This window comes from Mus musculus, chromosome 16 (assembly GCF_000001635.26).
Source record: "Mus musculus strain C57BL/6J chromosome 16, GRCm38.p6 C57BL/6J".
Lineage (NCBI taxonomy): Eukaryota > Metazoa > Chordata > Mammalia > Rodentia > Muridae > Mus > Mus musculus.
Window position 1 is genome coordinate 17,813,897 of NC_000082.6, and position 139,638 is coordinate 17,953,534.

A 139,638-nucleotide genomic window follows, 5' to 3' on the forward strand; every position below is an offset into this window, starting at 1 on the left:
ACATTTCTCCAGAGCTTTTAATTTGTGTGTGTATCTGTGTGTGCATGCTTGTGGGGAGACACCAGGTGCCTTCCTTTATGGCTTTCTACATTAGTTGTTTATTTTGAGATGGTCTCACTATAGAGCTCTGGCTGGCCCAGAACTCTCTCTCTCTGTAGACCAGTCTGGCATCAAACTCACAGAGATTCTCCTGCCTCTGCCTCCCAAGTGCTGATATGAAAGGCATGAGCTACCACATGTGGATCTACTTTATTTTTCAAGCCAGGTTTCTGTGGATGGAGAGATGGCTTGGTAGAAAGTGCACGGACTGCTCTTCCAGAGGACACGGGTTTATCCAGTCCTAGGGGATCTAATCTACTTTTCTGGCCTCTGTGGGTACCAGGCACCCAGGCAATGCACTAGCATACATGTAGGCAAAGCACCTAAATAACAATTAAAAATTCACTGGGAAATGTCAGGGTCTCACTAGTTCAGCTAGACTGGCTGGCTGGAGAGCTTCAAGAGCCTGCTGGTTCCTGTTCTGCTCAGAGGTGGGCGTACACCTGTCCACTACACCTGGCTTTCACACAGGTTATGGAGGTGCACACTCAGGCCTTCACACTTGCATGGCAAAAAGCAGTTTACCCACTTACACATCTGCACAGCCCTTATTTTCTTTTAAAAGAAAATGCCAGCTGGGAGGAGGTGATGCACACCTTTCATTCCAGCACTTGGTAGGCCAAGGCCAGTCTGATCTGTGGGAAGAGTTCCAGGACAACCGGGGCTACACGGAGAAACTCTATTTCATAAATAAATAAATAAATAAATAAGACAATTTTTAAAAAGAAAGGAAGGAAGGAAGAGAGAGGAGAGAGAGAGAGAGAGAGAGAGAGAGAGAGAGAGAGAGAGAGAGAGAGAAGGAAAAATGCCTGTGTCTAGCTGCAAAAACTCTCATGGCTCTGGCCCCACTAAGCATGTTGGTAGGATGACTTCTTCCCTAGCCATGACCATATCTAGTAGGAGGGAATGGCTTGTGAGAGACTACTTTAAGGTCAAGCCAGGCTTTTTCACCTGGAGGGACAGTCGTCTGGCTCTGAGAATCTAGAGCTGATGACTTGGGAGAGTGGGGAAGTAACCGGCGAGTGTCACCCTGATTGACAGATTTGTTCTCCAGGGGTCAGTTGTATCACACACAGCTTTGCTATGCTCAAAGCATTTATGGGGTCCATGCCACTCGCCTTGGTATTCCCTGCATCCAGCAGGCTGCCAGGCATGGAGCTCAGCAAGCCCCTATTGAACTCCTCACAGTGCAACCTCTGGCGCTCCAAGTGTGAGTTCCAGCAGAAATCCTTCCCGCCCTGGAAAGCCTTCTCTCCCGGGGTGAACCTTCCTGTGTGTGGTAAGACAGTGGTTCTGGGTGAAGGTCTTGCCGCACTTGTGGCATTTGTAGGGCTTCTCGCCAGTTTGGCTGCACCATGAGGTAGGAGTACAAGCTGAAGGCCTTAACGCACTCGAAGCACCGGAACGACTTCTCCCCGCTGTGGGTGCGCTGGTGCACCCCATGTCCCAGGGGCAGCAGAGCCGCACTCGCAGTACTTGAAGGGCATGTCGCCGTGTGCGCCCTCTGGTGGAGGGCGAGGCCCGCGCGCCTGTGGGAGGCCTTGGCGCAGTCCCAGCACTTGAGTGGCTTGTGGCCACGGTGGATCTCCTCGTGCACGGTGAGCGAAGAGTGGCAGGCGAAGGCCTTGCCACAGCCGCACCTGCAGGGCCTCTCACCCGTGTGGCCGTAGAGGTGGCGGGTGAGGTGCGTGCGCTGGTTGAAGGCCTTGGCGCACTCGGCGGCGCATGCGTAGGGTCTCACCCCGATGCGCGCTGGGCGGTGCGTGCTGAACAGCGAGCTGCCCCTGGAGGCCTTCTCGCGGGCACCGCGCTTGTAGGGCCGATCGCCCGCGTGCACCGCGGGTGCGCGTTGGGGCATGAGTAGCAGCGTGGCTGCGCTGGTGCTCCACGAGGTCGGCGCTCCAGAGGCCTTGCTGCACTCGTGGCATCTGAAGGCCATTGCGCAAGTGCAGCGAAAGGGCCGGGAGCTTTGCAGGAATACCTTCCCGCACTGGCTGACTTGCTCTCCGCAGCGTCAGTGCCCACCCACCTCATGCTGTCTGTGCTCTCGTGTAGATTGCCTGGGCTCTTCTGACGGTTGCTGTGCTCTTTGGTGGTTCTGAGGCAGTCCCTTTGTGGACTGGATGTCCTTGCTGCATCTGGCAGATGAGTGTTCAGTGAGAGTGCCTTGATCAAAGGAGAGGGGGCACCCTAGAGGGACAGCCTCCTCAGTCCCACTGTGGCTGCCAAGGCTCTCCTTTATGAGGTCGCTCCCACTAGCAATAGGAGCTGGCTTCCACAGCGCAGCCTCGCTCCCCAGTGCAGTGTCATTCTGCAGCTCCCAGGCCAGGATACTACCTGGGCTGCCTCCCATCTGACCTGCCTGAGAATCAAAGCCTGATATAGCCCTGTATTGTAAATGTCCTCCAATTATCTCAGGCTCCACCTTCCAATCTCTAAGAGATTGAAGCAGAGTTTTCTGTACGGAGCAGAAGCATGGCCCTGGAGCTCAGACTGGGTTGCTGGACTGGAGTTGCAAATAAACCAGAAAATTAAATAGAAAACCAAAAGCACCCGGAAGTCCAGAGGCACAAAAGCAGAGTGCCCAAGTGAACCGCCAAAGGAACTCTTCCAGCTGAAGACCCAGCCAGGCTTCTAATCAATCCCCGAGGGCTGAGATCAGGATCAGGTCTCGGGATCAGGAGCTGATTCAGTCCCAGATACATCCACCCACAGATTGCACTGGCATAAACTCAAGTCTAAAAATGTGAGCCAGCAGTTCTGTGGTGCCTCAGGGGAAAGAGGACTGCCTCCTCTCACTCTTTAGTACTCCGTCCCAACAGCTGGCGCTGCTTGAACACATCAGAAACGTAGCAGCAGACCTCTTGATGGGTTTGCCTCCTAGGATGTCCTCTGTGGAGCTATCCTGTGAGGTAGTGCGTGTGCACAAGGGCTGCCCCAACCTCACTTTCCTTGCTCACCTCTGACCTCGGCAGTGTGCTATATCTGACTACTCAGGAACAACTCCACTGTTGCCTCTGACCGGGGAGATTCTCACCTTACTCTGCAGGAGTTTAGTTTGAGATAGAACAGTGCTTCTCAAAAAGATACAAGAAGTAGGCCTGGCATGGTGGCTCACATCTTTAATCCCACTGCTCAGGATGCAGAGGCTGTTGAATCTCTGTGAGTTCGAGGCCAGCCTGTCTACATAGTGAGCATAGGACAGCCAGGGCTGTGTAGAGAGACCCCTGTTTCAAAAAACAAAAATAAAACAATCATACAAGAAGTTGCATTTTCTCTTGGAGGAGACCAGACAACCAAATTAGATGGGTTGCACCCACTTATCTGCACTTGGACTCCAAAAAGGGCCTTTTCCACTACTGGGGTGGCCTCTGTGCTGCTGAGAGACTTACTTTCTAAGTCTATTTTCTCCACAAGCTCTCAATATAGTATAGGGGTTCTCAGCTACAGAGGAAGGGGACAGTCAGAATTGACTCCTGAAGGGTAGAGAGCAGGCAGCTAGATGCAGGATGAGCAGGAGAGAGCCCATGTTAGGTGTGCAGGCAAGAGTGGAAGTGAGGATGTGAAGGGTAAATTCTAGGAGAGTGGCCCTTTGAGTGCAGGGGAGGAGGGACTGTGGCAGAGGGTCCTGGGGAGACACTCTCACCACACGATGAGTAGTATATATAAAAGGGAACATTAAAGATGACTCTGTGCACAATCCAGGAGGCCAGGTAAGGATAACTTGGCAAAAACAGCCTTCAAACTGGCATTGCAGTTATGAATATGAATATGAGACAGGGAACCTCAGACTCAAGAAGGTGGCAGGAAGGAGGATAGAGAAGGCAGAACCTGGCCATGCCCAAAACCTAGGTGGCCAGAGAAGATTTGCTACATCCATTCCAGTAGTGACTGGCGTGACAGGCCTAGAAACCTGGAAGTAGTCCCGAGGCAAAAAGTTCACAGAAACTTAGTCTCCTGGAGCCATGGCATCCCATAGCACATATGCTCCAATTTTGCCCTTGCGTTAGTCAGAGTATGGATCTGTCTGCTTTCTTTCAGTATTGTTTTATTATAGGTGTCTCCAAGCAATGACTTGCCAAATACCTAAGCAAAATTGAACTTTACTTCCTGGCCTTCACCAATACCCTAGGTAGTCCTTGAGCCAACTCTGGGCTTGGAATTCAGTAAGAATGTTGCCTATTCACTGACATTCAGAATTGCCTTTGGTATTGTAAGAGAGATAGTGAAAGAATTCAGGCATTACTATCTACTACATAGAGTTAGAAATCTCAGGGCAAGTTTAGCAACGTAAGTTTAGAATTTTTATTATAGCTATGTATGGCAGACTACATTACTCATTAGTAGAAAGTCCCCCCACACTATCACTTAGAATAAAAGCCAAGTTGTTCCCATATACAGGAATTTACAATGGTTTAGGAAGTAGATTCGGCTGTTGTTTTAGAGTATTGCATTATTCATGAGAAGGTTAGCTAGAATGGAACTCCCTAATTAGAACCATGACTTGGGTGTGAAAGCCCTTGCCCCAGGAGTGTAAAGACCTCACACCTGGCTTCTAAGAATATAGCTGACCTTAGATAGAGCTGAATTTGTTTCAGTTGTTTTATTGCCCAGTTCCTGTCAGTCTTTGTGTTTGCATTCCTCTGTTTTGTGTTAGAGTCACTAAGCATCCGGTAACCTCATTGTACCTTGCCGATGTGTCACCTAACTTCCCTATTTTCTTCTGTATTAAAAGTCTGGTGCTTACTTTGAGAAATTACATTCAGATACCACACTCCCTTGTGTTCATGTCTGTTTGTCACCCTTTTCTCGAGATTTACAAATGGGTGGGAAGAGGAAGTTTGGAGAGGGGCCAGTGAATGGAACAACATGAGGCAGAGGCACACCTTGGAAGACCACAGTCCTCATCACTACACTGCAAGCAGATGGTACTGCAGTTGGTTAGGTTGAGAAAACAAGGGTCCAAGTCAGAAGGAAAGAGAGAGCGAGGGCAACACTCAGGGGATGGCAGGGCCCTGAGTATGATGAGCATTATACACTCACAGTGAGGAAAGTAAGGTTGCCAAGGGCACAGAAAGCACCAAGCAAATCGTGCAGCTTGTATGATAGTGTGTGGGTGCAGTATCTGCACATAGCTCTCAGGACCTCAGGGCCCGCCTCCAGGACACTTAGGGAAGCCCAGATCTCTTATGCAAGTGCTGTGATTGCCCTACACAAACATCCACTCATAAACTCAACTTATCCTTAGACGATGTCTGAGACCCTAGACCAGTGGTTTCCAACTTGTGGGTCATGACCCCTTTGTGGGTTTGAATGACCCTTTCACATGGGGCCACCTAAGACCATCAGAAACACAGATGTTTACATTATGATTCGTGACAGTAGCACAATTAGAGTTATGGAGTAGCAACAAAAATAACTTTATGGTTGGGGGTCACCACAACATGAGGGACTGTATAAAAGGGTCACAGCATGAGGAAGGTTGAGAACCACTGTCCTAGACAATGGTAGCACTGGGTGTTGTGCTGTGCTGTGCTGCGCTGTGCTGTGCTGCGGAAGGGACAAAGATGAGAACACAAGTGTGCACTAGTGTGCAGGACAGACATAATTTCCCCCGTATGTGCACTCTGAGGATGGTTGAGCATGTAGATGCAGTGTCCACATGTGTAGAGCCCACCTGTGGGAAAACGGAAGAAAAAGTAAAGTAAGAACTGTGTCCTGGAGGGAAGAAAACCTAGGTGGGATTTCAGTACCTCTATTATCTTAATTTTCAGGAAACCCATATATTAGACATACAAAAGTGTTACTTAAAAAATGTAATTTTGGTAAAGAGGGCAGAGAAGGCAAAAGAAGCTGGGGCCAGAAACAGAGTCCAAACTTTGGGAATTTGGTTAACACAGTGCCTGTGGCAGGTTGGAGACTGGGGCATGAAGACAGAACTGGGGTTGAGAATGTAAGACGCCCACCTGGCTCCTGTATCCACACACCAGGCACTCTCTGTGCCCACACACCCAGGCACACACCCAAGCCCCAGACAGATCTTTCCTGTACAGAAAGGAGGTGGACACTCTCTGAAATGCTATGTTCATTTGACAGCTCCTGGGAGATGGAGAACTGTTTTGTTTGTCTTCTTGTTTTTATTAATATTGTAGGTTGGTACCCTGGTAGGCTGACTACACACCAGAGCAAGACCCAAACCCAAGACTAGCTGGGTAATACCAACTGGTAAAGAAGGAAAAAAGTCATTTCAAAGTTGGGTGAGAAGCAAAGGGAGGTTTGGTGAGGGTACAGTTGGGGGTGGTAAAGTATGCTCAAAATAAATTGTAAGAACTTTTGAATAAAACATTTTTATTAAATATTAAGTTAGATGTCTTTGTTGTTGTTTTCGAGACAGGGTTTCTCTGTGTAGCCCTGGCTGTCCTGGAACTCACTTTGTAGACCAGGCTGGCCTCGAACTCAGAAATCTGCCTGCCTCTACCTCCCGAGTGCTGGGATTAAAGGTGTGCGTCACCACCACCCAGCATAGATGTCATTTTATATGGACATTGTAGACTTACATGGTGCAGGAAAGCAACTTTAGTTTGTGCAGCTTTCACTGGTGTTTTCTGAACAGAATTTCACATCAGAATATTTTCCTTCAGGTTTCTGCAAATAGGTATTTACTGGCAGAGCGAAACTATCCCTCTGCTCCAGTTGCAGTGACAGTGGCTCCAAGATGTCTCTCCAAGCATCCCTGGGAGGAGTAGGCAGCTTAGCCTTTTGCACCTGCTGCTGGAGCCCCATGTATCCTCCCATATCACTCTGCTCTCCTGGCGAAGACCACTCATAACGGAACTCAGATTGGATGGGCTTGGTTGTTCCCTGGAAGATGGAACTGACTGACTGGACTGCCATCCGACTGGAGAGGTGGCAGCCTCCCAATGTCTACCCTCAGTCGCTGCAAAAGGGCTTGGTGGCAGCCAGAACTTGGTCTAGAGCTCTAATATTCCCACCGTATCCCACTAAATCGGGGGCATGCTTAGCTACCATGTCTATACAGCCAGCATCAGCATTATTACCATGGGTTGGCCCCCAGTGCTCAGCCTTCTACTGTGATAGCTAGCTTCCTGTATGGCCCTAAGAATTCTCACTTACTCGTTTTACACCCTGGTAATAATATCTCCCTTGATTAGGTAGGTCTCTGAAACAAAATATTGTAAAAATGTCAATGTGTGAATCGCTAAGCTAGGTCATAAAGGCTATATCTTGTGCCTTACTTCTTGGATCCCTCTGGGAGAGCCAACACCATATCTTAAGGACATTAGATCTCAACTGCAAGAAACTGGTCTCTTGTTTATATCCTTTACAGCTTTATTACCCAGAAGTGGAATTGACCTGGAAGGTACATCTCACGAAAGGTCCTGAGGAAGCACATTTAGCTAGACATGGTGGAAGATGACTAAAGTTTGTTGTTTTGACCCATTTATTTGAGGGGAGGCAATCTATTGTACAACAGTAGACAACGGTACATATAGAATTAGTTTAAATAGCTAAATGAAGACAAGTTCCAGTATTTAGAATAGGGTTTCTATGAAAACAAATAGAAAAGAGCTAGACAGAAATCTATCAGTAGGCAGAAGCCAGGAGAGCAATGGGCAGGGACCAGGAGAGCGGGGAGATGGGTATTAAGGGGAGCACAGGTGCCCCTTTAGAGCAGGTGAGATCTTTAGAGCAGGCTTTTAATTTCTTTTCTGCCTACCACCCTTTGCACATGAGTAATTTTACATGGCCCTGGCTTTGTAGGAATAGATGTGCAAATCAAATATAATTGATAATCAATCAATCAATAAAAATAATTGATAATAAATCAAATAAAATCAAATCAAAGCAACTTTATTGATTGTGATAGCACAAAGCTTTAATTCCAGCCTTAGAAGGCAGAGGCAGGAGGACCTCCATGAATTCAAGATCAGCCTGGTCTACACAGTGTGTTCCAGCACATAATGAGAACCTGTCTCGATTAAAACAAAAACAAATTATCTTACAACTTTTGGTACACATGTAATTTTACCCTTTATTATTTATTGTTAAAGCAGAGAGTCTTTAAACCACTCTGAGCTCCTGTGAGGTAGTCTCACACTTTACACTGTCTGTCCAGATGCTCAATGTTTGGGCCACTCCTGAACCTCCACGTGGCTAACATACTTCCCTCTGATATTCTTAAGTTATTACTAAAATCTATACTTTATCGCTATTACTCCAGACCCAATGAGGGAGTGGCCCTTGGGGCCATTTTCCCTGATTCTTACATGGCTGGTTCTCTGTCTTCCACAGCTCTCATGTCTGTATCCTCTTCTTTCCTTCTGCCCTGGCGATTCTCCTTCTTGTTCTCCTGTGTTTCCTCTCCTGGAATCCTTAAAGTCCCACCTCTGTCCAGTCATTGGCTGCTGGCTCTTTAATGACCAGTCAGAAAACCAACTGTAGGTAGGGACACACAGCTTATGCAAGCACAAATCAAGTTCCCAACATATTGCTGTTTTTGTTTGCTTGCATTTTGAGACAGGCTATCTCTGTGTAGCCCTGGCTGTCCTGGAAATCTCTATGTGGACCAGGCTAGCCTCAAATTCACTACGATCTACCTGCCTCTGTCTCTTGAGTGCTAGGATTAAAGGTGTCCACCATCATGTCCAAACTTTATCATTTATTAAAAACAAAACAGGCAAACTGGATACTAATGAGGTGGATATACCTGTGTTGGGGAGATTTCTCAGCAAGCAGATGTGCACACACAGGTCCTTAGGACCTGAGTTCAATCTCCAGATCCCAGAAGGTGGCAGGAGAGAACCACTCCTAGAGTTGTACTCTGACCTGTACTCTGATCTGCACCTCCACAAATTCACACACATACACCTCTATGGCACACACACCTACATGTATGCCTACACTCATACACATATTTACACACACACATACACCTACACACACCTATATACATGCCTTCACTCATACGTATACTTACTCCTATACACATACTCCTAGATGCACACTATTACACACATCTCCATACACATATACACATACTTCAACATACACACATCCATGTATACACCTATACACACACTCATATATACACCTACACACACCTATACACATACTCCTATACACACACACACCTACATTCACATGCACACTTATACACACTCATATGCACACATCTACACCTACACACATACACACCTCACACATAGAAAAATAGATGCTATTTAAATTTTGTTTATAATTATGCTCCTCTTATGTGTATAGGTATTTTGCCTGCAGGTATGTCTGTGCACCATATGTATGGTTAGTCAACAAATGGGACAGAGGATGGCATTAGATTCCCTGGAACTGGAGTTGTGATCAGTTGTAAGACCCATGTGGGTGCTGGGACTTGAACCTGGTGCTTCTGGAAGACCAGCCAGGCTTTTAACTAGAGTCATCTCCCTGCTGAATGGTTGATCCCCTATGGAGTATAGAGCATCTTCAAGGTCAATGCTGAGACTGCTCCTTTTTGGAACAGCATACTGCAAAGTAGCAAAAGTGTGTTTAGGGTCAGGTCAGAAACTATTGGAAATTCTGTTTTAATCTCCAGACAAAATTTATTTAACATTTTTTTAAATGAAGTCCAAGTCAGCAACTCACACATAGTATTTATTTATTTAGTGGGTGTATGTATGTATGTGTATGTGCGCACATGCATGTACATGTATTGGTTGCTATTATGATGAAGAGACGCTATGACCAAGGCAACTTATAAAAGAAACCATGGGGCTCATGATTCCAGAGAGTAGCAGAGTCCATGACCATCAAGGCAGGGAACATGGCAGCAGGCAGGCATAGTGCTTGAGCAGTAATTGAAATCATAAAGTGGGATCTGCATGTGTGTGTGTGAGTGTGTATGTGTGTGTGTTTGTGTGTGTGACTGTGTGTGCACATACATATGTGTGTGGAGAATAGCCAGATCAGGGTTCTTGACAGTGTCCCTGGAGGGAGGACCAGGGATGAAGAAATAGAATCAGAAGCTGGACTCAGGAGGGCTGCGAGGGCTGAAAATGACCTGCACAGCTCTTCCCATGCCCCTCCAATGAGGAGGCAGAAAACAAGCAACAAAGTGAGCAGACAGCAGACCTGTAGCTCCCTTAGCTCCAAGGCGTGCTCTATGACTGAAAACAAGGTATTCATGTCTTAGTGTCTGCAACATGTCACCACATACATATGGGGGAAATGTCCAGCGCCAAGGCCCTGGCCCCACTCCAGAGCTAGCCTTGCCTGGCATGGCCCTGGCATGGTGAAGGCAGAATGCCCACATGTTATTGTCAGGGGCTCCTATCAGTCTCCCAGCCTGCCTAGACCCCAACAGAGAGAAAGAGTGAACACACGCTGCTTTCATTCATCAGAAGAAAAAAATGTTAAGCAAAATACACGACACACTAACAATAAAAGAAATGATTGCTGAAATCAGTTGTAGTAAGATTCACAGCTCCTATTCATGGACCAGCGTCACACACCACTTGCTGCAGGAGGGGAAGGGCACACACACTTCCACAGAACTCCTGGTATTGCCTATTGGAGGATGTTGACTGGAGGAACTTTCTAGGTGCTAAAAATGTCACAATTTGATTGTAGTGAGAATGTTGGTTTCTTTAAAAACACAGAAATATAAGAATGTGTTTTCATTTTAACCCCAGTACGGGATATGGCGCTGCCTCAGACTGTCCACAGCAGCTGACTGGGTTGTCTCATGCTCTAGCAGGGGTGTGATTTTACCAGCTGCAGAAAGTTTTTACAAGTGTGTGATGTTTGGAATTCTGAGGGTGTATAAATGCTAGGGCCCCAAGAGGCGTTGTGGATTGTTGGTTGTTGGTTGTGGATTGTTGGTTGTTGGTTGTTGGTTTTTGGTTGTGGATTGTTGGTTGTTGTTTGTGGGTTGTTGTTTGTTGGTTGTTTGTTGTTTGTTTGCTTGGTTGCTGTTCATGATTTGTTAAGTAGTCGTGTGTAAAGACAAAACAAGAAGAAATTAGGTATACTGACAGCAAAGATCAAACTTGCTCCAAGGTGCTCGATGCCACTAGTCAGCAGGAAGTAGTCTAAGGATAACAACGTCCCCTCCCCTCTCCTCTCTATCCTTTTCTTCTCTCCTAACTAGTGTTAGAGAGTTGGAAGGGTGGAGAAGGATGGAGGAAAGAACCCACAGAGTAGCAAAAAAACAGCTACACTTGGTCAAGGTGTTAGTTTTATGACTAAACACTATTGTAAAATTGTATCTGGATATCTGCATGGGTTATGTTCTATATAAGCTAAATAGTTATTATTATTATTATTATTATTATTATTATTATTATTATTATTATTATTATTTAGTTAACTGGGGGTGGGGGTGGTGCACTCACTTAATCCCAGAGCTCTGGAGGCAGAGGTAGGCTGATCTCTGACTTTGAGTTCCAGGACAGCCAGGACTACACAGAAAAACCCTGTCTCAAAAAACAAAACATTTGGGCTGGCAAGATAGCTTAGTGGGTAGGGGCACTGACTGTCCTTCCAAAGGTCCTGAGTTCAAATCTCAGCAACCACATGGTGGCTCACAACCATCCATAAAACCACCCATAATGAGATCTCATGCCCTCTTCTGGTGCGTATGGGTGTTTGCCTGCATGCATGTTTGTGTGCTGTATGGACCTGGTGCCCAGAGAGGTCATAAGAAGACACAGGATCCCTTGGAACTGAAGCTATTGAAGATCAGGTCCCCTGGAAGAGCAGCCCGTGCTCTTAAGTGCTGAGCCATCTTTCCAGCTCCTGCAAAATAATCAAAATAAATTAACTGAATGAGATGGCTACTACAATTGAGAAGAAAGACAACAAGAAGTAGGAACAAACATTTCACAGAGCAGGAACTGTGCGTGATTAACATGCACAGGATGGTGAAGCACGGAGTGGCAAAGCATGCTGGGAATCCTAGCACTTGGGAGATGGAGGGAGGACATGCAGGAGTTCAAGGCCAGGTTTAAAAAAAATGGCCACATAAATTAGCAACAAACATAAAACAGGGTGTTTCAACTGTCCATTGTAGAGGTATAAATAACTCAGTTGAAATACTATACAGCAGTTAAAATAAATGGTCTACAGCTACACAAACAGACGTGTAACCCTTGTAAGGACTGAAGTGTATCTCAGTGGCAGGTTACTTGCTTGGAGCAAGAAAGACAGCACTGCACAAAATCCAAACAAGAAAGGAGCGTAGGGTCGCACGGTACGTCCCACATATAGCATAAACCAATTTAAACTTTGACAGAGACAGGCAAACCAAGGCACACACTGTTCAGAAATAATACATGGTGCCTCTGGCAGGTCGGGGAAGAGCTGGGGCTCATCCTGGTTGAATAGTTGGTTTAATGAGAGTGCCTTATATAATGAGGTTTTGCTTTAAGCAGACAGTGGGTAGTATTTTGTGTTCAATTGCAGTTTATAGTAAACTCATAACAAAAAAATAATTAACCAACTTCTAGCTTTCTCATTTGGACCTAGAAGCTGGGGAGGAAAGCTCTTGATGGGGGAGGGAGTATTGGCTGAAAAGGTTCCAATGCCTGAAGAAATCTGGTTCAGGTCTTGGTAGAGGTCATATTGACATGTGAGCGCACAGATGGCATCTGCTGCTAGGGCCTCCTTGGTGACTCCTCTTGGCTCAAGGACAGCACCAGCAGCTCATGGCCACACTCTCTCCTGCGAGGTACAGGTGGGCAAAGCTTCTCCCTGGAGAAGACAAGAGCAGGATGCCCTGGCCTCTGACTGGGCAGATGGTGAAAAGATGGAGCCAGCACCAACACCTGATCCTGCTGTGTACAGAGCTCTGCCCAAAGATTTTCTTAGTGCCAAGCCTTGGGCTCACACTTAATTGATAAGGAACATGAATTTATTTATTGCATAGTGTGTGTGTGTGTGTACGTTCCTCTCTGTGTGTATGCATGTTCCTGTGTTTGTGCACATCTTTCTATGTGTGAGTGCATGTGTGTGTATATTTATTAGTATGTATATATTCTTGTGGGAGTGTGTGTATGTCCTGTGTATGTTTGTTTGTGTGTGTGTCTGCTTCTATGTGTGAGTGCAGGTTCAGAGCACAACCTGGGTGAGGTTCCTTGCCTCCCACTTTGAGGTCAAGGCCAGGCAAGCTGGCCAATGAGCTTCTGGGGATTCACTTGTCTCTGCCACTATCTCTGGAGTGACATGTAATGGGGTTACAGGTGGGCTCTACCATGCCTGGCTTTCACGAATTTGAACTTGAGTCCTCGTGTTTTACCAACTACGCTATCTCCCCAGCTGACATAGCACCCAGCAAACACAGTCATTACCAGGTAACGAGCTCATTAGGAGGTCAGACAAGGTCATTACTGAGTAATGAATCTGCCCCCTGCAGAGTCACCTGCCTCAGGTCAGTTCCCAGAAAAACCTATGTGTGGCCAGTGCGGGGAGAGGGGTGTTCAGCCCCTATGGAAGGAAGCCATGGACTGCAATGACATGCAGGCCCCCATTCTCTTCTACTCAGATTGGAAACAGATTCCCCAAGTCCAAGATCTGGAAGTTTGTGATTCTGTGTGAGCACAAACGGGCTTTCCCCCCCTCACCCGTGCTGCCCTCACCCCATCTGGCAGCATAGCCTCAGCATTTAGGGTGTGTCTGCTATGTACCAGTGCTTTTCTAAGAGTCTGAAAGTGTAGGTAGACATTAGTCAAAAGGCAAATAAGACAGGAGGGGATGCAAAGAGAAGTAGGCACAGACTGAAATGGAGGGATAGTTTCCAAAATGAAGGACCAGGGGCAGGAAGGCTGCTATGGCAGGGATGTGTGACCTGTCCTGAAGCTGAGCAGGGGGATAGTTTATGTGACATGGTATTGCAGACACAGGACAGGCACTTGCTGGAATGGGAGCAGGAGAGGGTGCCCCACTGCAGTGGCAGGCCAGGGCCTCAGGCAGCCTGGCCTGCTTTATGGCCTCCCCTTCCTGGCTTCCTTCTCCAGGAACAATGAGAAAGATCCCTCCCACAGTCTGGAAGATGACCAGGACAAACAGCTCAGCAGACAGGGGAAGGGAGACTTTGAAAGACTGTCAGACAACTGAACACATCCTTCCCAGGTGACTAGTTGTCCTGCAACAGCAGCCCTACATGCTGGCCCTGGCTACATTTAAAATGATTCAGCTGCTGGGCGGTGGAGGCACGTGCCTTTAATCTCAGCACTTGGGAGGCTGAGATGGGCAGATCTCTGTGAGTTCAAGGCCAATCTGGTCTACAGAGTGAATTCCAGGGCATCCAGGGATACACAGAAACCCTGACTTGAAAACCAAAGTCAAAAACCAAAGTCAAAGAAACAAAAAGATTCAGCCACATACTGTAGTTCGGTAGGGACTATCTGGGTAGAGCCAGGCACTGTGGTGAGATATATTCTGCTGTGGGAGGAAGAGATAGGATTCATCTCTGAACACAGAATGACAAACAGGAATTTGTAGCTGAGTAGCAGGAAGGGGTGGTGATGAGACATTTCAAAAGGGAAACAGGTACGGGCAAGGGTTCTTGTTGAAGATGCAGCCACCAGAGTGTGGGACACAGTAGAGGTTGAGGGGGGTAGATACTGGTCCTTGCTAAACTGAGTTAGTAGAATTCTTGTTTGGTTTGTGTTTTCAGAGACAGGGTCTCTTTAGCCCAGGCTGTCCCTGGGACTCACTATATAGCAAAGACTGGTCTTGAACCCACAGCAACTCTTCAGTTTCTGCTTCCCAAACACTGGGATTACAGGTGTGAGTCACGAGTTAGGCTTAGAAACTAGAACCCAGAAGGACCTAGGGAATTTTGGGAGCCTGAGTAAAGTTTGGCTGGGCAAAGGATTTTTACCACTGTCTGAGTAAGATGGAGCAGAGTTCGAACAAGGCCTTCTCCACACAGGCTGTTCATTTGGGAGGGGAGGAGCTGAGGCACACATGTGCTGGTGGGTTCATTTCCATCTCTCTCCCAGACAGAGGTTAGGGCCCAAGCCACCTCAGACTGGTCAGAGCCACCTCAGGCTGGACATTGCAGGGCTGGGAGGCTGCTGACGCCAAGACCCAGCAAACACAGTCATTACCAGGTAATGAGCTCATTAGGAGGTCAGACAAGGTCATTACTGAGTAATGAATCTGCCCCCTGCAGAGTCACCTGCCTCAGGTCAGTTCCCAGAAAACCTCTGTGTGGCCAGTGCGGGGAGAGGGGTGTTCAGCCCCTATGGAAGGAAGCCATGGACTGCAATGACATGCAGGCCTCCATTCTCTTCTACTCAGATTGGAAACAGATTCCCCAAGTCCAAGATCTGGAAGTTTGCTATTCTGTGTGAGCACAAATGCGCTCCCCCCCCCCCCCCACCACCACCACTTTCTTGGCAGCACAGAGTCTCACAACTCTGACAGGAGGGGAAACTAAGGCAAGACCATGGGAAGTATGATTACCTAGCAGGGGCTCCGGCGTTCTCGAGAGGGGTTTGCACACTCCCACTTGGCTTGAGCAGTTAAGGAATTAGAATTTTCCCAGACATTTAATGCTGGAGGAGAGGAAAGCCCGGCGCATCAGCCAGAGGGGTACTTGTCCCCCAGAAAGATTTCACAAAGTGCTGAGAACTTGTTAGATGGCCTCGCAGGACAGACTAGAGCAGAAACAGCCACAAGTCAGTAATGGGCAGGACCACACTGACCAGGATGGCTTAGCTGTTTGCACTTTTTGTTCTCCACTAAACCTAAGCCTACCAGAGTCGGCCCGGGAGATCACTGGACCCTGCTCCTTTTCTCAGTGTCACCACAGATCTATCTCCTGTCTCTGCTTGTCAATACCACTTGTCGTTTTGTCTGTTGAGAGTGAGCTTGTTAGGACTGCCAAGGTCCAGCTTGTACCCTAGAAACTCTGGTGACAGGGCCACCGGAACTCTATGTATGAGCTGAGACCCTGGACAGGCTGTATACATACAGCCGTGCCCTGATCCTGCTCCTTCCAACTCTCCTCACTCTGTCACATTCAAGAGGAAATGCCAGGGCCTCAGAGCGGCACAGGTGGTTCTTCAAAAAGCTAGTCAGGCCAGGCGTGGTGGTGCACACCTTTAATCCCAGCACTTGGGAGGCAGAGGCAGGTGGATTTCTGAGTTCGAGGCCAGCCTGCTACACAGAGAAACCCTGTCTCATAAAACCAAAAAAAAAAAAGTTACTCAGGCAGCTTCAAGGGCTCCATGCTGGCATGCACCTTCACCAAGAACTAAGTCAGAGTTCCAGAGAATGAGGCCTGGGTTTGGGGTACTTGTGCTCTGACTCCTCCCCGCTTGGGGTGAGAAATTAGTGCTCTCTCCTCCTCTAGAGCCACCAGAGTTCCTCCAACATGGCTGAGTGCTCTCCTGGCTCCCAAGTGCCCTCTGGCTCTGGGAAATAAATCCTATCTTGGTGACTGCCAGGGCTTAAAAGTATAATAGTGGCAGTAGTGACGACATTAAGTCACAGGAGGAGGTTGCCAAATCTCCATCCCTGCTTGGAGCGCCAGGTGTTCTGCCCCCACTGGCCTTATTCAGGAGTTAATGAGTGGTTTGGTCACTGACTGCCCTTTTAGAAGGTTCCACCTGGATGCACAGGGCCACAGCAGGGGCCAGATGGGGACAGCCTTGCAGCCAGGCTCCCTGTGCCACAGTGCCTGGCCTAGCCCTGGTCTAGTCAGCCCCTCTATGCAGGGAGCTAAGGGGCTGGCTGGCTCTGAGACGCTCCCGAGAGGAAGCAGAGGCTGGCCTGCCCTTGCTCCTTATTCCGTGCCAGCTCTGCCCCTGCTTTAGCCCATCTTTTCCTTTCTGAAAGCAACAGCTCTCCAAGTAACCATCTGGGTGAGGGGTGTGTGCTTTCCCACCACAGCTTCTGCCTCCAGATCTCAGCCTTGCTACCACCCATAAGACCTGGGCACCCCTGCCCCCACCCCATGGTACCGTGCCAGGCAAGATCCAGGGTCCTGTTCATGTGAGACAAGCACAAGAGCCCAGAGCCCTCCCACCTCGTGCCTTCTCCTTGAGCTCAAGAGGCTGGGCATGGTGTGCAAGTATGTGTGTGTGTTTGTTTGTGTGTGTGCGCACGCGCATGTGCATACAGACAGGTGCACACACACTTGCCTTCCAGCTTTCACCTCTGCAGCCTTGCTCTGGGCCCCTGGAGTCCCCTGTGCCTTCCTGCATGACCCCTGCCACAAGCAGTCTTAACAAAGGACAATGTGGACCTCTCTGTAGAGGCTTAGTTTGTAGCTCAGCATAGTCATAAATATCCCGAGTCAAGTATAAACCCACGAGAACATCCACTTCTCTGCACACAGTACTCCTGCCTCTAACATCTGCAAGCTTAGAGTCTCTGTCTGCCTCTGTCACCCTCCTAGCTTGTTAGGCTTCTTGGGCGCAGACTTGGTTCAAGAAGGGGAGAGCCTCTCTACCACACAGCCTGGAAAGCAGGCCTGGGGCAGGGATTCAGGGCTTTGTAGTCAGCAGCAGGGGTTTGGGGAGAGGCATGGTTAATGAGCTCTAGAATTCATCTGGGCCAATACAGGAGGTCCCAGGGGAACAGGTAAGTCACCAAGAACAGGGGACACTTAAGACGCTGAGTGTCACATTCTCATCTCCTGGCTTTACCTACATGAGCCAGAGTGAATGAACTAGAAGGGAAACAGGCGGTCCCCCACCAGGCTGCCACAGACAGTTGACAGCAACCCCACCCTCCGCACATGTGCACACATGCAGTTACAGGGATGCAGAGGCTAGCCTCTGCACCTGGGCACACAGATCCAGCCTCGGCTCCCAGCACTGCTGGATCCCCACAGAGCCCTCCCTCCTTACAATTTTCTTCGGAGGTTCCAGGGCACTGAGCACCCAGAGTGCTAACAACGCCCCAGGGACGATGAGAACAACATGCTCACGCTTGGTGGGGAGATCCTGCCCTCTAGAGGGACACAGGACCCACTGTACCATGCGCACGCACAGCGCAGGATGTATGGGCTGGGAAAGAACCAGGCTCCCCAGAAAGTGAAAGGGTACTAAAGACAGTCAGGGGAGGAAAGATTAGCTAGGGTAGCCATGGGCCCTTACGGGGCTCGGCAGGGTGAGTGCAAGTGCTTAACCCTGGACGGCCATGTTCCATATTATTCCTTCGTCAAACCTTCAGCACATTTAGCAACACTAAGGACCTAGCTTTGTGCCAGACAACACAGAAGAGCCAGCCATGGGTTCAGGCACCTCACTGTGGAAGGGCAGAGTCACTGAAAAATCACTGTAAGCCAGATGCAATGGTAGAGCCTACAACCCTGGCTACTGGTGAGGCTGAAGCAGGAGGGATCATTTGAGTGCAGGAGGTCAAGACCAGTCTGGGCAACATAGCAAGGCCTTGTCTCAGAACTAAACAGAAACGCACTGGAGAATTGGCTTGATGGTTAAAGTCTCATTCGAAAGGCCTCGGTTTGAGTCCCAGCATTTACATGGAGCCTCACCACCCGCTCAGGCACCAAGTGGTACATGACACACATGCACACAAAACACTCATTTGCATAAAATAAAAATTCTAAAAAAAATCACCCCCAAACTAAACAAAAACCAGAGCTAGCTGGGATAGGTGGAGTGCTTCCTCGGAAGGAAGAAATTCCGGGGTTTAATCTCCAGTCTGACTGCATTAACTGGGCATGGTAACAGACACCTGTAATCCCAGCACTCAAGAGGCAGAGCAGGAGGAATTCAGTCAGTCCTGGCTACATAAGGAGTATGAGAGCAGTTTTGGCTACATGAGACCCCATTTAAGAGACGTTGTGAAGTTACTTGAGGTTGAGGCTCCCTTTACTTGTGAGATTGGGTGGACAAGGAAAGTTCAGGGTCCCAGTGGGAAAAGCAGAAACTGTCGGAAGAGGGGAGGCATGGAGCCTATGTATGTAAAGATGAAGAGGGTGGCTAGGGTGCGTGGTCAGAGAGGTTAAACAGGATATGAGCAGGATAGGCATGAGATGGGCTGGGGCTCAGCAGTCTCTAAGTCCCTTAGAAAGGAGGGTAGAGGGGCGAAAGCTTGGAGCTGGAGATGCCAGTGAGAAAGATGAATTCTCACTCGTGGCTGAGTGTGCTATGTGGGAGACACAAGAGACAGAGCGGCTAGAATGGCATAGGCTGCTGTGGCCAGGACAACGTGAAAGGAAGGTAAGGGGGGCTTTGCTTCTGGCTTTACGGTGTCTTGGCTTTAGCAGCCGTTGCGCCATGTGCTATTGCTGCTGCCTAGAGGCCAACCTAAGTCTCATATGGGGGCCCCCAGCCGACAACATGGTCCCTAAGGCCAAATTTCAAATACCCCTGCCTACGGGCACAGCCCTCCCCCATACCCGCGGCCTCCCCGGAGCCCCAGCCACTCAGGAATTGGCCCTGCAGGGGTTCCCCCAGGCCCGGTCGTTCCCACAGACGTCCCAGGGCGCGTTCCCGCGGGCCCCGCGGTCGCTAGGCTGCAGGCTGGGGCCCTGGCCCTCTCAGCGGGGCTGGCAGAGAGCGGTGCAGACGGCAGCGCATGGCGGCAGAGCCCGGGCGCTCGTGGACTCAGGCGCGCGGCGCGTACGGCGTTAGAGAGGCGCTGAGGAGGGGCGTGGGCCGCCGGCTAGACCCGAGCTCGCAGCCCAACGGGCCGGTTCCCGAAGATGCCCGCGCCCCGGGCCGCCTGGCTCGCCTGCGTGGCCAGCTGCGGGTCGAGGCGGCGGCGCGAGCCGAGGCGCCGCGACTGCTGCGGGTGGTGGAGCGCGCGGGCGCGCGAGCCGGGGCGGCGGAGGCCGGCGAGAGGAGCGACGCGCGCAGCGGCGGCTCGGTGTGCTCGGTGTGCGGGGAGCCGCGCGGCGGCGCCACCTATCCCGCGGGCGTCCTGGAGGTGAGCGAGCGGCGGCTGCAGGAGGGGCTGGCGGCCGTGCGCGCCGAGCTGGGCGCGGGGCTCGAGGCGCTGCGTGCGGAGCTGCGGAGCGAGCTGGATGCCCTGCGCGCCCTGCTGCCGCCGCCGCAGCAGCAGCAGCCGCTGCCGCCGCCACCCGCCCGCCGGGAGCCCCGGGGCCCCGCCTTGCTACGGGCGCTCGGCACGGTGAACGCGTTGGTTTCGTCCTCCAGGGCAGCGGAGAACGGACCGGACACCCCCGCGGACAGCCTGGCGAACCGAGCCATGGCCCGCAAGAACCACAAGAAAACTCCAGTGCCTCCAGCGGCTGCGCAAAGCGGCGGAGACTGAGGGACTGGAGGCAAATCGGACGATGTGCGGTGCTTCTACAGATTCCTCAGATGCCGCCAGCCGACATTCCATTATTTAGAGGATGGGCGGCAGAGGCTATGTAGATGGTTTTGCGATGTGGTTGATGGCCGCCCAGGACTGACTCTGGGCTGTAGAGCCAGCCCCCTCTTGGCCTTGGAGCTGGGGAAGAATCTGAACCAGAGTGGCACTGCCTGAGAGGAGCAGCTGGCCGGAGCCAAGGGATCTGCAGCCTGGAGGCAAATGCTTGCCGTTGTCTTAAAGTCCTAGAGAGCACTAGAATAGTGTCAACTATAACGGACTTTAGAAACCTAAGGTAGCTGAGGACAGTGCCACTTCAATGTACCCCTCTACATGACATCACTTTCCTAGCCATCACCGCTCTACTGGTAATGGAGGCCACCCTTCTGCTGTGGTATCATGTTATCAGTATCTTTTGGACTCAGCCTCAGACACTGATAAGGACGACAGTTGTGCCCTTACTTAGCCTCCCAACAGCAGCCCAACACCAGCTTCTCTTTAGAAAATACTCCACAAGGCAGTAAGTCGGCAAGCCTGGTTTCATAGCGCTTGCTGTCTCTTTCAAAACCAGCCAATTCGGTGCCTCCTGTTGGAGCCTGCTTTTTCTTAAAAACTGGCCTCAGAATTTCAACCCGGGTCATCATTTTAATTGGGCACAGTAACTCCCTTTGCTGTTAAGTATAATAAAATGCAGTTTCTGGCATAGGTGGCATTACTAAGATGTACTGACTTTCTCCCTTCCCTCTGACCAGAAGACTTAAATAATGCATTGTTGCCAGTGGGTATCTGAGTGGGTCTCAGTTTTGGAATAAGTTTCTATGGCCATGGTGGACAAGAGGACAGTCACCCAAGAGCCTCTCAGTTCTGTGGCCAGGAACATTGAGGCTGCAATGAGGTTAGGGAGGATTCTCTACCCGCCATCCCCTTGACCACTAGGCATGCAATCCTTCCCAGACACATTAGGCCAAGGTCACTATGCACGATTTATTGGGGAAATACTATTGTAGAATCATTGCTGGACCTAGGGACCCTGCCAGAGTCTCAGGCCAACTCCCAAGCCCACAAGAGCCAGGTGCAAACAGGGCAGGGTAGAGACTGATGATCGGACGGATGCTTCGGGAGAGGCTGATATCCTGCGCCCTCCAAGAGGCTGCTGGGGGCGGAAATTACTCGTGAGTGGTCTGGGGTGCAAACCTGGTGGCCCAGTCTGAAGCACGGCCTGGAACTGGACTACCTGAGGGTGGGTAAAGATGGGTCAAGATGTGACAGGGCAGGCCAAGAAGGCGGGGGTAACAGAGACTGGGCGTGGAGGAATGGCAGTGACTCCCACCTGCGCATGCCCAATGGGTACGGTGTTTTCAAAGACAGTCCAGAGCACCGCTGGCTCACAGCCCGGCGTGGTCAGAGACCCAGAGTATCGGTAGTACCGCAAGAGCCGCAAAGCACTTGGCAGCAGAGAGGCCAGTGCAAAGGTGGACGTCAGATTCACAGCTACCCCTGTATAGTAGAGACACTGGAACTCGCCTCTCCTGCTCTTGCTCCTCACCCTCATCACCCAGCCCAGTAGGGACCCCACAGCTCCTTACCAGGTGAAGATAAATTTTTCAGGCCAGACACAATGGCAGAGAAATTGGTATTGTCCCTGTCTTCCTCCTGTGGAAGAGTTTTAAGACATTTTGATGTTCTCTACCTCCACTCCCTTTCTCTCCCCCTCACTCTCCTCCCCCGTGTGTGTGCGTGTGTGTGTGTGTGTGCGTTCATGTGTGTGTGTGTGTGTGTGTGTGTGTGAAGGTAAAATAGCTGAAAATAGCTGAAAATAGCTGGGACAGCAGTGGGAAGGGCCCAGCTGGAGGCTCTGGGAGATCTGGGGATGAAGAAGATGACCTACCATGAGGCCCAGCAACACTCCATCGCTTTGGCCCCCACCTCCTTGGTGGGGAGTTCCCTGGGCATCTGGACGTGAACTGACTGTCTTCATGGCTAGCTTCATTTATAGAGCGTCCCCTGCCACCTCCCTACATCATGTGTAGAGCCTCCTCTTCATTCACGAGGATTTGGACTCATCTGTGTATCCCATTGTTAAAGCTGCTTAGCCCATTTGTGTGCATGTGTTGGTGGGGGGCAGTGAGCTCTTCTGAGTTCTCTAAGTCTTTCAGAGCTGAAGATCCCTGGTCCCTCCACACAACTCCAAGTCCCTGTTTCTGGAAACATGTACGGGGCCACAGCCCCTTCCTCACCACCAACAGCACAGCCAGTATAGCAAACCCATCTGGTTGGCTCCGTGCATCCTCCATGCTCTGGTACTTTGTGTTCATGTGGACCATGTGCATCTAGGGGATACAGAACAAAGGTAGTGACCAGCTGCTCTCTGCTCCCTACGCCTGTCTTCCTTCTGGTCCACCCTGAACCCACCTCCATAGAGCCATGCTTCTCATCCAGGCTGTGCTCGGAGCCTTGGTGCCCTGGGCTGCCCCAGTGGAAGTGCAGCTGCAGTAGCCGGTACTCTGGTGACGGGAGCCCAGCCCCTCGGATGGCTGGGCAGTTCTGCTGACAGGAATTTACTCGAAGTAGCACTGAAGGCAGGGAGCACATGAGAGTTTTCCTCACCAGCAGACTCCCCAGGGTAGGAATAACACTGTCACTAGCAGTTTCAGTTATGAGGACCTTGACTTCTTTCCAGCATCTTGGCATCTGGACATGAACTGACTGTCCTCAGGGGTCATGGCTAGCTTCATTTATAGAGGGTCCCCTGCCACCTCCCTACATCGTGTGTAGAGCCTCCTCTGCTTTGTCCACGAGGATTTGGACTCGTCTGCGTATCCCATTTTTATAGCTGGTTAGCCCATTTGTGTTGTGTGTTGGGGGGTAGTGAGCTCTTTTGAGAAGCTGGTGTCTCAGCTCGTCTGTGGGTCCTCATCCCTGTGTATGGGTGAGGTTCCTGTAAGCTGTATGGAGTCCTGCTTCTGTGTGGCAGTCTCAACCTTATGATGCTGACCTGTGTGGCCATCGTTCTCCAGGACCCAAGGATCTTGAGGGGCTGAATCATAGCCTTGAAAGATGAAGGGCTTAAGAGTGTAGTCCCGCTGGACCAATCGAAGGTCAATGTTGATAGGGGACTGGGTTGGGCCCCCACAGGCAGGTGCTAGTTCCTTCCAGTGGGCAGGGCCTGAGAAAAGAAGGACTAGTGTCTGCAGCAGGGGTCTCAAAGGCAAGTCTGGGAGTACAACGAGGGATTCCATATACCCAGATGCCCTCCCTCTGCCCTCCACACACCTGGCTGCAGCAGCACCCATCTGACTTATAAGTCTGCAAGCATACTGGCCCACAGAGAGATAAGGTAGGAGGGTCTGGGACACGGCTGCATACTCATGCTGGGGACCATCCCAACACACACATGATCTAGCCACACCCATAGACTCACAGACCCTGACAGCAGACACACAGAATCACAGTGTCCAGTTCTTTGGAGCACAGGAGCTGACAGAGACCAGACAGATCCACATAGCCTGTTACAACTGTTCTCACCACACTTTGGGTCTTGGGAGTCGTAGCACCAGGTACCTGTAGACAGGAGGCAGGGGACCACTGTGGTTCTTTATAAAGTTCCATCTTGACCCCAGTCCAGGAATGGAGACAGGTTAGCCAGTAGAGGCTGTTCCCTTGTCAGTGCGTCTCCTCCCAAACTTGCCCCATCACTGGTAGGTAGGTGGTGTCAGGCAGAGCCTTGGTGCTCACCACTGGAGTCCACCTGTGCCGCCAGTTGTATAAGGAGGAAGCTGAGCAAGAAGTCCAGGGCCCACATGATGCTGCAGTGGCTGACTCCGGAGAACTGCAAAGTGGATGAGGAATGTACAGCCAGGCTACTTAGAAGGCTGCTCTGCATTCATTGGTAGGTGAACTAGAGGTCTGGATAAGCCCTGTGGACATGCTGAGGTGAGGCTAGAGTAGGTGGAGCCCAGGTAGAGCCACTAGGAATGGAGGTGGGCTGGAGCCTAAACTTCAGAGCTGCTGCAGCCAGTGTAACTGTTGGCATTTCTCCCGAAGGGCGTCTGGTTATTACTCTTACAGCAGTGAAAATGAGTAACAGAGACCAGGAGTGACATGCCGAAACCACCGTCAAAGAAATTAGTTCAAGAGGTGAGGGCACATTGGATCCTACTGCCCAAGACTTAGGCTAGGAGGCATGGCTGTTCTTTCTCATGCTACAAGTTTGAGATTCCAACCCGTTCCAAGTCCAGGTCCACATCAGCCTTCCTATTGATGCTCGTCTGAGGACTACCCTCCCAAAGACAAAGGTCTCAGGAGAAGCTGCAGCCCTCCTGTGGTGGGGATACTACAGTGGCTCAAGTCCCTGGCACTCTGGAGGGAAGTGTCTGTGCCTCCTTGGCTTCCTGATGTGCTTCTGCACATGGGCACCATGTCTGAGCAGGTTAGGCTGAACAATGACTACCAGGGAGTGGGCTGGAGGGCTGCCCCTCTCAGTATTCCAGTTCTCAGCATCTCTTTCCCATGGTATAGCTTAGTGGAAGAGTACTTGCTTAGCATGTCTCCTTGGATTCTCCCTCAGCACTGCTGGAGGACCAGGCTCTTCCTTGAAGAGAGGACAGGGAGGAAAGGGCAGTGTTGGCAGAGCCCCAGGCACCCTGCTTCAGATGTGTTGAGGGTAGAATGAAGCTCCTGTCCCCACCAAAGGCCTCAGCAGATCCTTCTTAACCCAACCCCTTGCCAGCCTTTGTGACAGCCTGCTGTAGTTACTGGCCCTTCTGAGTTAGGACAGTGAACTTGATTACAGCTGAAAGTCTGGTTCCTGAGTTTGACCAATAAGGGCTCTTGCATGTATGGGGTGCAAATACATAAACTCATGCACAAACACACAAAAACTATAAAAATTAAAATATTGTGTGGGGCATGGAGGTGCACACCTTTGTTGTGTGTAGTTTTAAAAAACATGCTACCACCTTGCCTGGGATTGCGGGGCGGGGGGGGGGGGGCCCGCTGCGCCACCAGCCACTCCTGGCTCCCTTTTGTTCCACCAGGCTTAGCTCCAGGATCCTCAAAACCAAGCCCTAAGCTGGCTTCCTTTTCTACCCACCTTTGCTCCAGGAGGGGATTGCATTACCAGCCCACTCCTGGGACCCTAGAATCCGAGGACAAAAGACACACACTCAGCCTTGTTACTTTAACTTGCCTGTTAAGCACAAATCTCTCCTGCCTGGGAATGCATGCCCTTTCCAATTTATTATCTCCATCTCTCCTTCCGCCCTAAACTTAGTGGCTTGTTCTATTTAGCCCCTGCCAGACATCTTTGGCAACCCGGCCACAGGCCCTCACTGCCCAGATCTTACATGGTTGCTGTGTCCCTTTTCCTCCAAAGCATGGCAGAAAAACCCTCTCTCCTTCCCTACGTCTCCTTTCCTCTTGAGATCTGGATAACACACACACACACCCCACACGCACGCAAACATTGCTATCAAGAATCCTGGTGTCTCACAGAAATGATAGTAAATGCTTTTTCTGCTTCTCACCCCCAGCAGGCTGAGTGCCATAGTGGGTGGGTGTAACCCCCTCTTTTCAGGAGAGGCCTCAGCCCAAGGCAATAGGCTATGCAAGTCTTTAGCATCTTAGGACTTCTGGAAAGACAAGATCATCCAATTTTTTATAGATTGAAATCTTCTCAGAGGACTCAAGCCTTTCCAGCCCTGTAGGAAAAGGCATTGAACAGCCCAGTCCTGGGTGTAAGTTGCCAATCGCTACCCTCCAAGCTGCAGCTCCTGCTGGAAGGAGCTGCTTACAGCCACCTGGATGGTCAGAGATGAAGTCCAGCGCCCTCCCTGCACTGGACACTAGTAACGGGGATATACCAGCCCTGGCATTGACTGTAGTGTAACTTCAGAGGAGTGTGGCCCCTTGCCATGCACCCTCCAGAGGCTCCAAGCTCAGCCATCTGGTCCTCAACCAAGGGGTGTCAGAAGCCAACTGGATGCCTGTAAGGGCTGAAAACTTAGGAGAGCCCTGTCGAGGGGCTGGCCACAGCAAGAACTGACCATGCTTTTTCCATAACACAAGTTTATTTGGCATTGGATGAAATGGTTCTCACAGCATCTTAAGAAAGGATCAATGCCAACCTGACCAAAAAAATACACCCAAACTAAAACCTTTAATGAAAGGAATATGTAAAAACAGGCATTGAGACAATGTACAGTATCAAATTCCACTTCAAGGCAGGTCAGAGGGCACCTGGCCTCAGAAGAGTGGCAAGGCAGTCCTGGGAAAGGGGCCTCCTAGGAGCCTGTCCCTCTGGGGCCTTGCGGGATGGGTAAAGAACACACAAACCTCATCAAATCTTGGATTTGGGATTATTCACCAGTGAGATCTGGCAGACTCCAGTGCTTGGAACTGGAATAGCAATAGTCTAAACAGCCCCCAACAGAGGCCTTCCATGCACCCCTAAGGCATGGGGGACGGACCCCACAGGCCTGACAAGCCTACCTCTGTAGCACCAGTCCACTTTAGGTCACCCTCTCCACTGGGCCTCCTAATCTCAACCCCAACAGCCATTTGGTCCCCACGTAAGTTCCAGTCTGTGCAGTCTCCTGAGGCACTGCTGTGTGGTCCTTAGGGCTCTTTTGGGTGGCCTGGCACCAACACAATTCCCAATTGTTGCTCTGGAGCATGGCTGCCCAGCGCCCAGCACTTAGGACTTGCTGGAGGCATGACGAACTTCCTGATGTCCTTAGCAATGGGTAGAGGGGGCAAGGGCCCTCTGCAGAGGGATGTCTGCAGCAGATGGTCTGTGGGCTCAGACATGGGGCAGACTATCCGTAAGCAATCATATACTCCTGTCAGCCCTGGGGACCTGGTCTGAAGATGCTCCGTATGGGAAGGGGAAACATAGGTTCCAAGTAGTGTAAGGCTGCACCTAGAGCTGTGTGGGTCTGATCATGCACAACAGAACAGACACCAGTCACCTCCACTCCTGTTCTCACCTGCACAGGAGTCACAGGCCCACTGACCACAGCCTAGAAGAAGCTCAAAGGTGCAAGAGTGGCCCATGGGCAAATGGCTCATGTGGGGTATTGTCCCCTGTCCTGAGCTCCTGTGAACCATTATCACCTGCAAACATTTGGCCACATTAGGACACACACACAGATATAAAGACCCAGACATCCAACATAAAAAAGACACGAATGTGCTAAAAATTGCACAGAACCTTGCTTAATCTCCAAACCTTAGAAATGCTAAAGGCCTGTGTCAGGAGACAAGACCACTGCATGGAGCTGGAGCTGGCAATGGAGTCCTTTGGGAAAAATCCCCAGGTACCCGGTTGCTGTGGAGGGACTGGGAGGCATGTATGTGGCTGGCAGACACTGGGCTCCAGCAGTGTTCACGGGGTGAAGTGGACTCAGATGACAACTCAGGATGTCCACTTGAACCATTCTCTTCCCAAACAACCCTTTATGGCACAGATAGGATGAACGGGCATGGCTAGACCCAGTGGTCATTCACCAGCAAGCAGAGCACAGGGATCCAGAGTGTGGCAGAGAAAAGCCAGCATGCCCCAACCCTCCACAAGGGTCTAGAGTCTACTCCTGGGGAGCCATGCAGAGGTATACCATGGAAGAGTGCTAGGAATGAGCAGGGCCTCCTGCCACAGTGCTGGCCTCAAAGCAAAGCTAGAAATGGTGTGGCAAGTTCAATTTCCTCCCAGGGATCGATCGGCACCTTGAAATTTGCAGCTGGCCCCGGACAGGAAGCCCCCAGAGAGCCAGTACAGCAGCTGTGAATGCTTTCCCCAGAAGCAGTTCAGATGCTCTGCTGCCTCTAAGCAGCCACTAGCGCTAGCTCTACTGTGTCTACACTGGCTGATGACTGGCTCCTAAGGGTGAGAATGCAGTAAGCAAGCCCATCCAAAGATGTACTTGGTATAAGTGAAGCCCACTGCCTCTGCTTCTTGGAAACGTGTGCTTTCAACACCTGTGTCATTCCACCATTTAAAGAAGAGACTAACAGCCCCCAGGTAAAGATGGTACAGGCACTTGCTCCTCTCTGAGTGCCTGATTTCAGTTTCTATGTACACACCCGCAGCTGGTGGGGATGTGGCAGTGGAGTAGGGTCCAGGCTATGACAGGACCCCTTCAAGTCCCCCACTGAGATAGGTGTCTTCTGGACAAGAAACATACACTCCTAGCCCACGGGGGGCCACAAGCTGAGCCACCTAAACCACAGTGTTGAGGGAAGCACGGGGGAGGCGCCCACCCCCTGGCGGTGCTTCTGTAGCTGGGGTGCTTCCACTCTGGGCGGGATCAGGAGGCACCAGCAGGGCACTGCTACTGTCTGTAGAGTCTTCCAGATCTGCTAAGGATGTCTCTGCAGGGGGCAGCGGCTGATCCAAGTGCCTGGGCAATGCACCTTCAATGCCACCATCTCTTGGGGCTGGCAGGCTGGCCTCCACAGGCTCAAAGGCATCGTCATCTGCAAGGGAACAAAAGGATGTCAGATGTAAGTGAAGGCCTGGGCAGAAGTAGGTTCCTGTCCTAAACATGCCCTGATTTCTGAGTGCTAACAGGACCTAGGGGAGCTCCTTGCTTAATGTTCTAGCAGACAAAAGTTCATCTTGCCACCAGTTTATGGTAGGTGAAATGCAGTGACCAACTCGTCAGAATAAAGGGAGAGCAGAGGGGAACCTCCTCTGACTCGGCAGGGACATAACACCCAGGGCTGCAGCACAACTTTGACAACCAGAGCAAAGGGGGTTGGGGGGGCGGGCAGCCTTGACAACTACTGCTGTCAGCAGATAGCCAGACGAAGGCACTCCTCAAGTCTACCTTGCCTTGGACTTTGGGCTGTTTCTAAATGCTGGTGATGAGGCCTTGGCTATGGACAGCCTCCAGGACTCCAACCCTGCCCTGAAGCCGAGGCTGGGCAGAGTGGGGATCTACAGCCATCTAGTACAGTCTCGGCAGAAAGCTTTCTTTCTCAACCTCTCTGGTGTGAAGGTCCAAGAGAGGGCTTCTATGCTAGGCAAACATGCTGTCAGTTGAGCTCCCAGCTGTGACTGTGGCCTCTAAGAGGAGTTTCTGACAATCTGACCCGAAGGCAGGAATCATAGTCTCCTAGTCCTAGACCACAGCAGTGTTAAAAGTCCCACTCTGATACAGAGTGCAGGCCTGTAAGGAGCCAGGCATGTTCCACACAAGGAACAGGACACAACTGCTGCCTAACAAGCCAGGCAAGGAGCAAGGATGGAAGGGACGTACTGGACACTCCTAGGGTCAGGTGGAGAACAGGAGGAATTGTTATAATGGTGTCTTTATGGTTCGGAAGAAGCTCCTGATCTGGGTCAGGACCAGTTCTGTCCTACTGCCTACCTCCCCCCACCCCCAACTGCTTCACAAAATGGGCTGAGAGGTCCTGAGAGCTGTACCACTAATAGGTGCTCATAGGAGGAAGAGAAGGATGCTGTCCTCTGGCTCCCCAGAACTCTCAACACCCCTCTAAGGAGGCCAGGACCAAATGCCTTCTGCGGGGGCAATCTTGGAAGGGGCCCTAAAGATTGGGAAGGCAGCCAGAAAGAAAGGAGGGTTCCCAGCAAAGCCTGTGGTCCTGAGTCTGAATTCCTGACAGCTTGACAACTCCATATTCCCTCTCCCTACAGTAAACAGGCACCTGCAGGGTCGTAGAACACACTGTCTGGGTTGATAGACGCCTCATAGGGTGGTGGTGGATCATCCGGCTGGTCCATGTCTGGGTACTTGTAAGCTGTATAAGGAGGTGGAGGGTCGTGGAAATGGAAAGTCCCACCTTCCCCGTCGTCAGAAAGATGTAGTGGCGTGAGGCCTGTGCCAAACCCATCTGGACCATAGTCAAAGCCAGGGATCCTCCGGCCAAGGTTGAAATGGTGCACTGAGCCGCCAAAACAGAGAAACAGGAGGGAAGCTGTGTGATTTGGAGCAGGCTACTGGTTCCCAAGCCTCAATCCCAGTGTCCCTAGCCAGCTACATCTGACATGTCACATGAGACCCTGATTTGGCCAGAACCTCCCATCTCTGGGTCTCTCCAACCAAAGTGCCCTCACCCCACTTATATGAAAACCTATTCCAGCCCTGTCATTGGACTGTAGAAGGAACCTTGCATTGCTATAGCCCCCAGGTCCAACTCACTTTTGGGTATCCATCTACTACAGAAGTAAGTGACCATAAGGCAGACTAGGAGAACTGCTGCCCATGGCCTAGGACACACTGCAGACCCTTCACGGAGCAAGTGAAATCCCTTGTAGCTGCTGGCAACTTGCTCCCAACCTTCTTATTGCTAAGGAGGAACATTCCAGTGAGGAGGAGAGGAAGTCTTTGCCTAAGACTTTTTCTTAGGTGCCTGCTGTGGCTACTGGTATCTGAGCCTCCTCCTCTCACAAGTGGCCCATACTCCCAGCTTATCACAAGAAGTACGTGGCTATTCAGGGATGTTGCTCTTGTTACAGAGCTGGGAGGATAGAAGGCCTACCTTGAACTTCAGCCCATGAATAACCTCTCAGGTATCCTGTTTCTCTGGCTCCCCAGGGGGTGTTCAGCCACAAGGAAAGTAGGTGTGTGGCTACTGAGGGACACAGCTCAGACAGGGGGACCTGGAGACCTAGGGCTGGGGTGTGTGTGACTATTGTGGCCCTTGGAGGGCACTCACAGTTTGCTCCAATCAGGGACTCGATGCGCTCCCGGCGCCGCTGGCGTAGCCGGTGGACCATGAAAAGCAGCAGCGAGAGGATGAGGAAGGAGGAGATACAGCTGACGACCAGGCGCATCCCACTAGCCATGGAGTCAAACAGGCTGCTGCCATCTATGAGGAGGGGTGAGGAGGAAGGAAACCAGCGGCTCTGAGAAAAGAACTTGCAGGGCTACAGGTGGGGTAGACAAATGCAGGCAAGCTCTGAGTGTTTGGGCTGGTCTGAGCTTCTCCCCTACACCCAGTGCTTTTACAATGCTCTTGACAACTTTTTCGTACAGAGGGTAAAACTTTTCAAAACTTTTCAAAATTGAGACTACTGACACAACACTGAAAACTCGGGAGGGAGCAGCAGTCTCCGGAGGCTATCTGCCCCACCCCGGTTCTTTCTCACCCGCCACTACCGTGTGAAATGCTGCTGTAACTGTCACGAAGCAAGGAAGCAGAGACTTCGGTTCTTGACTGAGGGAGCTGGGCTGTGACATATCTTAGGGCCCAGGGCCCTTCCCAAGGGTATGTGTGTCTAACAGCGACAGAATAACAATACGGGTAAGACTAAGCCTGAACTCTGAAGGACTGCACGGAGGAGAGCTGCAATAGTGTCCTCCAATAACTGTCTGGGCCAAGATTCACAAAGGAGAGTCACCCTGGTCACTGCTGACAAAGTCTTTCACTGTAGCTATGAGTCCTCAAGCTACAGCAGAGAGAAGTCACAGTCTCAGTGCACACCGAGCCTGGGCACACCATGCACTGCAGCAAGTTAGGTCTCACGGGATAGCACATTTGCCTGTACTGCCCACGCCTGGAGCAAGCTTTCTAATAAGGTACACACTTACACAGGTGAGGAGGGCAGGGGCAGCACCAGCAACTTCTGTACTCAATCTTGGGGAAAGAAGATGCTAAACTGGATGCACTGGAGATCAAGAAGCTTGTCCTGCCTGCAAGGCCTTCCTCAGCCCTTCTGTTTTCAGTGGTCCTGACCAGGGAGGGGGCACTACTGGCCTTTAGTAAGTCTAGGCCAGAGAAAAGGCAGAGCCAGGAAGTCCCTTACCAACTTCACATTGGTTCCAAGATAGACATGGTATACACAGGGCCTCTCACCTGGAAACAGGAGAGCCCTGCATACTCGATGACCTACAAAGCTTCAGATCTAGAGTTGTCTACTCTCCACCTTTACAACAGTTTTGGAAGGCAGGTCCTCAAAGACTAGCCTAGGAAAAAATACTCCACAACCAACACATGAATGGTGGCTATAGAGTCTTAATAAATCCTGCTGCCAGTCAGCTGGATCTAGACCAGTACAAATGGCCCAGATAGATCTGCCCTCTTCTCATATGACCAGGAGGATCGTGGAGTGGATACGTGAAAAGCATCTACCCAGTCTATTAGCTGCCTGTTTGCAGGCCTCTAATGACTGTCCAGGATCCCTGCCTGAGGGATGATACCAAGCCTACTTGTGGAAGGCCAGTACCAGGTTCCCAGGTGAGTCCTAAGGAAGCAGACGAATTCCGAATTGGTTCTAACAGTAAGTCCCAGGGCTGGCGCTGTGGAGAGCAGGAAGACATCATCTAAGAGAAGCCACCTACAGTCAGGTACAAAAACCAAATGGGAGACCAGAGGTCCCAGGACACACGAGGGACTTAGCCACTCCACGCCAGGACTTGGTACTGGTTAACTCTTTTCCAGTCCACATACATTTATCTCCCATAGGACTGATAAATAACAGTTGTTTCCAGTCCTTCACAGTACAGTTATATATCTTCTTTGGTGAAGTACAACTTAAATGACTGTTAATACAGTTGCATTTTCTTATTATTGAGGTTTTAGGGTATTTTGTCTGGCCTGGAACATGCTGTGTAGCCCAGGACAGCCCTGGCCTTTCCCTCTTCTGTGCTACAGGCCTGTGCAGTCAAGCGCTATTCTGCAGTGCTGGAGATCAAACCCAAGGACTTGTGTGTGCATGCTAGGCAGACATGGTATGAACGGTTATGTTCCCAGTCTCCAGAGCTCTTCATATATTCTGAATGTAAGAATCGTGATGGAACTTATGTAAGCGGCATGTGTGTCTTTGCAGCTCTTTGTCAGTGTATTTAAAGGAGCAGGTTGAAAGTGTAATGAAATTTAGCTTAGTAATCTTTTAAGGATCATACTTGTATTTAAATGTTTGCCTAGCCCACGGCAAAAGATTTCCCCTTCTATTTTCTTACAGAAATTTCATAACTTACCAATTTCAAATCTGGCTAATGAGAATTCTGAGTTACTCCTGTGCAGTAGCAGGAATGGCATGGAGGCCTGTAGGACAGCTGACTGTCCCAGCACTATCTGCTCCAAGACTGTGCTTGCTCTACTGAGTTTCTCTTCTTCGTTATCAAATACAAACTGATTACACTGGGATTACTTCTGTCCTTTAATTCATCACCTGTAGTCCAGTTCCTATTTACAGCACACTGTTCTGATTAATAAGACCGCAGTCTATGCTGCGAATCAGGCACCACAGACCCTCTCTCTGGACTCTCCTACCTCTTTTGTCATTATACGTAAAGCTTGAAGATCAGCTTAAGAACAAACATACCAGTTGCATTTTTGGTAAGACCTATATTTGCATCTATATAGTTAATTTGGGGAGAATTAACATCCATGAAGATGGTATTTTTTTAAGTCTTTGATCTTGTTCTTACCCCAGTGTTTTATGCTGGCAGCATGTATAATGTGCAGCATTTACAGTTAGACGTTTCCTGTTTTGGGGTGCTATTTTAAATGGTATCTTCTTTAAATTTTCAGTGTTATAGATAGTATACAGAAATACAATGGATTTCTGTGTATGGATATTACATCTAGACCTGCAGAACACAATAGTAGTTGTACTAATTTCCCTACAGATCCTCCAGGACTTTCTCTGTAATTACATCATTTGAAAAGAGTGATGCTTTCACTTTTCCTTTCCTCTTGCAATGACCATGGCCTTGAAGAAATGCTGTCTCCTTGCATTGTTGAAGGGAAAACTAAAGGTGATTGCTGAGACTCACTTCCTACTGTCTCTACTCCAGGTGACAGGTTTGCTCAGTTCCTAGGGAAGGCCTCTATGAAAAGGACCAAGAGCCTGTGGGAACAGGCACAGCAGAGCAGGTCCCAGTTAAGCTGCTCCAGATGCATAGGAAAGTGGCCTGCAGAAGCTTGGGGCCTGTCCCAACACACTAAGGGTTCTGCTCTGCTGAGAAGTCCCCAGGAGTGGGCAGGCTTAATAGGCTAACTATACCACAGATGGGTCATCCTGTCTAGTCTTGTTTCTGCAGAACCTAGCAGTGGCAGGGTAGCACAAGAAGATTTCTAAGGAGTGGAACTATGAACTCCTTATCAGGTAAACAACAGTATCAGATGATATAGCTTTTGCAAGTTCAAGTTTGACTCCCACAGCTAACAAGCTAGAAAACTGCAGCCATGTGGCTGGTGCACAGGAAACTTTGTGACTACCCAATTAGTATACGTATGTTAATGACACTGGACAGATATATCCATACAATGAGAAAACTGACTGTTCTGTGGAAAGGAAGAGGGCCAAGTGTCAACCTCCCTAATCCCACGATCTCTGCATCTGGTGTGTTTCGACAAGAGCACAGCCTCTGCACTTACTGCAGTCAATTGCATATCTGATGGTACATGTGCCAGGTGCCTGCTTCGGCCCAGCCTCAGACACAGACAGCCTCTAAAGGACCGCTCTATTCTCCCATCTGAGCTCCCCTCCTAGAGGGATGATAATGGCACTTCGCTTAGGGGACAGTACTCACTGTTGTGCCTCCCTTCCACAGAGCACCTGGAGAATGAGGACAAAATGTTCGTGCCTGGCCAATCTGCTATTCTGTGGGCCTACCCACATTACTTTCACACAGCGGCATCCAAGAGAAAAAAGAAATTCATGCTTTCAATTCATATTCCCTGAGACCCAAGTTCATGCTGAAATGTCAGTGGTTCTGAGGTACCACAAAGGAGGGTATCATGTGGTGTTCTGAGCAGGACTCAACCCTGCTGGGTTTCCCCCCACAAGTGGATATAGATCCAAGGCTTTGCACTGCTAGGTAAATGTCCAAGCCCCATGAATGTTCTTTTGTTGCTGGTGGAAGGCTGCAAGCTGACAACACAGTGTGCACCTCAAGAGCACCACCTAGTGGTGAAGAGTTTTACCTTATCACTAGCTCATAATCCTTCAAAATAAGCAAGGGTTATTGATTTTATCACTTTCCACAACCCACCATAACATGAAGAGGAAGAACTCAAATGCACACGTAAATTTCAAGTTTAGCTCTTACTCTTAGGAAGTGAAATACAGGTATGAAGCTGCCAAGTTAAACTGTAAACAGTCAGCCATGTTGAGATTCAAGTTTATTTGTAAATATTACCTTAGAGTGAGAATCAGGCAAAATGAAGGGTGTCAGTCATCAGGGCATGTCACAGATACGCACTGAGGCCCCCGAGCCAGCTATGTCAGTACATGTTGCCAGCATTGCTGTGTCAGGAACAACAAGCTCTTGACAAATCTCATCACAGCTTTTGGCCAAGGGGTGGCTATCTCACCTGGGTCCAGACACATGAATTTGCAGCATTCCTTAGGGTCCTTGCGGTACTGCTGACACCCCTGGGGCCGCTCACACAGGGCAGCAACACACATCTCAGGCTCCCCTCGATGGCAGGTACAGCTCAAGCATGGGTCATCTCCCTTGGGAGTGAAGTAGAACCCTTCATCCACCACATTATCTTTGATATCAACACACGTCTGACCTGCAAGGGGCACACAGACACGGACATATGCATTCAGCAGCACTGAGGCCCAAGTCCCTCCACCACCTGCACCTTTGCAGAGAACAAGGCAACTGAGGAGCTGGCCAGCTCTTTTATGCAAGTCCTCCCTGGAGGCATACTATGAATCTGAGGTGGTCACCACAGTCTGGAGAAAGCACAACTAGCCAAGACAGATGGAGCCCACTGCCTCTGAATAGGAACGGCAGGTTTCAAGGTAAAGGTCCCTGCAGAAGCATTTGGTTAAAGGTGCCTTGTTCATTTATGATATTTCTAAGAGCTATGGATATTAACTATTTAGAATTGGAATGTGTTCAGAATGAGCCTCTAGGCACTGCCTGACAAGATGGTCCCCTGAATGAGAAATGTGTAGTAAACCGCACACAAGTGACCTGGGAGACTAGAGCAGGGGAAGAGCTATGAGCAGCCCCGTAAGGGGCTTAAGCTCGTAAGCAGAAGTGACTGATGCATGGGAGGGGATGGACATGAGGTAAGGAAACCAGACAGGAAGCTTGTTCCACTCTCCGAATGGCATGGAGGTAACTGAAGAGACTGTGGAACTCTGACAGCTCTCCTCAGTTAGAGCTGGGGACATCCTTCCCCACATGGCCATCATGTTCAAGGGAAGATAAGCAAGAGAACACTCTCTGCTACCACAGTGAGAGGAGAACAAGGGGCAGAGGCAGAATCCTGAGAACGATGGGTTCCATTGCACATCCCAGAAAGGTTGAGCATCAACATGTCAGATGCAAGCACCAAGAGGAGAAACCAAGCAGAAAAATAGTTTAAAAAATGATGCCTGAAAACCTCTCCAATCCAGTAAAAAACAAAACCCTACATTCAATATGCGACAAACTCCAAATAGGATTAAAGACAAAAAATTCACAAACAGGTACATTATAGTAAAAATACTGAAAATCTAACAGGAACATCCAAACTTCTGACATTATCTACAAATGTGTTAGGTCCCATAGCTACCTTGTGATAAATGTAGCTATAGGCCTAAAAAAAATTTTTTTTAAAAAATAACTTCTTTATATATATTATTAAGGTAACTCTTTTTTTTTTTCCCCCCTGAAACAGGTTTTCTCTGTATAGCCCTGGCTGTCCTGGAACTCACTTTGTAGACCAGGCTGGCTTTGAACTCAGAAATCCGCCTGCCTCTGCCTCCCAATTGCTGGGATTAGAGGCATGCGCCACCACGCCCGGCTTAAGGCAACTCTTACGAAAGAAAACATTTAACTGGGGTCTTGCTTACAGTTTCGGAGCTTAGTCTATTACCATTATGGCAGCACACATGGCACTAGAGCAGGAGCACAGAGCTGCATCCTGATCCATGATAGGGCAAGGCACAGACAGACAGACAGACAGACAGACAGACAGGAGCCTGGCCTCAGTTTTTGAAACCTCAAAGCTCACCTCTAGAGACATACTTCTACCAACAAGGTCAAACCTCCTGATCCTTCTAATTCTTTAAACAGTGCCACTCCTGGTGACTGAGCATTCGGATAGATGAGCCTACGATGGCCATGCTCATTCCAAGCACTAGATTGGGAAAATCAGTCAACAAATGGGAAGACCAAGCGGACTCTGCGAAGTGGAAGGCAGAGTGAAGTGAACCACGCTTTAAGAGGTTCTTGAGCACGCCTGATGCAGCAATGGGAAGCAAGATCACCAAGAGGACATGGTAGGAAGCTGCCATGTGTGATTCTGGCCTGGATTCAGAGACTGGAAAGCATGAGCTCTAAAAGGACAGTGTTGGAACCATGGACAAAACTGGACCAGTGCTCATGATGGTGTGGTATTACAGTCAAATGAAATGTCCTGAGGTTGAAAAATGTACTATGCTTATGTAAGAGTGTCTTTGTTCTCAATTTGGTAAGACACACACAGACATGTCTCATAAAGGGCACAAGGATGCATTTACACTCCTTGCAACTTTCCCCTAAGTCTAAAATTATACCTAATAAGGTATAAGGTGACCTGCCCAGTGCAGGTGGTCCTATAAGGTCTTGTGTATCAACCACTCAAAGACAAGATTATCTTCAACATATACAGATTTAAAGAATGGAATGGAACTGCTTCCCAATTTACATAATAAAATTAATATAAATGCTGACAGAAAAGCGAACTGCAGCCTGGGTGGTGAAAGTGATCAACCTGTTCTTCTCTTGCTGCTGATGCTGCTTCAGCTTTCCACTCCCTATCCTGAGGGTAGCCTAGCTTTGGATGGTCAGAGAGCTCTCATCTCCTGCTGTGAAGCCTTGGCTTCAACCAACACAACAGATGGAGGCAGCAGGCACAGGAAGAGCTGGAAACAACCACATTTCATTGTCTCTTCTGTGTTGCTGCTGAGGACTCAGCAAAAGTAGGTGCTCAAAACTCAAAGGAGGGTGATGAACTAATTTAAGTCTATATACTAAATAAATAAATAAAGTGGCCATGCCTCCATGGTACATCTGAAGATCTCCATCCAACAGAAAGGGTTATGTGATCTTTAAGCACTAAAGGGTAGAACTTGAAGACCATTGCTCTGTCTTTGTTAAATCTCATCTGACTACACTAGAAAAAACGACTAGACTGCTGGAATAATAGCTGAGTCTTTTAATGCTCCAAGCTTATACAGGCTGTTCTTATTTTAGCTACATTCTAAAACTCAAGACATGTAGGAGAATGGGCTTTTATGAGTGCTGTACCACAAAGTGGAGGAGCCACCGCACTGTCCCAGAGGTGCAAGGGTAGCTGGGAGCTGTGTGAGCACATTCTCATCACAGGACAGGATTCCTGTATTCAACAACTGCTGAGAGATGGAGCAGGAGGAACCCTGTAAAAATGCATGCCAACTAGCCGGGCGTGGTGGTGCACGCCTTTAATCCCAGCACTCGGGAGGCAGAGGCAGGTGGATTTCTGAGTTCGAGGCCAGCCTGGTCTACAGAGTGAGTTCCAGGGCAGCCAGGGCTATACAGAGAAACCCTGTCTCAAAAAACCAAAAAAAAAAAAAAAAAAAAAAAAAGAAAAAAAAGAATTCATGCCAACTGCTAAGGCACTCAAAGTTCAGGCCGGATTCAACAGGATACTGGAGTCAACTTTATTTAGAAAAGAAAAAAATCTTAGGGAAGACATTTGTCTTCTAAGCTGATGATGACCTGAATTCAATCTCCAGAAACCACATGGTAGAAAAAGAAAACCAATGCACTTCTGACAGTTGTCCTCAGATCTCCACATATGTGCATATGTGCACACATGTGTGCTCACAAAAAGAATCTTTCCATTGACATTCAAAGAGATTCTTAGGACCTGAAACTTTAACAAAAACCTAACTTTAATTACATGTGCATGTTCATGTGGGGGTGTGCCTATGGAAGTCAGGAAAGGGCACTTGATTCTCTGGAGCTGAGTTACAGGTGGCTATGACTTCCCTAACATGGCCAGCTGTGCGTTGTACATGGTCTTAACCAATGAGCTTTGTCTTCAGCCATGTGAAATCATTTTTTCTTCTGGAGTTTGATTTGACACAACCTATCTTGAAGTTAAAGATGAAATAATTCAGAACTCCCAACTGGTCAGATGTCCTCTCTATAGGAATACTGTCCTGAGCCATTTTCAGGGACTTTGGCATTGCCTGCACTTTGGCATTGCCTGCATTTGAACAGAGCTGTAGATGTAAGGCTAAGGCCAGAGAAATGAGCAGCGACAGGCTGGAGCCCAGTTATCACATGGGGCTTTAGAGCATCAATGCAGGCTTCCACACTGAGACTGGACCCAGCATGCCATCACAACCTCGTGTCATGTCATAAAATTGACTTCATAGTCATTAAGGTTAGGGAAACAGAAGAAACAATCTTCCTAAAGACCTGGTATGTCTGGATGGTTGGTATTGAGATTTGAATCTGGTGTGAACAGTAAAGGAATGTGTAATGAATACATTGGTAAGTTGATGGAGAAGACAAACCATTGTGCTTTACTTCAGACTGAGAATTTTCAGCTTATATAAATTAAATATGAAGTGTGTTTAGTTCTTTTTGTATCCTGATATTTTGCATATTAGTCAATTATATAAGATTTGATGGGTTTTAATAATATGTAAATAGCTCGATAGATACCACTCAGATTGTTTTGTTTTTTCAAGACAGGGTTTCTCTGTGTAGCCCTGGCTGTCCTGTCTCACACTGTAGACCAGGCTGTCCTTGAACCTGAAGATCCGCCTGACTCTGCCTCCCAGTGCTGGGATTAAAGGCGTGTGCTACGACCACCTGGCTATAGTCCATACTTTTTATGATAAAAATGTTTTAAAAAGGAAAAGAAAAAATATAAAAAAACAGCTGAGGGAAAGATGGAGTTGCACACAGCCGTGGCCTGCAAGTGCTCCCATTTCAGCTCTCTCTGGCTGGCCACCCCTATCTCCCCAGCCCAAGGGTTTTTGGGTTTTTGTTTTTTTTCCTTTGTTTATTTGCAAGTACTTTTGGAGCTAAGCTGCAGTCTCTGGCTGCCTCTTGATTACTTGCACTTTTTAAGAAGAAAAGACTCCCTGGGCCGGCACTATATCGCCATTCATTAAAAATAAACAACTTGGCTACAAATTGGTATATTAAAAAACGTAATGCCGTTCCAATAAAGGCAAAATGTTTTGTTGTTGTTTTGAGACAATGTCTCACAGTGTAGCCCTGGCTGGCCTAGAACTCAAGAGACCTGCCTGCCTCAGCCTTCCTAGTGTCGGGACTGATAGTCTGTGCCAACAGGCTCAGCAGAATGTGATTCTTTATATGCTCTACACAAATTACTGTTAACTTTAATATGTTTAGTAATTTCATTTTGATAACTGGATCTCTATTTGATTTTTTCATTTTTATCTGAAGATCTTTTTAAAAATTTCAAATTACATTTATTTGTTTGTGTGTGTGTGGTGGGTGTGTATGTGCCATGGTACAGGTGTGCAGGTCAAAAGACAGCTTGGGGGTTGGTGAGATGGCTCAGCAGTTAAGAGCGCCGACTGCTCTTCCAAAGGTCCTGAGTTCAAATCCCAGCAACCACATGGTGGCTCATAACCATCTGTGACGAAATCTGATGCCCTCTTCTGGTGTGTCTGGAGACAGCTACAGTGTACTTACATATAATAAATAAATAAATAAATTAATTAATTAAAAAAAAAAAAGGACAACTTGGGGAAGGTGGATCTCTAATACCAAGTGGGTCCTGGGTACTGCACTCAGGTTGTCAGATTCAGCAGCAAGCACCTCTACCTGCCGAGCCATGTCATGGTCCTTGGGGATACTGTTTAGTGCCAGTCATTGACTTATTTATTGTGGAAAGCTAATTTTCTTCACAGTTTACAATCTGAATTATGAAGAAAAAGTTGTAATAATAAACTTGAACTTCACTTAGAAAACAACAGAAGTATGAGCCAAGGAGAGTACAGAACAGGAATGGACCAGCGCCGGCTCACTTTTAGGAGTTATAAAAAAATGTGAAATTCAGTTTCAGCAAATGAAAATTCAGCAACGTAAGCTACACAAACCCACAAGGGTGGTTAGACGTCAGCTAGGATGGCAAGAGCCTGAGGGCCCAGTTACTCAGGAGGCTGAAACAGTAGCTTGTGCCCGGATGCTCAAGATCAGCACAGGCAACACAGAGAAACCTTGGATCAAAACAAAGTCTAACAAAAAATGAACCAAGTGGTAAGACTAAGGAAAGAAACCCCACATAATTCCAGAAACTAGAGAGGCCCTCCAGTCACACACAGCCACACACAGCCACACACAGCCACACACAGTCACACAGTGTACGCTTATGGCGTGAATGCTCCTGGACAAGCAGGAGCAGAAAAGCAATTGCTTTACTCCCCAGGACACGTTCAAAACCCTGAAGAAATCATTAAGCTTGGTGCTGACCCACTAACACATGCTCCGTACTCCTAATCAACACAGCAGTGGAGACCTCAGCAAGAGGAGGTAAAGAAATCTAGGAGTAAGATTCTAAATTCACAAAACTATATGTACAGACATGTAAGAGAATCCCACACTACAAGAACTAGTAAAAAAAAAGCCCCAAACCCTAAAATTGGTATAGAAGAGAAGGCCCAAAGAGAGGCCCATTGGACATGCAGACTTTGTGTGCCCCGGTACAGGGGAACGCCAGGGCCAAAGGGGGGGAGTGGGTGGGTAGGGGAGTGGGGGTGGGTGGGTAAGGGGGACTTTTGGTATAGCATTGGAAATGTAAATGAGCTAAATACCTAATAAAAAAAAAAATGAAAAAAAAAAAAAAAAAAAAAAAAGAAGAGAAGGCCCAGAAGAGCAAGAGGCAGAGAGAGAGAGGAATACACACCAGATATGGAGGGCCAGCCTGACCTGACATTTTCTTGGAGTGTGGTGCTGACACAAACTAACAGAGACCAAGGGTCGAAATAGGCCCTGTGACAAAGTGGGGCAGGGAGGGAATATCAACACAGCTGAGGACGCACCTAACTTGAACCATGTATCAGCATCTGTCAAGGCCAATCTTGCTCCTCAGCACTTCCCAGAGGACTGGCTGGAGGAGGGGCAGTCCTAGCTTTGCTTGTTGTGTCTATACTGTAAATTGAGCCCTTGATGTAATACTTGGGTGGCTGTGTTGGCAAAGGGCTGGGGAGACTCCCAATCCTGTATGCTAGGGAAGAGAATTCACTCAAAGCAGGCAGCCAAGAGGAACTAAGTTACTAACCCAGCTCAACAGTTACTAAGGCCCTAGACAATGCAGAGGTGCCACAGGCTTTTCAAGTCCCCAGGTCATTGTTCTCACTCAATGTCTTGAAAACACTGAAGCCATAAAGCAAGAATTTCCCCTAGCAGGGGAAAGGGAACCAGGGGTCAAGAACTCCTCTATGGCTGCCTGGGCCACAGAGCTAGAGGTAAGGTGGGTGCTTCAAAGCACCATGAGGTTGGCGCCTACTGGAGGCTGACTCACTTCTTTTACACAGAAACGAAGACTTCTCAGAGCAGCTCTCGGCGTGCCAGCTGTGGAGGTCATGGTGCCTCAGGGTAGGAAAGTGGAAACACTGGAGCTGGGCGCAGAACACGTTGTCATTCTCAGACATGGCAGAGGCGAAGATGGGATCTGGGGGCAGGAACACTTCTGGGGAGCCTGTAAGGGAGACTAAAGGTGAGGCCAGACATGCCAAGACTTTAGCAGATTGTCACAAACAGTCCTCCAGGAGGTCCTAGTGTCAATAGGACACCAATCACAGGGCTGGAGGACTACCAAAAGTTAGAGGCTGCTGCAGCTCTAGAGAAGGCCCCGGAAACACAGGACCTGACCACAAGGCAGCATGCTGGCCCAGGGGGCCTTCTCTGTAACTCCTCCCCACTTCCATGTGCCTTGTCCCACTAGGTGAAAGGAGGCAGGGAGACTCCAACAGTATCTTCTGAATCAGGGCAGTTCCCTGTTTTAAACTTAACACCCACAATACTTACCTTTGAATGCCACTTCCCAGCGACCTTCTAAGGAATGGTTCCGGCCAGTAATGACATACTGATAACCAACCCAGAGCCTGCAGAAGACATAAGGAAAAGCCTTAGTACCTAGGTAAACAGCCACTGATGACCTCATGTGTACACATGTACGTAATTTAGAGGACTGAGGACGTTTGCCTTTTCCTGGTCCCAGGGGTTCAAGTTTGCAAAGCAAGTACTCTACTCCCGCACCACAACGAGTTCTCCCTTCGGGGGTACACTAGAATTGAGCTTTTAACTCTACTGGCTCAGCCCCATAAGGAGCTGGTTTGCCATACATGACATAACTGAAGTTTATCTTGAAATGGCCCTCTGGCCACTTGCCTCTTAGGTCACCATGATCCTGTTATTCTGACACCATGGTCAGAATGACAGCTATGCCACTGTCAGGAGGCAGCAGGTGCCTGGCAGTGAACACTCACCATTGTTTGGACCCAAAGGACTGTGCTTCCTTCTAGAGAAGGGGAGACACCTGGCTACCCTTTCAAGCTTCCACCCCTCCAGCATGGAGAGAGCACATGGTACAGCTTTCGGAAGGAGCACAGTGAGGACTCTGGAACATTCCTCTTCCCTAAACACGAGCCCCTCAAATACTGAGCCTTTAAGTTGGCTTCCACTTTTCTGTCTCCTCTAGATGAGCAGGGCCTAGAGCTCAGAAGGCAGGCTCTGGGCAGGTGGCCTGAGATATGCCTGCCAATGCCCTGAGCCTATCAGTGTGCTATCCACATGCACTTGGAAGCCTAAGGTTTCTGAAAGGGAAGCAGAGGTGAGAGTCCTCCCTTTCTCAGAAGGCACTCCCACCTGCCTGTGTGCCCTTCTTATGCCCAGAGCCCCACATGGAGCGGCCCCTTACGATGCAGGCTAGCATACTCTAGCCACAGCCACCAAGTGTGGCTGTATTCACAGGGAAATCAACAGGGCCCTGTCCTCCTCCTTTCATAAGTCCCCAACTTCCATCTTGATGCCAAACTCTACCTGTTCCTACTGATGGGGACTGCCTTCCTCAAGTGTGGTCTGCCAGTGAGTGCTCAGCAGTGAATAGACTCTGAACCCCAGGACTCACTTGCGCTGGTCTTTCCAGCCGAAGCTCCGCTCTGGCTGGTCCCATTCCTGGGCTAGGACGAAGCGCAGCTCCTGGTCAGTGGAGAAGGTAGCAAGTGAGCCATTCACACGCTGACAGGTCTGTGCAGCATCCCAGTAGTTCTCTCCACTGAGGTAGACCCGGTAGCAGCTGGCTGTGCCTTCATAGTGGTGCCACCCACTTGGGCATTTCCCTAGGAAGCATGAAGAACGGAAGGGGAGTTGTCCCCCAAATTAGGATCATGATTTCAGAAGTGCAATTACATGTGCTGTGTCAACAACAGTTACACTTCAGAATCACCTTGGAGAACTAGGGCTTGTGTTTTTTTATTTACATCTTATGAATGTGGGTGTTTTACCTACATGGATCTGTATACCATGTGTATGCCATGCCTGCAGAGGCCAGAAGAGGGTGCCAGACCCCTGGTCCTGGAGTTAGAAGTTACAGATGGTTGTGAGGTACCATGTGGATGCTTGTAATCAAACCCAAGGTTCCTGGAACAGCCATCTCACCAACCCAATCCTCATGTTTAGGTTTGAAGTATGTGTGACTGACTTATTAACAAAGACACAGGACCACATCAGAGGCATGTTGACACAATACTGTATGTGAGGATGGCAAGCTGGATAGCACTACGCACTCACTGTTCATGCCTTAGGTAAACACAGTTGAATGCACGGGGACTAGGAGCCTCCTGGAAGAGACAGTACGGCTCAGTATACACAGGACACACTTCTGAGGGTAGGGATGGGGCAGCGTTTAATGCAAGTTTCTCACATCTGCTTAGACCAACAACTACAGCTCCATGCAAGGGTAGAAGCTGTGAGGTGTGTTGGGAACCTGCAGGGTGGCTAACGTGGGCACCAAGTCTCCTTTACCACTTGGGAGCTGGATACCCTTGGCAGGCCAACGCGCAGCCTCATTCGTGTCCTCTTAGCATCTTCCAGAGCTGAGTGAGGCAGCAAACTCAAGGTGGGCTAACAAACACTTTAGTGGGCATTGCCTTAGGGCAGGTCTGCAACTTACTGCTGAAGCGTACAGGCTGAGCCACGTTCACTGTGTGGAAGTGTGTGGGGTCACCTCCTCTGGCTCGCCCCTGCCGCAGATCCACAGTTTCCTTCCCATAAGGACGGGCCTCTCCAGTCACTTCTGAAAGCAAAGGAAGTATGCCATGAGCTCATTAGCAGCAGCCAAGATACAACTTGGTGGTTTGCCGGCACTGAGCTCAGTGTTGGAAGGCCTGGGGGGAGTAACATCAGAAGTCACATCTGTTCTTGTTTCTGGTGAAGCATACCTTCTATTTTCTTGCCATTATGAATAGGTTTTGTCCTTTACAGGCACTCTTTACATAGCCCTGAGTCAGCCATTCCTGCTTCCCGATCCTCAGCGCTGCCTGAATCTCTCAGGGTACCCAGAGAAGCAACGCTTCCTAAGGTCCAGGCTTGCCTTCCCCAGCCTGGGAACCTCCTGTTAGTGTGCAGGGGAAACCTACCGCACGCAGTCTTCTACCACACACCTGTCTGTGCACTGGCCTGTAGATCCCGAAGCTGTTAACCTTCAGGCCAGTGCCTCAGGGTACAAAGCACCTAGCACAGGTCCTGGTGTGCAAAAGATCTCAAAGCATGGTTGAAAGTATAAATAGGAGAATGAAGATGGGAGGAACATTCTAGCTTTACACAGAATGATCTAAACAATTTTCAGGTCATTTCTTTCCACCCACAAAGAAGAGTGACTAAACGAAGTGAGGTGACACCAGAGTCAATATGACTTCCTAGGCCCACCCCATTCTCACTCCATCTATATGAGGACAAGATGAAGCCAAACAGTAGGACAGTAGGTATGCATGGCTGCCCTCAGACAGAAAGATCAAACCAGCCTCTGGCTGGCCTGAGACTGAAGAAGCGGCAAGGGATGACCTACGAGTGCTTCCCCGACTCTATCTCTAACAGGCTGCTTCTCTCTAGATACCCAATTCTGTTAATATCCTGGGCTCTACATTATTTTTCCTTAGTAGAATATAAGCCTCTCATTATGAAACAATATTTAATGTAAAATATTTAAAGTTTAAAAGTTAAAATGTATCAACCATTATTACATCGTCTCTCTTAAGTCTCCTGTTTTTTCTATGCAAATCCTTAAAAGCCCTGGGATGAGGTCAGTGGCAGTCCAGCATGGGCAGTGAGCATGGCACCGTGAGCTCCATCTTCACATAGAAAAAAAAAGAGGGAAAAGGGGGTAGGGATGTCTGCTTACTTTTCTACTGCGGTGATAAGACGCCATGACCAAGGCAACTTGTAAAAGAAAGCATTTAATCTGGGGCTTACAGTTTCAGATGGTTAAGAGTCCACTCATGATCATCATGGCAGGGAGCATGGCAGCAGGCAGGCAAGTAGGCATGGTGCTGGAGTAGTAGATAAGAGCTCAGATCTTGAAATACAAGCCAGAAACAAAGAGGAAAAAGCTAACCAGGAAGGAGTGAGCTTTTCAAACTTCAAAGCATTCCCCCAGCATCATGCCTGCTCCAACAAGGCCACATCTCCTTATTCTATCTTTTGTACTTGGATGGAGTTCACCTTTCCTAGACTTGGGACATTTTCTGTTGTTTGTACTAAAAATATTTTCTATGCTTCTGGCATGGCCTTCCTCTCCGGCCATGCCCACAGTTTGTAGACGTGGCTTTCTCAGTGTTCCTTGCACGTGCCGTTTGTATGTGTTTAAGATCTGACTAGTGTTCTTGAGTGATGCACCACGTCTTTCCCTTGTCTTTCAGTCCTGACGTCCCGCTTGCCCGTGGTCCACTCTACCAGTGCGGCTTTCCAGTGTGCTTGCCATCTGCCTTCCTAAACTTATATTTCCTGTTATCATTTCAGTTGCTTTTTCAGTATTGCTCTTTTTGCTCTATTTTCATTCTGCACTGACTTCCCTGTCTCACTCATCTTTGTCTCCTTGAATTCACTCTTTAGTTTCTTGAAGAGTTTCATCATACTTTCAAGTTATTTGGAAATTCATCTAAGTCACTGTCACTGGGAGATTTGATTCAAGGATTGTGCATTTTAAATGACATGTGTCGTGAGGGCATTTGTGTTTTCTTTGAAAGTTTTATTGTGTGTAGGTTAGAGGACAGCCTTCAGGATTCAGTTCTTTCTTTATCCCTGGGGTCTGGGGATTAAACTCAGGCTGTCAGATTAGTGGCAAGCATTTACTTACTTGCTGAGCCATTTTGTGAACCTTCATTCTACTTGTGTTTGGGGTTGGAACCAAGAATTAGATTACTGGTTAAACTTTTATTGTGTCACCTTTCTTGAGGAAAAAGTAGGTGTAATAGGAGCTGAAGTATTGCTTTTGCTATTCTGGTGTTCAGAGTATGAAGCTCCATTGGCAGAATCTACCTGGGACAACAGTCAGAACACAGGATAAACCCTCTATGAAAACAGTCAACTACAAAGTCATCACCTTCTGAAAAAACCTACATACAAACCCTACACACACACACACACACACACACACACACACACACACACACACGAGCAACAACTCCTCCCCAAATAATCATCTCTTAAATGCTAATTCGAGACACTGTTAATACAGTATATTTATGTCACTGTGGACATGAGGGGAAAGAAAAGTAAAAAGAATGCCCCCACCCCCAACACACACAGCAAGCCTGGTGATCAGGACTGGGATGACGCAAAGCAGAGGAGACAGCAGAAGCAGAAACCGTGGCGGCAAGAAGCTCCTCGGGGGGAGCAGGAGGGAGGTTAGCAAAGGTAGACTGACACGAGGAGAAAATACACTGAGAGAACAGTCCCATCTCAGGAAGCCAAGACACAAGGCCTTGTGAATCCAGCCAGACTGTGTTCTAGCAAAAGCAAAGAGTAAGAGGAGAAATGGGGGAGGGGGAGGGGAAGGGGAAGAGGAGGGAGAGGGAGAGAAAAGAGCCCAGGACTGGTCTCCTAGAGACTGGGTATTACATAAAGAGGGAGCGTACAGGGTAGAGACAGACCCTGGAAACCTACTGGGCTGGTTGTGAATCCCCTCTAGCCTCTTGCCTTCCTTCTCAGGCTTCTTCCTACTCTTCTGCAATCCATTTTCTGCAACTGTTCTTCCCTCCCAGCTTTCTTCTGCATGATAGTGAAGTCTCAAATGGGAGGCCAAATCCCTGTGATTTTCTTCAGGTGCTGCATGCGAATGTTGCCCATATTTCTAAGCAGCTCTTGCCAGTGTCCTGTGTGCTTCTTGGAATCTGTGCAAATTCTCATGTATACTTGGTTCCCACCAAAGGCTTTCAGCTGGCTGAGCACTGTGCAGATCTGATTTTAAAGGTTTCTTTCCCACAGTCTCACAGGATTCTACTTAACAGGTTTTATCCTGTAGTACCATGACACTTAGCTCTTGGGTGGCCAAACCATCACAACAGAACTCTTCTGCTCTGTAGGGTGGCTGAAACCCAGCAAGGAGAGAGTGTTTCTCTAGGCTTCTCCATCTAACTGCCCTGTTTTCGAGTGTTTACAGAGGGCCTATGACTCTTTAAGGACTGTGCCTGAGTGTCACCTGCCATCTTCCTTGGGGAAAATGTTTCTATTGCTTGAGATAGTCTCACTCTGTAATATGGGGCTGTCTCCTCCTGAATACTGAGATTACAGGTGTTGAGCAGCCAACTGGGTCTGGGATTTCTCAGTTTTGTCAGCTTCGCAGGAGGCAGAAACCCACGCTAGGCAAGCACTCTGCCACTGAGCAATAGCCTCAACCCCTGCTTCCTCGTTTGTTTTAAGTCTTTGCCCATATTCTCCTTTAATTCCTTCAACACACATTTAAGATATTATTTTAAAGTCTGTATTTCTTATATAAAAATGACATGAGAATAAAAAGGGGACTTCCTGGGAAGAGAGGAAGGGGTAAGGACTGAAATTTATTATATTCATGCATGAAATTGCCAAAGAATAAAAATAAACATTGCCGCCAGGCAATGCCTTTGATCCAGCATTCAGGAGGCAGAGGAGGCAGAGGAGGCGGAGGCGGAGGCGGAGGCGGAGGCAGAGGAATCTCTGTAAATTTGAAGTCAGCCTAGTCTACAGAGTGAGTTCCAGAACAGTCACAGCTACACAGAGAAGCCCTGTGCTAAAAAAACAATTAACAACTTACTTACATACTTACTTAATTAAAATAAATAAAATGAACATTGCCTTAAAAAAGAAAATTGTCTGTTTTTCTACAGAGATGGGTCACGTTCTTTTGTCTGTGTAAAAGCACCCATTTCTCCCAGTCTTTGAAGACTTGCCCTGTGCTACAGAAGATAACTACTAAGCAGGGCTTGGTGGGAGTTTGAATCAATGTGAGATGACTTTTTTAAAGATCTTCTCAGATCTCTTTGTTCGTCTTGCCAGTGCTGATGTGTAAGCTTTTCCTGATTTCCACATGCACTACTGTATGTATGTATGTATGTATGTATGTATGTATGTATGTATGTATGTGAGTACACTGTTGCTCTCTTCAGACACACCAGAAGAGGGCATCGGATCCCATTACAGATGGTTGTGAGCCACAATGTGGTTGCTGGGAATTGAACTCAGAACCTCTGGAAGAGCAGTCTTAACTGCTGAGCCATCTCTCCAGCCCTTCACACACAGTACTTTTAAATGTATTAATCTCCCTTCTGAAAGACTCCCTCAGGCAACAGGTCTCTACTTCCTAATGTGACCCTTTAACATAGTTCCTCATGTTGTGGTAATCCCAACCATAACATTTGTTGTTGTTGTTGTTGTTTTTTTTTTTTTTTTCCGAAACAGGGTTTCTCTGTGTATCCCTGGCTGTCCTGGAACTCACTTTGTAGACCAGGCTGGCCTCGAACTCAGAAATCCGCCTGCCTCTGCCTCCCGAGTGCTGGGATTAAAGGTGTGCACCACTACTGCTTGGCCCCAGACCCCTGCAGGTGTGCAGGCCCTTTCATTTTCAAAATATCTGCACTCAACTCTGCATCGCACCTTCCCATCTGCCAGTTTACATCATCAGGAGAAACTGGCAGCAATTTCTCAGGGAGCCCTATCCAGCTAGGGACACTTCACACAAGGCTGGAGGTGGACACTAGGAACCATGTGGAGTAAACATAAGTAAAAACAATATTGAGCTAGGCACACTTGTGCACACCTTTAGTTCCAGCACTCAGGAGGCAGAGGCAGGTGGATCTCTGTGAGTCCAGGGTTAGCCTAGTGTACATAGCCCATCTGCCCCCTCCCTACATAGAGACCTTGTTTCAACATGTATACACAAATGTATCCCAGTGAAAAACTTAAGAGTCAGGTCAGATTGGTCTAAACTATGTAGCCAAGGCTAGCCTTAACCTTTGATCCTCTTATGTCTATCTTCCCAGTGTTGGGACTCCAAGCATGTATAACCATACCTAGTTCATACAATGCTGGGATCAAACAAAGTCTACCAACTCAGTTGTGCTTCTAGTCCTTTCTGCTTGTTTGTTTTTGAGACAAGGTCTTGCTATGTAGTCCAGGAAAGCTCTGAACTGACAATCCTGCTTCAGCTTCCCAGGAGCAGAGCCTGGGTACGTAACCATCACAGCAGCTCAGCACAGTCTCGTCCTAATCTTGGGAGATGTACATTTCCAAGTCTTTCTCAGAGGTAGACAGTCTCTTTGTCCAGCCTGTCGTTGCTTTGGAATGTTTCTGTGGCAGAGTGAGGACTTAGAATTTCCTAGACTGCCATTTTGTTAAGTCAGAATATATATGCATATGTATATATGTATAGCTTTTTGTTTTTGAGACAAGAGTTTCTCTGTGTAACCCTGGCTGCCCTGGCCTCAAACTCAGAGATCTACCTGCCTCTGCCTCCCAAACGCTGGGATTAAAGATGTGTGCCACCACTATCCTGCCAGAATGTATTTTTAAAGTTTTCTTTTACTCCTTGAATTAAGATATCAATAACTGGTTATCTCCACTGCAGGGTTACTGCAAGCTATGCTTTTTTCTAAGTCCCTGAATGCTCTATGTATCCTGTTATACAACAGGATATCCTGAATTTAACCACTGTTTCACACACTGCAGTTACCTCAGGTAATCACGTTCTGACTCTCCTGGCTTAGAATGCTGTGTCAAGTCTGTTAATCATCCATAGAGTCCCGAAGTAGTGATTGTTTTTCATGGTTAAGAGGAAGATAGTCTAGGTAAGCCAGACTGTGGGAACTTGAATGAGGCACAGCTTTTTAGCTGAGAGCATTCTATTATGGCTATTCCTATGACACACCTGTTTATCTCTAGATAAGACTCTTCTGATCTTGTCTGAGATATTCCTTCTTAATTCTTCCCTATGTGTGCCCAAGTGGCTCCAAATTCTAATAGAAAGAGAATGCAATCAGCTCTTCAACAAGTAAAAAGGACCAGATGAATCTCAGCTTGAAGCCACTTTACAGGCTCAGCCACCAATGCTTTCAATTCTTGGTGTGCACTGTAGCCGTTAATTGCTGCATACTGTATTGCTCCCTCACATCTTCATCCCAAATAGTCCTTTCAGGTACCTGTCTCCTACCTGTCTGCTATGGACTTGGTATTACCACTGGATTGCACAGGACTAGAAAATACACCTATGACGTTTTGGTGGGAGGAGTCAGCTGTGCAGTGTGGACAAAGAAGGGTGTGGTGCTGAGACTCTCACCAGTCCTAACTCGTTTCCCTGCCAGGGCCTGTCGCCTCTTAATTTTCAGGAACCCTGCAGGGCAAAGTGCATTTCTCATTGCTCTTCTCGGGAGGTCCATGCTGCAGCTGCTCTGTTAGGTTAAGTCAGCTCGCACTCTACTCCTATTGCAGTTCTTTAAAAATTATGGGCACATGTCTATAGTTCCAACACTTGGACCTAAGGCAGGAGGATGTTGTGAGCCTAAAAGTCTCATAAGACTTTTGAAACCGGTCTGAGCAACATAACTTTGTCTCCTCAAATATCTACATCAGCATCCCAAAGAATGAAAGCTATAAGCATAAGTGAAATATAATAACGAACAAAAGTTCACCTGATGAGCTCAACTCACACCACCTGCTCCTCCCCGTGTCTGTTCCTGATTTCCCATCAGGTAAGGACCCATCAGGGAAGGACCAAGAGTAACTCTGGAGGAGCCATCTGCCACTGAGCCATAAGTCTCGTGCAGCGCGCCTGTGCTTTCTTCAGCGCACCTCATCCGCTAAAGCACAGAATGACCCACAACTGTTTGCAGTTTTCTGTCAACTTACTCTTGTCTACTGACGTATATGTTGATACTTATACCTAACACCATTCTCTGTCATTGGCACAAAACATTTTATCATGTGATCATGTGAGTTGTTTTCTAAGATATTAGTAAAAGAAATGCTAAAAGAATTTCTCCAAATTCTCCCAAATAAGAACCCTAGATCGGGGCTGGTGAGATGGCTCAGTGGGTAAGAGCACCCGATTGCTCTTCCGAAGGTCCAGAGTTCAAATCCCAGCAACCACATGGTGGCTCACAACCATCCCTAATGAAATCTGATGCCCTCTTCTGGAGTGTCTGAAGACAGCTACAGTGTACTTACATATAATCAATAAATAAATCTTAAAAAAAAAAAAAAAAAGAACCCTAGATCATGAGAATGGCCTGATATGGAAGACATTACTTGTTTTCTAAAGCAGGTGGTCCATTATCCACCTTACCCAAACAACAGTGAGAGTCCGGAGCCATCACATCTCCAACACCTAGTTTTACAGACAACTTAATTTCTGCCAACCTCAGGTATGTAAGCAACATCTTACCCAGCCTTTAGAGTACGAACTTGTGTAGCTCTGTGTTTAACTGTAACTTGATTGTGTAAATGAGGACGGCAGAAGCCAATCGCTGGGGGAAGATATAGAGACAGGTTTTCCAGGTCCCAGGAGAAAAAGGAGGAGGCGACATAGAGGAAGGGCTTTCCAGCCAGGCTGTGGAGCCAAGATAGACATCATGCAGACTGGGAGCTATGAGATCTGGTGGTGGCCTCCACCACAGAATGAATTCTAATATAGAATAGCTGGAGAGCTGGTAAGATGGCTCAGTGGGTAAGAGCACCCGACTGCTCTTCCGAAGGTCTAGAGTTCAAATCCCAGCAACCACATGGTGGCTCACAACCATCCATAACAAGATCTGACTCCCTCTTCTGGTGTGTCTGAAGACACCTACAGTGTACTTACATATAATAATAAATAAATCTTTAAAAAAAAAAAGAATAGCTGATGAGGACAATAGATTCCATGCCTAGCGGTTGCGACAACTAGCTGATTTTAAATATTGTCTGGTGTTTTCCATTCATGGCTACTCAGGTGGGGGGGGGGGGGGAAGCAAGCACAGCCGTGGAGCAGTCACTGGTGGTTGGGCAGAGATGGTCAGTGCAGAGTGATCGCAGCTCCCGGAAAAGAGTTAGCTAGCCATGGGAGCTGAATGAGGCCGGGGTGGTTAATAGAGGCTAGTGAAGAGCCTCGAGAGGTGGAGAGACCACAGGTGGAGCTCTTCAGAAGAAGCAAGCGTGGATTTTGAAATTACCCGGAACAGTAACTAGTAACTTTTCTGAGAAATAGCTATACCTTAGGAATTGTGGTCTTTTTGGCACAGACTCTTAGTGGGACGTGGCAGTTGCTGATTTGGCTAATAAATCCTAGGGATGTGCCTATTTTTGAACCTCACAAGTGCTGGGATATAACCTTAGCCCACAATCTGGGGATCAAACTTGAGGTCTCAAGCTTGTACGGCAAACTTTATCAACTGAGTCATCTCCCTGGCTTCCATGTTTTCATTTTACAGCTAATATTTTCAATTTTTTATTAGTGTCAGTTTGTTTGTTTCTTCAAGACAGTGGTTCTCTGTGTAGCCCTGGCTGTCCTAGAATTCACTCTAAACTAGAATGGCCTTGAACTCAGAGATCTGCCTACTTCTGCCTCCCAAGTGTAAGAATTAAAGGAATGTGCCACGACTGTCCAGCTTTTTCTAATGTCTTTTAATACAGGGAAGATTAAAAATAAATCTAGCAAAACCAGCTGTTTTTAAGATATTTTAACCTTCTTATCAAAGTTGATATTCACTTAGACTGTCTTTAAATTTTTTTCTTTAAACAGTTATTTTTCTGTGTTTTGAGTTAGGGATCCAATTTCATTTTGTTTACAATTGTCACAACCCTGTGATACAACTCTGTCATATGTCTTGTGTCTATCTGTAGTTGCTCTTTACCCCTTCAGAGTGATCTAAAGAGATGCCTCCTCACACTTAGACTTGAAGTCCCATTTCCACAGAGCCTTCTGGCACTGCTTACTCTAGAGAACAGACACTCCCAAAGTTGGAAGCAAAGCAACAGGAGTCAAGTGGACACCTCTGCCTTCTGTTTCACCTCCATAGCCAACCCTGACTGCTGTGGAGGCAGGTTGTCTCCTTCCCACTGAGCCATCTTGTTTGCTTCAGCTCCCTGAGTACTAGGATTGCAGTCACGAGCCACTATGGACAGTTATTATTATTAAAGTTAAAAAAGCAAAAAACTAGAAAAAGGGTAACAAAGTTTCAGCCGCTATTAAGGAAGTAAGATAAGCTATCGTATTATTCCTGTGTGTTTTCATAACTTAAATTTCCCAGAAATAAGAATCATTCTGCTCCCATGTAGCCTGTGACCTGGCAGCCCTCTACAAGTACAAACACAGAGACAAGGCCAAGGCAGGTGAGCCCTACTGTGGCTCAGTCCTCAATCCTCCAGACACACCATGCCTACATGTTATGCTCAGAGCTGGGAAAGGCTACTCCACTGCATTAGACTTCTAAAAAGTACAGCAATCCACAACAGCGAGGAACCGAACCCTCCTCTGTGCCAGGCCACAGGACCTGAAAGGGAAGTCAGACCTAGTCTCAGCTTTGAGCGAGCGTCTCTGGGAGAGCAAGCACAGCACTGCTACCACGGCTTGCACAGTCAGTGGCAGCATCTCTGAAGCGCTGCATAACTTAATGTACAGGCAGAAGGCATTTTCAGAGCAGCAATAAGCTTATTTCATTTGAAGGAAACCAAGAACCATTTGATCATTCACAAAATTCTCCAAAAGGCCATCCCTGCAGGCCTCATTCTCTCAACAGCCTTATGGAGGGAGGCCTCCAGTGTGGCCTCACTGGTCCTCACCAGTATTTGGTGCCAAGTGCTGGGAAGTCTACTCTCTCTCAGCTGACCCAAGGAACAAGTCAGAGAGGGATGGTTCTAGAGGGCCATCCCTGGTTCTAGAGGGTTCTGACCAAGCTACCATTAGATCTTTGAGGATGGAAGGTCAGGATGTGGACTCTGCCCTACCTGCTATACCGTCCAGCAGACCATCTCTTTATCAGAAATGAGACATCACTCTGGTGCCAAGCCTCAAGTCCTAGACTCAAGCAATTTCCAGCCTGAGCCTTCTAAATAGCTGAGACCACAGGTACGGCACTTGGCTCAACTCTGCATCTTATTTTGGAACCCCCTCAAAGAACTGTGCAAAGCTTATCTGTTAATTCCTATTACATACCTTTCCTTGTGTGAGGGGGGAGGGGTAGGGGGAGGGGCATGGAGAGGTAGGAGGATGGCAGCAAGTGAACCTCTGAGTTCAAGGCCAGCCTGGTCTACAGAGCAAGTTCTGAGACAGCCAGGACTACACAGAGAAACTCTATTTTAGTGAAACAAACAAACAAACAAACCGTGCAGGCTGACCCAGGTTGTGCCACCCTTGGCCTCTAGGAGCTACAGCATACCTTTTCTACCTCAGTCTAGGACCCATCCAATGAGAGAAAGACCACAAGGTTAGGGGGCCCATCCAGGGAGAGAAAAGTCTTCATATTCTTAGAGCTTGTGATCTTGAGGGAGAAATGCAAAATGGGCCCCTTAACAGTGGGAATTACCCAGCTGTTCTAGATGTGCTAAGAGGACAGATCAGGTGATTCAGCCAGAGGAACGGAGGGACATTTTCACTGTGGCAGCTGGCATTTGAGACAAGTCTTGAAGGAAGGCTTGCTGATCCAGGCAGGGACAGTACAAAGAAATTCCAAGAAAACCAGGACACATGCATGGAGGAATTACCAGGATGGACATAGGAAGCACATGAGCTGATACAGACAGCAGTGGCATAAAAGCTTGGCAAGGAAGAGTTATGCCAGATAGTAAAGGGTTCTCAATGCCCTTTACTCCGGGCCAGTTCTAGGTTCCTTTTTTCTTAAAAGAAAAAAAAAAAAAAAGCAAAACAGTTTCTCACTATGTAGACCAGGTTGGTCTCAAACTCCGAGATTTGCCTGTTTCTGCTTCCCAGGTCCTGGGATCAAAGGTCTGCACCACCACACACAGCTTAAGATTGTGATTCTTGTGTTGTAGCATGACTAATCAAATTGGCAGAATTGGTATTCTAAAGGACTTATTAATTAATAGATTTACTTAGAAGACACTGAGTTCCCCACGTGAAAATTAGCCAAAGTACCCCCAAGAAAAGCAGTATGCTAACAGGCTTGTTAGAGATATGAGAATTTAGGATGCTAGGATATAAATGTCTCTTCAGCAGGACCGAGTAGCCCTTAGGTTGTCACTGCCATGACAAAAGAGACAGCATAACTTAGTAACAACCATCCATTCTGTCCCGATTTGCATACTGAAGACTTACCTCTAGGGGCTGGAGAGAGGCTCAGGGATTAAGAGCACTTTCCAGTGTCCATCCATGTTAGGCAGCTCACAATTGCCTATAATTCTAGCTCCAAGAGATCAATTCCCTCTTCCATGATCCCCATGCACACACACACACAAATAAATAAAATAAATCTAGGGAAAAAGAAATAGACCTCTAGCAGCCAATTCTGGGGGCGAGTACAAAGCTAAAGTGTAATAAAGTGGAGAAGACTAATCATTAGATGCCGACTACTGAGTTCCTCAAGTACTGCTGTGCCGCCGACTTGCCCAGCATGATCTCACTTGTCTCCTCAACAAAATGTGCTACTGTGATGGGCTGTCACTCTTAACCGCCTGATGTCATCTATATCTCTGGGTAATGTTGCTTGATTGTTTGCCCCACCTCGTGGTTTTAGAGGAAACTGAGAATGCAAACTGGACCCACATGGATGACAGACATTTCCTCTGCTCACACTCACTCTTATCAGAGTGCTTTTTCTACAAAGAGTCCTGCAACAGGATCACACCCATCATTAAGTTTTATCTATCAGCCTGCCATAAAGTCTCCAGTGCTCTCTTATCAGGAAAAACATAACTCTGTCAGGAGGGCAGGATGAATCTGGGTAATAATTATTTAAAAGAGAACACTTGGATGTACTTAAATAACTCTGGTAATAAATAATATCTTCACTATGTAAATCTATCTGCCCAAACTAAGCCAGATTTGCAGCCTCCAGTCTCTGTTTACAAAGTATTCAAAGTATAGCCTGGGGCCAGGACCCAAAAGAGACTTAAGGATGCCAGTGTTATGTGGAATGCATAAGCTCTTCTGTTGGGAGGTGACTGTTATTCGGGCATTAGACCAGTGGATCAGGTGCTTAAGTAAAGAGCTTCCCTTCACCTCTAAGTGTGTGGAGTAATTTCTCACTGAGAAAACGTATTATTTCTATTACATGACATGCCTTTTTCTGACAGGCTTCAATTGAAATCCTGAAGGATCCTGAGTCAGTGTGTGCATGTGCAATCAGTGTCAACAACGCCACACAGACATGAACACACGTGCATGGGATGCTGCCCCTCCCACCTATCACAAGACGACGCGACCTATGGATGGAATGAATGCTATTACTCATGGTGCTTTAAATTCATCAGGGTGCTGAGGTAGAAACCAGTCTGTGTCTTTAGGATTTTATAACTGGCCATGAGAAAATCCCCAAGTGCCACGTTACCAGAGAACGCTTGGGCAAGGGAAATAAGCACAGTGCTAGTTTACAGTTTACACTTGTCAAGCCTCAGTGGGTACTGATACCCAGAGCCAGTGAGCACACACACATACCCTTCTCAAGGTTCTGAGAGTCCAGGGTTAATAGTACCTCAAATCCCCAGTGCTGTTAACTCATGAGTTCTAGATCATTCCATGGTCAACACTTTTTAAAAGCTAAGAGTGGGTCAACTCACACTACCCTTCCAATGTGTACAGACCACATGGATTGCCTGATCACACTCCTTCCTCGTGGGAGACCATGGCAAAGAGACAGGTGGACCCACTCACTCACCTGGACAGTCGGCTTCATCACTCTTATCCTCACACGTTGGCCAGCCATCACACTGCCAGGGGAGGGGTATGCACTGGATGGTACCACCGTGACATGCAAACTGCCCAGGGTTGCACCGAAGCTCTGTAGAACAAAGGGTAACAGGCTGTTGAGGAAGTGCATAGAAGCAGAAACGTAGAAGGGAGGTGCTCTGCCCACATCATCGTAGCCCTGGGAAAGAAGTCTAGGAGCTGAGTGAGCTGCCCATAGACTGCTTCCTCAGCAGGGTCTGAGCATGCTCCCAAAATAGAGGAAAATGGTTATAAGCTTGCACCAGAATATACAGAACATTTAAGTGGCGTGCTAATATAGGGTGAAGGGCAGAACCATCTCTAGCCAAGGGACTCCGGACACCTTTCTTAAAAGGTGGAACTTGAATAGGGTTTCCTAGAAAGGCAACACTTCATCATGTTCTGTGTGGTGTCACAGCAACAACACTGCAGGGAAATAAGAGCTTACAAGAGGGCTCGTCAAGGTGAGGTGTGAACAGATGAGGCCACGCAAGACCCTGGAAACCCAGCTGAGAGAAGCTGCAGGCTGAGATTCCTCACTTTTATCTATCAGCGTGCTGCAGGCAGCAGGTCACTAAGGCAGTAACATGAGAAGAGTAAGGTAAAGCTGGCTTCTGACTGATAAAAATGCTAAACAAACTCAGCAAAACACAGGCTTCAAAAGAGGAGGCAGCAAGGACACTAGCGCCCAGTGTCAACTCCTCCCTTGTGCTGACTTTCCTTTACTCTCCCCTCATGCCCCTTTCCTTTGGAGACAGGCTCTCACCATGTGGCCCAGACACACAGCAGCACACTGGTGGCCCAGGCCTTGTGCACGGAGGGCAAGCACCCTCCCGAGCTTAAGCCCTAGCCTGCCTCACTTTCCATACAGGTTGTCTGCTGCTGTTGTTTGGATTATTGGGTTCTTCTCAGGCGCTGCCCACTTTGTTTTTGGAGACACGGTTTCTCATTGACCTGAGATGGCTGTTTAGGGTAAGGTTAGCCAGCAAGCCCCAGGGCTGCCTGTTTCTGCCTCCCCAAACACCCAAGACAGTAAATATGTACCATGGGTGCTAGGTATTGAACCCAGGCCCTCATGCTTGCATAGAAAACACTTTACTGACTGAGATATCTCCTAAGGCCACAATGACATTTTATAGAGAATTTTATCCAAGATTAGGAACTGGACTTAAGGTTTCATCTTTTGACAAAGACTATGAGGAGCAGTGGGGTGGTTGGGTGGGTAAGGTGGCCTGCTGGCAAGTCTGATGACTGAGTTTGATCCCTGGAACCCACATAGCAAAAGGAGAGAATTGACTCTTGCAAGTCATTCCCTGACCCCCCACATATGCACCAAACACATAATACACTCCCAACATACAAAAAGTTTAAATGTAATAAAGTTTTCCTTTAAAAAAAAAGGAGGTGGGGGTTGCTGGAGAGATGACTTACTGGTTAAGAGCACTGTCTGTTCTGGAGGCCCTGGGTCTGATTCCCTCATAAAGGCTCGCATATGCCCTCACATGTCTAGGGAATGGATCAAAAGGAGGATGCACTCCCAGCTAGAGTGTAGAACTTACACCACCGTTCTTAATTCTGCCTTTTTTTTTTTTTAATATTTATTTTGTGTGTGGTATATGGCTGTGGACCATTTGCATGCAGTGCCCTGGAAGCCAGAAGAGGTCACTGGATCCCTGGAGCTCGAGTTATGGATGGCTGTGAGCCACTGTATGGATGCTGGAAATTGAACTTTGGTCCTCTGCAAGAATAACAAGTGCTCTTAACCACTCCAACATCTCTTCAGCCCATGACTTTGCTTTTTTAAATTTAAATTTTATTTTACTTCACAAACACAGGTGTTTTGGCTGCATATACGTCTGCATACTACATTCCTGCATGCCTTGTGAAAGCTGGAAGGAGGTGCTGGCGTCCCTGAAACTGTTGTCAGTTGCCATGCTGGTGTTAGGAAGCAAACACAGGGTCTGCTGAAAGAGCAGTTAGCACTCTAAACCACTGAGCCACTTCTACAGCCCTCAAATAAAAGAAATCTTAAAAATAAAATAAAATAAAATAAAATAGACATGGTATGTATGACAGAATAAATAGGCATTTCAAAACACTAATATCCTGGCAAGTGCTCAAGAAGCTTAAACTAAACACGAGAAGTTGAGATGTGGAAACTACGGAGAGAACAAATCTACTAACAAGAGAAGAGAATACGATGTGGAGATGGGATGTCCCTGTAGAGCATTAGAACCAAGAAACAAAGAAAAAGACCACAAGAAGGGAGCAAGAAGCCAACGAGATGGCTTAGTGGGAAGGAGACAACCTGCCTCCACAGGTCTCTGCTGTCCTTGCTTCTAAGCCACAGTGGCAGAGTCACTAGATCTCAGGCTGGAGCCTCGGAAAACCTGAGCCTTTCTTCCATTCTATTTTTCCATTGGACCAAGGCAATATCTATAGGAGAGCACTGATGGGACTTACAGTTTCATGACCACCATGGTGGGGAGGGAACATGGCAGCAGACACGGCACAAGAGCAGTAGCTGACAGTTTACATACTGATCTACAATCATGAAGGAGGCAGGTAGGGCACATGATGTTTGGAGGGTATAAATAGAACATGAGGAGCAGTGATGGAGACAGAGCTGGGCTTGCTTATAGAGCTAGCTATATAACGCTTGTGAGCCTCCCTTGTCTTCACTGACCTTTGCTTCACCAAGAGAGGCACAACTTCTGGCACTCCTCCTGGTCTTTCCTGCTGATTTGTGCTAAGGCCTGGCTGTCTCTGCTAGGTCACGTCACCACTGTTGGTATCCTGATACTACCAAACTGGACTGCTGGTGTATCTGTGAAGTGTTTGTGAGTAGATCAAGCTGCCACTGCCTGCTAACCTGTGAACTGTACTGACGATTTCCAGACAACACAGACAGGAGTTGCTCCAAAGAACCTTTCTAAACAGGTCCACGTCCCCATTATCCATTCTTTCCCACTACCTCTGGTAGGTGGTGGGCTAAAAGGAAAGTTAGAGTATATAAGAGCCATCATTAAAAATAGGTTTTGAAAAAAATTAAAGTTACCGCAAAGTGGATCAAAGACTTCTACCATAAGTGCGAAAACTATAAAATATCTAGAAAGCTGGGCGGTGGTGGTGCACGCCTTTAATCCCAGCACTTGGGAGGCAGAGGCAGGCGGATTTCTGAGTTCAAGGCCAGCCTGGTCTACAAAGTGAGTTCCAGGTCAGCCAGATGTACATAGAGAAACCCTGTCTCAAAAAACAAAAAACAACAAAAGAAAAAAAAAACTAGAAAATAGGGGACTGGTCCTGGATATAAGACCAACAGCAACAGTCAGCAAAAGAATAAACAGATAATGGTGACTTCACAGAGTTTTATGGTCAGGACACGATTAAAGACCAGAAAAATAACCCACTGAATGGATATTAAATTCAGTATCACATATGGCACTAATATTCAGAATATATAAAGAATTCCTATAACAATGTAAAAACTCAACTGCCCAACTCAAATCTAAAAAAATCATGTAGCTATTTCTCCAAAGAAATAGAAACAATTGCCTTTAATCCCAGTACTTGGGATGCAGAGGTAGGTGGATCTTTGTGAGTTCAAAGCCAGCTTGGTCTACACTAGGACAGCCAATATGATTCACTAATAAACACATGAAAAAATGCTCAGCAACATTAGTCATCAGAGGCACACAAGCCAAAACTACAGTGAGACAGGACTATCCACTAGAACAACTAGAACAAAACTATTTCTTAAAGTGTCCTGACAAGGAGTAGAGAATGAGCCTTAGACTATTACTACAGTTTTGAGAGATGATTCAGCATCCATGGAACATAGAATTAACATATCAACTAGCAATTTCGCTCATAGACATATACTCAAGAGAACTGAAAGCAGAGACTCTAACAGGTAGTTGTGCACCAAAGTCTACATCAGCACTTACTCTAGAAGCAACTCATAGTCATCAGCTGAAGGATGGAGAGAAAGTGCGGTCTATTCATTCGGCAGACTATTACTTGGTTATAATAACTTATATGTGTTACAATGGGTTATTTGGAGAGGTTAATACATTGTTCTGTGGGTGCGAATTGAGAGTTTGTAGTTTGTGTCTGTAGGAATTTCTAAGTCTTAGTGATAAGATTCTTTTTCTAGAATCACCATCTCTGTCAGCAAGATTTAGCCTCATTTTAAATTATGTAAATTGAGCTGTCTCAAATATCTGTAGGAAATCTAGAATACTTTCTTTTCTTTCCTTTTTCCTTTCCTTTCTTTTTTCTTTCCTTTCCTTTCCTTTTCTTTCTTTCTCTTTCTTTTTTTTGAGACAGGGTTTCTCTGTATAGCCCTGACTGTCCTGGAACTCACTCTGTAGACCAGGCTGGCCTCGAACTCGGAAATCTGCCTGCCTCTGCCTCCCAAGTGCTGGGATTAAAGGCGTGCGCCATCATCGCCTGGCTAGAATACTTTCTAAATCGTTTGAAATTAATTTCTCTTAATTTGCCCACAAAAGGCAAAAGATGGAGCCTTAGCACAAGTACACATCACATTCACATCACAAAGGACATTAATTTCCAGGAAAGAAACGCTGACCAGGTCACCTCTCTCCATGTCCACCTGAGTGTCCTGAGACAATGAGGACTCATGGCGAAGTGGTCACGCACAACTTGTGCCTCAAGAGTGCTCTCTGCAGGTCTGTCATTTGCTCATCATCCTGCTCTAGACTGAGCTAGCAGCCGTGTCCTAGCAGGCTTCGCAAAGGCTCTCAATCTATACCACAAGCTTCAAGAAAAAAAAGGTATTTTTTCCAGGATCACAGTCCAAAGCAGCAGCAGAGCAGAAAGGATCTGAAGGGATCTGGAGGGACCTCTTTTCCATTTGGCCACACTATTCTAGTTTTTCCTGTGGATATCATCAAGAGGAGGCACAACCACTGTTAACAATAGATAATAACTAACATACAAAATAGATCCCATTCTAAGTTAAGAGTGAAGAAGAACCTGAACGAGGCCTCGGATAGGCCAATATCTAAGCCACCAGCAAGCAACACTGCCTAGGGCAATCCTACAATCAGCATGGCAGTAGGAAAAGGCACAATAGTACAGAGAAGTCTAAGTTAAGACTGAGCCTAGCAGTTTCATAAAATATAGTCTGACTTCTTCAAGAAGGACTGCAGCTGCCAATGAAGGGAAAAATCAGGGTGCTTGTCCAACACACGCCAGGGAGGACAGAGCCAGGAAGGGAGGACAACCACAACCAGACCTTTGTGATGTTTACAAAACTTCCCACCACCTTCAAAAGTACCATTTGTGCTTTCATGAGAGCCCAGGGACATTTACACCCTTGCCCCAAGAATGCCACCATCTTCTTGGGCCTGGTTTGGCACTCTCTGCAACTCTGTAATCCTTTAGTGCCTTTCTGGTCACTGTCACATACCTGGCCCCTACAGCTTTCTGGGATGGTATGCGAGGAGATCAGTATAGAAAGAGGTACCAGTAAACCATCTTAAGACTAGCTTCAGCTCCAGACCATATGGCTATGAACATATCTTGTTAGGCGACACTCCTTGTTCTATATGCATGAAGGTGACCGTTCCTGGCAGTCCTGGGGGCTGAGAACTCACTCAAGTACTGCTTGTTACTCAAGTCCCGAGTGTTCTGTTGCTAGCAATGACCTTGGAAGAGGAGAATGCTCTGAAAATGTCTCCTAAGCAAAGGGGAACCAGAGCTCAGGGCTTTGCAGAGTATGGCCCACTGCTGGGTCTCTCCAACAAAGTCCTGGCTAGGGTGGCCAGTACCCAACTAAACCTGAAGCTGAATAAATTCAGAGGCCACCTGGCCAGGTATCTTAGTGACTTTTCTATTGCTATGAAGAGACACTATGACCAAGGCAGCTTACAGAAGAGCTTAATGGAGGTTCACAATTTGAATTCCTTCTGACCATGAGGGTAGGGAGCACTGCCATCAGGTAGGCAGGAATGAGGGCAGGGAGCACTGCCATCAGGTAGGCAGGAATGAGGGCAGGGAGCACTGCCATCAGGTAGGCAGGAATGAGGGTAGGGAGCACTGCCATCAGGTAGGCAGGAATGAGGGCAGGGAGCACTGCCATCAGGTAGGCAGGAATGGTGCTGGAGCAATAGCTGAGATTGTGCATGTTGAGACAACACAAGAGGCAGTGTCACAGTTTCTGAAACCTCAATGCCAACCCCAGTGACACACCTTTCCAACAAGGCCACACCTCCCAATCCTTCCTAAACAGTTCTACCACCTGAAGCCAAGTATTAAAATATAGGAGCCAATAAGGGCATTCTCATTCAAACCACAAAATTTCCCACAGCTACATAGCTGAGTTTAAGGCTACATGTGACACTGTCTCAAGAAAACTTAACTTTAGCAAGGGCAGGCTGGCTCAGTGGGTAAAGACACACACGTGCATGTGCTCACACACAGGCACACACACGGACATACACACAACATGTAAATGTAATAAAAGCAAGAAAACTAAACTTTGCTCTACTGTGTCTAGTAAACAGCCTTCTACAGTACTTTTTAAGTACTATCCTTATTTAGAGAAAGAGAAATGAGATTCCCACATGCCTCTGAGGACCAACTTTCCAAATGGAATTGCAGACAAATTACCTGACTCACAAAAGCAAATTCAAGCTATGGAAAGATTTCAAAGTCCTACAGGTAAGTTTTTGTTATTGAGACAGAGGTTTTGGCTTTGTAGCCTAGGCTAACTGCCAACAGAATTCTCCTTCCTCCCTGGTAGTAGAGGGTGGAAGTCAGAACCTCATATATATATATTAGAGAAGCACTCTACCACTGAGCTACACTCCAACCCCACCTAAGGGCAATACTAAACTAAACAAGGCAACTCCTGAAGCAAAGCTAGACTGGAGTTCTGAGGCATACAAAAAGATGATCTCAGGCCAAGCAGCAATGGGACAGCTGTACTCCACCCCCTCTAAAATCTAAACAGTATCACGCTCTGATCTCTGCTCAGAGTTCTATGCAGCCAAAAGCATCATTTCATATACTCCTGAGAAACTGCAGCCAAGCACAAGACCAACACACCACAAACTATCTGAAAAGGAATGTTATTTATGGTTATCTAGGCTGTGCACCCAAAGTGCTTAACAGAGTGTGGGATGTTCAGACATGATGTGGAGGCAGAGGGACAAAGACAGAAGCAACCAGACCCAACACAGACGTAGGACAGGTGAGGAGGAAGTGTGTTCAGCGCCTGACAGGCTGAGTGTGGGAATTCCTGCAGGGTAGTGCTGGGCATGGCAGCAACAGGGAACAGTAAGGACAGACGATGATGGTTAGGAGGAAAATGGGCTGAGACTCAAGGTGGAAAGGTACAAGACGAGACAGAGACAAAGGTCCCCACTAGAGCAGCACATAGCAAAGTATTAATGTCAGGCTACCTAGACTCCAAATATTTGCTCTACTTTACAAGGTGAAGCTCTGAAGCTATGTAACCTTGGCCAAGTAATGTATTCTAAGACCCTGCTGTCTATAGAACAGGGTTAAATCCCACCTCACACTGCAACTGTGACATACAAACATGGAACAGCATTTAGCTACAATTTTGTCTGTGTGTGTGTGTGTCTGTTCTAATCATCTTTATAGTTACTTTCTGTTTTTTTATTTTGTTTTAAATCATGTTTTACCACTAGTTATAGGACCTATTTCCTTTTAAAATACCTTTTCTTAAGCATGGTTTCCAAGTAAAAAATATAAATAAGTAAATAAATAACAAGACAAAACTCTTGCTACACAAGTGTGACATCTAAACCTGACCCCTGGAACTGGTGAAAAAAGCTGCAAACAATAGTCTGCATCTGCAATCCCAGCAATCTCAGGAGAGATGGGGACAGAGAGAAGAGAACTGGATCACATAAAAAAACTCTGGAAGAAACAAGGAGAGACTCTCTCCCTCAAAAACAAGGTAGAAGAGGTCTCACTAGACCCAGGCCAGCCTAGTCTACAGACTGAGTTCCATGCCTCCTAGGCTGTACAGGAAGACCCTCTCTCAAACACAAAACAAGGTAGGAAGAGAAAGAAAACTGCTTCCCAAAAACTGATCTCCACACAAACATTGTTTAAATGCCCTCCAACAGTGTGTTAAGTGTGCACTTGCATGTGAACACATGCATATGTACTTGTGCACACGTCAAAAATCAATGTTAGGTGTTTTGCTCAATAGTTCTCACTTTTTTTTTTTTTTTTTTTTTTTGTAAGACAGGGACCCTTGCTGACCTGAAGCTCACCAATTCAGCAAGCTGAGCAGGCAAGTGAGCTCTAAGACCTCTCTTCACTTTTCACAGCTGACCCATGCTGTTCTTCCCAATCTTTCATGTGCTTGCTAGGGATTAAACGCAGGTCCACAAACTTGCTTAGCTAGCATTTTACCAATTGAGCCACTTCCCCAGGCGTAAAAATACTTCTTTTCAGTGACGGTCTCAGTCACTACATAGCCTGAGCTGGTCTGGAACTCATAAGCTTCCCTGACTCTTCTGAGTGCTGTTGAGTAAAACACCCTTTCTAACCCTTTACTTCCACAGAAATGTCTTCAGAGATAGTATAACCACACGGTTCCAAACACACAATGCCTACATAAAAGGTGACAGCAAGGTTAAAATTATGAGCAAGTCTCCCAAGCTTGTGGAAATGCATGCAATGCAGGCGTTCCTTTGAACACAAAGACACTGTGGTAAGATCACAGGCTGAAAGCCACTGATGAACTGCCCTGAGCTGGCCACCCAGGCCTAAAGAACAGTAAAGCATTAGTGCACACCCTTTGGAAACTATGGACACCGAAGGGTCTCGACCCAATGGCAAGGTACCTATCTTTAGGTAGTCTGCACTCCTCAACTACCCAGTGCTGTCACCTAGTTTTGGAACTGTGACACAGGAGGCAATGCATGTCATCAACATGCTGGTCCTAAGTGTCCTTCGTTTCACTTCTGATTAAAATCTAAGTGATACCCTCTACTGATCTCCAGCAATACCTGTGTACAGACACACATAAGCAAAAGAAAACTTTAAAAACAAATAATAACATGCAAACAGCAAAAGAAAAAGGGCTGGGCATGGCAGCTTATGCTTACTTGGGAGGTTAAGGCAAGAGAATCACCATGGATTCAAGTCCTGCTTTATGGTATGCACTGAATTCTAGGACATCTGAGCTGCAAAGGAAGATCTTGTTTCACACAAAACAAATTAAAAAACAACAACAACAACAACAACAACAACAACAAAAAACAGTTGGTAAAAAGCTTACAATGCAAGGACTTGAGTTCAATCCCCAGAAACCACTTTTAAAAAACCAGTTGTGGGGCTGCAGAGATGGCTCAGCAGTTAAGAGCACTGACTGCTCTTCCAGGGGTCCTGAATTCAATTCCCAGCAACCACATGGTGACTTACAACCATCTGTAATGGGACCCAATGGCACCTTCTGTTGTGTCTGAAGACAGCTACAATGTACTCATATAAACAAAATAATACAATAAATCATAAAACAAAACAAGCAAGCAAAAACAGTTGTGGCTAGCTGGGCATTGTGATGCATGCCTTTAATTCCAGCCCTTGGGAGACAGAGACAGGCAGATCTCTGTGAGTTCTCAGCCAGCCTGGTCTACAGATTGAGTTTTTGGATAGCCAGGACTACACAGAGAAACTCTGTCTTGAAACAACAACAAACCCTAAAACAACAAATAAATCCAGTTGTGGTAAGGTGAGCTTGTAACCCCAGTACAGGGGAAGGAGGCAGAAGTGGATACCTGGCTGGCCTAAGGGGGTGAGTCTCAGGCCAGTGAAAAACTCACAAAACCAGTTTGGGGCTGTGGAAATGGCTCAGTCAAGAAACAGCTTTTGGTGCACACAGAAGATCTGAGTTTGGTCCCAGATCTATTTAAAAACTGGTATGGCAGCATGTGCCTAATCCTAGCACAGGGAAAGTGAAGACAGGACTCTCCCAGACTTGCTGGCCAGCCATTCTAACCAAGTCCATGTGCTATGAATACAGTGAGACCTTGCTTCAAAAACCAAGATGGAGAGTAAATTGAAGGATAGTCCACGTTAATCTCTACTTTTCACACCCACACACATGTGCACATGCACCCATATCCACATATATACATAGAAGCACAAACATACACCATCATAGTGGTGCCTAAGCAGTGACAGCTGAGCCTGATCCTTGGCTTTCATACTCATCTGTTCACACCCACATCTGTTCACACCCACTCTCCCACATATGGCTATGATCTTCTAAAGTTCCTTCAGGAACCCACCTAAGTACACTCTCAAGCCAGCTGACTCACCTAGCCCCACAGTCAGCCTTGTCCTGCTCAACAGGAAGCAGCCCCCAGCTGAAGGAGACAGACAAACTGGGTGAAATGACGGCTGACATCAGCAAATAGAAGTCAGCCTATGCAGAAAGCAGCAGAGAGGGAGCAAGGAGTGTGGGGATAGGAGAAGCAGCTCAGGGTAACTGAAGTAACAGCTTCACTGGGTAGAAGAGGACAGAAACGAAGAGAGAGTGTGCAGCTTCACATCAAGCCAGCCCCCAACCAAGGCTACCCATGAGCTGCCCAGCTCATGTAGTCAACTCTGTGCCCAAGTCCAGATGCCAAGACACACACCCTTTCTCTAGGACACCCCACCTGTACCCTAGACTGGATGGCTGGTAAGCTTTAGGAAGGATCCACACAGCAAGAAGTCCTCGCTCTTTGTCTCTCAGTATAGCTAATACCCAAGGAGCAAGAGTCACCAAACATGAGGCCCAACCAGATGGCTCTGCTTCCTCCCTCCTCCAACTCCCATCCCTATAGAATGACTACAAGGACCTCTCCTTTTTGCCACCTCCATTAGGGCAGCTGCAAGGCAGATGGCTAAAGGAACTACTGTCCTTTGGGTTAAACTAAAACACAAATAGCCATTTTAATATGTGTGTGTCTACATACATACATACAAATTTCATTTTATATGTATTCGTGTTTTCCCGGTATGGATGTCTGAGGGTGTCAGAAGCCCTGAAACTGGAATTATAGACAGGTGTGAGCTGCCATGTGGTTGCTGGGAATTGAACCTGGGTCCTCTGCAAGGCCATCTCTCCAGCCCCTCAAAAACTGGTTTCTAAGTGCCCACTCTGCCTGTCTAAGCACAAAGGACACAAAACCACACAATATGTCAATGAGTAAACCCTGTCACTGTGAATAACTCTAGCACTGTGAGAAATAGAGTGGCTGTATGTTTGCTCTTATTTGCAGATATTAGTTTGAAATCTTTACAAGTGGGTGTATAGCCTGGAGTAACCACAGAAAGTAAAAGGGGGTATGGCCCTAGAAAGGGGAACAGTAAGACCAGGTACCATAAAACAAAAATGGGAAAAAGGAGTGTGTGTGTGTGGGGCCTTTATCTAGGGGGTACTTAAAGTGGTAATGTTCCTCCCAAGAGCCATAGACTAACAGACTAACAAAAACCCTAGTACCAGGCAAGGGAAACCTCCCTTCAAATTATTGGTTAGGGGGGTCTAAGTTGACTCCCAAAACAATGCAGGGTATTGCTGTTACCGTTGGTTGCCTCCCAGAACTTGAAAGTTAAGCACCTATTGGTGAAGACACCACACACTTTGCATGTGTAAGATAGAAACCTGAGCTGGCACTGACCTTGAACCCTCCTCCCTTACGGTGAGCTAACACCAAAAGGTGTTACACAAGCTGCCAAGGAGAAAAGCAATCAACAGTCTCACCCAGCTGTGGACGCTGTCGACACAGTAGTGACCTGCACGGCAAGGTAGCCCCAAGGATGCAATAGTGGCACTTGTGTCTTGGAAGTGACCAACCGCAGTCTGATGGGACTGAAGGAGTTCACATCACATGCAGAGAACCACTGAGTGAGGGGTGTCCATCCTCAATGCATGCACAATTCCTACAACTAAAGCTTAGGGAACACGCACAAGAGGTCAGAGACCCTAAAAGGGCGTGGGAGTGGGACAGAAAAACTAAGATTCACTTCAAAATAGTATCTTCTACCACAGGGAGCTGTACCCATGAAATCTTAACAATATATTTGCTCAAACAAGATCTGCATAAAGACTGCCAATTGACATCCAATGTGGACGAGGTAAGTCTCACAAGGCCCCACACCTAGAGGAAGAGCTACAGGAAAATAATGGTTGCTAAGAGAAGCAACATCATTCTTCTTCTCCAGGGGATGAGCCCCTGATAGGCTATTCAATCGCAAACAGTCAGCACACAGACACATAGAGACAGTAACACTACATGACTCAGCACGATGTATTTATGTACACACATGTACATGCAATATATGTAATAATAATCAAGAAAAAGAGGTCAGGAATTTCAAGTGGGGACACAGGAGTTGGAGGGAGAGAGTGGGGTAAAAATGATATACAGTATTCACACATGAAATTCTCAGAAATAACTAAAATAATGTAAAAACATAAAGAACACAAGGTGAAAAGAAAATCCTGCAGTGGTTGCTATGTGTGTGGCAAGATTGAAAACCACTGCACTGAGCTCTGGGACCTCTTAGAGGGAGGCCCCCGCTGACTTGCACGTACACACCATCCGGCTCCCAGACTCAAGGGTTCCCTAGACTCCTTCAAATCTACCTGTGAATAATACCAACAGATGATCTGTGTAAAGCACGTGCTCTATATCAGATACTTTTTGGAGTATTTCCTCACCCATTTCAATCCTTAAGTCTCCATGAACCCATATTATGATGCTTATATTCAAAGTAAGGAAACTGAGGCACAAAAGTAATCTAGAGAGGTGGGAGGGAGGAGGAGGAGGCAGAGAGGGGGGAAGGAGAGAGGAGGACAGGGACAGTGAGAGAAGAGAGGAGAAAAGAGAGGGGGCAACCTTGACCCCGGGCAATGTAGCTTCAGGGTACATGCTTTGAATCCACAACCACCAGCCATTGATCAGAATGAGAAAAAGACCTTTGCAAAACTTGTCAGTTTTGTCAACTTGACCCTTGGTCATGTCTGTAGAACATTTTCTTGATTACCAATTGATGCAGAAGAAACCAGCCTACTGTGGGCAGTGCCATGACTAAAGCAAGTGGGTCTAGGCTCTGTAAGAAAGCTGGGGGAAAGCAAGTTCACTCCTGCCCCCAGGTTCTTGCCTTCAGCCTCCTCATGAATGACTATGGTCTGTGAGGTGAAATAAACCCCTTCTCCCCCAGGTTGTTGTGGCTGTGTTATGTAGCACAGCAACAGAAAGCAAACTGTAACTTCCAATCCTCTTCTGACAGACAACTTGCTCTTCTACCACCTAAGCACAAAGCCATCTATGTCCACTAGCCACACCACCATAGCCACAGGCCCCCAAGCTATTACCTCCAGCCTGGGCTTGTCCTACCAAGGACTGCCATGGCAAAATATGACCTGCCTCCACTAAACTTTCTAAGATAGTTGGTAAGTCAAGCTGTCTTACCAACCAAAACCAAAGCTGTCACAGAATAACCACATTCAGGCATCCCTCAGCACAGTTGCCTGGGACCTCAAACTGAGGTCTGTGCTCTGCAGGCTGGGAGGGAAACCAAAGCTCATGACATCCTCAGCACGCTTAAGGCACAGGCAGTGAACAAAAGGCAGAGCTGCACACCTAAGCAGCCGTTTGCTTAGTCATGGGCTCTTTATTGGGTCCTAAATATTTCAGAATCAAAAACCCACCAAAGGAACTCTCCAATAGTCAGAGGCTTAGCCCACAAGGGGAAAATCAACTACTGGATTGCTGTCATCTCTAAGACGATCTGCCATCACTACCAAGAAGACAAAATGCACAGCTAGATCAGCTCTATAGTATCAGGGGCCAGCAATAGGCAGGGAAAAGGACCAGGATTCTTAGACTGTGGCCCTGCAGGGAAGGCAAGTTTTTCTTAACTATGAATACTATTGCTGAAACTATGGCTTAACTTTCTCTCCCAATGAGAGTTTAAACAGTGTTAGGATAAGCAAAAAAAAAAAAAAAATTAATAATGTTGTACTCCCTATATAGGTGCATAACGATCAAAGCAGCCAGGTTCCCAGAATTAAATCTCATCTAGGTCACAGCTTTATTAAAGTTCTCTATTTTCGTTTCTCTGTCTATAAAACTGGGCTAATAACAGTCTTCCAGGGACCACTTGAAAGCTAACACATACATTAGTACTTAGAACAGTATCTGACATGTAATATCTTCAAACAACTAAGTTTAAGCACTCATTTTTTGAAGGAGATTTGGGGGCTGCAGAGAAGCTCAGTGGTAGAGTGCTTGCCTAGCGTGCACAAGGCCCTGGGTTGGTTTTCCTGGCACCACAAAAACAAAACAACAGAAAAAAGAGTGTAGACAAGTCAAGCCCAGCTCCACACTCTGCCTCTCCTCATCATCACTGAAAGGTTTACCCTGCATCAAAGAAACCCACAATGCCCTGGCTCTCCCTCAAAACACTGGGCAGGAGCAAGAGGAGAACCCTCTGCCTCCCTCCTAAGAGATGGGTTCCAGCTAGTATCCCCCTTACACCCATGTGTGGGTCAGACCCAGGGCCTTGAAAGGAAGCAAGCAAATCTAGAATAGAGCATCCATTTTTCGAAAGTCAGCTACAGAGACTATGCCCAACAGACATGATGAATGTGTAAAGAGACATAATAGCACACAAGAAAAAAAAAGTCAAAATATCACTATTTGCAGATGATATGATAGTATATATAAGTGACCCCAAAAATTCCAGTAGAGAACTCCTAATCCTGATAAACAGCTTCAGTGCAGTAGCTGGATATAAAATTAACTCAAATAAATCGATGGCCTTTCTCTACACAAAGGATCGGACTGAGAAAGAAATTAGGGAAACAACACCCTTCACAATAGTCACAAATAATATAAAATACCTTGGTGTGACTCTAACTAAGGAAGTGAAAGATCTGTATGATAAGAACTTCAAGTCTCTGAAGAAAGAAATTGAAGAAGATCTCAGAAGATGGAAAGATCTCCCATGCTCATGGATTGGCAGGATTAATATAGTAAAAATGGTTATCCTGCCAAAAGCAATATACAGATTCAATGCAATCCCCATCAAAATTTCAACTCAATTCTTCACTGAGATAGAAAGGGCAATTTGCAAATCCATCTGGAAAAATTAAGAACCTAGGATAGCAAAAACTATTCTCAACAATAAAAGAACTTCTGGTGGAATCACCATGCCTGACATTAAGCTGTACTACAGAGCAATTGTGATAAAAAACTGCATGGTACTGGTACAGTGAAAAACAGGTAAATCAATGGAATAGAACTGAAGACCCAGAAATGAATCCACACACCTATGGTCACTTGATCTTTGACAAGAGAGCTAAAACCATCCAGTGGAAAAAAGACAGCATTTTCAACAAATGGTGCTGGCACAACTGGCAGTTATCATGTAGAAGAATGCAAATTGATCCATTCTTATCTCCTTGTACAAAGCTCATGTCTAAGTGGATCAAAGACCTCCAAATACGATCAGAGACACTGAAATTAATAGAGGAGAAAATAGGGGAAAGCCTGGAAGATATGGGCACAGGGGAAAAATTCCTAAACAGAACAGCAATGTCGTGTGCTGTAAGATCGAGAACTGACAAATGGTACCTCATAAAATTGCAAAGCTTCTGTAAGTCAAAAGACACTGTCAATAAGACAAAAAGGCTACCAACAGATTGGGAAAGGATTTTTACCAATCCTAAATCTGATAGGGGACTGATATCCAATATACAAATATACAAAGAGCTCAAGAAGCTGGACTCCAGAAATTCAAATAACCCCATTAAAAAATGGGGTACAGAGCTAAACAAAGAATTCTCAACTGAGGAATACCGAATGGCTGAGAAGCACCTGAAAAAAATGTTCAACATCCTTAATCATCAGGGAAATGCAAATCAAAACACCCTTGAGATTCCACCTCACACCAGTCAGAATGGCTAAGATCAAAAATTCAGTTGACAGCAGATGCTGGCGAGGATGTGGAGAAAGAGGAACACTCCTCAATTGTTGGTGGGATTGCAAGCTTGTACAACCACTCTGGAAATCAGTCTGGCGATTCCTCAGAAAATTGGACATAGTACTATCGGAAGATCCAGCAATATCTCTCCTGGGCATATACCCAGAAAAAGTTCCAACTGGTAATAAGGACACATGCTCCACTATGTTCATAGCAGCCTTATTTATAATAGCCAGAAGCTGGAAAGAACCCAGATGTCCCTCAACAGAGGAATGAATACAGAAAACGTGGTACATTTACACAATGGAGTATTATTCTGCTATTAAAAAAAATGAATTTATGAAATTCTTGGACAAATAGATGTATCTGGAGGATATCCTGTGAGGTAACACAATCACAAAAGAATTCATTAGATATGCACTCACTAATAAGTGGATATTAGTCCAGAAACATAGAACACCCAAGATACAATTTAAAAAACACATGAAAGCTAAGAAGAGGGAAGACCAATGGGTGGATACTTCATTCCTCCTTAGAATAGGGAACAAAATACCCATGAAAGGAGTTACAGAGAGAAAGTTTGGAGCTAAGACGAAAGGATGGACTATCCAGAGACTACCCCACCTGGGGATCCATCCCATAATCAGCCACCAAACCCAGACATTATTGCATATGCCAGACAGATTTTGCTGAAGGGACCCTGGTATAGCTGTCTCGTGTGAGGCTATGCCAGTGCCTGGCAAATACAGAAGTGGATGCTCACAGTCATCTATAAGATGGAACACAGGGCCCCCAATGGAGAAGCTAGAGAAAGCACCCAAAGAGCTGAAGGGGTCTGCAACCCTATAGGTGGAACAAAAATATGAACTAACTAGTACCCCCAGAGCTCATGTCTCTAGCTGCATATGTAGCAGAAGATGGCCTAGTCAGCCATCACTGGGAAGAGAGGCCCCTTGGTACTGCAAACTTTATATGCCCCAGTACAGGGGAATGGCAGGGCCAAGAAGAGGGAGTGGGTGGGTAGGGGAGCAGGGCGGAGGGGGGAGGGTATAAGGAACTTTCAGGATAGCATTTGAAATGTATACAACGAAAATATCTAATAAAAAAAAAATCTAACCCAGCAATCCCTGTCTTTGCTGCCCACATCATCAAGGGACATTAGGGTGCTTAGGGTTCTGCAGGACAACTTAAGACAGAACTGTGGGACTGATGCCAAGCTCCAGCCTAGAAAGCCATGGATTCAAGGTCCCATTACTCCCTCCACTGGAGCCTCTTCCACTGTAGGTCCCATTTAGATCGTATGAGGGCTCCCCTGCTGCGCATGTGCACATGGATGGCCTCTGCCATCTTTCTGGGGATGCCCAATACACAGCAATATACTGAAGAATTCATACTTGCTCTCTTCTTCTATACTGAGCACTTCTAAAGAGAGGGTTGTGTGTTCTGCATTCGAATACCTCTATCGTTGGGCAGGCAGCAAGAACTCACATGTCCTTTCTGAAATGCTCTCAGCCAGCTGGCAGGATATAGGAACAGACTGGCAAGGGGCATTGGACCTCACCTGCAAAACTGGACCCAACAATCAGAATGGGTTCACTGTATGCAGAAGTATACAAACATGTTTACCAATATGTAAAAGGTAAGAACCCACAAACCCTTTAGCCTGACAAGAGAATCATATCCACAAGGGTTCCTAGCGGGCTACTTTACAACCAGTCAGTTCACTATGCAGAGCAGCTGGCTTTTCCCTTCCTGGAGCCCAGGGAAACGCTCTGTTCAGTTGAGTGTTGTCTTGGGCTTGGTCACTGAGGCTCTGGCAGACATTTCCACATGGGACAAAAGCACAAAGCCAAGCATTGAAATATGTTGCAGGATGGGAGCTGAGATAGGACACTGCTGAGGGTGCACCCACCTGTTCTGACACCCAGTCATGATGTCACCCATAGAAGACTTGCCTGGGGCATTCCTTCATGGGAACCTTCCTCTGCTAAAAGCATTAAGAGCTCTACTTACCACCGCCCTAGTACAGAGGAGTCTCTGAAAGTTCACAGACAAGACATCCCTGCTGGGATCCCTAAAGGGACAGTGAGGCTGTACTGGTATTCCTGTGCCTGATGGATAAATTGACCTGGCTTTGTTGCGGAAGTAGGGTGCAGTGAAGGTTTTTTTTTGCAGGGGGGGGGGCACAGTTCAGAAGTATCTGAAATAAGCAGAAAAGGGACCTGAGGTTCCCCACCACACAAAACTCCAAGGGAGTATCAAAAGTAGTTAATCACACCACACAAAGCACTAAGTGCCAGGCACCGCTGAAAGGACTCTCCCCTGCACCTGGTACTCAGTTTACTCCCAGTACCTCCTTTGGGCAGGGCTGGACTTCTGTGATAAAGCGTTTCACTAAGTGGCAATGAGCAACCAGACATCGCTGTCCAGGGCTGAAACGCTGGCACTAGGCCACAATTGGGCGGACACTTGGGGCACCAGGTGCCTCCACAAGCTGCTTCCAAGACTTCCACTCAGCCAAGCAGAAGGGTGCGCCCGAGACGCAGCTCCTGGCCAGTGGGTCCCAGAGCACGCGGCGCTCGGTGGACCTGGGTCTAAAGGCAACATCCTCGAGGCTCCGAACCCTGGTACACTCCAATTTGTGCCAGGGCAGGGGACGCCCAGAGGCCCGCGGCCAGGCCTCGCCTGTGCCGGGCCGAGGAGCAGTAGCCCCCAGCAGCCGCGGGGGAACGGACGTCCGCAGCCCCACCCCCGACCGCGCCCCCACCCTCAGCACCGCGCACCTGGCCGCAGCGGCTCGGTGACAGTGAGAACCAGCAGGAAGAGCAGCAGGAAGGCACCGCTGTCTGCCTTGGGCACCATTTATCCTCCGTTCATCGTCCCCGGGGCAGCCGCGTGACCCCGCGGGGAGGCCGGACCTGGCCGAGAGGAGTGGGTGAAGGCCGGACTCCGACCTGGGGCTGAGGGGCGGCAGGCGAGGGATCCAGCTGGGCCGCGGCAAGAGAACGCCACCGACTCGCGCGCACTCTAGGCCGCAGGAGCGGGATGAGATTCCGGCTCGCGCAAGATGGCGGCCGTCCTGCTCCGGCCCGCGCCACCCCGCCTCCGGCCCGCACTAACCAATGAACGCCGAGCTGGGCGGGGGGTGGGGTGGCGGAGGGAGGTAGGACCCGAGCTCCAGACGCGGGGCGGGGCATGAGCACGAGAGGCCTAGGGAATGAGCGAGTGGGCGGGGCCAAGGGCGGGGCTAGCAGGAAATGAGGCGTGCCATTGGCTGAACCGAGAGGTGGGACGCAGCCTTGGCAGCGAGGTACCAAAAGGGGTCCCTAGTGCTGGTAGGGTCACAAGGACTGACAGTGCTGGCGCCAGGGTCTGGGGTGGGTAGGAGTGGGGAATCCGGGATTAGTGAATTGAGGAGGTATAGCTGGACCTGAACGATCTTTACTCCTGGAGGCCCAGGTCTGTCCCAGTGCCAACATATTCCCTAAAGTGGTCTTCTAAACGCCGAACGGCTGTGAAGAAAGTGAAGAGCTCTAGTGAAAATAAAGGACCAGCAGTCTCTGTGGATCAGGGAATGGCACAAAGAATATCAACAGAGGAGGAAATGGCTTAATGGATGTCAGAATCTAACAGAGAAGCCCAGAGTCTCTGGACCAGATCTGGGGAAGGAGCTGCCTATACAATGGAGAAAAAAAGCCCAGGCAGAGACAGGGCTAAAGCCTGGGAACAAGGCTCCACATGCTAAACTCACACCTGCCTTCATGAACAGCATGAACGTGGAAGGAGAGACAGCAAATGAAAAACCAATCTGTTCAGGGGAAGGAAGTGAAAAGTGGGGAAGGCCAGTCACCTCCAGCATATCTGACTCACTCTTATTGCCCCTCCACCAAAGTCCCAGGATTTCAACCTACGATAGATACATGGAGCCATGAGTGAAAGATGCTAACTTGTTATAGGTAGGTAAAGTCAAGGTCAAGTCGTCAGACATTCCAACTTTACCAGGTCTTGGCCCAAGATGTTGGACATAGGACTTGTCACAACAGATGGGGGGTTCCTTGCTGGCAGAAGCAAGGGTACCTGTCCAGTGCTGCTCTGGGCACTCAGATAGTTTTATGGCACATTCCCAGCACTGAGTACAAGATCCAGGCCTAGCCTTCTGCCCCCATACCCACCCCCACTGCAAATCTGCCCTGGGAGCTCAGCCAGAGCTCTGAGTTGGGCAGGTCCTTTGGAGGGAACTCAGCCAAGTGCAGTCTTCCTGCCAACTGTCCACCTGCAGAGCCGCCGTTAAGAGTCCAGGAAAGGTTTGGAAGAGAAAAGAGCAGGACAGGAAGTGAGAAGTCTGGCTGAGCGGTACAATGAAAGCACAGAGTTAACTCCTTAACCCACCACCACCACTACCACCACTGGGCCAGGAGATAAAGAACCTGAAGTCGGCCCAGGTCTGTCTCAGGGCCCAAAACACATTCAAAAGTGCTCTTTTAAAAGGTGAAGCCCCAGGCTGGTGAGATGGCTCAGCAGGTAAGAATACTAACTATTCTTCCAAAGGTCCTGAGTTCAAATCCCAGCAACCACATGGTGGCTCAAAACTACCTGCAATGAGTACATCTGAAGTCAGCTACAGTGTACTTATAATAATAAATAAATCTTTGGGCCGGAGTGAGCAGCAAGCAGAGGTCCTAAAATTTCAACTCCCAACAACCACATGAAGGCTCACAACCATCTGTACAGCTGCAGTGTACTCATATGCATAAAATAAATAGATAAATCTTTTAAAAAAAAAAGGTGAAGCCCCTTACCTCAGGCTGGAGCCAAGCACAAACGAGTTTGTTCACCTTCAGTATGCTCCAGTACACTGACAGACCTTCCAGGTTCTAAGTCCAAGCACCCCAGGCAATAGCCTCATTTCCCCCTGGGCATTACTCCTTTGTGACTTCACCCACTGAAGTCACCTTCTCAGTGACTTTAAGGGTTACCTGTGTAGACAGAATCAAGAGCTGAAGGGTAGGGTCTCATGAACGCTGGCTTCCTTACCACTGGCCTGTAGAGTCACTGCAGACTGGCGTTTTTTCCTCTAACAAAGGTTACTGTCAGGGTGGCCCTTTCTGTTCCCTACTCTACCATGTGAGTCAGGAGTCTGCTACTACCTTAGGGAACTGCATCACCTACAGAGTTCCCTATATTTTGCTCCAACCTTTCTAAAGCACCCCTTTATCAAGACTTCCTTCTACTATCCTTGCATGAGTGTATCTTCTATTTCTGCCTGGGACCCTTGACTGATAGGACCACCCACACTGGATGCCCTAGATTGACCTGATTGATAATGAGCCATGCCACTGTAGAGCAGATCAATTTCTAGGATTAGAAACATGAGCAGACCTTTGTGTCTCATAAGCCTCTCTCACCTCAGGCTGGAGCCAAGCATGAAGCCATTCTGTTCCCTGTTTCGTGTACAGTCTTCAGTCTGCTCCAGTACACTGGCAGATCTTCTAGGTTCCAAGTTCAATCGGCCCAGGCAATAGCTACATTTCCCCCAGGGCATTACTCCTTTGTGACTTCACCCACTGAAGTCACCTGGGAGACAGTGCTGAAAGTTCCATGCTAGAGTCTTGGGCCTCTTAGGAGGCAGGGACAGCAGGCCTGGACAGCTCAGAGGACTCTCTGTCCACAGTGTAAATGAGGACACTGCTGGCCCATGTCTGGCAGGGATGTAGAGGGCAGCCTCGGAGGCACTGGGCACTCCCGGCACCATGGATGACGCTGCCGTCCTCAAGCGACGAGGCTACATCATGGGGATAAACTTGGGAGAGGGCTCATATGCCAAAGTCAAATCCGCTTACTCTGAGCGCCTAAAGTTCAACGTGGCGGTCAAGATCATCGATCGCAAGAAAGCCCCCTCAGACTTCCTGGAGAAATTCCTTCCCCGGGAGATTGAGATTCTGGCCATGCTAAACCACCGCTCTATTGTCAAGACCTATGAGATCTTTGAGACATCAGATGGCAAGGTCTACATTGTCATGGAGCTTGGGGTCCAGGGTGACCTCCTCGAGTTCATCAAAACCAGAGGAGCCCTGCAAGAGGATGATGCTCGAAAGAAGTTCCACCAGCTCTCCTCGGCCATCAAGTACTGCCACGACCTGGATGTCGTCCACCGAGACCTCAAATGTGAGAACCTTCTGCTTGACAAGGACTTCAACATCAAACTGTCTGACTTCGGCTTCTCCAAGCGCTGCTTGCGGGATGATAGTGGTCGACTGATATTAAGCAAGACCTTCTGTGGGTCAGCAGCTTATGCGGCCCCCGAGGTGCTGCAGGGCATCCCCTACCAGCCCAAGGTGTATGACATCTGGAGCCTGGGTGTGATTCTCTACATCATGGTCTGTGGCTCCATGCCCTACGATGACTCCAACATCAAAAAGATGCTGCGCATCCAGAAGGAGCACCGTGTCAACTTTCCACGCTCTAAACACCTGACTGGTGAGTGCAAGGACCTCATCTACAGAATGTTACAGCCAGATGTCAACCGCCGGCTGCACATCGATGAGATCCTTAACCACTGCTGGGTGCAGCCCAAGGCACGAGGTCTGTCCTCTGGAGCCATCAACAAGGAGGGGGAAAGCTCCCGGGCCACTGAGCCCTCATGGATCCCTGAACCTGGTGCTGATAAGAAGTCTGCCACCAAGTTGGAGCCTAGGGAAGAGGCACGATCTGAGGCCCGGTCTGAGTCAAAACCCCAGGAAGATACTTTGCAGGTGGTCAGGCAGTCAGAGAACGTGGGCCTCAGCAGCGAACTGAACAGGGACACAGAGGAAGGGCACCCCCAACAGCCTTCAGAGACACATACTTAGTGAGCCTCTTGCAGCCCAGGGGGCCAGCAGGGAATGAGGCAGAGCTCATGGCTTGAAGCCTGAGCCTAGAAGTCAAGGGACGAGAGAGAGAAGGAAGACACTCCCGGATGAGCTATTTTCGTCACTTTCTTCTCCCCCCCTTTGAACTTGGTAACTCACACGGCTAAAGAAGCAATAAATCACTATATTGGTGCACACCCTAAGGTGAATGTCTTTGCCCAGATCCTTGTAGTCCTGGGCTCCCCTTGTCTTCCTATTAGACTGCAAATCCTCACTCGTAGGGAAATCCATTCCTGTGCCCCAAGCCCAGACTGTATCCTTAGGCCGTGGCGAGGCAGCTACACAGTTGAGAGGCTGGTTGGGGGCATTTGGAGGGGCAGAAGCCATAGAAGAGAGCTAAATGAAGAAGATAACTTCTAGAGGGAGGCTGAGAACTGCAAAGAGGGTGGAGAGAAGGCAGGGGAGGACAGTCCAAGAAGGATGAACCTAGCTATCTGTAGAGGAAGGGCTGGAAGCAGAGAGAGCCCTGTCCTCCTTGTCTAGGAGAGCTGGCTTCCTCCATCAGGGCTCAGGGTCTAGGCAGGTGTTTCATCACTACACCAGGGCTTCAGGCTGCACAAATCTGCCTGTGAGGGGCTGGGGAGAATACAGAAGGCACACAGACCAGCCCTAGTGTACCTCCTGGGACTTGCTTAGCAGCTGGTTTTTCAGCTCTGTACAACATTGGACATGTTCTCCCTTTCCAGTTGGCACTCAGTTCTCAACTGTGCCCTAAATTGCTACATACCACCATTTCCCAGCCCAGGAGTAGGGGGCTCCACTAGCTAACCCAAGTATGTCTTACAGCCCTGTCTGTCTAGCTTTTGACTGCATCTCATTCCCCTCCAATCTCAATCAGTTCCAGAGGAGATGCCACAGCAGAGCTGGAAGCTGACCTCTGCAAAGCAAAACTGGCAGCATGTCTTAACCCTATGGGCAAGAAAGGCAGCTACTGGTATTCCAAATGGGCATGGCCTGCACCTGGCACCACTGGCTTCCATGTGCTGCCTGCCTTGCTTACGTCGTGTCCCAAGCAGTCTTCACCTTGCCATTGTGGCCCCTTTCTTCACCTCACTCTGGGCAACCTTACAGAAGATAAAGGGTTTAATACACAAAACCAAAAACATTTAGATTCATCTCAACCATGGGTCCACCTATGCCTCTTCCTTGGGAAGACACCAATGCCAAGTAACCTAGAAAAGTAGTGTTCAGTGAGTTCCTGGATGTGACCTTCTTGCACCTGCACCACATGCAGCCCACCTTTGCCCCACTGTGTACTGTCCCACCCATTGCCTCCCAGTTTTCACATCGACACCCAGGCTATATCTTCCCATGCTCAGAGAGGACTTCTGCCCATCAATGCCCCCTCATCCCTGTACCCCATGTGCCATAAGCATACTTGCCAATTCACCTCTGAAAATTGTGCCCACCCCAGGCTCAGCCAAGGGGCTTTGTCCTCCTCAGCCTTCTGGGATCAAGCTACACTCTGTAGCCTGCTTCTGTGAATTGTGCCTGCGAGAACCAAGTATCCAGGGTTCAGGCATAGTACAGACCATGAGCAACACTCAAGTGAGACTGGAGAAGTGTCACGAAGAAACTTGGATGGGGCAGAAGGCTCTAGGACATGGGGCTAGCTAGTGGGGTGTGCTGAGAAGTGTGTAGGCACCTGCCTTTTCATCTCTGTAGTCTTGCTAGGTTTGGGAGACAGAAGACACCAAGATGGCCTGAGGTTGCTTGGAATTCAAGGAGGAGACAGTTGAGACAGGAAGTGACACAAGATCTCCTGCTGTGTGCGTCACTCAGGGGCTTTAAGACTAGGACTTCAAGGTGGCCTCTATGGTATATTCTTGTTCCCCATATCATCTTTTCCCTCTTGTCCACTCTGCATCTGACTATGTCACTTCCTGTTTGATGTCTTCTGTTACACCTCCCCATCTAGAAACTGGCCTTCTTGCTTTTTCTCTAAACACAACACCTTCACATTCTGGCAACTCACTGAAAGTCTAAGACTCCCATGGGATGTGAAAATAAGCAGAGGACTTCTAAAGGAGCCAAGAGGGTGTACACAGGATGCTACCTTGCAACACATACATCCATGCACAAAACACAAGACAGTCCAACATGTGGACAGTGAGCGCTGCCACAGCACTTCATGTAGCCCTGGCTCACTTGCTCACAAAACCTCCAAGTTTGCTTCCATGGGCAATGCTAAGGGCTATCGATCCCTGGGCTATCCTGCACCAAGCCTAACACAGTCCCCTCCTCACTAACCAGGCCCAGGTTGGCTCTTCCTAACCCTCCCCTCTCCCCTTGACCCTCAGATGCTTGCTCTGGCTCGAGGCCCTGAGGTTCCACATGCATTCCAAAGCCAATTAGCTTCTCTTCCTAACAGCAACCGCCTTAAAAAGGAGTCAGGTTCTATAAGGGCTGCCCATCATTTGCAGAAAAAAGCTCATGACCTTCTTTCCTGACTTACACTTTTTACCATTCTCAGCACCTGTCTGCTTGGGTACCTCACCACCTTGTACATCTGGTTAGAGCCTCCTCATCTTCCACACCACACCCTCCCAAGCATGCACCTGCCTACCTGGACCCTCAGTACATCCCCTTGTACTACCTACCCTCCCACCCACACACACCTGTTCACCAGGGATGTGCCTCAACTGCCCACTCTGTAGCCCAAAGACCCTAAACATGGAACTGCTTTCATCCAGTAGACTGGACCCACCACTGGACTGACTGGACCTGGGCAGCTTCCACTGACTGATACAAACTCATAGGAAGTTTTCCTCAAACTCCAAAGAAATGGCAGGGACTTGGCTCTAATGAAGTGAGGGCCAACACAGGACCAGTTCCCATGGCCCAACAGGGAAACGGGGATGAGACTGGACCTGTACCGCTTCTCTCTGGGCCTCACTGGTGACAACGAAGCCACAGCAAGAAAAAGGGCCAGGGAAGGTTACCACAAGTCTGAATGCCAGCTTCATTCCAGTGGGTAGGGAGGGGGTGCTCCTTCTAGGCCTTCCTGGCTTCCATCCAGGGGTCCCATTCCCCCAAGCCCAGTCCCCACTCCCAGCAGCCCAGCTTTATGACTTCATTCGCTGGTCACTTGGTGACAGTGCTGAGCGTTCCACTCCAGGCCCAGCCTAGCCAGACGCCTCCCCACAGTGGGAATGAGGACAATGCCTGCTGGCCCGTGTGGGGAGGGGATGTAGAGGGCGGCGGCACCGGCCGCTCCTGGCAGCATGGACGATGCGGCGGTCCTAAGGAAGAAGGGTTACATCGTGGGAATCAATCTGGGCAAGGGCTCCTACGCAAAAGTCAAATCTGCCTACTCAGAGCGCCTCAAGTTCAATGTGGCAGTCAAGATCATAGACCGCAAGAAAACACCCACTGACTTTGTGGAGAGATTCCTTCCTAGGGAGATGGACATCCTGGCGACCGTCAACCACCGTTCCATCATTAAGACCTACGAGATCTTTGAGACCTCTGATGGACGCATCTACATTGTCATGGAGCTGGGCGTCCAGGGCGACCTCCTCGAGTTCATCAAGTGCCGAGGAGCCCTGCATGAGGATGTGGCACGCAAGATGTTCCGCCAGCTCTCCTCAGCCGTCAAGTACTGCCACGACCTGGATGTCGTCCACCGAGACCTCAAATGTGAGAACCTTCTGCTTGACAAGGACTTCAACATCAAACTGTCTGACTTCGGCTTCTCCAAGCGCTGCCTGCGGGACGGGAGTGGGCGCATCGTCCTCAGCAAAACCTTCTGTGGGTCAGCAGCTTATGCAGCCCCCGAGGTGCTGCAGGGCATCCCCTACCAGCCCAAGGTGTATGACATCTGGAGCCTGGGTGTGATTCTCTACATCATGGTCTGTGGCTCCATGCCCTACGATGACTCTGACATCAAAAAGATGCTGCGCATCCAGAAGGAGCACCGAGTGGACTTCCCACGCTCCAAGAACCTAACTGGTGAGTGCAAGGACCTCATCTACCGCATCCTACAGCCAGATGTCAACCGGCGGCTGCACATTGATGAGATCCTTAGCCACTCATGGCTACAGCCCCCCAAGCCCAAAGCCATGTCTTCTGCCTCCTTCAAGAGGGAGGGGGAAGGCAAGTATCGAGCTGATTGCAAGTTGGATACTCGACCAGGCTCCAGACCCGAACACCGGCCTGACCACAAGCTGGCGACCAAACCCCAGCAACGGATGCTGGTGACACCCGAGAATGAAGACAGGATGGAAGACAGGCTGGCTGAGACTTCCAGAGCTAAAGACCATCACATTTCTGGAGCTGAGGTGGAGAAAGCAAGTACCTAGTGGTGGAGAGGGCCCTGGGGGTATCGTGGTGTGCAGTCTGCACCCACATAAGCTAAGTAGGCAGGTAGGAGCTGAAGAAGGCACAGGTGCAAGGAACAAGTAAAATTCGTCAATTAAACCACTATTTTGATTACGTTCTATTAGCTTTCTTCCACTTAGTAGCAAAGCCATTAATTACTGACCACCAAATAAACCACAAAGTGTATACAAGTATTGAGAGTGCCCAGTGGGGAGTCTTTTTCTCTAGGACTCATCCAGCGCGGGGATCTCCAGCATAGGGGTTCAGGAACCTGCACTCAGACAAAGGCAGTCAGTGAGGTCTGCCTCTATCACATCCTTTTGCTAGGCTCACACTTGGCCTTTCTTCTATCCCCAAGGCCTCCAGCACTGGACAGCTCCATGCCTCTCTCCTATCTTATGCAATACAAGCCACCCCACCCCTGTCTTGTTCTTACACAGTGGTCATTGTCCATTCACTTCAGAGAGGCAATCAAAATCAGAGACCTTTGCTGTGCAAGTCTCACCACACCATCCCCAGGAATGGGGCAGCTCGCCTGGAAACTTGTTGCTATTTTACCCATTCTGTAGACCTGCAGCACCCATTGGTCAGCAGCCCTCAAAGTGCCTAGACACCATTTCTCCTTACAGACTCCCTCATGCTGGCCAAATGCTTGAGGTGGTCAGTGCCTAGACCGCACCCTTCCTCCCCATCTCCTGTCTCTGCTTCCCACTGGCTGGAGGAATTCCTTGGATTAACGCTTAAGCTTCCCTAGCTCAGGTCCCAGCTCCTGCCCTTAAAGGTCCCAGGGCAGCCTCACTGTGGGGAACGGTTAGCAGAGGCCTGGTCTCTGTTACCTTGATAGGAAACACTAAATAAACAATTGATAGAAAAATAACTTAAGGGAGGAAATGGGTTTATTCAGCTCACACTTTCCATCACAGTCCATCACTGAGGGAAGCCAGAGCAGGACCTCAAGTAGGAGCTGAAGCAGACACCATGAAGGAGTGTCACGTCCTGGCTGGCTTCCTCTCTAGTTTCCTCCCAGGCTTTCTGACTCAACCCAAGACCACTGCCCTCCTACATCGATTGACGATCAAGAAAATGCCTGCAGACATGCCGTCAAGCCCATCTGATGAGAGGTAATTCAATTGAGGTTCCTTCTTCCCAGGTGATTCTAGCTTCTGTCAAACTGACAAAAACTAAGTAGTATGAGGCCCAAGGAGGAAGGTACCCAACCCCGCCTCAGAGGCCCAATGCCAGCAGACTAGAAAAGGTGGCTCTCATGCAATCAAAGCAAGACCCAGGTGTCAGAAAAGTCTGGTGTGCTTAAGGCTGCCCTTAACATAGGGCCGGCCATAGGATGCCACTTGTGGCCTGAAAACCGTACGTAGGCTGGGGAATTAGGTCATAGTTTTTGACTCTGTTAGGCCGAGAAGGGACCCTTCAGCTCTCTGTAGGCACAGGCTAACAGGCGTAGCTGGCCTCTAGTCACCTGAGGACTAGTTACTCTTAGTTGCTGGTGCGCATGGCATTTGCATGTTTGCAGGGAGCCTGCACTCTTTCTTTTCATAGTACAGCTCAGGCTGAGGTAAAGCTGGTGTCTCAGCAGAGTCCAGCAGGCAGAGCTGAAGAACAGTGGGTCAAGCAGAGAGGAGGACAGGGAGGCAGCCAGGTTGCTGGGAGGTACTGGTTCGAGTCACAGGAAGAGAACTGGTCCTGGTGAGCCTGATATGAAGACACCTGATACGAAAGCCCAGAACCAACAAACCGAATGGCCAGCTCTGACTAGGAGGCCCACAAGCTCAATGGCTCCACTTTTGGGGTCTGTGGTATCCTTTACAGTGGGAGGCTCGGGGGGTGATCTCAGCATAGAAGGCAGCTCCCCAGCACCCCTTGCTTCCAACCCTGAGACACCCACGTGGGCCCCAGGACATGGATCAGCAGCCTGGCCAGACAGTTCCAGGTGTTCTTTAATGAGGATTCAATTGGGGGTTAGCTAGAAGGCATTTCAGCAGGGCCCTGGGAACAGCACCAACGCTGTACTTCCAAGGGACTGGTCCGCGTAATGTGCCAACCTGGCCACGGGAACAACACTAGATATTTGTGGCTCCTGGAATAATCAACTGTGGTCTGTGTCTCCAAGGCCTGGAATCCTCTGAGTGGTAGAAAGCTGCCCTAGATGCTCCACAAAGTGTTCCACAAAACATCCACAGGTCCAGTCAGGCCTGGCTCTAAAAGAAGTCTGAAGCTTTGCGTCGGGCAGGGAGCTGCAGCAGGTTGTCTGTGATGGAGGCTGGGTCCTGTGTGAGGGGTGTGCGTGTAGCAGACCCAGGGGCTGGAGTGCTTGTGGGTGTCTGCGGCCCACCAGCTGGGGTCTTGAGGTGGGAAGATCGTGCTGGGGATGGTGTATAGCTGGCCCGCAGGGCACGATCTGTGTACTTGCTGGCTGTCCTGCTTACGAGGCGCTGTAGGGCTGGGGACATGGCTGGGCTCAAGCCTTTGGGAGTAAGACTGTGGAGAAGGGACAGAAGAAAGTAGCCAGGTTAGGGGGTCAGGGCTGCTTAAGGCAAGGCCTCCCTCAGCCCCACAGGAAAAGACATGGTCCCTCTGAGCAGTCTGGCCAAACCTGAGGCTCTATGGAACCTTTGGCTGTGGGGTTGGATGGATCACAGACTTTTGAGAGTTGGAGTCTCCTACGTCTATGTAACTTGAATGGCATTGACCCCACAGGACTAACAGGAGACTGTAGTCAGGTAAGGTACCTCTTAGGGAAAGTCCAAGGAGGATACTGTGGAAAGATGATGGAGAGGGCCTCCCAGCCTGCTCCACACAAAGCTACATTCTGCAGCAGAGAAGCAGCCACAGCACTTACAGAGGAACCCTGTGGATACCCTGGGCTCTGCAGGCTGTGTACACACATGGCCTTAGAGGCTGAGAGACTAGGAATGGGGCAAGCACAAACTGATCTCTACCCTACTCCGACCCAAGGACCCGCTGCCTCTCACCTGGCCAAGTTCTCTGTAACTCTCCGCAACGCTTCCTGCTTCTTCGCCCGGTTTTTGGCAGCCGCTTCATTGGCCATCTTCAGGCCCAGACGCTCCCTGCGTCCTGGCTCCAAGATCTACAAGGCAGCAGGCATGTAGGTGACCTGTGCTGGACCTGCTGTCTGGCCAGGCAGTCCACTATCCAGAAGAACAGCTACTACGCAACCTTTTCCTTGTGGCTGATACAATTCCGGCTTCTTCCCTAATAGCCTTCCAAAAGGTTCCTTCCCGATACTCCCCACCCTCAACTGGATACAGTGGTGTATTACGCAATCCCAGCAACTGGAAGGAGACTGTAGAATTTGAGGATACCCTGAGCTACATAGTAAGACCCTGTGTTAAAAAACAAACAAAACCCCCAAAAGGCTCAGTGGACAAAGGTGTTTGTTAAAAGACTGACAACCTGGTTGGAATCCCCTAAGACCACGTAGGTGAAAAGAGAAAGAACGACTCTTACAGGTTCTTACACTCTGACCTCCACACATGTGCTGTGGCATGTGCCATGCATAATGCTTATACACATACTCACACGAATAAATGTAAAACAAGGCAAAACAAGGGGCTGAGAGCTGGGAGTGGTGGTGCATGCTTTCAGTCTCAACACTTGGGAGGCAGATCTCTGATCTGGGGGCAGCTTTGATCCACACAGTGAGTTTCTGGCAAATCTGAGCTACATAGTGAAACCCTGTCTCAAGAAACAAAAATAAACAAGAGCTAGTCCCAGCACTTCAGACACTAAAAGAGATGGAACCAGGTCCTGGGTAAAACCCCCAGCACAACACAAGAACAAAATTAGTCAAACAAACAATAATAGTTTAAACCACGTTAATTTCTAACTGTTTACAGTAAGGGTCTTCACTTTCCTGGAACTTACTTTGCTATTACCACACTTGGGACCTAGTTTACTTTATCCGCAAAGGCCTGGCAATCCTGCACCATCCGAAACACCATCTTTCCCATACCTTCCACTCTTTCTTGTCTGTCCCCAGCTTTCCATCTGCTTGACACTTGGACAACAAAGTATACAGTAGGCTACATCTGCCCTGTCTCCGGCAGAGCAGAATTCTCTGCCTTGGTAAAGGCCACTGCGGGTCTAGTGTTGCTTTCTGTGCAACCAGTCAGAGCCCTGGGCCACATAGCATCCTGTCTGCTCCTCTCTCATGTTTGTATTGGTTATCTTACATCCCAGACACAGTCTATAACCAAGACCTCCACAATCTCTACCCATGATGTGTCTAGGTGTGTAGTACATAACCTCTACATCTGCTCTCGGGAAGGACCCCCAGGGCCATGTCAGGGAAAGCAGTGTCAGAACCACAGAACAAGCCAGCATTCGCTTTCTGAGAGCTATGCTACCCCTGGTGACTCTGACACCACTGTTGCACTAAAGTGATCCCTTCCTACCACATTCCAAACTGATCACAGGCAGTTTGGAAGGCCTGGCTTAAAATGATCTGTGACCCAGCCACTAAAGCATATCTATACATTTATCCTACACTAAATCTGATCCTGTTGGGTTTCCTCAGAAGATTCACATTCTTGGCCTGCCCATGCATACCATGAGTCACTGAGGCCCAGCACCCTCATAGTATGTACACTCTCAAGTCTCAGGGACCTTTCTTTGTTCACTTTCCAAACTACACCAGACACTGTCTCATCCACAGATTCCCGATAGCCTTGGACACTGTGTGTTTCCTCCCCATAGCTCTCAGGGCGTCTATCTGCTCACCCACCCATCCATGCCATCAGGGGCCACCTGACAGGGGCCACATGATGTACACCACGCCCTATCTGACTTGGACTTTCTGGTCTGCTCTAGGTCTTGACCTCCATTCTACCCACACCTACAATACTGGGTTCATACTGTACTACCTTGTGTATCCTTAACTATGCTATGTAACCAGAGGCTAGCACGTAGCCCTTCTGTCTACAGGGCAGCTGGAGTTCCTGGTCTGACTCTGTGACAGTGTAGCCTCCAGACCTGCCTTGTTGCCTTGCCATGGCCTCCACTCTTCCAAATCTGTTTGACAGTCCTACCGTAATGCCCTCTTCTGCAGAAGTCCAGTGTCTGTGCTGAGTCCTGAGCAGCTGGTACTAAGGTATCCTGACTGAGTCCCAGACTGATGCCCGCTCAGCACAACTCACCTTGAATGTGGGTCCAGGTGTCCTGTCCACATAGGGGCTCTCGGATCCTTCTACTCGCAGGGGCGTGTTCTCAACCTCTCCCCATGTCATCAGTGGGGACTCATTCACACCTGCAGAGGGAGAGCACACACCTCAGGCCGGAGTACCTAGTGCGGGAGTTATCTTTCTCTCCAATACATGAAGCCTAGCTGCCATTGAGGCCAACAGACAAACTCCTTTCCTTCCCTCACAAATTGAAGGGAAAATTCAAAAACAGCAGCACCCCAAAGCAAGATGGCTGTACTTAGGTCAGGGAAGGCGGGTCTATTGGACCCCATCCTAGCACAGGGCCAGGGGTGCCAATGGAAGAAAACACTCTTGCTTTCCAAGGTTTCCTAAATGCCAGTGCAACCATATGGTGCCTTCCTATGTGACACCTTGTGGTGTTATATTACAGCAACCAGCACCTAGTGTGGAGGCCATGTGTGGTGGGGCACCAAGGACAGCTGGGTTTCACTTGATTCCCTTGCAGAGACTGTGGGACTAGTGTCCAGGGCCTCTCCACCTGCACAACTCTCTAAATCTATATAAGAACTGTGCATACGTGCATCAGTATGCCCATTCATATCACAAGCAAAACCTGAGGCATTTCAGGTCACACGTGTGTCTTAGTCACGGTTTCTATTCCTGCACAAACATCATGACTAAGAAGCAAGTTGGGCTTTAATCCCAGCACTTGGGAGGCAGAGGCAGGAGGATTTCTGAGTTTGAGGCTAGCCTGGTCTACAGAGTGAGTTCCAGGACAGCCAAGACTACACAGAGAAACCCTGTCTCACAAATACACACACACACACACAGACACACACACACACACACACAAAGAAGCAAGTTGGGGAGGAAAAGGTTTATTCAGCTTACATTTCCATATTGCTGTCATCACTTAAGGAAGTCAGGGCTGGAACTCAAGCAGGTCAGGAAGCAGGAGCTGATGCAGAGGCCTTGGAGGGATGTTACTTACTGGCTTGCTTCCTTTGGCTTGCTCAGCTTGCTTTCTTATAGAACCCAAGACTACCAGCCCAGAGATGATACCATTCACGAGGGGCCCTCCCCCACTTGATCACTAATTGAGAAAATGCCTTACAGCTGGATCTCATGGAGGCATTTCCTCACCTGAAGCTCCTTTCTCTATAATAACTCCAGCTTGTGTCAAGTTGACACACAACCAGCCAGTACCCAGTGGGAGAGGCTGTGCACAGCCTGGCCAGCCTGGGCGTATAACGTATTCCTTACCAGGAGCAGGAGAAGGAGTGGCAACAAATCCAAAGCCGCCCACTCTGGGGGACTCCTGGGGAATGAGTTCCTTGCCGTCAGGGCCGACCTTGCCCTGTTTGTGCTGGGAGAAGGAGAGAGACCAGTGTCAGAGGTTCTCTACGGCTGACTATGGTAGGTGCTAACGTACACATCGGAAGCACTTCCCCTCTCTGGGAAAGAGCTGGGGCTCTAGGAGAGAGGGAAGACCCCCATTCTCACCTCTCCCCAAGGACGTGAGGAACTGAAGCAGTGAACATTAAGTAAAGGTTGCCCCTCCCTTCCCTCAAGGAAGAGCCTCTTGGGTTGCAATGCTACAGAGGGCCAGTGCTGGCTCTCCCCTGTGGCATCTGAGTGTTCCCATCTCCTGCCTCGCCTCCAACCCCATGATGATCAGGGACACTCTGAGGGCACGTACTCATCCTGATCGAAGGATCTCAGTGGCCTGGCTCTTTCTGGAACTTCCCAGTATACAGCGCTCTTCTCAGCTCGCTGACTGCTACACAGGTATATATATGTATGGTATGTATATGTATGGTATATGTATATAGGTATGGCCTCTAGAAACTTCTCTCCTCTCTGGCCAACATCATAGGAGCTGGTATGGGCTAGAACCATAGGTCATATATCTAGCCCCATTGGAAGGGGCCAAAACAAGATACAGGTCCTGCCACACAGGGGCTGTAGCAGTTCTGACAATTAAGCTCCATCTAGCCTCAGAAAAACCCTAACTTAAAGGGACAACCAAGATGGGAGAAGCCACACCTCTCCAGTTTTCCCAACGCAGCTGGTCAGCTGCCTGGTGACTCTGCTTACTCACCTGGGCATTGAGGGCAGCCGCCTGCTGAAGCTGGGACCTGCTCAAAGCCTGACTGAAGGGATCTCGGAGGAAACGTGTGTTCTTATGTACTATCTGTCTCGGCTTCTTAAACAACTGCTCTTCATCAGGGACACCTATCAAAAGAACAAGGTAGCAGGGCTCCAAGTGGGGGGTGAGCCCCATGCCTCACCTCAGCCTTACAAGTCATGCAGCCTCAAGGCTAGATAAACCTCCTGAGCTAAGTCACCCCTGGCAAGGCAGAGTAGAGCCACCTTAGCTCACAAACCCTCAACAAAGCAGTAGGGAAGACCACAATGTCCCAAAAGCGTCACAGATTGCCCCAACCCCAACCTGGCTCAAAGGTAACAAGACAGACCACTATAGGCCTTGTCTTCTGCCTTGTTCACTCACCCTCGGGATAGTACATGAGAGAGTTCTTGGCCTTGTACTTCCAGGTCTCCACTCCAGCCTGACTGCTCTCAATGGCTTGATGCTCTGCCGATGGGAGTTCAAGATTATCTTTCTGTCGCTATAGTGACATGGGGGGAAAGCAGGGTCAGAGAGGCACCCAGATCCTGTACCTGTGGCCCTGGGACTCCATCCCAAAAGAAGGTGCCTTTGTTTTCAAGCTCCAGGGCTACCTTCTCAAATTCCTCCTCAGCCTGGTAGAGCCACGCGTGCCGTGCATGGCTTTTTTCCTTGGCCACCTCCATGATCTCCTGGAAGGAGGCATTGTCCTCACTTGTGTACTGGCTCAAGAAGACATCCAGGCTGGGCAGTGGCTCCTTCTCCTCTTCCTCTCCAGCCTCTCCTGCTAAGAGGTCACAAGTAGGGAAACACACACTGCATGATTAGCACTGCAGGGCTGAGGAAGACCGTCCCACTTCATAAGGGCTACAACCCCAGCTCCTGCTAGGTGACAGACTAATTCCGACTGTTCAGATAAACCCAGGTGGCAACCATGGCCAACTGGCCAGTTCTATTGATCTGCTAGTTGCCAAGAGAAGTCTGGGATCGGGTTGACTCATGAAGGGGCAGGGTCAGATACATGACGACAGTTTAGTAGGCTCTTCCTCTGCCCAAAGTGTATTAATCCTGTAGGATCTACCTCTACAGTCCCATGAGCTCTTCTTTCCTCCTGGAATTATCTTTCCCTTTCCTTTCTGACTGATATTATGGATGAGTGGTGGCCACAAATGCCTCAGGGTATGACAGTTAATCCCTAAGGCAGGAGCCCATATGGCCCAGGGCTCCACGGAGCACCACACAGTCCCTGGGCCAAAAAGCTAACCATACCACCTTGATCCCTGCTACCGAGGAAAGTGATACTCTTGAAGATGCAGCACTGCAAGTTTCAGGGGGCTGTGTGAAGGGGAGGTTTCTCATCTGTTCTACTAGCAGTCTTGACCACCAGCCAATGCCTAACACAGTGGTTCTAAGTTCAAGTCCTGAGGTTAGAAAAGGGTAACCTTGGGCCAGGTGGTGGTGGAGCATGCTTTTAATCCCAGCACTCAGGAGGCAAAAACAGATGGGCTATTTGAGTTCGAGGTTAGCCTGATCTACAGAGCAATCTCCAGGCCAGCCAAGGCTACTGGTAAAATATATGTATAAAAAGAAAACACCTTCAAATTGTCCTATTTCTCTGCTGTAGTTCAATTAAGGGTCAAGCTCCAAGAAGAACTACCACCATAGCATGTCCCTGGCAGGAAAGGCTGGGCTGTTGAGAAAACACGTTTGTGTGAGCATGCTGCACACTCGCTCTAGTACAGTATGCTGTCCACTAGAGCCTGGCACAGAAACGCCTTTGTCTATGTCTAGTGATACATTCTACTACAGACCCAGACAAGTCCCTTAGTGGCAACGCTCACATATAAATAGATTTATAGAGTTCCTCCTAACCTTAAGATACATCTCATACTTGGTATGGAAACATGTCGAAAACAAACACTCATCTGTTCTACATGTGTGTCTTAATGGTATACCACATGATACTCTAAATGTGGAGGCAAGACCTAGGCCCTACTCTCTGGGAGGGCTCACCAGGTAGTAATTAGGGTGAGAGGCAAGAAACAGAAATGCTCCCCCTGCACCCACTCACCCCCCACCCACTGAACAGTGAGGGAAACACAGTGAGACTCTCTGGTCTCAACAAAACAAACAAATCAGAAAACTAAAGGCACTCGGTGAGAAACAGAGGCCCAGGTGGCTCCAACATTACACAAAAGTTCAAGAACCCAGTGTCCAGATTAGCTTCCGCCTCTAAGCCCAAACAGTTAACAATTGAATACCGACCTGAAGGGAGAGACACAAGTGACTGCCTTGGAAGAAAGAAGGTAGAGGAGCCTAAGGCATTTTCAGGAGACAAAGCTCACAAGGCTGGAACACTGAACACAGACTGGGACGGTACTGGGCTCTCTTTCTAGAGACAGGCCAGAGGCAGAGAACACAGTACCTCCACACCCGGGAGCTGGCCTCTGCTCTTCTGCCTCCCAGACCAGTGTCTCTGATCCCAAAAGTGGATACTTATGTGACCCTAAGAAAATTCACAAGAGCCGGGCGTGGTGGCGCACGCCTTTAATCCCAGCACTCGGGAGGCAGAGGCAGGCGGATTTCTGAGTTCAAGGCCAGCCTGGGTCTACAGAGTGAGTTCCAGGACAGCCAGGGCTACACAGAGAAACCCTGTCTCGAAAAACCAAAAAAAAAAAAAAAAAAAAAAAAAAAAAAAAAAAGAAAATTCACAAGAATACAATTCCCAAGTAGTCTTGACTATGAGACTAAAAGAGGGAGTTCACTCACCATCATCTAGGTCTCGGCCCTGGGGCCGGGGCTTGTTGCCCAGCACAGCAGAGCCTGGGTGTACCTCAGGAGTTTCAAAGGTGGCTGGAGTAACATCTGAGAGAAGCAAATCAGAAATTAGAGTGAGCCTTACGTGATAACAGACTTTCCCTAAGCCCTCTAAAGCAGCACCCGTCCTCTTACAGGGTGGTGGAGGTTCCCGAGATATCTTGCCCAGGGCAGAGCCAAACTTGATGGCAATCTGGCGCATGCGCTCCAAATCTCCGTTTTCCTCGGCCTCCAGGTACTCCTTCTGTGCCTGTAGCTTCTCCACATCAGGGAAGAAGTCTCTCTGGATAACTGTCTGAAGTCCCTGCCATGAGCAATCAGAACAAAGGCCAGAGTTGTCATCTGGGAGTCCTGACGCACAATCCACCACTGTCCATGTTCCACCCCTTAGACCTTTCCCTTCTGCCTAGCTGGACAACTGTCATCTACAAGATAGGTTTAGAACTGTCTTTTCTAGTAAGGCTGTCATCCCACATAGCTCTGATGTACCAGTTAACTACTGAACAATCTCTTGAAGCCCATGAAATCCCTCACTAACTGATCTTTCTCTTTGCTGGCTCCATCTATAACACCAGCCAGACTAATGTGGATATTGTCATCCTCCACCCACCCATGAATTTGTATTTCAATCTAAACCTTTCTCTTGAAAGCCAGTCGCCACTATCGCCACCACAAGAAAAAGTCCTCAAGATTTCAGATCCAGCCCGCCCTTGCTGTGAAGCTGAAAGTCTGTACAGTCAGCTGCACGGCAATGGTACAAGGCAGCATATCCCAGAAGCATCCTAAATCTAACCAGTCTAAAACCAACCCTATGTCGGTCTGTCCTCCAGCGTGTTTGCAGTTGGACCCTTAACTCGAGGAGCAACTGAGACCCACTCACTCAATGACGAAGCCAGTTCCACTGTCTAATTCCGGGACCCCCAGCCTTTGACACTTTACAGCCTTCCAAAAAGTCGTCTTCACCATCTCTCGAAAAACGTGTCAAAATTCTACCTATACAAGAAACTATTTCCTTGACTCTCAACAGAAAACTGGATGCCCACTTCTGCATTGTTTTCTTGGTTCTCAATGCTTTCCAACCCAAAAACAGTTGTTCCACTTCCAAGGGCGGCTGAGAGTGCCAGGACCAGAAAAAATTCAAAGGACTGGACAGGAACGCGAATAGGGGGAGGGGCCCGGAAGTCGCCAGCGCTCGCACTGAGCTGGTACCTCGATGTACTCTTCTTCATCCAGGACCCGCTGCCTGCTTCTCGCAACTCCGGCCTCTCCAGCCTCCCCAGCCGCGCGCTTCCTTGAGGGCGCGGACGCGGAGGACAGAAACAGAGCACCCGCCGAGGTCCCGGGCGTCCCCATCGCTATCCCAGAATCGCTCGGGCGGCGTCTGCACCGCTCCAACAGCCAGCCAATGGAGAAGCAGTATTTTTGTAACAAAGCCGGCGCTCCAATGATGTCACTGGGAGCGCCGGATCTTAAGAAAGTTGTAGTCTTTTATCCCCACCCGCGTTGCTCATGCCCATCTAGACTATGATCACTAGGGGGAGCTGTAGAGTGACTGACGCCACAGTCCCTCTGTTAAAAGTTCCAATTCTTTAAAAAAAAAAAAAAATGCAGATGCTTCAAAGACATTTTTAAATACTTCAAAAAATTTGGTTATGACTTCCAAACTCAGAAAAAGAACACTAAGACAATTCTTCCCGTATACTTATCTAACAAAATTTAAATGAAAAGAAAGAACAAAAGGGTCTTAAATCTCTGGTTGGATTTATTAGTTCCCTGTCTGCCAGGATGGGCTTCTCACTGAAAGCATTAGTGGAACTTTCTTCCTAAGGGAGATCATGAATTAGGTGGGAGAAGCTCTAGCCCAGAATGATTCATTACAATTTTGCTTTTCCAATGATCTTGTCCTTCATTGTGAGTCACTGGGGACTTTATGACCATGTCCCTGCATCCATAGAGTTGACCATACAGTAGAAAAATGTTAAATCATGCTGCCAGTGTGTAAAGTTACAACTGTGACCTGCAATAAGTCTGCACTCAGAGAATCTCAACTGCTACACAGGACATGTCAAGTGGCATTTCCCCAGGCAGAACATGGTTGTAGATGGAAAAGATGAATGGATGGGCATCAGGCAATGGGAAGGCCCAGCAGCGGGGTGGAGCAAGGCAAATGCCAAAACAGACCTTTAGTCACACAGTGCGCTAAAGAAGGAGATGACACCAGAGGGGGAGAGCCAGGCTGCACAGTATCTTTGGAGTCCTGTCAAGAAACATTATTTTAAGTGAGCTCAGGTGAAAACCAGAGAAAGCTGCAATGGTTACCATGCAAGGGAATGCAGCTTTCATGAGGTTGGTGCGCCTGAAGCTGCACACGAGCTAGTTTCTGGGGGGTTATTGATATGTTTAAAGGTGAAATCGGCTGGACTGGGTATGATCCGGTAATAATAGCAATTAATGATCAAGAACTCTATGATTTAACGTGCCTTTAGCAGGACAGTGAATGGGAAAATGGCCTGTTGTATATATGGTGCCTGCCGCAAGCCTGTGGGCTTCCAGGTGTTGTCAGAGGTACAGACTGACAAATACCTCAGGGGACAGGCCTGGACTGGAGACATAGAGGTGGGAACTGTAGCCTAAGGATGGAAAAGATACACCAAGAAGAGTATGGAGGGGGCAGAAGAGATGGCTCATCCGTTACAAGCATTTGTTGCTCTTCTCGAGGATCTAGGTTCAGTTCCCAGCACCCACACAGTGACACACAACTATCCATAACTCTACTTTCAGGGATTCAAATATCCTCTTCTGATCTCCATGGGCACCAGGCAAACATGTGATGTACATGTATATATACAGGCAACACACACAGCTATGCACTCACACACATACATCCACACACACAGCCAAAGATTCCCCCCATCTGTGAAGCTGGTTGGTAGTGCCTAGAGGCCCAGATCCCCAGGAGGCCTTGCCACCATCTACCGGCTTTAATTCTGACGAGGGAGACATGGTACTGGGACTGGGTACTTGTTGAGCTGTGCTCTGCAACACATGTTGATCCACACCCCACCCCCAAACTCTCTGGAAAGGGACAATGGAGCCAGTCCCTCAGTTGGTGTGGAAACAAAGCCTGAGACACAGGGACTTGAAATCCTGGACTGTTCTGTGGTCTTTGAAGATCTCGTTTATTTCTTGGCATCAGCTCAAGGCTGAGGTGAAGGAGCAGATGCAGGAATCTGGAAACTACCAACTACAACCTTCTTCTTCCACAGGTCATGACACCAGGGCCCTAAAGTGCAGGGCCTGTGAGGACAGAGTACGCCCAGGGCTGAGCAGACACCACTGCCTTGCATAAGAAGGTGGAAGGACAGAGAAGAGGCCAGTCTTGGTGACAGGCATGAGGTGGGGAGTTAGGCTCTTCGTCCTGCATGGAGCTAGGGCTTCTCTAGGTGCTGAGGGTGGCTGAGGAAGTTGACCTGCTCTGTGTCTGCACTTGACCTGCAGGAGGTCTCTGGTTCCTGCCCCACATGCCCTCCCTTCATGGGTGAGAAGGCGGCTTTGGATCCCCTGGCTGCCAGTGCTGGCAGCGTTAGTTCCTGTTCAGGTAGGTCTGTCCCCCTCCTCCTTCCTTGTGCTCTACTTCATAAAGCCAGATAAACTCCGGACAGCATCAACAACTCTCCTTGGGAGTTTTCTTAGTCCCAGGCAGGAGCCTCGATGAGGAAGCACGCTTTTGGTGTCGCCACTTTGCCCGGCGGTTCTTGAACCAGACCTGAGGAGGAGGGAGACCAGGACAGCTCAGGCCCCAAGGATCCATCATCCAAAGAACTTTGGAAGGGCTAGGTGGTAGGCTTCAATGGAGGTGTAGGTGAATGGATCTGCAACCTCCTTCCCTCACACACTTTCCCAGCCTGAGCCCAGGCTCAGGCGCGCTCTCTCTCTCTCTCTCTCTCTCTCTCTCTCTCTCTCCTCTCTCCCCTTCTTCCCACCCCACCTCTCCTCCTTGTAACCTAGGTGGCTAGGCGGCTTCTTACTGTGTGAGGAGACTGACTTTGATGAACTCATGATCCAGCCTCCATCCCCCAGGGGTTGGGATTACAGATACATGCCACTATGCCTGACTAGATTTGAACATTTCTTAACTTTCTCACATCTGGGGCAGGAACAAACGTGCATTTCATCATCAGGGGAAACTGGGGAGCCGGACAAAGTCAAAGAAAACGACTCTTGACCTCTTCCAGTTCCAGGGACACCCAAATAACGTGCTGGAAGAACCGGCCCCGCGCCCTCATCGAGTGATCATAGGGGGTCTCCCTTCAGTGTAGCCGGCTACGAGTTGAAGCCCCTTCTGGAAGGTCGGTCTTTGAAAAATAAGAGTGGCGCCGGAGTTGGCCTCCAGGCTGCGGGCTGAACACCCACCTCCACGCGCTCCTCTCGCAGGCGGATGCGGACCGCCAAGCGTTCGCGTGTGCCTACGTCGGGATACTGGTTCTGTACGAAGAGTGCCTCGAGCGCCTGCAGCTGCTCCTCGCTGAAGATGGTACGGTGGCGCCGCGTGCGCCTCTGCGGGCCGGGGCCGCTCGTGCCAGTCAGCGCCGGGGAGCCTGCTCTAGGCGCCGTCAAGGGAGAGGGCGTGGCGGGCGCCAACCTCAGCGGCCACGCCAGCCGCAAGCCTGCGGGGCGGTAAGGGGCGGGGTGGGGTCAGGTGTAGGGTTACGGTTCCAATTAGGGTTAGGGGGAGCCAGGCTCGCCCCGCAGGCCGCCCCGCGAGATCCCCGCCTAGTCTTGCCCCTCCGCGCGCACTCACCCGGCCCGGACGATGTCTCCGGGGTTCCGCGGGTCGCAGCGCGCGGGTTGCAGCAGCAGCAGCAGGCGCAAGGAGCAGCGGGGACGGGCGCCTCGGGTTCGTCTAGCTCGGCGGGGTTCCGACCACCGACGGGCTGCGGTGGCCGCGTCGCGGGCCTGCGCTCCGGCAGGCTGGAGAGGATGTGCTCGATGGAGAAAGGGCAGGGTCGCCCGGGGTCCCTGCGGCTGGCCGCGCTGCCTGCAGTCGCCATGCCCGCGGGCGGGCGGCGCAAGAGGCGGAATATATACATAGGGAGGTGGGAGGTGCGGTAATCCCCAGACCGGGCGCCGCGTTCGCGCGTGCTAATCCCGTCGCCAGTCCTCAGAGAGCTAATCCCCGGCCATGGAGGAGGGCAAGCCCCTTCGTCTGGGTACCGGGGACTGCGCTGGGAGCAGGGAGTCCTGCACTCTGCCACGTCTAGAGCTGGAGGGAAAGGAAGGGATCAGGAGCCCATCCTTTATATCTTTTAAGGCAGGCTTAAGGTCGCCTGCCAGGAGGAATGCCAGGACCTTGGAAGCCTCTAACTCACAGGGTCCCCGCCACCTCTCTGCCCCTGGCTTCCCTCATTCCCTCCATGAAACTGGAGATTCCTGGAATGAAGATTTCCAGTGAGCTCAGCACCCTGTCAGCAGGATGACCCTACTTGACAGCTCTTGCTCACTTTGAAGCCCTGGTCTGAATCTCCTATAGAAGAATACCTACAGGATGGGAAGCTGAGACTGACATCCAACTCATAAAGATTCGCCTGCTTCTTGTCTCCTGAGTGCTGGGAGCAAAGGCGCGAGCTGCCAATTCTGTGCCTTCTTTCTAGAGACTAGAAGATATTTTTCTTGTTATCTCCTGTCTTAGAAGGTCCCTGACGCCCTTGCCCGGCTCCTGTGTACATCAACATCTCCCTCACACCACATTTTCTAAGAGCTGTTTCATGTGCCCCTGCCCTACCCTTTGCCCAGGCCAGTTCCGCTTTGTCTACAATATAACTTCTGCCCACTGTTCTTTCCAACTGAGAACAAATACTTGGCCCGATTTTCGTCATTCTCAATTATGAAGCTTTGAACCTCTAGGCCTTTGCTTAAGACACTTTGTTTTGTGATCTCTGAAAATATGGCGTGTGTCTTTCAGGACAGAGCAGCGGACTGCCTCACTGTTACTAAGCATTGTGGCTTGTTTAATGTCATAATACTGATCAACTATCAAGGGTTCTTCCTAAGGGGACAAGCGTTGAGAATGGTGAGCCAAATCTATAGTCGCAGGATTCCAGGGGCTCCAGAGGCCGAGACAGGAGGATTACTGTGAGGGAAAGGCCAGTCTGGTGAGATCTGTATTTTTTTTTTTTTTTTTTAAGGCATGATGATACCTTTAATCCTAGCATTTGAGAGGCAGAAGCAGACAGATCTTTGTGAGTTCCTGGCTAGTCAGAGCTACAGGGCAAGACCCTGTCTCAAAGGAAAAAATGATTTGTTCTTAGGGTTTAAGCAGTTACTGGGTGTGAGATATCCAGAGCACAACTGGACATGGGGTTGATGTCCCAGGAATATTAGCAGCCAGAGTAGGCAGCATACCCAGTCACCCATCTCCCACTTTACCAAGTCCTCTTATAAGTTCTTCTGCTGACTACACTCTAGTACCAGTGAGGACTCTATGGGCTTCAAGTGATGGACATTACTGTCTCATCCATCATAAAAGTCCCAGAGTGTGTTCATCTGAAAGGCTTATGAGTAGCACTATTAACTGTGTGACCTTTCAGCCTGCCTCATGGTTACAGAATGGCTGCCACAGCCCCAGACCTCCTATGGATTCCTTTGGATGCAGAAGACTTGTCTAGCAGACATTCGTGTAGAACATCTGTGCCTAAACCCACCTCAATGCTCAGGGGTGTGAAGTGGCCCGTTACTCTTGTCTGCTCAGAATGGGGCAGCAAGGCCAGGGACAGGAAGGCCTCTGGGATTTCTTCCTCTTTCCATGCCCATAGCCTTGCTTCCTTTCTCTTGTATTTCTCTCCCTGTAGGAAGATGACATGGTGCTCTGCCAAAGCTGTGCCCTTGGGGAGTTCTCCCTCAATGGACCATATTGACCATATTGTCAGGACCATATTGAGGTGTCAGTGAGCCAGGCTCTGTGCACTTGGTGGCAGTCATTTGTGCATGTGGCTCATTTGTGTCTTCTGAACTTGCTTAGAGACGACTGGGGCAATACCACTGTGTGTGTGTGTGTGTGTGTGTGTGTGTGTGTGTGTGTGTGTGTGTAATAGTGTCTTGTGACACTATTTCTGAAAGTATCAAGTAAACAAACATCTACTCACCCCAAGTAGGGAAGCAGTGATAGCCAAAGTAAGAGCACTACTGAGGTCTAACTTGGTAGGGTTACTAGGAATATGGCTGAGGTTACAGCAACAGAAATGACTCAAAGCTGTACCACTGTGGTGGATTGAACGACACCGGCCCCCATAGGCTCAGATGTTCAATAATATTTGATAACAGAGGTGGTGCTGTTTGCATAGGTTTAGGAGGTGTGGTCTTGCTGAAGGATTTACATCACTGAGCGTGGGTTTTGAGGTTTAAAAGCCATGATAGGAATGAACTCTTATTCCTCTAAAACTGTAAGCCCAGAAACCCTCCTTTTGCACTTTGCCCCATCATGTTTTATCACAGTAATAGACACGTAACTAATGCAGTGACCAAATGTCCTGTCCTGCATGAGTGACAGCTCTTTTTTTCTTTTTTTTTTTTTTTGAGTAAGGGTTTCTCTTTGCAGTCCTGGCTGTCCCAGAACTCACTCTATAGACCAGGCTGGCCTTGAGCTCAGAAATCCACCTGCCTCTGCCTCCCAAGTGGTGATATTAAAGGCGTGCGCCACCACTGCCTGGTGGGTGACAGCTCTTAAAAGTTGCAGGTCTTTGTTTGGTTTCAGATGGGGAGCAAGGGATACCAAACCAGACCTGGCCTCCAGGTTCTCCCAGCATCCCTCAGTCCCTACCTGGCATACTCTGCCCCCCCCCCAACCCTAAACTTTCCAGCCAGGGGAATGGGCTGCCCTTCTCCCATAGGTTCCTCCCTATATAGTCCAGACATTTTGCACTCACTTGCATGCTCTCTCCCTCTCTTCTCTTCCCTCTCTGCTCCTTTCTCTCCCTCCCCTATTCTCCTTTCCCTATGGTGATGTCCCTGGCCTTGGTCCTTGGGGCCAGCGAACTCTCCCGCCAGAAACCAGGGCCCAATGAACCTGCCTTTAATATAATCTAATCTGGCTTGAATTAGTTCATTTCAGCAGTGGAGAAATAACCAGTCATCTGCTGTTTTCTCAGTAGCTCTTATTGCTTCTAGCATCATGGGTAGGGAGAGGCCTTGTGAATCTTGTTAGTTTCAGCAACTTCCTGAGACTTTTGAATTGTTTCCTCCCTTTGTCTTAACAAGGTTCCCTTTGAAGTTTCCTCATTTAGAACTTCCTAGGTCCCAAAAAGACTTTGGAGGAAATTACTGAACAACAAGAAAAGAACAAAAATATTTTTAAAATGGAATAAACCAAATTTATTTTGTCTTTGGTTGTGTATGTTGTTGGTGCCATATCTAAGAAGCCACTGTTATAACCAAGATTTACTGGTAGGGGCTGGGGATCTACTTCAGATGGGAGAATACTTGTTTAGCAGTCACAAAGTCCTAGGTTCTATCTCCTGCAGTGGAAATTGGGGCAGGGGTATTGCAGCCTATAATTTTATAAACTCTATGTTTTATAACTCTTACATTGATCCATTTAAGCTAATTTTTGTATATAAGTAAGATATGGTTTAATACCACCTCCATCTCTGTGTGTGGGTGCTAGGAATAGAACCCATGGCCTTGACCATGCTAGGTGAATGCTCTACCACTAAGCCATATGCCTACCCCCTCCCCACCCCGGGGTTCAGCCCTTTTTAGTGTGCTTTGGTGATTGAACCCAAGGTCACAAGCACAAGCTTGGCCACTTCTTTGGTTTGAGACAAGGTCCTACGATTGTAACCTAAACTGGTCTCACACTTACCACACGACCAAGACTGGCCTTGAATTTGATCCCCTACCTCCAGTTCCCAAATGCTAAGATTACGGTCATGTGCCACTAACATTGGCTCAAGTTGAAGTTTTTAAAATATAATACTTAACTATGAGGGATTTATTTTTACCAGAGAGACACCAATGAGCTAAAAAGGAGAATAATAAATAAACACATAGCATGCCTGAGAAAGCTAGATGCCTTTTATCCCAGCACTCAGGAGTCTAAGTGGGGGGTGGGGTGGGAGGGGGAAGGACTGGCAATGAGATCCAGCTTGGTGGTAGAGCACTTAGCATGTCCAGTAAGACCTCATCCTAATTAATCTTACTGTTACTGCAGCTAGAAAGGTCATATTTGCAATTTCACAGGTCCCTGGGGTTACACTTTTTTTAAAAAAGATTTATTTATTATATGTAAGTACACTGTAGCTGTCTTCAGACACTCCAGAAGAGGGAGTCAGATCTCATTACGGATGGTTGTGAGCCACCATGTGGTTGCTGGGATTTGAACTCTGGACCTTCGGAAGAGCAGTCGGGTGCTCTTACCCACTGAGCCATCTCACCAGCCCTGGGGTTACACTTTTAATATACCTCTTTGAGGGATGCACAAACACAGGTGAACTAGGAATCCCAGCTTCCCCAGGGATTCTGCACTTTTAGTGTCCAATGTCCTGTTCTTTTGGGAAGTTCATTTGATCAAAGAACACTGACTGAGTTGATTGGTCACCCTGGGAAGAACAGGGCTACCTGATAAGACAGGGGAGGGAGACAACTAAGCAGAAGGCATCTGCAGGACCAGTCTCCAGACAGAAGTCCGTGGACTTCATCTGTGACCCACCTTGAAATCAGAGCCAGCCTTTTGGGATCTCTAGAGCCATAGCAAGTTCTGTTCAGGGTTTGGGTGGCTCTGTCATTCAGGTAATGACCCAAGGTCACCAGCTAGAGGGCTGATGAGTCAGCTCTGGACAGAGCCACGTGTCCTCCTTGATATGGCCTGACTTTTTTTTTTTTCCCACACTTCAGTAAATTAACATGTCAGCTGTCTTTATGTTATTAAGTGCACACTTGCCCACCCAGGTGAAGAGCCCTCCAGCCCACCTGCATCCCTTGGGAAACTCTTACCTATCCCTGGAGCTGCCGACCCCTCAACCCTAGGACCACACTCACCACTCTTCCCTCCCCACCTCTGGCCTTTTCCAGTCCTACCTGCTGCTGACCTTAGCGGTGCCATTTTAGGAGTCTCTGCCATCTGCCATTTTCTTTGATGAATGTTTTATTTTGTTCTGCTTGTTTAGCTTTATTTTGTTTTTTTTTGAGATGAGGTCTTATATAACCCAAGTTGGTCTTGAATTCACTATGTAGCTTACTAACCTAGATTCTCCTGCCTCTACCTCTCAGGCATTGGGATAGAGGCAGGAGCCAATACGCCAGCCCAGGAATAGCCTCCTAACTCATTTCCAGCCACTTTTCTCTCCTAACCCTGCGTTTCAAGGTAGGCACCACCATTCTATATATCCAAAGCCAAGGTCTTGAAAGTGCGATGGTGAGGCTGGAGGTGGGGTGGACCCTCCTCTTGCAGCCCAAACATTCAGAGCTGAGGAAGATGGATTGGAGATACCCAGGACACGATGCCCTCCCTCTCCTGGGCCTCGCCACCCCTCCCCTGTCCTGTAGAATGGAGGCATCCCCCTCTCCTTGTTGTCCTCACTCACTAACAGGCTTGCGCCAGGCCATCAGGATTCCCCTGATTGCATTCTTTCATGCCAGTGCCTTTTCTACAGCAAACGTCTGCTAATGCAGCCTTTATCACAGAATTAGGGGATTTGGGGCCGATTGCACAAAGGGTCCTCGATAGCGCGGTAATCAAACGCCAATCGGCCTCATCTCAGGCAGGCAGGGGAAGAAAGAGAGCACAGGGGATTAGAGCGGGTTCGCTGCCAGGCGGGGCTGAGATAGCATCGGCGCGGCTGCAGGCGAAGGCTTTGGGAAGGGCTTCTGCAGGCCTTGGAGAAAGGCCGGCTTAGCGCCTCGCATCGAGGATTCTGAAACCATTAGAGGGGATTAACACCCAGGTTAATCTGCTTTGGTCGCTCAATTGTCACAAGCAGGGAACATTCCTGAGCTGGACAGACCTAGGGCCAGCTAGCGGGTCTCAGTTTCCCCAGCAGTCGCATGTTCAGAGGCAGATCCCAAAGTGCCACTTGGGGTGGATCTGGGCAGCTGCTGAGTGTGAAACCTGACTGGTCTTTTGTTCATTGCTATCCCTTTCTGGGGACCAGCAGGTTATACAGCATACTGCCTCTTGCCCTTTCTGTTCCTGACAAAAGGAAGAACTTTCCTTGCCCCTTTATAGACCCAAGCTGCAGCAAGGCTCCAGTTTTCCTAGTTTGGGTTTCCCAGGAAGGTGCACATACCTCCCATTGTGCAGCTCTTTTCATCTGATCAATGACGCTGGCCCATAGGAGACAGGGCCAGGTCAAAATAAACATGCAGCAGGTCCAGCAGTGCAGCCTGTGCACACTACTGCCTTCCATAGCAACTTAACTTCCTCCTGTAGCTACCACATTACCCAGAGCAAGGTATTCAGAGATACCCTGTACCCCAATCGGCACTAGACCATAAGATCCAGAGGACCGCAACGATAAGCTGTTTTTCCTTCCTTCGTTTAATAGTGAGCAATGAGTTTCCAAGCTAGTCTCCGTAGAGGGGGGACACTGGGGAAGAGCCGCGTGGTCATCAGTGAGTTTGGATATGAGCGCACAGGAAGACGAACAGGGTGAGAGGTATTTCAGGAAAAAGGATTAGGTTCCTGATCTGCACGTGGGTTACACACGACCTTAGGGGCAGTTAGAATCACACAGCATAGAGAGAAAGCCAGAAAGCATGGCCAGAAGGAACCACGGGGGGGGGGGCGGAATTCTGGGACTTAGTGGGGAGTGTCCCCTCAAACTGAGGGGTTAGGAGTTGCCAGGGGCGTGCGTCCTCGCACTCCGGAGGGTGGACTGTGGCGGTTGAGCTGGCCAGTGTGGTGGGGCTTGCAAGCGAGCTCGGGAAAAACCATAGGACGGGGAGTGTCTACGAGGCGCTTCCAGATTAGACTGGCGGCCGAGAGCGAAACTGCAAGCTCCGGTAGTCAGGTGGTTATATCAGCGCAATCCCTGCGCCCGCGGCAGCCGGCAGAACGCCTGCGCGGCCCCTGACTATAAGGTGCGTCCTTGTGATGTCATCAACAAGCGCCGCCTGGCGTAAGAGCTGCCTTGCTCCGGCTTACGGTGGTGTCTCTGTGTCGGAGGCCGTGCTTCCCATCCTCCCGTGTTTCCGAAACCGTGGAGAGCGCTAGGTAGCACTTCTTCCAGAAGTGAATTCCAAGAGCCCTCGCTCGCACACCAAACGGTCTGTGCTCTCCATGCTGCATGTCGAGGCGGGCACAGCCTCTCTCATGTGTTCATCTCTGTCCGGATCAGCTTTTGGATCATGGAGGCAGGCGTATTGTTTTTCCTTTTGGAACACCGGGAGAATCTCCCAGACACCTGAGGAGCTGGTGACTTGATGGAGAGGACCTGGCACGTGGCCAGCCTCCGTAGGTCTGTGAGGGCCTTTGTGCAGGCTGGCCAGACAGTCTGAGCTGTCCTCTTACGATCCAGTGCTTGAAAACCTTCCCAACGCCTGGGAGCGTTAGGAGGCTGCGCTGCTCTGGTAGTCAGGCTAGTGAGGTAGGTATTTCAGTTAGGCTGAGGACCAAAGGGTGGCTTGTCTCCTGGGGTCACTTAAGATAATGCCTTTGGAGCATAGTTTACTTAGGCCGGTGACATGGAGGATAGGTGACTGACATTCCACTGAGAAGACAAATGTGACATCGGTGTTAAAGGCCACTCTGGGGGCTCAGGGCTTGCCACAACCAGATCAGAAGGGAGAATGCTCTTCTTGGGTATTGCCAGGACAGAGTAGGACGTTGTACGTTACAGGACCACGCCCCAGTGCTTTTCCCACTGTCCTTTTAGGAGGTGCAGTGCCAGTATCTCCATTCTTTGTCCTGTGTCTAGGTGGTCCCAGATCTTGAAGAGGCTACTAGGTGTTCCTCAGACTCTAATTCTATGCTTTAGACCTACGAATTTATAAGTCCAAGAATCTGTGAAACAGGAAATTAAAAGCCAGCATCAAAAAAAAAAATTGAAATCTTAAACTGAGACTGTTTTCTGAGTGCTGGGAGGGATACAAAGGAAAGCAAGAATTCTTTTATTTGCCTAAAATGAGACAGTCACTGGGCTGGGGCACGGCTCAGATATGCAAGCTTGGACTCTGAATTTCTTGATTCTCTACTTAAAGTTTGGGGTTTTTTTTAGAATGCAGGAAACAAGCATTTTTCAACTATTAAAGTGTGATTTCTTTGGATATTAAACTATGATTTGCCATTTTATCACCTGCACAGGGGCATACATAGAAAATCTCAGGGTGTACCTATACAGCTGTAAGAGGAGCTCCACAGAATTTAGAATGGGTCACAAAATATCAGCTTGCGGTCCTGCTCTGTCCCTCTGTGGGCTTGTCTAAGCCCTGTCCTCACTCTGAGGCTATTGTTCCTCCTGGCACAGTTCTATGAGGAGTGTGTGCCGCAGATCTGCAAACTTAAGTCACCTCCTGGAATTCTTCCCTGTATAAGCTCTGTCTGTCTCCAGGGTTTTAAGAAGAGGTAAAGTCCCATTCTGTAAGTTGGGTTTGTTCTGCATAGCATCTTGATCAAAGACCCACATCACATATCTCTGCCTTCACTGCTATCCAGAGAGGCAGTGGTCACCAGCCTAGAGGCCTGATCAGATCCCCAGACCAAGAGGATCTGGGGACAGTCAAGGGCAATCATACATAGCTATGGCTCTTCCTATGAATCATGGGCCTCTTTGTAAGTACAGTGACTGATGGTATCACTGTGACCATAGATGGAACTCCTCTTGGGCAGTTGCTGGGCTTTTCATGTCTCAGTAGCATCAAGCACCTGGGGAAACTGCAAGGCACTTCCTGCAACTCAAGAAAAGCAACCCTCAGTGAGGTTGCCAGATGCTATGTTCCTCCCTACAGGAGTCAGGTCATTTCAGCTATGCAGCCTAGTGGTGTGTATTCTTTTAACCCTATTTCTCAGATTAGGGAGTTGAGGTTAGGTAACTTGCCCAAGGTTATACAGAAAATGTGGGAGGGAGGGGAAGAGCATGACTCTCATCCATCTTCTCAGATGCTTCTTGGGAGCAGACCTCAGGAAAGCTAGTGCCACTTTACCACCTCGGCCAAGGTGGAGTTTGAGAGTGTCGGGGCCTGGTAGCAGGGGCAGCCTCCTGGTGGAGAGAGAAGTAGGCTTTGTTGCTTGGGGGCAAGGTGTGTGTGTGTGGGGGGGGGGGCACCTTTCTCTGTTGAGGACTGGGATATTTGTGCCCACCGAGATCAGTCTGCTCAAGTACAGCTAGAGGCTTCTACACCTCATCTATCTATACGTGGCCTCATCTACTTTGCACTGACTTCTCACTGCCATGTGTTCCACCTAGGACTCATGACTGTCTCCACAAAAACTGCCAGGCTTCCCCAAAGGCCCAGGCCTACTGGGATGCTCATTCTATCAAGTCCTCCACTCCCCACCCCTGGGCTGGGCAAAAGGCTTGCAACTCTCAACTCCTTTCCCTAGCTTCCAAGCATGAAGCAGCCTTTCCCAGCATAGCTGTGTGTACCTGTTAGCCCTGTCCACTGGGTTCCTACTCTTTACCCATGGTTATGGCAGGAGTCAGGGCCACAGTGACCCTAACTCAGCTATATAGCTTTCAGCCTTGAACTGCCTTTCATCAGTGCCCGGACTGTATGGCAGGGAACTTCCACCTTGGGAATACCTGCCAACGTTCAAGGGCGGGGACTGAGGGACCAAGATGTTCCCTGGTCTTTTGGGACCCATTCCTGTTTAACAGCTGTGTCCTACCCTGGGAGGAGCCCTATCACCCCTGCTGCTTATAACCTTAGGGAGCACTGGGTTGGTGTCTCCATGCCTCGGCCTGAGCACTCACTACTGTCCTCTTCTGCACTTCAGATTGAGGGTGGGCTGGCTGTGTCACAGGCAGACGGGCCTTCTCAGGGAGGGGCAGAGGCACCCTGGGAACATTATTCAGTTCCAGCCCTCTGTCCTGCCAGTCCACTGAGGCCTTGTGGACAAAGCCCTTCAGCTGAAGGCAGGACCCCAATTGCCCTGTAAGGCCAGGAAGTAGCACAGATCCCTTTTGGTCCCAAGCTGGGCCTCCTAAGGCGCTCTCACTAGGGGCTGCTGAGCTTTCTTACTGCCCTGCCAACTGCAGTGTCTCCTGATGGAGGGGAGGCAGGTCTCTGAGGAGGCTCAGTCATCAATGACCCCCATCTACAAAGGGATGGACAGGAGAGTGCAACAGGATCCGGTTTATTCTCCTTGGCAAGGTGGTCCTGAGAGTGGCAGGTGCCACCCTGTTCCGGGCGGAGGGAGGGCCCGAGGGCCATTTAAGGCCAATGGCGGGAAAAGCAGGGGGGCCTATAGCCCCTGGAATGCGGTGAAGCCAGGTCTAAGCCTGGAGGCAGCTGTGGTAGGCCAAGGCAGGGCGCCCTTGCCATAGGGGGTGGAAGGCACCGGACTGTGACCTGACCATGGCTCCAAGGCCATGAACCAGGGCACATAGGCACCCCAGGAAGTGGGGCACAGGGTCACATGACAGAGAACACGAAACAGGCATGTGGCTCACAAGCAAGCACATGGATAAGTGAGCACATATTCACAGGCCAAAGAGACACCCAGCCATGGCCAGGCTGGACACAGATACAATGGTAGTGTTACACACACACAGACCACATGGGATATACAGAACTATGGGACACACCAGGCCACAGAACTTGAGGGACAAAGGAAGGGGCCTTTTGGCACTACTGCACTGGAATCATCAGAGTAGGTGGCGGGGGGTCTGGAATGGAGGAGCTGGGATACCCCACTGCATCCTCCAGGGTTAGTCTGTCTTCCACACTTTATTGAGCAGCTTCACCACTTCATCGTAGATGATGAATACGATGGCCACATCCAGGCAGACTCGGCCCAGCCGGGGAACGGTGCCCTTGTAGAATCTGGGTAGAGCAGAGAGTCTGAGGTGAGCAATGTGGGAAGGAAGACCACCTAGGAAAAGAGGGCCTGGAATGGGGGCAATAGCTCTCCTCTATCCTACTCACGCCTTTGGCCCCTCATTCTTTAGGATCTTCAAGCCGCAGTCCAGGGTGTTCCGGTATTTGTGTGCCTCCAGGCCCTGCAGGACACCGCAGGGCAGAGTCCTTAGACACTAGCCTCTGGCTAGTGCTCATATCCCTACTCTCTCAGCCTCCCATCCATACCTGCATCCTGGTCTTGATCACATCCAAAGGTGTGTTTCCAAAGACACTGGCTGCACCCGCAGTAGCTCCAAAGACCCCCGTGATCAGTGGGTTCATAGGTTTGTTGTGGTTGTCTCCTGGATGGAGTAAGTTGCAGTCAGAATACTGGGAAGATTAAGTCAGAGGGGAGCTTTGGAGGCTAGGAAAAACCTGGGGTAGGGTGTGCCTGCCCTTCCAGGAATAAGCTGCCCTCAGGGTTTGGTGTACCTTGGTACCAGTTGCGTAGGGAGGTCATGACAAAGAATCGGATGGCTTGGTTTGAGCCCTGCTTCAGTACAGTCGCAGTAAGGCCTTGGTATGTTCCCTTTAGCCCTTGGGACAGGCAGACAGGAGTCAAGCTGGAGCCTTCCAGGCCCTGCCTGCAGTCAAGGGGGAGCCACTCAAGTAGATGCTGTCCCACTTAGCAGGTCTCCATTCTCCAGGCTTACCTTGTTCCCGAATAATCTCTCTAACCCCGTGGAAAAATCCTCGGTACTTGGGGTTGGAGGAAGTCTGGTCATGGATGAACTTCACCTAAAAGGAAGGAAGCAATGGCCCTGGTTCCTGGCCACATCTGCACTTTATCTGGCAGACCCAGACCTTACCAACGTTAGGCCAAAGCTGGGGACTCCCAGCTCTTCTGCAGGAAATCCCTAGGCTGTTCTTGAGTTCCATTACACATAGGCCCCAAGACCTCAGAGGGTTTCCCCAGCGTTACATTTGCTATTTCCTAGACTTTGAATAGTGAGTTATGCTTTGAAGACTTCGCTCATGCTTTTATTACGCATGAGCCGCCACAGGAGACCCTTTCTGCCACCATTTACCACGAACCTGGTGCATATGTGTGGGGACCCTTCCCACCTTGACAGCCTCCATGGGGGCACATGCCATTAAAACCTGGGAGCCCGAAGATACCCTGGCTACCCCTGAAAGGCTCAATCCCTCACCTTGATGGTCTCCATAGGGCACACGACTACCACTGCTTCTGCCACGCCGGCACCCAGACCGCACAATAGTCCTCTCCTGCTGTCGAGCCTACCTTGGGCATCCCGCATGTGGTTGCTGAGGAACTCGAACATCCCAAACCTAATGAAGAAGACATGTGAGGGGGCCCGCTGCGGCCACTCCCTCCGGGTCGTTTCAACAGAGCAGAGTCTCACCTGACAGCCGCCTTGGGGATGGAGCCGTAGAGCAAGGAGCTGAGGCCGCGGTACAGGCCCAGGACGCCATGGCTGCGGACAGTTTGCCGCACGCAGTCTCCTACGGGAGGCGCGGTCAAGACCCTAGCTCCTCTGCTCCGCAGTGTCCCCCTAGCCACCCCCGGGAGTCCCTCCTTACCGATGCCCCGGTACCGCGGTGGGTTCGCTCGTTCATCTAGCTGCAGCTGCGTCTTCACGTATTCGGTCGGGAAGGTGATGCAGATTTCGATGCCTCCAGCCAGGCCGCCTGTGGGGACCAAATGCCTGGGGCTAGGGACACCCTTGCCCGGTGGACCCAGCCGCTACCGCTGCCACCGCTGCCGCCGCCGCGCGGCCCCTCCCCCGCCCGGACTTTGCCCGCGTCGCTGCCAGCGTCCCGACGATGCCCACGCCCCCACCCGGTGGTCTCCGCCTGGAGTGCCCAAGAGACTCTGAGCGACAGCAGACGAGTGGACTTAGGGGTCCCGGGTCGCAACCCCGACACCTCCGCCCCTCCGGAAGTTGGGCGGGGCCTGGGCGTCCCCGGCCCACCCGGAAGCGCTGTCGGACAGGCTCTGAGTTGGGGTTCCGAGTGACCCACCTGCTAGGATTGCCTTCCCGGGGTGCGTCAGTTTGGGCTTCCCGGACCCCGGCGCGGCGGCCGACAGAGCGCGGGGCCCGCGAGGCGCAGCCATAGCGGGCAGGAGGAGAGGCGCCCGGCGTCGACCTCGGGTCCGAGCCTCCGGCGCGGGGTTCTCGGGAAGCAGCGGAGCCGGAGGCTACTGAGACCACGACCAATTCTGGTCCGGGAGGCGGGGTGGTCACGTCAGCTCCCGGGCTCCGCCCCGCGTGGCCTGAGCTGAGCCCCGCCCACGCCACGCCCCGTGCCAGCCGGGAAACTGAGGCTTGGGCGGGATGCACTGGGGCACGCGTCGGGGCGGAGAGCTGAGAGCAGCCAATGGCCGGTGCTGGATTCCGGGGAGACGGAGAACCCCGCCGGAGGCGTGGTCTCCGGACAGCAACGCTAAGCCAAGGCGGGTAGCAGTGGGTCAAGGTGCAGTTTAGAGACACGTGCGTCTGGAGCGCGCCTTGGGGTTAAGGTGGGCCTCGAGATCCTGGGGGCGATGTAGGGACACATCCACCCCGGTGCGTGAATTCAGTCTTCTGAATTATTGTAATAACAGAGCTTGGCCTTCGTGCACCCTCCCGGGCAGTGCGATGATCACTCTGCCCTTCCCGGATTCGTCCGGAAACAGAATTTTCCTAGGCAGGTTCCCCCGACAAATGCAGGTTTCCCTTCCTTTCAGTTTCTAGCGAATCTTTGAAGGGCCTATTAAGTTGGCCTTTGTCCCGCCTACCCACACAATCACCAGGCAGAGCTGCTTTGCTCTGATAAACATGTTTTAATATTTATGGTCGGCAGGAGGCTCAAAGTCTTGAGAAGTCTTTGTTGCCACACATATCCTCAAAGCCGCCTGGAGGGGGCAGCCCTAGCCGGCTTGGGGTGAAGCTCCCAGGAGTCTTTGCAGACCTTTGGAGGCCTAAGGGTCCACCTCCCTGCTGTCTGAAAGGAAGCAGTCGCTGGGGGTGGTCAGTGATCTCCCCCAGCTCTGGGTTGGCTCAGAAGCTATCACAGGGCTTTAGCTAAAACAGAGTGCCCAGATATTGTACCTCCCAGTTGGAGTCCTTTGTGATTCCTTTCCCAGAAAAGGTTAAATGGGTTGAGGGTTGGGTGTGGACACATTACCCAGTATAAACAAAAGCACTCAAAGGAGGCTCCTTGTAGGCAGGCGCTGTAGAGTATTAATAGGGTAAGCCTGTAGGATAGCAGAGGAGAGCCTATAGCTAGTCTGGCTTCTGCTGGTTTTTTTTGGGGGGGGGGTCGGGTTGGGGGATTGTGGGTTGTAGTACTTGTACTGAATGCCATTGTGTGGTCGAGGGGCAGAAGGAACAGGATCAATTCCACTCATCAGAGCCTAAGGCACTGGGCCAGCAGATGTCTGGAGGCAAGGAGTATGGGGATGGCAGTTGGGGGCCAGTGGGAGGTTGGCCAGGCTAGAGGTGCAGCTGGAACACCCCCCCCCCCACACACACACACAACTGGACTCTTAGCTCAGGTAACAACAGCTGGTGAAGGCCAGCTGGCATCCTGTCCTCCTCTCCCACCAGTGTTAGTACTCACTACACCCAGTATATTCAGGATACAACAGCCTCTGAGGGCTTGTTCCATGCAATCCTGGGTGGGCTTTCAATTCAACGCCCTTTCTAGCACACGTGAGAAGGAACTCTCCCAGAGCCTGGTGGGTCACAGCAGCAGTCCACAGCTGGGCATGGAGGTAAGAAAAATGCTGGCTGTGCTAGTGTTTCTAGACACATGACTGCCACACTTGGTCACAACTGGGATCCTTCCCACCTCTACCTACCCATCTGGCACCAGGGCCCAGTGCCATGGATGGCCTTTGTCCCTCTCTACTTCAGGGTGCCAACTGCCAAACACTAGCACACATTAGAGTAAAAGCACAGCCCTCATGTGCTCTCCACATGTCCCTCTTGTTGCTCAGTCTCTCTCAGGCCCTGGGTTTGTCTGTCAGCAAGAGATGAGAGCACATGGTCTGGAGCTCCAGCTAACCATAGAGGGAAGGGCATGAAGACAGGATCCTCCAGGAGAATTAAAGCTGAGGGCATGCATGCTGGCATCTCTGAAGTCTGGGTGGAACCTGAGTTCTCTAGTGCTTTACCCATGGATCTCACTGCCAAGAGAGACTCAGGTCACACTCCATCTTCATTATATTGGCCTGTGCATATGGCTACCCATAGGCTAACACATCTTAGGGGAAAGAGAAGCTGATCTCCTATAGAGGCTGTTCCTACAGGGAGCTGCTGTCTGTGATCAGAGATAACTAAGGACCCTTGTAAATGTAACTGGTTTGTGTGTCCTGGCAGCTCATGCAGTGTGGCCCAGGCATGCTATGTGGATGGGACTCTTAGCTATAACAGGGTGCTGACCCTTCATTGGCCTCTTTAGGGGCCCTTAATAAGGGCAGGCAGCTTCTGGAGGGGCTGCAAACAGCTGCCAGCTCTAGCCTGCAAAGGCATTCAGGGCTGGCAGCCCTAGTCCAGGAGACCTGTTTATTTTCTAGTCTACACCAACTAGGATAGCGTCCCTGCCTCAGAATCAGAGTCTCAGGGTATGGCCTTGGGACCCACATGCTTGAAGCGGTCTTGGCACTCAGCAGTGGGTTAGAAAGTGCTCCTGAGAGATGGAATTTCCATAGCATTAGAAACATCCGTCTGGATCAGGTAGCACAGGTCCCTGGAGTAGAACTCTGATACCCAGGAAGGACTTTAAAATCATGCATCGTCACCTTGTCACCTCAGTGAGCTAAGTAAAGTCACCCTCCCCACCCCAACTGTTGAATGGAGTCATTAATTGATTTGTGTGGTAACATTACTACTAAGAGTTTGGCAGAAGGGCATCACTCCAATGGGGTCTCGAACCCATGTACCTCAGGCTCCACTGGATGTTTTGCAGGAATACAGCCTGGCTGCACAGAGCCCAATGGACGGTGCTGAAGGTTTCACTGAATAGCAGTATGTCAGCTGCTACCCCACTGCCATGGATAAAGCCCAAGACTGTCAACTGGCCTGCTTGTCCCACATTCTGGTGGTATGTGCTGATGGCCTGGTCTTAAAGTAGCTCACTTACCAGGAACTGGCTCAGGCTAGAGTCACCGTCAGTCACAGGCTGTGCTGATCGAGGCCAAAGGGACTGACCATCATGGCTAGCACTTTTCTTAGGCATCGTCTTTTTTTTTTTTTTTTTTTGGTTTTTCGAGACAAGGTTTCTCTGTGTAGCCCTGAAACTCACTTTGTAGACCAGGCTGGCCTCGAACTCAGAAATCCACCTGCCTCTGCCTCCCAAGTGCTGGGATTAAAGGTATGTGCCACCACTGCCCGGCTTTTTAGGCATCATCTTATCACTTAGATGAAATAGGATACAACTAAGTCCATAGAATTGCCTCCAGGCCATTTTGTGCTCCAGGCAGCAAACCCAAAGTCCCGAGACACTCTACTAACTTCCCTTCAAGAGCCATGGCTGCAGCTCCTTGGCCAGCTTGGGACTGTATGATGCAGCACTCTGCATGCTGGGCAGTGTTCCACGCCAAGGCAGCACAGCTCGGAGCCTGCAGGCTGTTCTGTAGCAGAGCAGCACCAACTCCACCTAGGCCTTTCCCTACTGAAGACCAAGTGTTCCTAAAAAGGAGATACTACCTCCAGGGCTCTGTGAAGGATCAACTGTGATCTGTGACTCTGCTGTATTGCCCAAATGTGGCACATATAGGTGGGCACTCAGAAGACAGTGGGTCCAACCTAGGTCCAGATACCCTGATGCACAAAAAAGGTGCAGAGGCTGCTGTGGGCATCCTGGAAAAAAAAAGCAAAACAGGTCCAGGTCCTAACCCGGCACGGAACAGCCATCAGAGTGGCTGGTGCTCAAGAAACAGGGATCTACTTTTTCTCCACTTCCTCAAAACTTTCTAAGAGCCAGGCATGATGGTACAAGAGGCTCATAAGTTTGAGGTGACATAGTAAGACATCTGAAGAAAACCCTAGGTTCTATTTCTATACTTGCAAATATAATTCCCCCCCCCCATCCCCATCTGTGTGTGCCTGTGTGTGTTCATGTTCAGGCATGGCACCCAGAGCTCTGTACACGTTAGCATTCTACCACTCGCTCCACTCCCACGCTCACAGCCTCATTATAAACCCCAGCAGGAGAGAAGCATGCTGCTGTGGCCAGTGTTTCAAAGCCTCCTCCTTTGGGCCAGGTGTTAACTACTGCCTGTTTTGGAGAAAAGGAGACTGAGAAGTCACTTGATCCTGGTCACACAGCCCACTGCTTATGCACCACTGTGACCTGTCCTGTCTAGGAGCAACTTGTGAGGTTAGTGAAGTCTAATCTCACAAGCCACCACTGAAATCCTGGGCATATGCCCACCATGGGCTGTTTCACCGGGCAACCCCTGACTAGTTCATCGACTGCCTTTCTCCTAACCCAGTGGTTCTCAGCCTTCCTAATGCTGCGATCCTTTAAAACAGTTCCTCATGATGTGGTGACCCCCAACTATAGAATTATTTTCATTGCTACTTCATGACTATAATTTTGCTACTGATATGAATTATAATGTAAATATCTGATATGCAATATATCTTGAAAACCAGTATAAGTGGATTTTTTTTTTCTCACCTGCTCATGCCTGTCTTAGAGCACCTGCCTTGCTCCTGAAGTGGAAGCTCCAAGTTTCTGTCACATGTATCTCTTAGGACCTCTGATACCAACAGGGTCACAGTTTCAATTTTCATGATTACCTGACTGGGCTACTCTCAGCTGGCTTGTTTTAAAATTGAGTCTCATGTGGTCTCTCCTGTCCTTTTCCCTTCATGGGAAAAGACCTAACATAGACACCTTCTGGGGATGAAGCCGCAGTCCAGTGATTCTCAACCTCTCTAATGTGTATGACCCCTTAATACAGTTTCTTATGCTGTGGTGACCCCCAACCATGAAGTTATCTCCTTGCTACTCCATTACTATAATTTTGCTAGTTATGAATCTTAATGTAAATATCTATGTTTATTACTGGTCTTAGGCAACCATTGATAGGATGTTTGATTCCCCAGAGGGCTCATAGTCTGCAGGTTGAGAAGCACTGTCTTGAAGAAAGGGCCTGTTTCCAGATCTCCAGTGCTCCAGACCAAGTGTGGCCACCCACGGTGGCTTCTTAGAGGACTCAGGATGCAAGAGTGCCCTTGGTGAGCACCGAGTCCTGATCCTGGTGCCTGGAGCTGCTCTGGGCTGAGATTCCCACCTTCTCCCCCCACTTTTTTCCTTTTTAAATAGTATTTATTTATGCATTTATTTATTTTTATGTATATGAGTACACTGTAGCTGCCTTCAGACACACCAGAAGAGGGCATCAGATCCCATCACAGATGGTTGTGAGCCACAGGTGGTTGCTGGGAACTGAACTCAGGATCTCTGTGAGAGCAGTCAGTGCCCTTAGCCTCTGAACCATCTCTCCATCCCACCTTCTCCCTCTCTTGACACCGTCCTAAGCTGAGACCTCTCAGGGCAGTTCTGCACGGTTGGCCTTGACCCCTCCTCTCAGAACACTTCTGGGACCAGGTGATCCTCAGCCATGACTGCCACGCCATTGCCTGGTCCCAGCCCTTCCTTAAGTGGTGGTTGTGGCGGGGCCCCTCTCCTTTACTGGCCTCTTGCTTAGACTATCTTCTATAGTCTTTACAGTGGCTAGGTTTACTGCACTCCAGCCCTCAAGACTGCCACTGTTGACCGTTTTTTATCTTGCTGCTGCTATCTGCAAACACTTTCCACTGTGGTTCCCTGACTGGGCGTTATGACATAACCATCTACCTTCTCCGGGACTCTAGTGCAGGCTCTTCATATAGGAATGCTGAGTCCTGAGGAGAGGGGCTCTTGGACACCACTCCTGGCCTCTATCTTCTACACACAGCAACACATCCCAAGTCATGACAGAAAGACCAAAAATACTCTTCTATGTGGCACCTGCCACTTTCTACTGGTGACTTGGTCTTGCCTATGGCTGGAGGAGACAGGTCCCCAGCAGGCCCTGCTGCAGCTTGTTTGTCAGTGCTTAGGGCGGGGATCAGAGTAACACTGGGTGACTAGAACCTCGCTAGGGTATATCTGAGCTTCTCCATGCCCCACAGCAGGCAGCACTGAGTCACCTCCCAGCTTCAGCCCTCAAGAAGGACAATGTACACACGACCACTGAGGGCCAGATGTCATGGAGAGACCCAAAACAACATGGTTTGAAGCAATATGATCCCGACTTTGAGAACCATGGGTTTTCTGGAGTCTAGGCTCCAGTCCAAGCATTCTGAGAGTGAGGCACCTGTGCTGGGTGCATGGCAGTCACTCTCTGTGCCCTGGGAAGACACGGGGACAACAATGGAGTTAGATTCTCAAGTTTGCCAGCTGCTGGGGCTCCTTAAGTTCTGGCACATGGAGCTCTTGAGAGAGAGCAGGCATGATACGACCATGATAGCTGGCTTGTGCAACTTCACTTTGCCCCACTAGGGACAGGCTCAGGAGAGAGCTGGCAGTGCCTTCAGGGTCTTGGCAATCCCTCCAGGCTGCCCAACCTGACTAGCAGAATCTTGGATTCGGGTCTGTGCCACCTCTCATTGGCAGGAACATGTCTTAGGTTCGATGTTAGCTTAGGTTTTTAATTTCTCTCAACAGGAAGTGAAGTAGGTGACAGGAAGTATGTTCTGTCACACTGGTTAGATTGAGTTACAACTACCCACATTCTGGAGAAGTTGCCTTAAAATCTGCCTTTTAGGGCTGAAAAGGTGGCTCAGTGGTTAAGAACACTAGCTGCTCTTGCTGAGGACCCTGGTTCAGTTCCCAGAACCCACATGGTGCTGACAAGAGAGTATCTGTAACTCTGATATTCTCTTCATGCCTCTGGGATCACTGCACAGACATGAGTACAGACATGAAGCAAAACACTCACACACATAAGATAAATCTTTTTAAGAAAAAAAAAAGTTTGCCTTCTGTCGGGACTGAAGAGAGGGTTTTGTGGTTAAGAGCTCTTGTTCTTGCAGAGGACCTGGGTTCAATTCCTAGCACCTACACGGCTCATGACCATTCATAATTCCAGTTCCAGTCATTCTTAGGAGGTGACTTCCTAAGGCACCAGAAATGCATGTGGCACAAACACTCATGTGTAAGCAAAACACTCACATATATAATGTTTTTAAAAACCGAATCTGCCTTTTAGTCTATTCTTTCTCGCCCCGCTTTTGCTCTATTAGGTGCTGGAGCTAAGGTCTCAGACATGATAAGCAAGCATCCCACCTCTGCGCACATTCACAGCCTTCTGTTTTACCTTTTGTTTCTTTGCTTGAGCCATGGAGCCCAAGCTGGCCTCAAAACTCATGTGGACCCTTCAACTCCTGCTCCCCCTGCCTCTACCTCCCAAGTGCTGGGATGGTAGTTATGCACCATTCACTGTCTCACCTTCTAAACACTGAGACAAGTGTCTATAAAATTATTCAGGCTGCTGTTGAACTTACTATATGGCTGAACCTGCTTGTATTTTCTATGCTTCTATCTTAGCCTTTAGAGTAGCAAGGATTCCAGGCCTGTGTCACCAGGTCTGGCTTTAGAGCCTTGCAATCCGAATAAATTTAACGGGGCTGCATATCCCTCCCAGTTCTCACCTTGTGTTCTAAAGGTGACCCCCCCCTCCCGTTTAATGTCCCCATCACCTCCATCCCTGGCAAGGAATTCCTAGTGAGGCTCAGAGCTTGATTAGACAGCTTCTGCCTCTGCCTGTGGAGTGCTGGGATTATATGCGTGCGGTACCACACCCAGTATTAAACCAGGACTTCATGCCTGTGAGGCCACACTGTACCAACTGAATGCCACCCCTATCCACTCACCCAGCCTGTTTGTTTTGAGCAGTGGGGTAGAGTCACAGTGTGTGAACCACTTAACTGAGAAGTCGGGACATAGTGGTGGCTAATTTGAATCTCCCTGTAAGCAATCTTTTGTCAACGCAGGACAGCTAATCTATCTGTACATCTCTTTATGTATAAAGTTTGTCCACTTACAGATGACTCTGACATTATTAGAGACCCAATGACAACCTGCCTTAATGACTTGCCAATTTCTACTAATTACACCACAAATACTACCACTTGATTTTAGGAATTAGTGTGATAACACAATGCTGTGGAGCTCACGCTCTTGGAGCTGGCCAGTCTGGCACCAAGGCCACCAGGGCCAGTGTTTGCTCACTGTGAGGCTCTGCACTGTCCTGGAAGTCTTGGATTCTTACCTGGAAGGGCTGGGCACACCTTTCACAACTAGGTGCTGTTGGCACCGATGTGGGAACATTGAGGAGGCCAGGAAGACAAAGTCAGAAATACAATTCTATGGCAGTGTGGTGACTTCACATGCCCCTCCTAACAGCCATCTCCCGCCTGCAGCCAACTAGGAGCTCTGCTGAGGTGTTCTGACATGGGATGCTTTCCCCTGACCTGGTTCTCAGAGATTGGATGGTGTTTTTTCTTGTGTTCTCGTGTTCTCGGGAGGCAAGCATGTTCCTGGTCACTCAAAATACCTGCAAGGCAAATGAGCCTTTCCTCTATGATACACATCTCTCCAGGGCACCTCAGCCTGAGTGACCCGTGACTGTCACCTTTCACATCTGAGCATGCACACTGGGCCCCAGGGAGACAGGCTTCTTGTCACCCCCAGGCTGTGACTGAAGCTGGTGTCAGGCTTCTCTCAGTAGCCCTCCTCATTGCTACCACTTGCAGAAAGGTCTTCCTTATCCCCAGACAAGGTCTTTGGTGGCCTGTACTTTGAGAACTTTGCCTTCCTTACCACAGAAGCCATTTGACACCGTGCTCGAATGCTGCCACACAGGAACCCCTGTCTCAGGCACCCACTCCGCCTGCACTTGGCGTCACCCAAGCACCTCCGCTCCAGCTTCGTTTGGCACCGACTCCCTGCTAAGCGCCTGTGCTGATTGCGAGCAGCTCAGCTCATGCTGTCTGGCCCTTGACCTTCTTTGGTGTTCTCAGTCCTGTGCAGAGCCAGTTCTGTGCCTGACCTACTCTGGGGCCTGGAGAGGGCCTCAGCAGACTGCTGCTGGGTTTCTGAGAAGCGTGAGCATGAACCTGGGTGAGCCACAAGTCCTCCTTCCTGGTGACTCCTTCCTATCATCTCTCCTCAGGCCTCTAACTCCACATGGTGAGCATACAGCTTGCTGTTTCCCAAGGAAGTGAGAACCCACAGAAGAGCCCTTCCACCATTCTGGACCTCTGGGCGTCTCCCTCACTGGCACTGTAGAACACTAATTTCTGGTCTTGCTCCATTATAGGTTCCCAGCAAGCTCATATCAACCCTCCAGTACAATAGGCTTAGGGAAATGCTGTTCTTTCCTGAGAAACAAGCACAACTTGTTTCGTGGATCTTACTTGCTGTAGCCTCATGTCACCCAGAGGCTGCCACTGCTCCAACTCTCTTTCCAGGGCCCTTCTTCAGGAGACATGTCCATGTGGCCACTCCAACCAGACGCTACTTCCAGAAGATAAGATGGTATTCAGGACACTATGGACTGCAAGCTTCTCTGGCCATTTTGCAATTCCATTTCTCCCTGCTCTAGGACATTGAGGTGACCCTCTTTGGGCAATGGCGGAGAGCACTGGTCTGTGCAACATGTGCTGCCCTGTATTTATCTCTCTGAAGTCTGATTCCCCAGCCTTCCATGCAGAGCTGTGTGGCACCTAGCAGAAGGCAGGCGTGTACACCTGGCTTCCCCTGAGGCTGTCTTCCCGCCGTTCCCACATCAGCTGTCACACCAAGGGGCTCAGCCGGCTCTGTTAGCTCTTCCACCAGGATGCGTCCTAAGGTGGGCAGCACCCTGCTTCTCTCCCCAGCCACAGTCTAGGAGCTGTGCTTGTCACTGTGGCCCTCATCTGGAGCGCAGCACGGGACTCTTCTGGAAACCCCACCCCAGTGCAGAAGAAAGTGCATCCCACTGCAGGGGCCCGAGTCCTGCAGGTCAGTAACTACTTCACACCCGCCTCTTCCCATCCCTCCTTCCCCATAGAGCCACCAAAGAGCTGGTACCAAAATCAACTAGTGACAGCAGAGATGTCCAGGGAACAGAGTAAGTCAGTGGCCTTATAATAGCCACAGTGGTGATTGTGGCAGTTAAACCACCTTATCTAGTCAGCTGAAGACCACAGTCAAGTGCAGCCTTGCGACTCTGACGTCCCCCTGCACTCAGGTCCCTGGGCACTCTTCTTATCTTGACCAGGATTCTCACTAGAGGAAGCACAAGAGAAGAAAGGCATTAGAGTCTTGGTCAGCTTCCTGCCCCCCCTTATACTAACAGCATGCCGGGTCCCTGATGAACTTTGTGGTTCCTGTAGTAAGGTGTGCCCACAGTCAGTCTGGCAGCTGACTCCACGTGGCTGACTCACCATGATCGCTGCAAACACACATGTCCAATCTTGGGTTCTACTGTGTCTCACAGGACCCAGGGTTTATAGTAGGGCTGCGTTGTAGCTACTGGCCACTCCTAGGAGCAGACATACTTGTTTCATTACCTAATCCGCTAAAGTCACCTGAACATTTTAATTCAGTGCAAAGCAGGTGGACACCAAGTATTCCTTGGGCCACCTGGGTTTGTTTGTTTGTTTGTTTTGTTTTCCTTTGTTTTCCTGTTTCCATTTTGAGACAGGGTTTCTCTGTGCAGCCCTGGGTGTTATCCTGGAACTCGCTCTGTAGACCAGGATGATCTTGATCTCACAGAGATCCCCCTGCCTCTCCAAGTGTTTCTTAAATGAAAGTATTGATGGAGACAGGAGCCACTGTATGGGCAGGGGTTTCACCAACACAGAGGAGGCTCTAACAGAAAGGAAATGCGTGGAGACAATCTCCTTCACAGAGTTTTCCTGACTAGGGGTACAACACCGAAGGTGCCTTCTGGTCACAGAGGAGAGACAGTACCGCAGAGCCCTATAGGCGATGTGTGTGAACAGGCTAGCTTTAGCTCGGTGGCCAGAAGCAGGGCTGGGCAGCTGGCAAGGCTGCCCCCAGGTGGTAGTACCGGTTTTGGCAGTTGCTGTGGCCTCCAGTCTGTGCTGTCTCAGAGGGAGGCCATAGCTTGTGTGTAGGCACAAAAGAAAGGTTTCTTGGAAGTTTCATTTGCGGGTGAGGGTATAGGAAGATGGGAAGGGAAATGACAGGAGAATAAAGAGTATTTGTTTCCAGTTGTTCAGGTGAGAGGCGGGGTGTTGGCAGTGCTAACAAGCTTGGCTCTGCCGCTTGAACTTAGGCGCCACTTAGTGAGAAGACAAATAGTGAGAGCAGAGAAAGGAGATTTTTTTTGTTCATGTGGCCAGGCTGGGAGTGGAGCCAGCTACAGCACAGACGGGAGGGTTAGGTGAAACAGCAGGCTAGGGATATACATAAGTATTCATCATTTGCTGACAGCCAGGTTCTATTTCCTTCTGGGGACTTTGAACCCAGGGCTTCATGCTTGTGTAGCCGTGTACTCTTACCCACTGAGCCACCTCCCTGGCTCCCCTTAATCTACTTTTCGACTGAGCCCCGCCCACTGTGTTGTCTGTATAGATATCGGTCTTCTCTGAGACACAAACCTGGCAAACACTTCCTCTCGCTCCACACGCTGCCCCCATGCAGTAATGTTTCCTGTGGAGTGTAAAATCTATGGGGCCTCATCTGTCCATCATTGGCTGTATTTTTGGAGGACCTAGTGTTCTGTTTAGAAAGCCCTTGCCCGTGCTGTGCCTGAATCTCAATATAGTTTGTTTCTGGAAACTATAGTTTCAGTCTTTTAGTCTCAAAGTCCTTCATCCATCCAAAGTTATTTTTACCAAGGGCAAAAGATAATCTAGATTCATTCTTTCTTCAACATGTAAATATCCAGTTTTTCTGGCACCATTGTTAAAGAAGCCAGCTTTCCTACAACATCTACTTTTTGGAATGTTTATTTTTTTTTTGTTTTAAAGATTTATTATTTATTATTTAAGTACACTGTAGCTGTCTTCAGACACGCCAGAAGAGGGCGTCAGATCCCATGTGATTGCTGGGATTTGAACTCAGGACCTTGGAAGAGCATCTCATCAGGACTGCTGAGCCATCTCTCCTGTTTGTTTGTTTGTTTTATTTTGTTTTTTTTTTTCAAAACTCAGGTGGCTGAAGCTTCATGGGTTCATATATTGATCTTCTATTTGGTTTCACCAATCAACATGTGTGTTTGTGTCAGTACCATGCTGACTTTGTTACCATATCTCTGTAATATAACTGGAAATCAGTGTGGTGTTACCTCCAGCATTATTTTTCCCCCTCATGATTGCTGTTTGAGCTTCCACTGAATTTTAAGATATATTATCTTGCATTTTACCGAGCATGGTGTCACACCAGTAAGTCCAATACAAAGGAGGCAGAAATCTCTGAATCTGAAGCCAGCCTGGTGTACATAGCAAATCCCAGGCCAGGTAGGGATAAAGCCTAAATGAGAAACAAACCAGTAGCTTCTTAGTGAACGAGGCTGTCCTAATCTGGTGCTGAGGTGAGGCTGAGGCTGAGGCTGAAGTGAGGCTGAGGCTGAGGTGAGGCTGAGGCTGAGGCTGAGGCTGAGGCTGAGGTGAGGCTGAGGTGAGGCTGAGGCTGAGGCTGAGGCTGAGGCTGAGGTGAGGCTGAGGTGAGGCTGAGGTGAGGCTGAGGCTGAGGCTGAGGCTGAGGCTGAGGTGAGGCTGAGGCTGAGGTGAGGCTGAGGTGAGGCTGAGGCTGAGGCTGAGGCTGAGGTGAGGCTGAGGCTGAGGTGAGGCTGAGGTGAGGCTGAGGCTGAGGTGAGGCTGAGGTGAGGCTGAGGCTGAGGTGAGGCTGAGGTGAGGCTGAGGTGAGGCTGAGGTGAGGCTGAGGTGAGGCTGAGGCTGAGGTGAGGCTGAGGCTGAGGTGAGGCTGAGGCTGAGGCTGAGGTGAGGCTGAGGTGAGGCTGAGGCTGAGGTGAGGCTGAGGTGAGGCTGAGGTGAGGCTGAGGTGAGGCTGAGGTGAGGCTGAGGTGAGGCTGAGGCTGGTGCTGAGGTGAGGCTGAGGCTGAGGTGAGGCTGAGGTGAGGCTGAGGTGAGGCTGAGGTGAGGCTGAGGTGAGGCTGAGGCTGAGGTGAGGCTGAGGCTGGTGCTGAGGTGAGGCTGAGGCTGAGGTGAGGCTGAGGTGAGGCTGAGGTGAGGCTGAGGCTGAGGCTGAGGTGAGGCTGAGGCTGAGGCTGAGGTGAGGCTGAGGTGAGGCTGAGGCTGAGGCTGAGGCTGAGGTGAGGCTGAGGTGAGGCTGAGGTGAGGCTGAGGTGAGGCTGAGGTGAGGCTGAGGTGAGGCTGAGGCTGAGGCTGAGGTGAGGCTGAGGTGAGGCTGAGGCTGAGGCTGAGGCTGAGGTGAGGCTGAGGTGAGGCTGAGGTGAGGCTGAGGTGAGGCTGAGGCTGAGGCTGAGGCTGAGGTGAGGCTGAGGTGAGGCTGAGGTGAGGCTGAGGTGAGGCTGAGGCTATCCTAATCTGATTCTGAAGACCTGGGGGATTTCTGAAGACAGCAGCACTCAGTCCACACTGGAAGGCTGAAGCACCTGGGCTCCGGTGTCAGCACACTTTGGCAGTGGATGCAGCTTCAGGAACATGGCAGATACATTCACAGTTACTTTTTGAAGTACTCTGAAGTCATTGTGCTGTTCACTATTGTATCCCTTATTTTAATTTTACAAAGTATGTGCATATCACTGTGCAAGTGAATGCTATGTGTGTTTGGTGCCCTCAGAGGCCAGCTGAAGTCACAAGAAGTTGTGAGCTGCCAATGTGGGTACTGGGAACCAAATTTGGGTCCTCTGGAAGAGCAGCAAGCGCTCTTAACTTCTGATCCATCTTGCCAGCCCTGGTTACTTAAGAAATTTTTTTTTTTTTTGAGACAGGGTTTCTCTGTATAGCCCTGGCTGTCCTGGAGCTCACTTTGTAGACCAGGCTGGCCTCAAACTCAGAAATCCGCCTGCCTCTGCCTCCCAAGTGCTGGGATCAAAGGCGTGCACCACCACGCCCGGCTTAGAAATGGTTATTTTAAAGATTTATTTATTTATTATATGTAAGTACACTGCAGCTGCCTTCAGACACCCCAGAAAAAAAGAGGGCATCAGATCTCATTACAGATGATTATGAACCACCATGTGGTTGCTGGGATTTGAACTCAGGACCTTCAAAAGAGCAGTTAGTGCTCTTAACCACTGAGCCATCTCTTCAGCCCCAAGAAATAGTTATTTTAATTTTTATTCATATGTATGTGTGCATGCTGATATGACTGTCTGCTTGCCATTTGTATGCAGGAGCCTGAGGGGTTCAGACGGAGGCCTTGAATCTCCTGGAGCTGAACTGCCTGACATGAATTCTGGGAAGTGAATTTAGGTCTTCCAGAAGAGCAGTATGCACTCTTAACCACTGAGCTACTCATGTGAGTATATATATAATATTGCAGCCAACCTATCTATATTTATCTACTCATACTCATGTGAGTATATATACTACACTATATATAATATTGTAGCCAATCTATCTATCTTTTCTATGGCAGTTTAAAATGTCTTGCTTGTGATGTTTTGGCATTCTGCGATGATGGGTGTATGGCGAGACTGTGGCTCAGTGGTAGATAGTGTGTAGATGGGTGAGGCCCTTAGGTCCATTCCCAGCTCTGAATTAAAACTAAAAATAATAGTTACCCTTAGACCTTCAGAGCTTCCTGGATCTCTTTAAACTTTTTACTGATTTTATGTATATGAATGTTTTGCCTGTGTGTATGTCTGTCTGTACACCACATGTAAGCAATGCCTATGGAGGAAGAAGAGGGTATCAGATCCCCTGGAGCTGCTGTGAGGGTGCTGGCAATCCAACCCGTGTCCTCTGGAAAAGCACCCTGTACTCTTGACCACTGAGCCATCTCTCCAGTCTTAGCTCCCAAGTCTTAGACTCACTGTTCTGTCAGTTTTGTTGCAGGCGCCTGCAATGAGGCATCCGCTGCTTCTGGTGCTTTTCAGCGACTGGACTAGGTTTCTCCTCGTCCTTTCCCTCCTGACCATGAAATGTTTATTTAGCTATGTTCTTACAACTTCTTCAAATCTATTTGCCAAGGTATTTGTTCTCTAACAGCACTAAACCTATTTAGAGTTTTCTTCAAAATGTGGACAAAATTATTTGGAGCTTTGGAAACCGTGCATAATCTCTGTCTTAGTTTTTTTCCCTGTTACCATGAGAAAACACAGACATAAACAACTCAAGAGGGTTCACTTTAGTTCAAGGCCACAGGAGCTTGAAGTAGCTCAAGCAGCTGGTTGTCACATCCACAATCACAAACAGAGGATCGGATGCATGCTGCCGCTCCATCCCCCTTTTCGCTCCAAAAGTTCAGGATCCCAGCAGGGGAAGGTGATATTCACAGAGTGGGGGGGCGTCCCACCTTAATTAATGAGATTAATAGAATCTCCTGTAGGTATGCCCAGAAGGCTCAGAGGATGGGCCCAATTGTGCGAAGAATGATTTTAAACATTTGGTTCTCTTGTTTCTGTTTCTCAGATTCTTAAATTGCAGGCCCGTGCTGCCACATCCAGGCGCCTCCACACCCATGTTATGATTGCTGGGTGCTGATTCAGGGCTTCACGCATGCGGGGGAAGCCCCAGGGCTTCATGCATGTCAGGTAAGCGCCTTAGCAACCGAGCAGAACCCCAGCTCTTTGCAAGGTTCTTTAAAATCTTGCGAGAAGACAGGTTCTTCCCAGGAGTTGTTCTTCTCTGGAAGACAACTGAGAATCACTTCTAATGTTATATTCCTTCTCTGAGCATTTTTAACCTGGTGTCAGTGAATGTGAATTTACCCTGAGTTCTGTTTGGCCTCTGGCAGAGGGATGTGCAACCCTGAGCTGCCCCTTATGTTTACGATGTGTTCCCCACAGCGTGTCACAGTTCTTGAAATACACCCTCTTGGAAGGAGAAAAGTTCATGAAACTTACAAGACCCTCTTGCATGGGATCTGGCTCCAGCCAGTATCAGACAGCTCTCTGAGTCCCACTGCACCCGGTGTCAGACAGTTCTCTGAGCCCCACTGCCCCTGGTGTCATTCTCTGAGCCCCTCTGTCTCCGGTGTCAGCATTTTATCGCGGCAGCCTCTGTTTACCTCCTAGCTCACTAATTCACAAGAGATTGAAATTCACCCCAAATTTAGAAAATTTCTTCTTAAAGGATCTTCCAAGATTTCTAGCATGCACTGGCAACCTGGGCTATTTGTTTGTTGTTCTTTCTTTCTTTCTTTCTTTCTTTCTTTCTTTCTTTCTTTCTTTCTTTCTTTCTTTCTTTCTTTCTCCCTCCCTCTTTCTTTCTTATTTATTTATTTATTTATTTATTTATTTATTTATTTTGGTTTTTTGAGACAGGGTTTCTCTGTGTAGCCCTGGCTGTCCTGGAACTCACTTTATAGACCAGGCTGGCCTCGAACTCAGAAATTCACCCACCTCTGCTTCCCAAGTGCTGGGATTAAAGGTGTGTGTCACCACCGCACAGCCCCTCTTTTCTTTTTATTAGTTTCACTTTTTAAATTAATTTATTTAATGTATGTGTGTACACTGTAGCTGTCTTCAGACACACCAGAAGAGAGCATTAGATCCCATTATAGATGGTTGTGAGTCACCATGTGGTTGCTGGGAATTGAACTCAGGACCTCTGGAAGAGCAGTCAGTGCTCTTAACCGCTGAGCCATCTCTCCAGCCCTAGTTTCACTTTTAATATGCTGAATAGTCACACCGTTTAAAACTTTCCACTTTCTACTCTTTCAAATGGAAATACATTATGACATTAAGAAGTCAAACAATTTCATAAATACCACTTTAAAAGTATGATACTGCAAAAATAAAAGGTACTGCAATAAATAAATAAATAAATAAATAAAAGGAGTGGTGGTTCATAACTGTAACCTTAGCATAGGGAGACCAAGATAGAAATCCAACAGTAGACCAGGAAACACAGCGATGCAGAACCTTAGCTGCTCTGGATTAACCTGGGATATTTCCATCTGCATGAGATCTTGGTCCCCTGCACAAGCAGAAGCATGAAGGCAATGGACTGGCAAGAGTGCCCAGCAGCCAATGCCTAAGAAGGTTGTGCCAGGACAGCACACCTGCACACTCTCGCCACCATGAGCACCGCCATCCTGCCACCCTATCACAGCTCATGCCTTGTGATCCTGTAATCTATGAAGCAATTACGTATCACATAATCTACCACGTGGAATTTCTAACTTTAGAAGCGAAATGAAAGTTCACACCCTTCTTCCTACAGCTTCAAAGCACTTAAAAGCCTTTCCAGCATTAATCATTAACCTCACAATTAAGTCTTCCCAGCAGGGATTAGGATTCAAGTGCACCAAGGACCAGCACAGACTTGCTGTGGCTGATTTTTGAAGTGGTAGCATGTGAGGGGACCCCGTGGTGAAGATGCTTTCTGACCTCCCAGGGCCTGATTCAGCTAGTTCTGTCCAGCATACCCCTCCTCCCAAGGCTGCCTCTCATCTGGGCTAGACCTCTGCAGAGTCTTGCTGGTTATGTACCTCTGTCACCCTGTGCTCTGTCTGCCTTCACGTTGCAGTTAACACAGACTGGGGTGTCACAATTCCTCACCTGGCACAAGCTCTGCCCCAGCACTGTGTCACCAGGCAGGAGTGCTGTGGTTTCAGAGCAGTGTGCCCTGTGGCAGTAAGAGCAACAAAGGCTCCCAAAAGAAGGACAGATTGACAATGGGCTGTGAGTCAGGCAGGTGTAAGAAGGGAGGTCAGTGGTGGCCCAAAGCCCAGGTGGAAGTCATAGGATGGAGTGGGGTGGGGGAAGCTGATGGGGGGGTTCAGGTAAGGTCATGTGGGGTGATGCTGACCAGGTGTCTGACAGAGGCCAGAGCATCTTCGTATCCCACTTCTCCAACAATGCTATCTGAGTTTAAAAAGCAGTTGAGCACACTTGATGTAGCCCAGACCAGCTTGGAACTTTTGATTTTCCTGTCTCAGCCTCCTGTGTGGTGGGATAAAGGAAGGTATCTTTAAAGTTAAAAAGAAAGGAGTGGGTTGGAGAAGTTAGAAAATCTTGCCATATAGTGGAGAGATGGCTCAGCAGTTAAGAACACTAGCATGCTTCCAGAGGTCCTGAGTTCAATTCCCAGCAACCACAACGTGGCTCATGACCATCTATAAAGGAATCTAATGTCCTCTTCTGGCATGCAGGTACACATGCAGACACTTATACATGAGAAAAATTACATAAATAAGTAATTTTTAAAAAGAAGAAAACAGAGCCAGGCGTGGTGGCACACGCCATTAATCCCAGCACTTCGGAGGCAGAGGCAGACGGATTTCTGAGTTCAAGACCAGCCTGGTCTACAGAGTGAGTTCCAGGACAGCCGGGGCTACAGAGAGAAACCCTGTCTAAAAAAAAAAAAGAGAGAGAGAGAGAGAGAGAAAGAAGAAGAAGAAAACAAAGAAATCTTGCTGCTCTTGCAAAGGACCTGCATTCCTAATATCTACATGGTAGTTCACAGCTGCCTGTAAGAGGACCCCATGGCCTCTTCTGGCCTCCACAGTCACTGCATGCATATAGGCAAAATACCTGCAAGCGTAAAATAAAAACAAATAAGTCAAAAGGAGGAGAAGTAAGGAGAACTCCTTCAGGTCCGGAGCAGGACACAAAACAGGATCCTCTCTAGGTAGAGAGGGAGCACTTCCAGAGAGCCTCAGTGCTGAGGAACAATGTGTGTTCCACCTCTCACATCAGAGAGCATGCAGGCTCTGTGTCCATCTCTACTGCAGTGAGCATGGCAGCCTGCTAAATTCACTTGTTCATTTGTTTATTTGAGACAATGTCTCTATAGCACTGGCTGTCCTGGAACTCACCATGTAGATCCTGCTAGTTGTGAACTCACGAGATCCACTCACCTCTTCACCCCAAGTGGTGAAATTAAAGGTGTGTGTCACCATAGCCAGTTCTAAATAGGTATTTGAAATAATGAACAAGTTTCTATGTGCTCTGCTAAGCCATTGTTCATGGAAAATACAGTGCACACGTCTCTTATGACCGCACTGGGGGGAGGGGGGCCTTCTGAAGCCTTGTGCTAGCACTGTGCTATCACTGCCACACAGCACACACAGGCTGTGTTATGTGCAACCAGAACCCAGATGAGCTGAGAACCACACTCTGAAGTGAGCAACCAATCCCCTCATTAAGATGTCCTCACCGAATCACAGTGACTCTCCACTGGCACTCACCAGTCACAGTGACTGTCCACTGACACTCACCAATCACAGTGACTCTCCACTGGCACTCACCAATCACAGTGACTCTCCACTGGCACTCACCAATCACAGTGACTCTCCACTGGCACTCACCAGTCACAGTGACTCTCCACTGGCACTCACCAGTCACAGTGACTCTCCACTGGCACTCACCAATCACAGTGACTCTCCACTGGCACTCACCAATCACAGTGACTCTCCACTGGCACTCACCAATCACAGTGACTCTCCACTGGCACTCACCAGTCACAGTGACTCTCCACTGGCACTCACCAATCACAGTGACTCTCCACTGGCACTCACCAATCACAGTGACTCTCCACTGGCACTCACCAATCACAGTGACTCTCCACTGGCACTCACCAATCACAGTGACTCTCCACTGACACTCACCAGTCACAGTGACTCTCCACTGACACTCACCAGTCACAGTGACTCTCCAACTGGCACTCACCAATCATAGTGACTGTCCACTGACATTCACCAATCACAGTGACTCACCACTGACACTCACCCATCTCAGCAATTCACCTACCAATACTCACCTGTTTTAGAAATTTTTAATTCTGACCTAGGGTTTCCACCCTGCCTTTGATCATTTAGTTCCTGGATAAAAGACACACACACCCTTTATATTTACAATAAGCTTTAAACAGCACAAGAGCTATGCATATATCTACTGTCTATGCTATTAGAATCTACTTTCCTGGGCTGGAGAGATGGCTCAGCAGTTAAGAACACTGACTGCTCTTCCGAAGGTCCTGAGTTCAAATCCCAGAAACCACATGGTGGTTCACAACCATCCGTAACAAGATCTGACACCCTCTTCTGGAGTGTCTAAAGACAGCTACAGTGTACTTACATATAATAAATAAATAAATCTTTCTTTTAAAAAATCTACTTTCCTATTGATAACCCTGAGTTATTACATACTATTGTGTCTTAGTTAGGGGTTTTACTGCTGTGAACAGACACTATGACCAAGGCAACTCTTATAAGGACAACATTTAATTGGGGCTGGCTTACAGGTACAGAGGTTCAGTCCAGAATCACCAAGGTGGGAGCATGGCAGCAATCAAGTAAATATTGGTGCAGGAGGATCTGAGTTCTACATCTTCATCTGAAGGTTGCTAGAAGTCTAGCTCCCACATGGTTAGGAGTCTCATTGCCCATCCTCACAGTGACACACTTTCTCCAACAAGTCCACACCTTCCAATAGTGCCACTCCCTGGGCCAACCACATTCAAATCACCACACTATGTTTCATCTGGGCTGCTCTTAACTCCAACTGGCCAGCCCTTAGGGCCATGCTTTCTTGACTCCTACTTCACGACATCTTCCTTCTCTTCCTTCACCTTTTTCTCCTTCCTCCTGGTTCTCCTCTGACCTCCAAGCCCTAAACCCACCAATGTCTCTTCTGCCCAGCTATTGGCTGTCAACATCTTTATTTACCAATCAGAAATAACTTGGGGGCAGGGTCACAGGTCTACATACAGACTCCAGGTCTTAGGGGCCTGCACTTAGTGTTACAATAGACAGCAAGACCAAACCTCAACACTAACCAATCAAAGTGACTCACCTACTCTTGACACCAATCACATCAATTCACCTACCAATATTCACCAATCACAGTGACTCACCTACCAATACTCACCAATTACAAAGAGTCATCAGTACACAGCGTGTAGGTGTACCACGACAGCAGGTAAGATGACCAGTGATGTTCACTTTGCACTTGGTACCAGGAGTAGTGACTTTGGGGACCTATAATTTTTGTCAAGTATTCCTCAACAGTGAGTTGACAGAGAAAAGCTCCAAGGGGGTCTCACTGCCGATGTCCATCTCAGCCATGAATTTTCACCTTCAAATCTTGAGGGTGTCTGGAATCAAAGGAATTCTACCCCACCCCCTTTCAGGTGTCCTGTGTGCCCAGTGGCAGCATAAGATGCAGAAGTGCCACCCTCAGGACAGGTGTGCCTTGAGGGCAGAGAGAAGGAACTGTCACAGCAGCTGGACTATCAGAAAGGCTAACTTGGAGGGACAGGCCTGAAGTCTCCCAGCACACAGATCATTCATGGGAGCAGACATACTGTCTGGCATTGTAGCAGGTCCTGAAAACCGCAGAGCCTTTACACTCATTCAAGTGGATTTGAGGGCAGAAGTAGATTTCCATCTGCTGTTGCCTGCTATCTGAGTCAGCATAGATCCCAAGCTAAGATTACCCAGTGACACACTTCTCTCAGAAGTCTGTGTAATGAGGCTCCACTCTGGGCCTGCAGGCAGCATGTTCCTGCCTGTATACTTTCAATAGGAGTGTGCCCACTGGGAGGTAGCTACAGACAACCAGTCAGAGCAGACACAATGATTAGCCCAGCAGTAACAAAGAAACCAGGAGGCAAGCGTTCCCACTGGCTGCAGCCCCATGCTGTTGTCTGTCCCCTCCCCCATGTCTTCTGTGGCTAGGCTATGCCTGGAGAGTTGTTTGATGTCCATAAGCTTGGATAGTGACATAGATCCCATTAGAATCTAACAGACTCTTCCTGGTCCTTGTGCAGTTCAATGAGAGAGAGAGAGAGTGTGTGTGTGTGTGTGTGTGTGTGTGTAGACACAGAAAATGTAAATAGCCACCAAGTAAATCCTCAAGACGGTTATGTCTGAAAGTGATTACAATAAAGATTCAAGTGGCATAGGCTTCCCTCTAATGCTGTTTCCAAGGCTTATTAAAATGTAATGGAAAAAAGTTTTAAGTAAAAATGGACAGAAGACAAGCAGGTGAACCTCAGGAGAGGGAAAGGGGAGTTGGAGCGCCAGAGCTTAAAGCACTAGGCTGGTAAGGAACAGGGTGAGGCCAGCTTAAACGCTCACATGTTCAGGGCTGTAGGTCCTTTCTGGGTGGGGGTTTTGTTCCCTTGCTAGTCTTGGCTGCCCTAAGCAGTGTGCCTAACAGTCCTGGAGAGTGCAGAGGACAATAGAGACACTGTCTTTAGACAGTGTCAAGGCTGTGATGGCGGCAGAAATCCTTCAGAAATCGTGGGAAGTGTTGCAGAGCATGGGACACAGAGTGCCCTCTGTACATAGATAAAGGGGTTTAGAAACAGTTGCAGAAGGGAACTTGAGGACAGTTTGTTGCATCAGGGGGAGTGTGCCCTTAGTGACAATGCAGACAAGCTTATGCTCCCGGAAAATGCTAGAACTGTGGTTCTTAACCTGTGGGTCATGACCCTTTCACAGAGGTCACATAAAACCATCATAAAACACAGGTATTTATGTTACGATTCATAACAGTAGCAAAATTACAGTTATGAGGCAGCAATAAAAATAATTTTATGGTTGGGAGCCATATTAAAGGGTGAGGGCACTGGGTCGTTTGAGAACTGCTGTGCTAGAAGAATGGAGTTGGAGAGGGGTGGGAACAGCACCACATCGGGAGGTGCTTTGGGATACTGTCATCAAGGGGACAGTGCCTCTGCCCATGGCACTGATTGATCTTCAGGTGGACCATGTTTCTTTTCACCTTTTGCTTAGGTTCTACAATACTATTTCCTTTTTGAACACAGGAAGACTCTCACCTTAAAGAAGGCCGACTTACCTAGTGAATCCACTCTTGCTTCTGTTATATTGGAAGCAGTGAGGCCAAGGTATGGCAGTAAGCACATTTATACGACTGGAACTAGTTTTAAAAAACTAATGAAACATGTGCTCTCGACACTTTGATGCGTATAGTGCTCTCTGATTACTCACATCCAGCCCCAGCTCCCTCATCGACGCTCACACAGGCTCCCTTCGTAGCTTTTCATTTTGTTTTGTGACCTGGGTTTAACCAGGGCCATCTGTGTGACCATGGGTCTTCAACAATCAAATGGAGCCCGATGAGCTCACCAGCAAGCATACAGTTATATATAAAATCTTAATAAAGAATATATGCTGTGGAGCTGGGCAGGGTAGCACACGCCTTTAATCCTAGCACTTGGAAGGCAGAGCAGGCAGAACTCTTGAGTTGGAGTCCAGCCTGAGCCACATAATGAGTGCAGGACAGGTAGAGCTGCACCGAAATCTCTCTCTCTCTCTCTCTCTCTCTCTCTCTCTCTCTCTCTATATATATATATATATATATATATATATATATACACACACACACACACATATATATGTATACATATATATGTGTGTGTGTGTGTGTGTGTGTGTGTGTGTATAGACAGACATGCAGGAGGTCATCATGTTGATGCTGAACTTACTGTTCAGCATTATGGCACAGAACTCCTGGACTCCAGAAATCCTCCTGTTTCAGCCTACCTGGTAGCTGGGACTGCAGCCCTGCCAGCATGCCCCATGCATTTCAACTCTTAGTCCCTAGCTGGTAGCACTGCTTGGGAAGGTTGTGGAACTTGTAGAAGGAGGAGCCTTAGTCATGGAAGAGGGCCACAGTCGGTGGGGGCTGGGGGAGGGGGCAGACCTTATCTCTTCCCAGCAGATACACTGTTACCAGCAGCCTCCCCCCCCCCCCCAGCGTGTAGGCTTGTGCCTTCTGCTCCCGCCATTGTGGTTTCCCTGTTTGCTGTCAGGTGTTCTCCACAGTAGCTCAGCAAAGCAATGCTTTTGTAAAAAGTGTGTACCGGAACCAAAAAGCAAGGCTAGCAACACCCCTGCACTACCATGGCATCTGCCCTGTATCCTTGGGACAGGCAGTGACTACATCTCATCCCACTGGTAAGAACTCAGCTCCAGAGTCTTACACTATTAGCTAATCAGCATAAGGGGAGGTTTGGGGTTTAGCTACCTTTGATAAAAAAACAAAATGGATTAAAAAAATTTCACCTGTAGGAAATGGGAAGTGAGGTGTGACAGTGACCGCTTTTAACCTTGGCAACGCTTGTACCTAAAACATACACACAACTGAATTTTATTTAGATGTAAAGGAAAATAAGAGATTTGTAGAAAAATATTACATTTAGTGAGGTAAACCAGGCTTGGAGAGATACTATATATTTGCACAATCTCTCTCTCTCTCTCTCTTATGTGCAGATCCTAGCTTCTAATATACATATATGAGTACATATATGTATATCTAATAGACATATATACACATATATAGATATACTTATATGTCTAATATATACATATATAGATATATATGCATATATAGACATATATATGTATATATCTAATATATATGTGTGTGTATATATATGTATATTAGGAGGAAACCTCTTAAACGCGTTCTCACGACCGGCCAGGAAGAACACAACAAACCAGAATCTTCTGCGGCAAAACTTTATTGCTTACATCTTCAGGAGCAGGAGCGCAAGCCCCAAGCCCCAAAAACGAAAAAGCCCCCCACTTACATCTTTAGGAGCCAGAGCGCCAGCGCGCCAGAGCGCAGAGCAAGAGCTCTATTGTTTACATCTTTAGGAGCAAGCGAGCAAGAGCCAGAGCCAGAGAGCAAAAGCGCAAGAGCGCAAGCAAGAGAGAGAATGGCGGAAACCCCGTCCCCTTTAAGGAGAATTATCCTTCGCCTAGGACGTATCACTCCCTGATTGGCTGCAGCCCATGGCCGAGTTGTTGCCACGGGGAAGGCAGAGTACATGGGGTAGAGAAATACCCTTGGCACATGCGCAGATTATTTGTTTACCACTTAGAACACAGGATGTCAGCGCCATCTTGTGACGGCGAATGTGGGGGCGGCTCCCAACATCTCCCCCTTTCCTTTTAATAAGAGCAATAGGCCACCCATATTAATGAGAGTGGAGATAGAGGTCAAATCCCCAGTGTGCAGGTAAAGGAGTCATGTACAGGATTAGCTCTTAGGCTCACAGGCTTTTACCCAGAGCAACCCTGACCTGCTCCCGTGTCGTTTTGCCTGGAGAGAAGGACACTTGGACACTCAACCTTCTTGAAAGATGACATGTCTCCCTAGAATAGGCTCATATATGCCGCAGAGCCCTTCTACTGCAGTGCTTAGCTGTGCAACTCTCTCGGGCTGCTGAAGCACACTCACTCTGTCCCGTGCAATGAGACTAGCCTCGTGGGATGCAAGAGCTGAGTGGCCAGCGACCTATTGCTTAAGCATAGATAACCATAAATCAGGGGAAGCACCATGTTCTAGTCCTGCAAGCGCCTGGGCAATAACCACCTTGTCTCTCCTAGTTTGGGCCTTAAGCTTACAGACCAACCAAAGAAGCAACACTAATCCACAGCAAAGTGT

At 48.9% G+C, this 139,638-nt stretch overlaps 7 protein-coding genes, 2 long non-coding RNA genes and 1 pseudogene across 17 annotated transcripts; 4 read left to right on the forward strand and 6 right to left on the reverse strand.

Annotated features, from left to right (window-relative positions):
* Positions 1,280-1,967, reverse strand: Zfp520-ps (zinc finger protein 520, pseudogene; annotated as a pseudogene).
* Positions 19,223-21,123, forward strand: B830017H08Rik (RIKEN cDNA B830017H08 gene). Its single transcript, NR_027959.1, has 2 exons — positions 19,223-19,673; positions 20,456-21,123. It is a non-coding gene; the product is annotated as an RIKEN cDNA B830017H08 gene (long non-coding RNA).
* A 256-nt stretch (positions 21,124-21,379) lies between these two features.
* Car15 (carbonic anhydrase 15) lies at positions 21,380-24,290 on the reverse strand. 2 transcript variants are annotated; one of them, NM_030558.2, is made up of 8 exons: positions 24,145-24,290; positions 23,935-23,970; positions 23,405-23,575; positions 22,822-22,982; positions 22,647-22,739; positions 21,996-22,062; positions 21,740-21,906; positions 21,380-21,643 (listed from the first exon to the last, which is right to left on the reverse strand). In NM_030558.2, exons 1-8 carry the CDS (start codon positions 24,209-24,211, stop codon positions 21,431-21,433), a joined length of 975 nt encoding a protein of 324 aa, NP_085035.1. In that variant the 5' UTR covers positions 24,212-24,290; the 3' UTR covers positions 21,380-21,430. The 2 variants fall into 2 exon arrangements, with proteins under 2 accessions (NP_085035.1, XP_017172654.1); XM_017317165.1 differs by having other exon boundaries at positions 23,405-23,970; positions 24,145-24,207.
* Positions 24,291-26,458: 2,168 nt separating this feature from the next.
* Dgcr2 (DiGeorge syndrome critical region gene 2) lies at positions 26,459-77,832 on the reverse strand. 2 transcript variants are annotated; one of them, NM_001109750.1, is made up of 10 exons: positions 77,490-77,832; positions 58,667-58,789; positions 45,508-45,630; positions 44,464-44,674; positions 43,362-43,438; positions 42,856-43,032; positions 35,695-35,898; positions 31,087-31,239; positions 30,076-30,312; positions 26,459-28,881 (listed from the first exon to the last, which is right to left on the reverse strand). In NM_001109750.1, exons 1-10 carry the CDS (start codon positions 77,566-77,568, stop codon positions 28,625-28,627), a joined length of 1,641 nt encoding a protein of 546 aa, NP_001103220.1. In that variant the 5' UTR covers positions 77,569-77,832; the 3' UTR covers positions 26,459-28,624. The 2 variants fall into 2 exon arrangements, with proteins under 2 accessions (NP_001103220.1, NP_034178.2); NM_010048.3 differs by having other exon boundaries at positions 44,464-44,683.
* A 2,474-nt stretch (positions 77,833-80,306) lies between these two features.
* On the forward strand, positions 80,307-81,757 carry Tssk1 (testis-specific serine kinase 1). The gene has a single exon (NM_009435.2). The coding sequence runs from the start codon at positions 80,457-80,459 to the stop codon at positions 81,552-81,554; it is 1,098 nt and encodes a 365-aa protein (NP_033461.2). The 5' UTR covers positions 80,307-80,456; the 3' UTR covers positions 81,555-81,757.
* Positions 81,758-84,740: 2,983 nt separating this feature from the next.
* Positions 84,741-86,128, forward strand: Tssk2 (testis-specific serine kinase 2). Its single transcript, NM_009436.2, has one exon. It carries the CDS (start codon positions 84,839-84,841, stop codon positions 85,913-85,915), a length of 1,077 nt encoding a protein of 358 aa, NP_033462.2. The 5' UTR covers positions 84,741-84,838; the 3' UTR covers positions 85,916-86,128.
* A 684-nt stretch (positions 86,129-86,812) lies between these two features.
* Positions 86,813-97,452, reverse strand: Ess2 (ess-2 splicing factor). 5 transcript variants are annotated; one of them, NM_001081633.1, is made up of 10 exons: positions 97,266-97,452; positions 96,192-96,360; positions 96,009-96,104; positions 93,854-94,023; positions 93,624-93,741; positions 93,213-93,346; positions 92,375-92,477; positions 91,106-91,215; positions 88,922-89,037; positions 86,813-88,427 (listed from the first exon to the last, which is right to left on the reverse strand). In NM_001081633.1, exons 1-10 carry the CDS (start codon positions 97,407-97,409, stop codon positions 88,148-88,150), a joined length of 1,440 nt encoding a protein of 479 aa, NP_001075102.1. In that variant the 5' UTR covers positions 97,410-97,452; the 3' UTR covers positions 86,813-88,147. The 5 variants fall into 5 exon arrangements, with proteins under 5 accessions (NP_001075102.1, NP_071853.2, XP_011244232.1 ...); NM_022408.2 differs by having other exon boundaries at positions 93,854-94,026; XM_011245930.3 differs by having other exon boundaries at positions 87,869-88,427; positions 93,854-94,026; positions 96,937-97,443.
* A 1,765-nt stretch (positions 97,453-99,217) lies between these two features.
* On the reverse strand, positions 99,218-101,131 carry Gsc2 (goosecoid homebox 2). Its single transcript, NM_029469.2, has 3 exons — positions 100,858-101,131; positions 100,470-100,723; positions 99,218-99,822 (listed from the first exon to the last, which is right to left on the reverse strand). The coding sequence occupies exons 1-3, from the start codon at positions 101,105-101,107 to the stop codon at positions 99,721-99,723; spliced, it is 606 nt and encodes a 201-aa protein (NP_083745.2). The 5' UTR covers positions 101,108-101,131; the 3' UTR covers positions 99,218-99,720.
* Positions 101,132-111,314: 10,183 nt separating this feature from the next.
* On the reverse strand, positions 111,315-114,323 carry Slc25a1 (solute carrier family 25 (mitochondrial carrier, citrate transporter), member 1). Its single transcript, NM_153150.2, has 9 exons — positions 114,090-114,323; positions 113,649-113,756; positions 113,471-113,570; positions 113,258-113,396; positions 112,760-112,844; positions 112,539-112,643; positions 112,293-112,408; positions 112,134-112,207; positions 111,315-112,031 (listed from the first exon to the last, which is right to left on the reverse strand). The coding sequence occupies exons 1-9, from the start codon at positions 114,181-114,183 to the stop codon at positions 111,917-111,919; spliced, it is 936 nt and encodes a 311-aa protein (NP_694790.1). The 5' UTR covers positions 114,184-114,323; the 3' UTR covers positions 111,315-111,916.
* A 7,890-nt stretch (positions 114,324-122,213) lies between these two features.
* Gm41427 lies at positions 122,214-130,393 on the forward strand. 3 transcript variants are annotated; one of them, XR_875937.1, is made up of 4 exons: positions 122,214-124,112; positions 128,443-128,567; positions 129,096-129,241; positions 129,683-130,393. It is a non-coding gene; the product is annotated as a predicted gene, 41427 (long non-coding RNA). The 3 variants fall into 3 exon arrangements; XR_875938.1 differs by having other exon boundaries at positions 122,214-123,299; positions 123,581-124,112; positions 129,096-130,393; XR_875936.1 differs by having other exon boundaries at positions 129,096-130,393.
* The last annotated feature ends 9,245 nt before the right edge of the window (positions 130,394-139,638 follow it).

What these genes read in the sequence shown, in the direction of transcription:
- Gsc2 (NM_029469.2), bottom strand. Translation starts at nt 101,107, where the DNA reads ATGGCGACTGCAGGCAGCGCGGCCAGCCGCAGGGACCCCGGGCGACCC. An exon ending in GGAGACATCGTCCGGGCCGG is followed by an intron (nt 100,724 to 100,857) that starts GTGAGTGCGCGC and finishes ACCGCCCCGCAG; the next exon opens with GCTTGCGGCTGGCGTGGCCG. An exon ending in TGCGAGAGGAGCGCGTGGAG is followed by an intron (nt 99,823 to 100,469) that starts GTGGGTGTTCAG and finishes CCTCCTCCTCAG; the next exon opens with GTCTGGTTCAAGAACCGCCG.
- Dgcr2 (NM_010048.3), bottom strand. Translation starts at nt 77,568, where the DNA reads ATGGTGCCCAAGGCAGACAGCGGTGCCTTCCTGCTGCTCTTCCTGCTG. An exon ending in TGATGAAGCCGACTGTCCAG is followed by an intron (nt 45,631 to 58,666) that starts GTGAGTGAGTGG and finishes CTTTGCTTTCAG; the next exon opens with AAGTGACTGGAGAGGCCCGT. An exon ending in CTGGGAAGTGGCATTCAAAG is followed by an intron (nt 43,033 to 43,361) that starts GTAAGTATTGTG and finishes TCTCCCTTACAG; the next exon opens with GCTCCCCAGAAGTGTTCCTG.
- Ess2 (NM_022408.2), bottom strand. Translation starts at nt 97,409, where the DNA reads ATGGGGACGCCCGGGACCTCGGCGGGTGCTCTGTTTCTGTCCTCCGCG. An exon ending in TCGGGAACCTCCACCACCCT is followed by an intron (nt 96,105 to 96,191) that starts GTAAGAGGACGG and finishes TGCTTCTCTCAG; the next exon opens with ATGTTACTCCAGCCACCTTT. An exon ending in CACTCCTTCTCCTGCTCCTG is followed by an intron (nt 91,216 to 92,374) that starts GTAAGGAATACG and finishes CTCCCTCTGCAG; the next exon opens with GTGTGAATGAGTCCCCACTG.
- Car15 (XM_017317165.1), bottom strand. Translation starts at nt 23,822, where the DNA reads ATGGGTGTGGCTAGATCATGTGTGTGTTGGGATGGTCCCCAGCATGAG. An exon ending in GGAGAACGATGGCCACACAG is followed by an intron (nt 22,983 to 23,404) that starts GTCAGCATCATA and finishes CCCTGCCTTCAG; the next exon opens with TGCTACTTCGAGTAAATTCC. An exon ending in TACCCATTGGGCATGCGCAG is followed by an intron (nt 21,644 to 21,739) that starts GTGGGAGTCACT and finishes ACCCACCCTCAG; the next exon opens with GTAGTCCAGTTCCAGGCCGT.
- Tssk1 (NM_009435.2), top strand. Translation starts at nt 80,457, where the DNA reads ATGGATGACGCTGCCGTCCTCAAGCGACGAGGCTACATCATGGGGATA.
- Tssk2 (NM_009436.2), top strand. Translation starts at nt 84,839, where the DNA reads ATGGACGATGCGGCGGTCCTAAGGAAGAAGGGTTACATCGTGGGAATC.
- Slc25a1 (NM_153150.2), bottom strand. Translation starts at nt 114,183, where the DNA reads ATGGCTGCGCCTCGCGGGCCCCGCGCTCTGTCGGCCGCCGCGCCGGGG. An exon ending in ACCGCGGTACCGGGGCATCG is followed by an intron (nt 113,571 to 113,648) that starts GTAAGGAGGGAC and finishes CGCCTCCCGTAG; the next exon opens with GAGACTGCGTGCGGCAAACT. An exon ending in TGATCAAGACCAGGATGCAG is followed by an intron (nt 112,208 to 112,292) that starts GTATGGATGGGA and finishes GGTGTCCTGCAG; the next exon opens with GGCCTGGAGGCACACAAATA.